General features: G+C 27.6%; 3 protein-coding genes across 11 annotated transcripts; 2 read left to right on the plus strand and 1 right to left on the minus strand.

Moving 5' to 3' along the window:
* The first annotated feature begins 4,031 nt into the window (after positions 1-4,031).
* Positions 4,032-79,812, plus strand: LOC129963162 (ubiquitin carboxyl-terminal hydrolase CYLD-like). Of its 7 annotated transcripts, none has more exons than XM_056077288.1 (17): positions 4,034-4,325; positions 7,092-7,588; positions 21,574-21,748; positions 63,189-63,388; positions 64,087-64,207; positions 65,450-65,569; positions 66,958-67,185; positions 70,121-70,371; positions 71,903-72,047; positions 72,622-72,886; positions 73,292-73,383; positions 74,485-74,551; positions 75,419-75,539; positions 75,817-75,925; positions 76,914-77,029; positions 77,520-77,736; positions 78,348-79,812. In XM_056077288.1, the coding sequence occupies exons 2-17, from the start codon at positions 7,118-7,120 to the stop codon at positions 78,536-78,538; spliced, it is 2,889 nt and encodes a 962-aa protein (XP_055933263.1). In that variant the 5' UTR covers positions 4,034-4,325; positions 7,092-7,117; the 3' UTR covers positions 78,539-79,812. The 7 variants fall into 7 exon arrangements, with proteins under 7 accessions (XP_055933265.1, XP_055933266.1, XP_055933263.1 ...); XM_056077289.1 differs by having other exon boundaries at positions 4,035-4,325; positions 65,480-65,569; XM_056077290.1 differs by lacking the exon at positions 66,958-67,185 and having other exon boundaries at positions 4,032-4,325.
* Positions 79,813-79,892: 80 nt separating this feature from the next.
* LOC129963163 (repressor of RNA polymerase III transcription MAF1 homolog) lies at positions 79,893-92,874 on the minus strand. The gene is made up of 7 exons (XM_056077295.1): positions 92,306-92,874; positions 88,999-89,142; positions 86,203-86,365; positions 85,336-85,460; positions 82,600-82,719; positions 82,202-82,276; positions 79,893-81,363 (listed from the first exon to the last, which is right to left on the minus strand). The coding sequence occupies exons 1-6, from the start codon at positions 92,386-92,388 to the stop codon at positions 82,204-82,206; spliced, it is 708 nt and encodes a 235-aa protein (XP_055933270.1). The 5' UTR covers positions 92,389-92,874; the 3' UTR covers positions 79,893-81,363; positions 82,202-82,203.
* An 84-nt stretch (positions 92,875-92,958) lies between these two features.
* On the plus strand, positions 92,959-113,722 carry LOC129963828 (uncharacterized). 3 transcript variants are annotated; one of them, XM_056078397.1, is made up of 12 exons: positions 92,959-93,158; positions 98,826-99,271; positions 100,007-100,097; positions 101,212-101,305; positions 103,781-105,302; positions 106,952-107,040; positions 108,383-108,552; positions 109,129-109,240; positions 109,428-109,706; positions 110,038-110,181; positions 110,818-110,899; positions 111,694-113,722. In XM_056078397.1, exons 2-11 carry the CDS (start codon positions 98,986-98,988, stop codon positions 110,896-110,898), a joined length of 2,868 nt encoding a protein of 955 aa, XP_055934372.1. In that variant the 5' UTR covers positions 92,959-93,158; positions 98,826-98,985; the 3' UTR covers position 110,899; positions 111,694-113,722. The 3 variants fall into 3 exon arrangements, with proteins under 3 accessions (XP_055934372.1, XP_055934373.1, XP_055934374.1); XM_056078398.1 differs by lacking the exon at positions 92,959-93,158 and adding an exon at positions 93,256-93,343; XM_056078399.1 differs by lacking the exon at positions 92,959-93,158 and adding an exon at positions 93,586-93,630.
* Positions 113,723-144,179: the final 30,457 nt, after the last annotated feature.

The following is a 144,179-nucleotide window of genomic DNA, read 5'->3' on the forward strand; positions in this document are numbered from 1 at the left end:
AATACAAGTGATCAATACTTTTCAAAGAGGGGTGTGATTCAAATCCTTGATACGATCATATTGATGATATTTCGATTACAGGTTTTGGATCACGATAGAAACTAACAATCGATACGATATCACTGAAATTTGAGGGAGCGGTGACTTCACTGGAAAGTAGCAATCGATACGATCTGTCCAATGGAAGCTCTCGAAAGAAATCTGTGATTGGATTGAAAATTGAACGGACCGGTTATTGGAATTATCGTATCGTATCATTGAATTGCATATCACTGAAATTTATCGGAGCGGTGATTCACTGGAAAGTGCGAAGTCACAGCTCCACTTTACGGGAGTGACAGATATTCGTATTTGATGATGCACTATTCCATAAAGATCATTTTTAATTGGTCGTGACATGATTGACTTTGATTACATGTACGCTGTTTACTGCTGGCACCATCTATTGGTAGAATATAGGACTAAAGTAAACATTTTAAAGAAATGACATATATTTTTAACTCATCTTTTCCAGAAAATGGTTCACTCTAATAAATAAATTAAATAAATAGTTTTTAGAAAAAAAAAATTTAGGAAGTAAGCTGAAACAGATAAATTAATTCAATCACGCGTTAATTAAATTAGTAAATTAAGTATTAATCCCAATTAATAAATTTTATATTTAATATTAAGAAATAATTTTTAATTAATAATATGATTGAAATAACAGATATTTGGAACGCATATTTAAAAATAACAATAGCAATATTATTTGTTATTCAAAAAATCGTGGATTATGCATCTCTACGTAGAACTGATGGCGCATTAGTTTTACAGAGGTATTAATTAAACTGAAAGTGGAATTGGATCACGAAATAAGAGAATATTTTAGAATGAAGTTACTATGGGCTAAATTAAGATAAAATCTTGGAAATTAATTAAATTGAAATTAGAATTAAAATATCATTACATATTTTCTCCCACCGCAAGACTGACAGTGCGTCGGCGCCCTAGACACACAGCCATACCTTACAGTGGTGTTCAAGTAAGAAAAACTAAAAGTATATTGCTGAGTAAGTTTCATTTAAAACTATATTGAAAGTGACACCTCAGTTTCCCTTACCTTTACATTTTACAAACATTAATACAGACATCATTTTGAACAAGATTATTTAGAACATAAAAAATATAAAGTGATATCTGTGAAAGTATTAGATAAATTTAAATATTCAACAACACCAAAATAAATATATTAAATGTATAATATAAAAAATGAAATTAAGCATACAAAAATGTAATTTTCAGCACGTGTCTGCATGAAATGAAATAAATATGAAATATGATAATTTCTAAAAAGTAAATGCAAGATCTTTTACAATATCTATATTATTAATTCAATAAATCAGTTTTATTTAAAGTAAACATGGATTAATATATATTCTTTCAATTCAAGGCCCAACGGGTAATTTGTAAACCTTTAACTATAGAAATGCAGTATTAAAATGGTCTAAATGAAATAAATAATTATATTATATGTAACTTGAATCAATAAATGCTCTAATAAATTATGTATGTTTAGCTTTTATCTAGATCCTCTGCTCTGTGAATCATATTTAACAAAATATTCTTAAAATAATAATATTTTAAATAAAAAGAGTTATACTCCATTGAACTTAATCAGTCACTAAAACTGACTAATCTATGAAAATTTGAATATCACTATGCTATAAAAATAGGCGACACTTTCAAAGAAAATATGCCAATCTGCATATAGGCTTTGATAGACCTAAGATTGTGAGAATGTTGATTGTTCTAAACTATTCTGTTCAAAAAATAAATCGACCAGATTTAATAGCAGAAGATAGAAACGTTCATTTATTAATTAAAAATTGGAGTGTCAAGAATATTTCGCAGAATAGGATTCTTCAGGCCGAAAAGATTGTATAAAATTTAGACTTCATCATTTTTTTTAAGTATATTTATAGACAAATATATATATATATATATATATATATATATATATATATATATATATATATATATATATATATATATATATATATATATATATATATATATATATATATATATATATATATATATATATATATATATATATATATATATATATATTGTTATTCATGTTATTTAAATCCTTTTGAAAGTAAAACTAAAAGCTAAATTTTATGATGAATCTGAGAAATTTTTGTTGAATAATTCTTGAGATATTACATAAATTATAAAAAATTTTCGGAAATACATACAAGACTTAAATAGTGAACAACTCTGTTTTCAAGCTCATACTTAAAAAAAAAAAATGCTTGGTTTCAGTAAAAAATGCTTTTTATATTAGTTACAGTTTAATAATTTCCAATTTTATTTAAGTAGAAATTTTATGGTAACTAAGTGAAAAGGAGAGAGATACATATTCATTATTGCTTGAAGCCTTTATAATAGTATGAGTGAATTATATGACTATCAAAATTTGAAGCTTAAAAATATTTTGATGAAGAAACTATTAAAAGACAAAGTTGCATAAAATATTTAATTCAAGATTTTGACAGCATTAACCCTCTCGCTGAGTATCCCACGATTTCCACGGGCACTTCCTAAAAGTAGCAAAATTTGAGCCATCCGTGATTTCCACGGGGATGCATTTTTTTTCTTTTATTTAGCTGTGCAACCCGCTCTTTTCCCGTTCATGGTATCATTTCGGCTCTTCGGGTTTCATTCAGATCTGGGTTAACAGATAACATTAGTTGCCCATGGTTCTGCGAAATATACAAGCATGTTTTGAAGCATTTTACGAGCTCTTATCAAAGCTCAAGGATATCTGTCGGGAAACGTTTCGCAATTTTTGAACCAATTTTGATAAAAGAATTACGAAGCGAGAGGGTTAAGATTGACGAGCCGACTGGTCGCCGAAGACGGCTAGTATGTAATAAACTGAATAAATTTTTCTGAGTAAGTGATGTAAGCAGAGGGTTACTGGATTTCTGGATACGCAAAAACAAAAGTAGAATTTTGATAAATTTAGCCATTTTTTTTTTAACTCTCATAAAAAGAAGGTGTCGTTACTAGGAAATCAGAACTAAAACTTTTCATATAACGTATTATCCTGATAAATCGACAAAACTAGCAATCTTTTTAATTCTTTATCTGCCCAGATCGTACAGACAACGACAGACATTTAACTCATGATTGGATTTAATTCAAAATTCGGTATGTGTCCACAATATAGATGTTAAATCTGTACATCAAATTTTATCCATTTAGCTTTCTTCGTTTTGTAATTATTGTGTAAACTTCTATACTAACAGTCAGATAGGAGACTTCCTCTGAATATTCTTATATTCTCTATTATTCTCTTATATTTTTCAAAACATTTGATAAAAATCTACATTCGGTGTGAAGACTATATACTAAATTTCAGAAATATATTTCAAAGCATTTTTGAGTTATCTTTGAAGTAGACAGGCAGACATTTTTTCAAAAATGTGTTTCTTAAGCTCTGAGAACTCTCGAACTAAAATGTGGAGATTCGTCGAAATATGGAGTTCGAATTTTCGATTTATTCCTGACTTGGGCCCAACTATTTCTTTGAGCATTCTAACTGTCAACTGAAGCTTGAAAATACTGAAAAGGGACATTTTTATACTTTCTCTCTCCATTTCTCGATTTTGAGAAGCATGAAATTCATTTTAACTATTTTTTGACTTAATTTTAAGAGTAATACTGCAATAGCTAGACCAAGAAACTAATCAAGCAAGAAAGATTCCAAAACAGTATGGCAGAAAAAAAGAAATCACGTTTCTCTTTCTTCTTTCAAGTGTCTCATCATTTAAATAATATTTTTAGTATCCTACACTAAGCAGAGAGGTTTTAATATTACTTTGTATTTGTAGTCTCGAATTAAATTATTAAAATCATTTTTGCACTTTTTGTTATTGCCACATAACATTTGATTTCGAGTTCCTTTGCGTCATATCTGCTTTCTTTTTTTGTGTTTCAGAAATTGTTCCCGCACTATCATATGTATTTACAAATTCAGCATCATTTTTTTTGAATGAAATGGGTTGAACAAATAAATTATTTATAATTATTTTAAATATAAGTTTTTATTGCGTCATTTATTGACCTACTTTTAAAAAGAAAAACACAGAAATGCTGACTGAAATATATAAAAATTTGATGATGAGTTCCTTTAGAGAATTTTTAAAAAATTCCACAATAATGATGTAAATTGAAAAAAATAAAATCATTTTTTTTGGTAAATAAATTGGAGGCAGGTGCAAAAAGTATGTAATATTTGAAACAATTGCATATAAACTATAAATCCTTATAAGGTAAAATATTTTTTTTTCTTATAAAATTCTCTTGTACATTATTTTTCATGTTCTTATATATTTAAAGAATTCTTTTATGATTTAATTTTATTGAGTTTATTGTAGTTACATTTTTATAGTTATTAATGCATTTATGTATATTTTCTTTCTCATTTTTTCAAAGTCCAATTTGATTTGACAGAATGTAAAATTATCTTTAAAGTATTTATGTGAATTGAATATTGTCTTTGCTTCTAAAATATTAAATACTATCTGTCCAGTGAAATTTTTATATGTAAATTTTTACAATTATATTTATTTTTAGTTTATTTTTTACTGGCAGTACAAATTTATTAAATTGAAATGCTTAAAATTAATATGCTTTATATTTATATTTTATGTTATTTTTGTGACATAATTCTAAGATATAATCTTTTTTAATGATGCTTAAATAAAATTTTCAGACTGATAAAAATACATGATTATGTCTAAAAGCTATGGAAATTACATGCAGTGTTAGTTGTGGGTGAAAAAAAAAAAAAAAAAAAAAAAAAAAAGATGTGTGAGCATTTTATTGATTTAATTGCTACTTGAATATTTTTTTTTTTCTTTTTCTGTATCAAGAAAAATCAAGTATTATCAAGAAAAGTTAAGTTCAAAAACTTGAATGTGTTAATTCAAATTAAACAAAACTTTTATGTTAACATTTATATTTAATAACACATGCAGTGAATTTTATGTTGGATAAATAATAGTTGGATAGAACTGAAGAACATAGTTTTGGTTAGTACACAATATAGTTATTTTTTTTCTGCTGGTTTTGTAATGATACAAACTATTTAAACTACACACACATGCACACAAAATGAATAGTATAAATGTAATGTCAAAATCTGAAAATTACTGGGTTTATTGAATTTATCAATTTTTTGATTTTAGTGTATATTGATTCTTTTTTGAAATTGCTTAAAATGACATATTAAAATTTTATGGCTGTTTATCATATCCTTTCTATTTCAAAAAATGTTAGTGTTACAAATTTATTATTAAGTTTTTTTTTTATATTTGAATAGAATTAAAAATAAATATGGCAATTTCAATTTATTTGTAGTATAATTCTGATCTTTTAATTTTTATATTATCTAATGTTTCCATCGTGTCATTTTAATATTTTAGATCACTTTTTAAAAATATTTTTTCCCAAATTTCCATCTTTTTTGTTACCGAAGGAAGATGACTCTTGTGTTTTCAGTTGATGAGAATGAGGGGGGTGGTCTGACAAAGTAATAGATCCTGTATTTTCAATATTTTTATTATATATGTTTAAATATTGTAACTCTTAGTTATAAAATCTGAACATTAATTTGTTTGATACATTTTATTTTTAATAGACATTGTATTTATAAATACTGATAATTTTGTTTGTCTAATTTTGTTACTATATAAAGCACCAGAAGCAGTTTAAATTTTTTTTTTTTTTTTTACAAATTTTATTTATCTATCTATAGATTGGATTATTCAAAGATTTAAAGATAGAGAACAAAGAATTTGTATGATAGTTATCATTCTTTCCTGTAAGGATGTTTTAATATTTCTTATTAAATTTAAAAACTGCAAAATAATTACCGTAAGAGGAGGAAGGAAGATACCTACTCTGAAAATAGAACATATTGCTTAAATTTATTGCAAAATTTTTTGTGTTTTTGCTATAAATGTAGTGGATTTTCATTTTCATTATATAAAATGATTTAATTTTATATTATTGTTAGTAAATACTTTCAGTTTAATTATTGTTCATGTTATTAAATAAATTTATAATAAATGTAACTTTATTTTTGGAACCTGATGGGTGATGTGTCATTTTATTTTTAATGAATATCTTGGATCTTGATACTAAATTTCGATCAACTTTTTTAGCTTTCTTCAAATATTCACTTTTATATTATAGAATAGGAATCGAACAAAAGCTACACAAAAAAAGTTGTGTGATATGTGCACTCTGTTTTTTTATTCTTCCCTTCCATACTCTTACAGTATATTTTACTGGATCTATTCCCTTAGACATTTTTCCATATATTTTACTGTATTTAAAATTTGTATTTGAGTTAGCAGCAACCTGACCTTATGAGCAATTTTCTTTATTTATGAAACATAATAGCAAAATTGTTTGTCATGTTCTTACATCTAGAAAGATAATTTGCATTATGTGAATAATTGTGCCTATTTTTTTTTCACTCTCTTATCTGTTTAGCAGAAATGCATATTGACAGTTTAGTAATCAGTACCTATATTTGAATCGAGTTACTGGAAATAAAAATATTGTATGGAATGTTCCAATATTAAAACACAGTTTTTTATCTTATCACTTTATCAGTAGGTATATCATCTTCAGTTTCATGATTAGATTATTTTTGCAGTATGATAAATAACTTTTGATAAATACTTTTATTAGCACTATGTTAAGAATAAGTTTCATTAAATTTGAAAATTAAAAAAGGTGTTTTAGAATTTTAAATAAAATCAATGGTATTAATTTGTTAATTCTTTTACAATAATTGGTATTTTTCCATTACTGGGGCCATCGGCGACTCTTAGCGATAATTTGCCAAATCCTGGTGATAATGCTGGTGAGCAATTCTTAGTGATAAATGGTAACACCAATAGATTTTAGCAGCATTTTCACTTGCTGATGATTGGAGCCTCACTAATGGAAAAGTACCCTGTAATAATTCATTTGAAAATGGCATATTTTTTAAAGCCCTGACTGTATCACTCTTATTTTTTTAGAATTACTGTGAATAGTACCTATCAAAATGTCTTTGGAACGTGGGAAGCGGCGCAAATTTTTATTATTAGAAGAATGCTATGGAAAGAAGATAACAGATGACAATCGACCTACTTCATTATTTAACAAATCAGCCTTAGAGACTGAAGTTCAACTTGTTCCTGGAAGTATATTGCAAGAAGTTAAATCAGAACCAGGATCACCTTCTTTATGCGTACAATCATTAGATCATGATAATGTCTACATGCTATGCAATAACACAGATGTTCATGAACTGTCTCCTTTTGAGGCTGAGGTTTTAGTTCCTGTTTCTCCTGTTAGAGATCGTCTTCGTGTTCTGTCAGATGATGATTGGTTGAAAGAAGCTGAAATGATTGTTGAAGGTAGTAATGTGAATGTAGATTTAGGAGCAGATTTAGATCCAGTTGAAGGAATAGTTCGCTATTGTGGAGTTGTGCCAGAGCTTGGTAAAGGCATTGTTTTTGGAATTGAACTTCTGGTAGGTATAATTTTTTTTGGGGGGAAAAATTTCATGCAAATTCATATGTATAATTACTGAAATAAGTATTTTAGTATTTGTCAATGCTTATGTAACATCACAAAGTAGAAAGTTAGTTTTGAAAGGAAAGCAATTTTTTTGTTCTATAATAATAAAATATATTTAAAATATAAATTAAAATAAAATAGTTTCAACATTGTTTTCCTTGAAAACTATTCCAGATTTTGAGGTAAAAATTGAATTCAACCATTAAATTGAATAACTTATTAATAGCATACAAATAGGTGGTGGTCTAAGTGTTATGTAATTCTGCTCTGCAATGAAATCAATAATAAAAAAACATTAATTTCAATTTGTTTTATTTGGGGAGGGGAGAATAAGAGATAAAGTAAAAATAAATTGATATTGAGTAATAAGGATAAAAAGTTTTTTAGGGATATGTTAGTTGAACCTTAATTATTTTTTAAAATTTTGGATGTGGATTGAAGGGAATTATTTTAAAAAGTATTAATTGACAAAATCAGTTGAATTTCTATTACACTTCTGGATCAAAATAAGAATGTGAGAATAAGTTAGATAATAATAATCATAAAATAATTGTATTTATATTTAATGTCTAAAATAAAGCAATTCATTATTAATTTTGAAATATGCTGAATTTATGACATTTGTGTCAAGAAATATTATGGGCATAATGAAGTTATTTTACAGTTTAAACATCATAATAACTTATGTGAGTATTGGTTAATCCAGCAATGCTTAAATTTAACATTAAAAAAATTCTCATTTAAACAGCTTACATAAAATTATAATTTGATATTTCATAAAACGTTGAACATTTTATCATTGAACATTTTTAAAGCAAAATTATGACTTGTGAGAAAGCATTCAGGAGTGAAGCATAAGTTCACATATTTTTACAAATGACATTTTTTTATTATCATTTTTGAAGATTGATATTTTGATCAGTAAATATTACTGTTGTTCCTTTTTCGCATTTCATTTTAGTATTGAATACCTTTAATAATGACTCTGGATATATCAGCAATATTTAATATTAGACTATCAACCTTTTGTTCATAGTACTATAGTTTTTATCTCATTTCATTTCTAAAGTTGAGAATAAACTGTCATAACAAAAATAATTAATTATTCACTCCACCTGGACTTACTTTTTATTGCCATAAGAATTATAACTTTTACCTTGGCCAAACCTAACCTTTTTCATACTCTATCAGCACTTAAAATTTAGACTAGTTAGTTTCAATTTTATATATTATGATGTTTTATGAGCAACTAGAAATAATCTAAATATATGGAATTCCTAAATAATTTATACATTTTAGAAATCCAAATAACTGAATAGATTTATTTCATATTTTTTATTTGCAAACATCATGGTGCATAAGGAGGTTTTTCATCACAATTAATGAAATAATAATTAAAAATTATTTTTACATGAATAGTCATGGTTATTCTATTTGTAGTATTGTCACTCCTATTAAATGAAAATATTATAGAAATTTTAAATAAATGTTTTATTAAAAACATATATTATTGAAAAATATGTTTTTCTTTTCTGACATTCTAGGGAGTACTAATGTTAAATACATTTTTCCTTATTCATATATTGCTTTTATATCAAGTAACTACTAACAATTTTGAAGTTTGTTTTCAAATTGTGAAGCATTGAGAATGTTTCATGGCAATTTAACAGTTAACTTTTAATTGACAAAAGATGCAATACTATTTTTATTGACCAGATATATAAGATACCAAATATATTTCAAGATGAAATATATAAACCTAATATCTTATTAGTTCAATGAAAATTACAAATTTTTTGTGTTTTTGCTATAGTTCATAATATGATAACTATTATTCTTCTAAATTCTGTTTCTACATTTTTCTTCTTCGCATGGGCTAGATTTGGGGGGGGGGGAAAGGCTTGCTCTTGTTTTATAAAAAATCTGTAATTATCAATGCTAAAATATGTTATATGCTTCAACTTAATCAATGCTAAAATTTCTACTTTCATATTTTATGAAATTATTGACTAGACCTTTTATTAATAATAATAAAAGGTTTGTAAAAATTGTGACTAAAATATTGTAAAGAATAAATTATTAGTAAGCATGAAGATTAATCAATCATCTGATTTCATCATATAAAAAAAATAAAGGAATCCTATTAAAATAACAATCAAAATTTTGTAAATTTTACTTTTGAAAAAAGCAAACGCCCCCTAAAAGTTTATATTAATGTTGAAGATATGCAGATGTAAATTTCTGATGAGAAAAATTTATGTAAAATGCCGTATACTTAACTCTTTGCGTTTTTGAGTTATCATGTCCAGATTTACATAGATGGACTGTTAGACAAATTTTCTGTCGATTATATTCAACCAAAATTCGATACAAACAACCAAATTTTAACAAATAACAAAGCTTCATCCCCCCCCCCCCGAAAAAAAAGGGGCTATAGATATGTAATAATAATAATAATAATGAAATGAAATCAGAAAATAAAAATTCATTAACAACATTTCCAAAAAAAAAAACATGAAAAAATAAGCAGAATCTTCCTTTGTAGTTTGTAACTGAAAAAAAAAAGTATCAAAATATTTATAGAAATAATGAAAACCCTCATTAGTGTGTGTGTGGGGGGGGGAGAGAAATGGTGTTAAAATAATTTTTGTGCAATAATATTTTTTTCGAATTACTGCGGAAGATCGTCAAAATTTCTCTTAAATTGTAATTAAAATTCTAACTAAAATTTCTAAAGGAAGATATATATATGTATCGTGCCGAGGTACAGATTCCTATTCTCCAAAGCATTTTTGCTATTCTAGGTACAAAGTTCAATCTTGTAGAGCACCATCAACACCCATATACACATGTTTTTATTAAAACCCGTATCGTGCCAAAATAGCTTTTTTAAAGAAAAGCAAAAAAAAAAAAAAAAAAAAATATGTATATAGGTACACAACTGATTTAAAATTATGACAGATAAACTACTACTTTTATTTTTGAAGTATAAATAAACGTCTAGAAATGTCACGTGTTTAATAAAACTAAGTTAAAAAATATTTTGTAGTGGTAATATATTTTTATAAAGTTGTATGTATGGTATACTAAACAAAATGAACATAAGGGTTAATAGTAGATGTAAATGCGTGCAATTCGTAAAGGACCTCAATTTTGTTTTTGTATTTAAGCTTAGAAATATGTAAAGTCAATAGCAGTAATGCCTTTTGCCTAGTCACCTCTCTTTTACTGTGGAAATTCGGAAATCGGATATTAGACGTAAACGTTTTTGTTATTTTTAAAAGCAACCGTTGTAAGCATTTGGCAGCAAAACTTTTATTAATATTAAGAATAATTATTTTAAGTATCATTTCCTTCATCAATAGAATTTCAGATTAATTTTAACTACTTATTTTATGTATGGATCAACATAAGTATCAAAATATACACTGTCTAGCAAACTTGTGAAAAATTAAAAGATATTTACGAATGTCATAGTTGCAAGTGAAATAATTTGTTTGATTGCTTCTGTTACTAAATTTGTTACATAAATTGAAATTAATTCTTGGGTATTTTTTTAAAACATGAACTTGATCTAACCGGATTAAACTAAACCAGGTTAATAAACGTCTAGCATGTAAAATAATGGACTTCATTCTTCCTCAGTCACTCTTCTTTAATTGACATTTACAGTTGCTTTATTACTTAATGTAAGCATTATAATGGGTGTCTTTTACCTTGGAAGCTAATTCTTCTGCATGTGAATATGGCCTTCACAGTCGATTCGAGTATAATGGCGTTTTAAGTGCGAGATTTACTTGCATTGTTTTCATTGACTGTCGTTTTATTCCTTGTCTAGAGTTAAAGATCTAATGTCTTTTTAAGGATCATGCTTACACTTGTAACATGCACATATTCAACCTTCCCGCTCTCCCCCTCCTTCCGAAAATGATTTAATCTTTTATTGATTTGTTGAAATTAAGCACTTAGCGAAATGCTTACTCAAAATAGCAAAAATAATTTATTGTTGTGAACGTATTTACAAATTACAATATTTCTTACTTTCAGACATTAAACATTTAATGTCGGAATTTGTTTTCCATTTTCGATAATTGTTACAAAAATTTTGTTTGACTTAATACCTCTTGAAAAGCCCACATAGAGTTAGTTGTCTTTAAAGATATTCATTTGACGAATATAATCCAGTTGCTTGAAGAGTTTGTCCTTGATTTGATAGTTATGGCGGAGGTCAACTTTCAACAGGAAATGCCATCTGATTATTTGGAAATTCATGATGAATCTCAGCCTATGTTTCCATGAGGCGGGTGACGATCATTCTTATCTTACTAATTAAGCCTCGTTTTGCATTTAAGTTTCTGTTTCATGTGACAATAGAGTTTTTCTTCTAAATTAATTTTATACCTAATGGATTTAAACTATTAAAAAATTATAGAGGATAAAATTGGTTGTCACTGTCGGTATCAGATTGTACGAATCCCTATAGTAATAAAGTTTGCCATTTCTTTTTACAATGTTTTTTTGAGTTCAATGTGTTCGATTTTCTTGCAGCAATTCATTTTTTGTAATCTGATGATATTTGATAAAGCCATCATTGACAGTGTTTTAATTTTTCTTTTATCTTAAACCTTTTACAAAAATATGTTTTAACGCAAACAGAAGATACCGTCAGAAATTGGTTTAAAAAAGAGGTTTTTCATGAACTTCGTACATGGTACAGTCCGATAGATACTAAATTCTTTTGACAGATTTGATTCCAAATTTGAAAGGGATCTATATTTTAAATGTACTAAATTTTTATCTACGTAGCGCTTTATATTTTGTATCGGCAACCGGAAATATAATTTCCTTTGAATAGATTTCTTTCAAAATGTGATAGAAAATAAATTTGATGTAAAGACTTATAAACTAAATTTCACCCGTCTATCTCAAAGCATTTTTGAGTTATCTTGACAGAAATACAAACATTCTTCTAAAAATGTATTTTTCGGACTCAGAGAATTGCGAAACGCGGAGATTCGTCAAAATCCCGAGTTCGAATTTTTTGATGACTAAAACACTTTCTCTTTACGCACTCCTTTCATTCATCGCCGTATGTCTTATATTAGTTGGGAAGAAGTGATATTGATAATAGAAGTGATTCTAACAACTAATGGAGGACTGCTTTAAAGTACTGCGATAATACATTCACCTTGTGTGTATTTTTATTTACGCATTGTTACTTTACCAAGAAGAAAAGCTCCATTTTTATTAAACATTGGTGGCCTTCAGCGACCGTCAAACAATCGAATCATGTCAACCAACTTTAATATTGGTGGCTTTTTTAATTTTTGACATGCAGGAAATATTGATTGCTCAATAAATTGGAAAGTGAAATCGAAAATACAGAATAAATAAATAAATCGAAATGTACTGAATATTTTGAAACCACTGAAGTGAATGATTTAGGTTCTTGTATTCATTTTTTAAAAGACATTAAGCCGGAATCTTCTTTAAAAATAAATATTAGATTTAATCAAGGTTATTTTGCACTTACATCGTGCATAATTTAAATTAAAATATTACCCCATCCTTAAACTAATTCTAAAGTTCATATTTACGCTAATTATAGCACATTAACTAAAAGCATGATTATATGGAGTAATGGAAATTAGAACCGATTTGTCCCATCTCCGAGCTATTTTAAATTTATAAAATCCTTAATTTATCTTTATCGACATGACTATGAAAGATCCCGACACCGTCCTGGTTATTTGAAACCGAATTCTAAATTTAAAACCTTTTTCATAAAATCAGCAATAAACTTTGCAAAGTTAATGAGAAACTATAGCGTATAATAGAACCGGTGGCTTGTGACAGCAATGCTTAGAGAAGATTGGAGGTAATTTTGAAATAGTTTTTTAATTGAGAAAAGACATGCAATTCAAAAATAGAATGAGACAATGAAATCGGTTCCATCTTCATGACATTACACAATAATAAAAAGTACTATTACAAAGCATATTTTAAAATTTCCTGAAATTGGGGAAAAATTGTGCGATTACCGAATTTAAAACACTAAAAAGATAATTTTTAAAAAATGTTTAAGTTGATATAGAAATTTAGCTGATGTACGGAAATATGCCAACATTTTATTTAATTTCAAATTTATTAAAATTTTCATTGCAATTTATCCAAATTGCAAATAAACTAATTACAATTACCATCCAAAGTATACATGAGCCGAATTTGATAGCTGTAATGCTCTGACCTATATAGAGCCAACAGGCAAACATACCACACACACGATCGAGGCTTTTATTATTAGTAGAAACTTCTGATATTGTTTAATTGATAAATATTATTTATTTTTCGATTATTTAATATCAGCAATTATCAATAATTTTTTTACAACTAGAACATATGCCTCTCTAAATAAGTTATCCTATAAATAATGAACCAAATTTGATTGTCATAAATTAATTAACGAAATTTGTTGTAGAAAATCTCACACATATTGGCAGAGTGTTTGTGAAATTTAAAAAATTATATTCTATAGCGCACTTTAGATATAAATAACATTAAAAGTAAAAAAAAAATGCATTGGCAAGCTAATACAGAATTAATATATATATATATATATATATATATATTGAAAGAAATTATTAGCTGTAGCTCCAACTCTTCCTCGAGGGGAGAATATAATGAATAAGAAGAAATTAAAAATTGCTGATACACAGTCTGGCTGATTACAGTCTGCATAAAATAATGTGAATAAAATGTGAAATTTACGATCCCATAAGTTTGTTCCCAATCGAATATAAACTGGACTAAATATTTTCCTATTCTGAACTAACGTCTGGATTTCTTAAATGTTTATATATATTAGATTAGTTTGAAATAAGAATACCTTTCACCTTTTCTGGATTTACATAAATTGTGATTACATGCGAGTGAATTGTTTGAATACAAACTTTTCATTACGATTAATGAATAACTCTTCGATAAATTTAACTATTGGAATGCATGAATTACTTTAGCAGAAATATTTGTAATTATCAAATCTAATAATTTAATAGGTTTAACATGTTAGATAATGTGCAAGAAACTCCATCTGCGAACTTTCACAAATTACCATAAAGAAGGAGAATAGTTCGCATTGGGCTTTAATAATTTCAAACTTTTTCCGCGGAAGCTTTGAATATTTTCATCGACACATATTATTACATTAAAAGTCAATGCTTTGATCTTTTTATTCATTGAATAAAAAGATAAATATATTTCCTGTGCTTAATTATAAATTACCACCAAAATCATCAGTTTTTGAATATCCATTGTAAGCTATTTTTGCACGTCTGAATTGAGCTGCTTTCTCTTAATTTCAATGACAACAAAAATATTAATAAGCATTTTGATCACATGTAGTTTTAGAAATAAAATTACTTATCAATTAGATATTATTTCGATATAGTAATGTGCGTTATATTATATCGCTATAAAGAAGGATGACGTAAAATACTGCCATATATCTTTAGATGAGATAAAAGCTAAATATTTCAGTTTTTTTTTTTTTCACTAACCAAAATGGAATTTGTTGCTTTGTCATTTAATTATTCAAATTAATTCATAATTTAATTAGCATAATGAATTTCTTTTTTTCAGTCAGTCTCAATTCCTAGAATATTTAAATATATCATTACTAAGAGAGGGAAGATGACAATTTAAAAAGTTAATCAGCTTTCTGCCTTTAACATCGATTTTTGACATAACTTTTAAAAGTACATTTGTAGCTATCCGGGCTTTGTTTTACTTAATATGCAATGCCGATTGACACAAAAACTACGTAAATCAGATTTTCTATTAATGGATATTTCCTTTAAAATTAAACTAAAAGCTTTTTTGGAATCAAAGTTGAAGCTATGAGACAAGCATTTGCAGAGGAAATTGTTTATATTCTGTTAGATGGTATACAGTATTTCTAAACGTTGTGCAATTTACGTAGGGAATGATAAAATTTCTCTTAATTAAAATGATGGAAATATCTTTTAATATATACTTTATTACATTTTTTATTATTTTGGTGACATCGTGTTTGTTAGTTGTATTGGTTATATTTAATTAAAAAATTTTGTATGCTTGACCTTGATTCCCTCAATTAAAGTATTTTTAAGCATCAGATTGTAGCAGACATTAAAGATATGCTATTATGATAATTTTACATTTGTCCGGTATATTGTGTACACGAGCATTCCTAATGGATTTGGATACCATGACGTCACACACTTATTAAAAACTTAAGTGTCTCTATATAATCTGTTCCAAATTGCGCATTCTATTTTGAGACAATATAATCTCACTTTCTGGTTTTTCTTGTAAATTGCGCAAACAATTTGCAGAATGCTTCAACGCAAATGTTGCGCAAACAATTTTCAGAATAACTTTTAACAATGATAGAAAATTAATCGATTAAATATTTGATGAAATACGGAAAACGACTGGAATTTCATTACAGCAATGAAATGTTTTGTTGAAAATATTGCAGAAATTAATTTCAAATGTGTTAAAAATCAGTGAAAAGTTCCCATAGCAATTAAGTTGGCATCATAAAAAAAAAGAATTTTTAAAATGCTATGAAAATTAATTTTTTACAATAATATTTTTGGAAGTTATCGTGAGAAAGTATCAAAATTGCGCTTAGTGTTTTATAAAAATTCAAATAAAAGAAATTTATGTGAAGTACACATTCTCACTTCCCAAAGTGTATCTGCTCCAATTTTTGAAGCTCTACGTCGAACAGTCTAGCCTGTAGCGCTCCAAAACACATTTTATTATTGGTAGAGATTTTTTTCTTCCTATCGGAAGGAAGTGTTTTAAAGAATTAGACAGAAACATGGGAATGACTTACAAATTTACTGTACTATAAAAGAGTGATTTAAATTTATTGAATTTTTAAAAAGGCTTTTCGGTGCTTCCACTTTTTAAAATATTTTTAGAAGGCGTTCATAAAATTAATGATTTGCATAAAGACAAAATTGAAAAAAATATTGTCTATTAAAAAATACGAAGATAGTTTTGGTTGCAGGATGGAAATAATAATAATAATAATAAAAGAAGCGACTGAAATATGCATGAAATCTATGCAAAAATTATTTGCTGATAAATGTAAGATGTATTTAAATGAAAAGGGAACTTTTGCTGTTGCGCGCTTGTACCTGATTGCTTTAGGTTTGTATGTCGGCCGATAGAACATAGAGCGATGGTATATTAGCTTCCCACATCAAATAAAAGCTCTCTCTCTCTCATTTTTTTTTCAAAGACCAGAAAAGTGATACTGGATTTTTTTTTTAATGAAATGTTTCTAATCATATTGCTGAAACAGGGAGCGACAGTTAATGTTGATTGATATTGTAACTCTTTATTGAGCCCTAAAAACTTTATTGAGTTCTACTGTATGCCGCAATAAGCCTCTCATTTGACCTCAAGAAGACCGACTGATTAAAACCATAACCAAGGTTTTAAACATCAACTCTGATGTCATCTTCCATGTCCTCTATCTCTTAAAAAGTACCTGAAATGTCAGCTGTACTTCCTTACCATAGGTGACAAGGGAGTGTAGAACACCTTAGAATGCAGGATCCATCTGTAACCCAAGAGTTTGTGCAGTTATATCATCTTAAGCGCGGGGAAGTGTTGTCTAGGATTAGTAAGTGCATCTGTGATGATGGCGATTATATGTAGATGTCATGCTACAGATGAAGTGTTCTATAGATATAATAATCGACGTCTTCTTATCATTTGGGTACATTTTATGAATAAACCATTTGATCATCAACAGTAAAAATATTTCCATTTACAACTCTTAAGTGCCATTTCATAAATTACTTCTTGCAGCTAGATTAAATTATTTTTCGGTACCTATTTTTTAAATTTGGAAATGTGTTAAAGACGACATATTTTGTTAATTTATTAGAAACAGGAAATTTTTATTACAAGTGCAGCTATTTCGTTTATATAGGCTATTAATTTTTCGCTAGTTCAATATCTACTACTAATAAAAAAAAAATGTTAGTCTGTTGGCACTCTGCAGGCTAGGTCATTGATTTAAAGCAATCAAAGTAGGTATAAGCATACTTTGAAGAGTAAGAATGGGCAATTTAGAGATTTTTTTTTTGTTTTTGAAATTTTAGTTAATAAAAATTAAGTAACTTTTGCCGTTTTCCTATGCCGGCTTTCAGAAATATAATTGCACGAAAGTAATTTTCAAGTCATTTTAAAACTTAAAAAAAAAATGTTTTTAATCATATAAATTTATTTGCAATGCAATTTTTACTTCCTGAATTTTGACATTTTCTAAAAGTATTTTATGTATAATTTTCAACCTTTTATTTTTATCTTGGGAAAAAACCAAACTTTTTTTATTGTTTCTTCAAATATTTAACTATTCGATTTTCTTTCATTGTTAAAACTGAAGAAAGATTCTCCTTATTATCTATGCAGTTTGATTGCAGCCAGACAGTGAAATGACCGCTAAAGACAAACCGCTGAAGTGCAATTTGAAATAAATTACCCAGACACTTTAATATGTTCAAAACACCATGATGTCATGGGACTTGACTCTTATCAGGAAGGCTTGTATACACAATCGATAGAACAAATCTAAGATTATTAAAATAATAAGGTTTTAATGTCCATAATAATATGATAATGAAAAATACTATAGTCTAGTAACAAACTAAATATTATTATCTATGCAAATGAGTTGCCAAAAGCGGTTACTGATTAATATATGCGAGTGTATTGCGTGTTTTATTGATGATAGATTGGTAAATATGGTTATTGATTTGTCATTATTCCCAATTTGGACTATTCATGTACAGTATTTTTTCTATTAAAGAGCATTTTTTCACTTACCGAAATGAAAAAAAAAATTAATAGAATAACTGTAATTTTTTTTTATTTGATGCCTGCTTACAAAGATAATAAAATTCTACATAATGTGAAACAATATCATTTAACTTTTTCTTTTTTCAAAAATATTTTTTAAAAAAAGTGAAGTTCTTGGAAAGGAGTCAGAATCGCTAACTATAATGTTAGAAAATGTGCAAAGTTAAGGAAATTGGCTACTATCCAGAATGCCATGTACCTATTTGTTTCTTTTTAATCGGATGATTAAATTACTTTCAGATTTTCTATTCTTGGCAAATTTTCATTTTTTCCTGGTATAATCCGCTGTTTAGGCAGTTTTTTCATTCTGAGAACTGTAGTTTTTATCTAAAAATATTTACCTTTAGAGGTCTGTTCGACATTTTGCTTTTATTAAAAGTAGAATGATAATTTTTGGCGTTTTTTCCCTCACATTTTTTATTTGTGCATTAATCATTCAGTATGTAGACGTAAGAGAGTTTGTATTAAAACAATGTATAATTAATTTCCGAATTTTTAACTTTTTTGGGGTGTTACAAATTCATGTATAATTGAAACTTACCAAAACTGTACTTGATTTTTATGCTCTTTGCTTAACTGCGGCATTGATGGATTAAAGGCTTGGTACTCGTCAGTGGCCCCGAGCTGAAAGGTCCTTCCTGTCTTTTCGAAATGATTATCTTTTTTAATGATAGATAAATTATTCTTGAAACTATCCAAATTAATTTTCAACCAACCAGATGTGAAAATTAAGTTAAAATGGAATATTCACCAATCATAGGTGACTTGATATTAGCTTTCCAGAATTTAAAGAGCGAGACACTCTCAAAACAAAGAACAAATAACTTCACAAAATTATCATTTCTTTGATTAAACGATCATCATCTCTACTACTGATGAAAACGAACGTGGTTGGGGCTTTACAAAGTGGGTGGACCGCTGTACATTGAATTACTAAATTTTTTAAAATATGCTTTGAAGGTGGGATTGAGCGATATTATTGAAATTTTAATTGGTGTTTTTATTCATTAAAAATTAAATAAAATTTTGGAATATTTTTTTCGCAGTGACTTTCTAAAACGTTCTTATTTCGATCAAATATTTATCTTTAGCATGAAATATTTTTCTGTAGGAATATTATTAACTTTTGTTATGATTAGTTTAAATATTTAATTTTTAATTACCATTATAATATATAATCATCCTAATTTAGAATCAGGTGTGAGCAAAATAAAAATCTTCAATAAATTCCATATATTTAATGAATTATTTAACGTAATATTTTATTTAATAGATGAATAAAAGATCTGAATCATTTACTTAGATGCAAAAATTCAGTGCATATGTTATGTATTTATGCATCAAAATAATGTTCAATTTTTAGACATTTTTTTGCATATTATTTTCTTATCTTGTTTTATCTGATTCATGTTTTGGTTTATAGTAACAAGCAATGCTTTAAACATACCTAAAATTTTAAAACGTGCTCGTTTTAAATTTGATTGACAAAGCTAAATTACTAATACAGGGTGTCTATAAATGATGGACCCGATTTTAAAAAATCATATTTTCAAAAGTTCTCGACGGAATAAAATAATTAATACTTAAAAATAACGAGAAAAGCACGAAGTTTTTTTTTTGTTACCAACAGATAGTTTTTTTAACCTTATAAATGTTCGGTATGGGACCCTTTTGTCACACGGCATACGTCCAATCGATAATCTAGTTCATTCCACACATTTTGTAACATGTTTCTGGTAATGTTTTGTAATGTTGCAGAAATGCGTTGTTTCAATTCTGGGAGTGTTGGCTGTACGAAAACACGGTCTTAAAAAAAACTCTCCCTCACCTTCTCCACTGCGTCGTTCGTAAGGCTTGGCAGGCCGCTGCTTTTCTTTTTGCACAAGCAACCTGTTTCTTTAAACTGCTTGTATCATCGCAAAATGCTTTTGTTAGTTGGTGATTCTTTACCGTATTGAATTCTAAAAGCAGGTTGAACAGTAGTAGTCGAAAAAACCCTTGCGTACTCCAACACACAAAAACTCTTCTCACTCAATGTCGCCATTTTGGGCTTCTTACTCTCAGCGATCGTAAATGTGCTGTCATCTGTTAGTAACAAAAAAAACTTCGTGCTTTTCTCTTTATTTTTACGCATTAATTATTTTATTCCGTCGAGAACTTTTGAAAATATGATTTTTTAAAATCGGGTCCATCATTTATAGACACCCTGTATATTATTAATATTGTTATGAATCTGTAACATTCCTTCCTTGCATTGGTAATTTTATCGTTGGAAAGAGAGATTCGTAGATGTTCTCAATGGATGCAGAAGAGAGATTCAATAATCCCTTGATCTTGGCGACTTTGGCGATAAAAATGGAAGTTCTGGAAATGAGAGACTTATGGTCCTATCTTAAATAGGATTTGAGATCTGGATATTTTCTTGTAAATTGCCAGTGACTTCACATCTTGTCTGGAGATTGTAAGGATAGGTGGAAAATGTAATTTTAGTATTCAAGGAGCAAATTCGATTTTTACTGTGTTGAAAGCAGAATGAGGAAATAGGAAACGTGCTCATTAGTTTAGTTTTCCGAGAACTTTACTGTATTTTATTTAATAAACCAAATCTAAAGCGAGCATATAGTATTATTATAATAGTACAATATTATAAAAATAACATTTTCTCTTCATTATTTTAAAAGCATTTTTTTGGTGAGTATATGAAACAATAACAAACTGAAATAGCTTCTTATTTCTTCTCTTCATTATATTTCGAATTAGGTTTTTAAAATATATTAATAATAACTGATATTATTAAAAAAAAAATTCAGATTTCGATTTGGAAGCATAATGGTATCTTGTATTGAACAGAAATCATTTATGGTATTATAGAAATTGATGAATCCTTTTTTTTCCCTTATGATGTTTCTGTTTTTGAATATTTAAAGAAGAGCGCTATTTTCAATGCCGTTTTATACCTTTATATTTTATTTATACCTTTTGATGATAATTAATTTTTTTTCTAAACGTTTCTTGCAGGTCCACCCAGAGCATGGCGTTTGTGATGGAAGCATCAAAGGTAAGCGGTATTTCCAGTGCGCCAGCAACAACGCCATATTCGTCGGGATCAACAGATTGAGATTGCATTTGAGGGGTTATAAATATACACAGAGTGGTAACATCGTTGAACACGCTGATCACAGAGAAAGAGATGGTAGGTTGTAGCACTGAAAAACATAACTTTTTTTTTATTGAAAAAAATATTATTTTTAGATTCTCCATTATCATTGATTCAAAAGAACAACAAAAGTAGTTGGCTTAGGTGAAAACAAAACCAGTTACATAAATATATTTATTTACAACCCAATTGAATGATTTCCTGTTTAGTTGGAACAATTATTGTTAAATTAGGAATATTGTTTACGCAAGAAACCTTTCTTTCAAAGTATATTAATGTTTGTTATTAAGGAAAGAAATATTTCATCTGAAATAAATATTTTTTTTAATCTTGTTCTTGCAACCGTGCCGCTAATTGATCTTCAGTGAAAATTTTGATTAAATGTAATTTATTATCATTATTATCAACGCTTTTTAGTGAAGAAATTAAGTTTTCATTCAGGAAATATAGCTATATTATTCTTGTGTAATTACTTAAAATGTGGAGTCAACAGTTAGAAATTGGTCTCCCTATTCCCTCGCATAGCTATGATTCGGATGTACTTCATATACGACAAACTGGTTACTCCGACCCGCCGGAAGGCACTCGAAAAAATCTGAATGACCGGACAGCCGGAACAGCAACATTGGCGGGACTGTGGTTGAGTCCTAAGGGCCATCACCGGCCTCCTCCAATTGGGAAGTATACAATCCTCCAATTGGGAAGTATATTCTGTCATCGATGTGAAGAGCCTGAATCCCACCTTTTTGTGTACCCACAAGGGTGGTGAGAATTAACCACTATGTCGGAAGCTTCCGATCCTCAATTACGAGGAGCCCCCTTCCCGTGGTACGATGTACTCCATATAAGAAGACATAAGCATTCTTTCCTTCTGTATATAGAAATACGGAAGAGAGGCTAAATCCCTGCGTTGCACGTCTTAGCAAATATTGCTGTGCCACACCAATAATATTTTTCTGCTAGTTTCAATATCAAAAATTTATGAACATTCTTGATAATTTTTCTATCAAGTTTTATCTGTAGTGGAGTAATACGTTTAAAAAGTTTGAATCTACTCTATTAGAATTCGTTAGAATTTTCATTTGTATAGCTAATTTGTTTAGTTAATGGCAAAGCATGAAGTCACTTTTTTTAATGAATTTCCCGAAAAGTGAAAAATATTCATAATTAAAATCCTATCGTACTAATTAATTTGAATTGTTGCATTTTTTTTGAAGTTCAGGTATTAAAATTCGTGTTACGAATAATTTTTGCTAATTCAATCTTTTTTTGTGTGTATGTAAGCAACTGGTGGTCTTTAGTTGCAACTTTCATTAACTTTTTTGCCCCTTTGTCAGCCCTTCAAATTTTTTTGACAATTATATTGAGTGAAAGAAATTTTGGATGAAATTGAATGATATTACAAGTCCATTATTGAAGTTCCTTTATTTTGAAGTTTGTTTCTCTAAACATCGATCGGTAGTTTAATACTTGAAGACCATTTGACAGAAGTGCCACCTTTAATCTGATGAATTTTATTGTGATGTTTTACTAACATATTAATTGTCAAATCTTCTGTCTTTATGTTTGTAGGTCAAAAAAATAGGTCCCGGAATTCGTTACTTGATTAAAGATAAAGCGAGAAATATTTTTGGATGAGATAAGTTTTATCTAAGTTACTTATCGCAGAGAAATCGTTGATTTTATTATCTCTCTCGTACTGTGTAACTTCATCAAAATATTTTTCATAGTTACGTATGATAAAATTTTTCATATCTACCGTGCAACGAAAACCATGGAATATTGCATTAGTAGAATAATGTTTGAGTCAGACTTATGACATGATGAAAATGAGTTGGAATTATTTCAGTATCTAAAATTCAATTTGCACCCCAAATGCAAATAGTAATGATAATTCAATCATAGTAATTTAACAGTAAGCATATAGAGAAATTACTGATAAAAAAATATGGTAATTCAAATGGCAATTCAGAAATAAAATTATGGTATATTTGTTATTTAAAGGGAAAATGAAAATTTGCTGCCGAATTTATTTTAACTAAATAAATAAGTTAACCTAATTATAACACACACACACACACACACACACACACACACACACACACACACACACACACACACACACACACACACACACACACACACACAATATAGTATAACATTTTTTAATGGTAAGAATATGGATTAAAAAGGGTAAGTTAACAGAACCGGCATCATTTAAGCTGTAATTTCGATTATTAGAGAAGATTAAGAGGTAATTAAGGAGCGTTAATAGGTAAGGTGGTTTAAATGGCGTGTTTGTGTTATAATGTTTAGATATGTTATTGAGGAGGAAAAAAAAAAAAAAAAAAAAAAAAAAAAATCCTAAAAATTGCGGAATTCCTAAAAATTTAAATTAACTTCTGCCCGAAATAATTTTGAAAAATATTCCGAGACGTATGTCATATAGATATACTTCGAATATATTTTACATTGAATTTTACTCCGGTCTCTTGATTTTTCAATTAATGTTATGTTAAAATATTGATATCTATAATTCTATAATGCACCAGATTTTGGCACCCCAAAGCAAGATTTCGTTCAAAATTTGACGGAAATCGTTAAATTTGCTTTAAAGACCACATATCTCAATTTTTTCAATCCAGCTCAAAGTGTTTTTTTTTTTTTTTTTTTTTTTTTTTTTTTTTTTTTTTAAATTATCGTTTTCACTGACAGACGAGTAGACACAATGCTAAAAATGTATTTTTCGAATTAAGGGAAATCTCAAACGTGGAGTTTTTTCAAAATCTCGAGTTTGATTTATTACAATATTTTCTCTATAATTCGTATATCGTCAAATTTTGAACGAAAAAGTAAAAATAATAATAAAAAATCAAACTACGATGAATAATAAGTCAATTATTTATTATAAGTAGCCTTTAAATGACGTTTTGCACAAAACTATATACATTTTTCAACTTTCATAATAAATCTTTTATATGTATCGCAAAAAAATGACGAAGCCAAAAGAAAAGTGAATTAATTTATTTTTGTATTTTCTCTGTAGTAGGAAAAAATAATACATATCAAAATGTCATAATAATGCAATACATGATTCTCATAAATTGATACGCGCAGTTAAAAGTTTTATTATTTTAAAATAAAAAGAAGATAGTAACTATTTTTTCTTGATAATTAATAACTTAACAATTTTTCTTTTGATTTGATCATTTTTAGTTGTATACTGACAACTAAGTATGTAAAGTAACCAAATTATTAAATCCGTACGATGAAGCGATTTTTTCGAGGTTTTCCAAATCAATGAAATAAGAAATAAAATTTAAATTTCGAAAATTTTGAAAGGAAATCTATTTTTAATTCATTGATCACAGAAGATTTTGTGGCAGCATTATTATTAACTTTTTAAGTTGCTTAAGATACAAACATCGATAAGCATCAGTGTCTATTGGTAGAGTGTTCGAGCGCGAGTTTTGATGTTCTAAATAACTGTTCTCCAAATAGGTATTGGAACACTTGACGATGTAGCAATCCGACTCCCTCTACTTGTTTAAAGAAAAACAAAGGGGGCGGAGATAGGACTTTACATTACAAAATGTGACGAGAAAAATTGCTTTATTATAATTATGATTTTTGAATTCTATATTTATTAATATTTATTCTAAATCGCAAATCTTAACTTCAGTGTTACGAATTTTCAGCTACTAGAAACTCAAATAACAAAAAATAAATCGGTACTCAAAATAAAGTTTCTCAACATTATTTATTTATCCTTTTTTTTTACTTCTTTTATTGATAACATTGGAATTTGTTGTACTGTAGAGATATCTTCAAAAGAGCTATATCTTTACAAAACAAAACATGCACTTGCAAGGTCAGGTTATTGAAGATAATTTCTCTATGAACTCGGCATCTAAATTAATCCTCAGATTTTTTTTCCCTTGCACTTTGGAGAATCCGATAATATTTTGAAATAGTGTTATCTGTCTGTCAAGACATGTAAGTAGCACATGTTATTTTTTTGTACAGATTTTTGTGTCGTTTTAAATAATTCAGTATTGATATACTTAAAAATATTAAATAGTTGTCTTTTAGAAATAAAAGAAAAGAAAGTTCCAGAGAAAAATATTTTATGAGTAAATGTTGATGTCTTTAAAAATAGCTTAAACTCTCGATTATAACTACCTCCTGGCTCCAAGTTTAAAGTACCTCTCAGTGAATAAAGAATCCGTGAAAGAAGGAAAAAAAATGTGTTAATTTTTTATAGGAGATTTTATTTTTGAAAAAATTGAAAAGTTAAAATTCGCAAATAATATTAATGTTTTCTCTTTTCGAACTAATAAATTATTTATCTAATTCAAAATAAAGTTTAATTCAATAAAAAAAATGATACATTCGAATCCATCGATGATAAATACGATTAGAAAATATCAAATAGTTTCAGATATAATTTTTTTGGCTTAAGAGGACTAAACAGGAATCAAAAATAACATATAGTAATTCTCATCAACGAGAGATTTATTGAAATTTTTTTCAATCGATTAAAATATTCAAATTTGTTTAAATTTTTTAGAAATTGATCAATCATAACAAAAAAAGTTGTTAACGTTGAAAGAAACAATAATGAGAAGAATCCCTGAGTCTAGTAATGATCCTGTTAAAATCTATCTAAAAAGACCCTTAAAGTTTCGATTTCTCCCCTCCTCCGAAAAAGAGAGTTTTAAATTTCTTTAATAAAGGCACTGTTTTCTTTTCCTTTTTTTGTTTTCTTATTTGTCGGGGATACGCGCTTTTTGTGTAAAGCTATTGAGGCGTCTGAATTTATATAAATGAAAACGAAAATTCTTAAATAATTTGCATACAATAGAAATTCAAATTGCTCAATAGATTTCTTTCAAATTTTGCTCAGAAATACTATGAAGTATAGGCGAAGTTTCAAGAGAATGATCAAAAAAGTTAATTAAAACCTCCCTGAGTTCGGGAAACACATTTTTAGAAAAAATCCGTCTGTCTGTCTGTGACAATGATAACTCAAAAACGCTTTGATCTAGACGGCTGAAATTTGAGTACGGTCTTTACAACAAATTTGCTGATTTCTATCACATTTGAGTAAAATCTATTAAGAGGAAGCTTATATGTCTGGTTGGATGAATATAATTTAACACAATAACTACAAAATAAAGAGAACTGCATAGATAGAATTCGATACACAGAATTAATATCTATAGTCTAGGCATCTATCAAATTTAGAGAAAAATCCAACAAGGCATTGACCATCTGTTGTCTGTACTTTAGGAAACATGTAAACGCGATAACCCAAAGATGCAATGACTTAAAAATACCATATTTGGCATCCGAATTTGTGACTACAAGTGAAGTTTCAATCAGTTTGAGAAAATGTCTCTAAAACCCGAATTCGGATATTATTAATCCCACATCAGAAATTAATCGCCAAATAACTCGCCAAGAATAACATGATAAATTCAGTAAAAATGCGAAATTACGCAAGAGGTTAGTATTTCGTAACTGTTGTACGCCAAGGCGTTCTCTGGGATAACATCTTTAATAGAGTATATGCTAGAAAGTCCTGGGGACACCATTATCACAATTTATATATATCAGATCTGATTGAAAATCTGAAATGATCGTTTGATAAATGTAATACGATCTAATACTTATAACTGATTAATAAAAACATTAAATACTCGTTTTTGAAACCATTAAAAATGATTTTATGTAAAGGATTTCATAAAGTTTACTTTAGTTATGAATAAAAATTATTTAACGAAAGGTATAGTTGTGGGTTTATATTCTATCACGAGAAAGATTTACAGTAATATTGTTTCATAAAAATTTAAAGGTCCTTTCATTTAGAAGAAGTTAAAAAGGTATTTGTTGTTGCCGTATTACAACATTGTAATTCTTAAACGCTTTTATAGTTTCGAGAGTATTTATAGCTAGTATTAATTTTCTGTAAATATTGGAAGTTTCCTTATACAAAAATAGAGTTATTGCGGTTGAAAACAAATAGATGAAAAGGGAGCGTATTCTTGACATTGAAAATTAAAATATTTCTAAATTAGGCCTTTGAGGTACTTTCGAGCGATTTATATATTTTGTTCCAGATAAAAATGCAATAAAATATAGATAAAATGTACATACCAATTTTAAAGGAATTTTGTGATAGTATTTGTTTTGAAACAGACGATTTTTCTTTTTATAAACTTAGGAGAAAAATCAATGAAGTGTGGAAAAAATACATTTTTATAAGTTTGCCAGTAGAAAATATTTTTTTTAAAACTGTTTAATTATTTTTCCAATCTTTTTTTAATGGCAGGTATAGGTTTAAATATATTATGCATCATTTTTAGTGTAGATAATTCAGTTGCAAATAATTAATATTCTCCTAACATTTATGTAGGCGTTAATTGTGTGTGTGTGTGTGTGTGTGAGCAATGATATTTTAAAATTTAATTTAATCCTAATTAATTTCCAAATTTTTTAGCCTAATTCAACCCATGTCAAAGTCATTCTAAAATATTCCCTTATTTCCTGACCCTGTTCCATTTTTTTCTTTCTAATTAATTCAACTGAAGCTTTGTAAAAATGTTTGCGTCAGCGGTTCCCACGTACCGAGTGAAGGGATCCCTCTGTTTCCCTTGTCAAGGTCGATACGTGTAAGAAATTCCAATCGGAATCGACACGTGTCAGAAATCTCATGTTATATAAGACCAGGTATAAAATGTTCATCAGCCTTCATTTTTCTTCTTTTCGCTCTGTGTTGTGCGTGTGTTCGTCGCTCCTCTTGTACGTAATGTGCGCCTCTCCTGGATAAAATAAAACAACGTCAAAAAATCGAAAGTCTCTCCAATGTCTTCGAAACTGTCTTCTGATTTTAAAAATTATTATGTTTATATTATATATATACATTGGTGTGCAAAGCTTAAGCAACAATGTATATTTTAAGCAGGTAGCCATGAAATTGCAGAAAGGAGGTTATTGCGATCAGTACAATGAACACGCATTTCAGTAGAAAGGGGACGCGTATGCAAATGCCAGGAACAAAACACCATAGGTGACGTGAGTGTACGTAAAACGCGTACAGTCGGCTCAAGTCTACAAGGAAAGCAAGAACGGAAACGCAATTAAAGACATTCGCTGCAAGTGCAAATGAGTTCTGATCGGAAAGCTGGAGGAGGAGTGCAGTTTAACCAATGTAGCTGAAGAGTCCGGAATCAACAAAAGTGTCGTTTCCCGAGCTTGGAAAGCCTTCCAAACCATAGGTATAGTTGTTAAAAAAGTTGGTGGTGGTCGCCCTAAGAAAAATAACTGCAGTGGATGACCGATATATCGTTCTGCAGGCGAAAACAGCACTGCTCAGCAATTGTGTACAGCAACAGGGCAACAAGTGTCGTGGTTTACTGTGGTCAGACGCTTTCACAGGAGTAACTTATCGCTCACCGTCTTGAACGCTGCATATCAGTGAAAGTTGGTCATAGGTGGCACCATTTAGAATGGTGTAAGGAGCGCAAAAACTGGACATCTCATCGATGGAGTCGTGTCCTCCTTATGGATGACAGTCGCTTCAATGCCACAAGTGATTCTCAACGCCAGTTGATTTAGAGAGAGGTCCGGACGCGGTTTCATCCCAGTAACGTCACAGAAAGAGACTGTTACGGTGGTCCTGAAGTTTTCATCGAGGAGGCATTATGCTGAACAGGCAGACTGAGCTCCACATTTTCGACAGAGGTTCTGTAACCGGAGATCGCTATTGTAAGGTGGTGATCCTTCCACATGTGCGTCTGTTTCGAGGTGCTATTAGACCAGACTTCATTTTTATGGATGACAGTGCACGGCCACACCGGACTGCTGATGTTCAGCTGCTACTGGAAATGGATTGGCCAGCATTCCCTCCTGATTTAAATCCGATAGAACATGTGTAGGATGCTTTGGGGAGACGCCTTGCAGTACTATTACATCCTCCGGGAAACACCCAATAATTGAAACATGGTGATTCAGGAATGGTCTCTCTTACCTCAAAAACTGTTGGACAATCTGTTGCTGAGTATGGAGAGACGGTGTGAAACAACCATTGTAGTAAGGGGAGGGCATATCCCATACTAAGGAACATATGCTTGTTGTTCTTCCTCTTGGATAGACAATCATATGTAGCGATACTGAGTTCAATAAAGCTTTTTTGTTTTTTGATTCCATACTATATACATTGTAATCATTTTTGCGCAACTGCGCTTCCGTCATCGTTTAAGTACAAAATGCTTTCTCTCATTTCTGAATTTCATGTCTCTGATGATTTCTCGGATTTATGGCAAAAAAAGCACACCTGTGTGTATATATATATATATATATATAATTTTAAATAATTATAACATTTTTTTTGTGTGTGTGTGCAACTACGAAGTTTTCTTTCTCTAGAAGAAAATATATGTATTTATTGCTTGACGTATTATAATATTAATAAACATTTTAATTAATAGATTAAGAAATGATATACTCTTCTAATTTCACATTTCATTTGTTCGTTCTATTTTTCAATTTGATACCATTATATATTTGGTAACATATATTATTCTTACGTCTAGAGTTGAATCGTTTTAGAGAATGCTGCTAATTTTCTTCATTAACTGTTTTTCTTTCATTTCAGAAATTATAAAATTCACATTTAATTTTTTTCCCGCACGTATGTTACCGATGCGATTCAATTTCTTTCATAAAATCGTTAGATATTTCTGTTTCGACACGATGATGATCTAATAAAGAAATTGTTCATAAAATCGTCATTGTTTTGAACATTCATTTCATTGCAACATTTTCAACAGTTATATTTTATTCGTTGAATAATAATATCCTAATAAGTTCTGTGGTTTGTAAATTACAGTTTGATTGAAATTTTTAAGCTTTAGCTATATTAATCTCAAAGTGAATCATTGCAGATTTGGATCACTGCATCTTTCGCTACATTTGCAGTAAACATTTTTCTGTTTAATTAGAAAAATCACCCAATTTAATGATCTGAATAATTATATATTTTTTTTACCTATTAAAACGTTGTTAAATGCCAAAGTAGCGATTCTTTTAACTAAATTTGAATTCTTTATTCACTGTGACACAACTATTCTATGAAAGAACTGCAATCATCGGTAATGATTAAATATACTCCAGCCTCCTAGATCGTTGTCTTGTCTTTTGAGGATTGACAACACTCTTTTGTATTTGTTGCTTCATAACTTTTGGAAACAATCAGTCTGTCCTTGAAAAAATGCTTGATATAAAAATAGTATTATTACCCACTCGTGATTAGAATCACTCATACGTTACGTCAACTTCGCGTCCAATTGTTCCGCGTATGATGTTTGCGACTAGTTTGTCACCCTCGCTGCTCTGAGCTGCATCATTCCTGGCCGTGTGTTCGGATAAATATTTGAGCTTGTGTTTTATTTCGTTTGAAATGATGGATGCTATGAAAGTTGGTCGTTCTAAACTGGGGGGTCTGAATGGATTTCTGACTTCGTCTCGGAAAGAATTGCATCGGAGAATGAAGATGTCGCGGAATTATACCAAAATTACGAATGGTAAATATTTTTTTTCATTAGTGTTTATTTACTGCACAACATTTTGAGCTTCTGTCAGAGTTGAAGTGTTAATTTTTAATTGCTGTTTTAAATTGCATATTTTATTCCTTTTTTTTTCTATTATAAATTAAAATACTTTATCTTTGATGACCTATAACGGAGTATTGGTAGTAAAAATTTTTTAAGAAGTCATTTACTATAATGTTTTGCCTCCCCTTTTTTGTAATGAAAAATGCTGATTTTTTTAAAAAAAAAAAAGAAATTACTATTCTTATTGACATTAAAAAAAAATTTCTTCTGAGAAACAATATTCTGTGCTTGAATTTTAATAATTCCATCAGTAGCATTTAATGTTGTTTACACTTGAATGTGTTTTATTTAAAGATCTTGAAAAAGGAACCTTTTTAAAAAAAATTTTTTTACGCTGTAAGAATCTTAACATTGCGTTAATTATGTGCAGATGGGACAATATATATTTATACAATATTAAAAGATTTTCGTTCAGCTCTTAGATATGTACACTTCGTTTTTGTTTTATTTAACACTAGCCGCCTTTGGCGACCAGCTGGTTCGCCAATCTTAATGTTCATTTAAATTTTAATAATTAAATATTTTACGCAATTCCTACTTTAATAGATTCTTCATCAAAATATTTTAAAACTTCAAATTTTGATAGTCATATAATTCACTCATAATATTATAAAGGCCTTCAGTCATAACGTAATATGTATCTCTCTAATTTTCTGTTCGCTCCCGTAGAATTTATGCTTTAAATTAAAGTGGAAAGAATTAATCTGCAATTAATACAATAATATTTTTTACTGAAACAAAGCATTTTTTTTAATAATATGATTACTGAAAAGAGAGTCACTGAGCATTTAAACTTTATAGGCACTAAAGAATATCTTTCTTAATTTATGTAATATCTCAAGAATTTGTCAACAAAACTTTCTCAGGTTTATCATGAACAGATCGATTAATTAACAATGTTTAATTTTAAATGCACTAAACACTAAGAAAATAAAATGAATCGTTTAAATCAATCGGTCGAAAACAGGTTTAAAGAACTACTTAAAAAACGATGTACTTAAAACTATAAGCATATACAAAAAATATATAACTAACATAAATACAATTTAACTACAAAAGCATGCAACTAACCTAAAAATAATTTAAATCAAGAATCATCGGTTGATAATATTGTCAACAATCAGAACACAATGCGCATGCGTGAATTTTCAACGCCAGTTACGGCAACGCAAATGCGTGAATTTTTCTACGCCAGTTGGGGTAACGCTATGCAGATTAGACATTTTTAATTTCCTTTATTCTGTTTTATTTTAACTCAAAAGTACTTCAGAATGAATCTGAAAGATCGATTAACAATGTTTAATTTTAAATGCATAAAACATTAAGAAAATAAACAGAATCGTTTGAAATAATCTGCCGAAAAATGTTAACCTTAGCCTCATTACTTTTCGGAGAAAGAAAAAAAAAAAAAAAAAACTGAAGCCTTACTCATTTGGCGAGGGGGGGGGATGGAAGATTTTTTGGCGGTAAAGTTAGTTTTTAATGAATAATTAAAATTCTAATTAAAAATACAAAAAAAGGGACTCCAGGTGCACATTCCCTACCTCTAAGGTATACATGTACCAAATTTGGTAGCTGTAGGTCAAATGGCCTGACCTTTAGAGTGCCAACACACACACATTGAGCTTTATATAAGTATAGATTTTTGGTTTATTAAAAGTGGTCGTGACATAGTAAATGGTTACCAAAACTGATTGCTAAATTTTCAGGGTATCGTATCAGTATTTTTTTTTTTTTTGTTTGTTTGTTTTTAAACTCTAGAACTTCAGTCTTGAAATGTGAATCTATATTTATATAGCAGTTTATACGCATTTATCCCCACGTCTAACTTGAAATCAAGTCCCTTCCCCCAACAGATGGTTATGCCATTTTCCTAAAGCTCCTCGAAGTGCTGTTTCAGATTCAGAATAATTATTATCTAATTTGAGAAGATTCACAATTGTTAGTATGGTGATGAAAAATTGCATACAATGGGAAATTGTATATTTTTAAAATAATGATACCAAGCAGGATTTTAAATTTTATTGAATATAATTTCCAATTAGAAATGTCCTTCGGCTTTAATGTATGCATCAAGAAAGGAAAACTTTGTTAATCGTAACTTTTAACAATTGGAAGAATAAATGTTAAAGTGAAACAATGAAATTAGGTTTAATTTCATTTTAACAATGAATTGTTATAAATAAAATAAAAAAAGATGCATCTAAAAATTTGTTAAAATTACTGTTAAAATTGCACGAGAACTAAATTGTCATCATTAGAAAGATAATGTTTTGGATTGTAAAATGATGTAACTTTTTTGATCTGTGAGATTTTTTTCTTCTGAAGTTATTGCGGTAAATTCCCCCAAACTTTCTTAAGCTATTGCAATCAAAGATTTAAATAAAATTAAAACAATATCTCCCGTATTCCAACACTATAAAGTACATGTTAGATTCGGTAGTTTTATTTTCAACTGTGCTCTATAGAATGCTTTTATTATTAGTAATGTTTCCAGTAACTGCAAGGAGTTACTCCCGCCTGTCTTAATGTCCGAGGTTATCTGAATTATCCTGAAAAACAAAATAGGTACTTTTGTGAACACATTATAACTTTATTGTATGCATCATCCCCTCATCTACCCATCGTCACATAGGGGAAAGATCTGTCATCAACCGTTTACCATTAATATATTCATCAGGGGAGCGAAATCTAACCATTTTACCGAAAGCCTCTCATCCCGAGATCTAAGGTGCCGCTTAGTGGCATTCGAGATATCAGTATTAATTAGTGACTTTTCTTATTAAATTTTTTTTTGTTTCTTCAAATTTAGTATTAATTATTTATAATTCAATTAATTAATTTTTGGAGTGAATGAGTGAGCAGGTATGTGTATAAAATGTCAAAAATGAATTTTAATTGATTTAAAGTGATTAAAAATTCCCATATATGTGTGAATTTCATGCTTTTCTCTAAAAGCGGGGGAAACCTATTACAATATGATTAAATTTGAAAATATTCTTTGACGTTTATATTACAGAGACCCCCAATCTTTGTGTACAGTCCATGCTGGTAAATTGAGTAATTCAGTAATTAAATCAGAAACGGCGGCAGAGATTTGTTGACGGGGGGGGGCAAGAGAAATCCGACAGAGGGGCAAGCACAATATCTCTATTTTGGCTTCAAAATAACTCATTATAATTAGTTTTACATTTAATTACCGGAAATCAAGTATTATTTGGCGTCTTTTTTATTCAGATGCTGATCCTTTCTTTTATTGTTAAAACTTTACAAAGGTATTTGTAAAAAAAAAAATTACCCAGTTTCTTTTACTATCAAAAAATTGTCAATATTTGAGTCTATTTCTTTGTGAGACTCTTGAGATTTAATTTATCTGAGATCTAATTTTAGAAAAAATAGTATGATTATATCCCATACTAGATTGTAGTATATTAGATTGAACACAGATTGTGCCAGAATGGCGTGTCATGCTAAATGAACAAATGCATGCTCTTGCTATTTTATATCAGAAGCTATATAAAATGAATGTTGAAACCAAAAGTTTTATAAAAGAAACTTTTTTTAGAAATTCAGAATAATAAATTAAAAATATTCGATGTTTTCGACAAAAATCGATTTTTCTGCGTAAAATAGTCCTCTGCCTAAAATATTTGATAAGTAAGAATTGCAATGGAATTCAGATGTATTTTGAATCAACAAAAATTTACTATCATTCGGACACGAATATTACAGAATGAGGAAAAGATATAATGATGTTGTTTCTTAAGAAGGCTGGAGAAAATATTTTGTAAATATATGTACAAACTTACTATTTTATGTTAGATATGAAAAATATTCTTATGAAAAATGGACTGCTTAAACGTTAAATCTTCCATATATTTATTTTTCAATATATATTTAGACTTAAAAAGCCAATACATTTTATTAAAAAACAATCAGATCTTGAATATGAATTCCCCTATCTTCATTTTTAGGCGTGCGTCCTTATGGTTAAGTACTTTTTTAATTCGAAATTATTGCAAGCTAATATTTTTCTCAAAAAGTGAGTTTTGGGAGGAATATTAGCTTGGTTTCTGGTTCTCGCCATTACGTACCCCTTCGTATACAATGGCGAGTCTGACTCACGTATAGAATTATTGAATTTTTAATTTTAAATCTGCAATTAAATGAAAGTATTAAGTAATTTAAAATGCGAAAATCACTTGAAAACGCATTATTACCTCAAATGCCCTTATACTATTCTGATTAAAATAATAATAATTGTGTCATAAATAAGATCAGCTATCTAATTAGGAAATTAAGTAAATTCGTATGTCAAGAGATGAATGTGTTATTTATGAATATTGTATGAATAACTATTTAATCATCATTTTATCAAGACATCTTTATTCAAAGTCTATTAAATGTTTTGGAGCGTCTGAAATTATATAGTTTTTGCCGCGAATATATAGTTTTTGAAAGAAAACAAAATAATCATAATATTGAATGTAGAGTCTGAAGAATTTAGGTAGTAATTTATTTAACAAATTTAGTATGTACTTGGATAAACTCTTTTAGTGTATTCAACATTGTCAAATAACAAATCCTTTCATCTTAATCATCAACAATGGAAAAACAGCTGGAATGAAAGCTGAAAATAATCAACTATTATGCATACTCTTTATCCATTAACAGTTATCTTACGTAATGTAAACAGGACAATTGAAAATATAGTACTTTATTACTTTTGATCCTACTTAGGTTCCGAAATTACTTAAAGTAGTTTTATTAGCAAATTTTAAAAAATTATAATTTCAAAATTACTATTCTGCTGTTACTATTTCTTATTGCTATTCTATTTACTTTAAATTAGTTGATTACTCGACGTTGCTTGGATTCCAAATTTTTTCTTGTATCTTTCCTTTCTTTTTCTACTTCTGACCGCGATTTAAAATTACGAGGTCTGTTCTAAAATAATCCTAGTGTTGCTTTAAAACGAAGCGTTGATATAACTCAACTAAAAACTTCTTGCCTCTAAATAGATTTTTCAAATAAAATGGTTCTAGAAGTAAAGGTAATTGTATTTTTCCATTACTATAACACATCTGTAGGTAACTATTTCGCACCGCAAAAGCACAGTATTCATCCATGATCCTATACTCATAATGTTTTTTAGATTCATAAGCACAGTTGGAATTGTTATTCATAAGCATAACTACTAGAATTGATATAATTAAATCACATAATCCATTGCGTAACATTCAAGGCGCAACATTTTCTCTCAACCTGTCTTCTAAATCTAATATTACGATGTTTTAAATCGACATTTTTTCTATATTCTCCTCAGATCTACGTTGTCGCTCTTCTGCAGTTCTTTTCATCTTTTATCTGTATCTTTCATCATCTGTCCGAATCCTTCTATTTTGTTTTCAATTTCCATTGCTTTGATTTGAATTCTTTTTCAACTAAAAATTCAATTAAAAAAACACACATTTCTATAGAGGCATGGTTCAAATGTTTTTTTTTTGATTATATGTAGAATCGCAGGAAAGGCTGGCAAGAAATCACTTGCAAAGTGACAATAGTTTGCTTGATCTGATTAAAATAGCAAACTTAAAAATATACGTTTCCCAAAATATATTTTGCAAAACTCGTTGCAATAAGGCAACAAACTAATTAAAGTAAACCGTAGTAAATTAAACCAATGAAATATAATATATCGCCTCTTTCGCAGTAATCATTATGAATATAAAATTCGTCTCGCTCGATATTATTAAAAATGGAAAATAAAATCTCGCTCTATGTAAATAAAGAACGAAATCTCACAATTATTTATAGACGAGAAATGCATCGTCAAACTTCACGCGATTGCTAAACCAAGAAAAATATTTAGTAACTTTTATAATATTGAAACTTTTTTTTTTTTTTTTTTACATTGAGATGACTAACTTATTTGACGCAGCATAATAAACTTCTAAATTCTCGGGTCTTAAAAACCCAAATCAATTTAAATTACGCTTACTCTTTTGGACTTCAGAATGATCTAAAAGCTTTAACTCTATTGAAAATATAGGCGGCAAATTTGTTCATAAAAACCCAAATCAATTTAAATTACTCTTACTTTTTTGGACTTCAGAATGATCTAAAAACTATAGCTCTCTAATGAGAATATACGCGGAAAATTTGTGAAGATACGCAAAATCAACGGAATTTACGGCTTAAATACATAAAACTGCTCACTAAAATTTTTTGGCATATTCTCTTATAAAGTTATAAAGCTGATGTTAATTGGGGACCTTGGGTAAGTAAGGCAAAGAACTAGAACTCCTTGCATGATATTGGGATATAATAGTTACAGAATATGAACCAAATTACACAAATATGAATTACAGAATATGAAACAAACGTTGCTGGTTCATATTACGAAACAAGTGAAAGTGGTCTTTCTCGTATATTCTCTAATAAAGGTGCTATTCCCTATCCTCGCCTCCCACAAAGAAAACGCCTTGCATGGTATTAACGAACAGTACTTTCGAAATTTTAATGTTTAGACTGAATTTAGCATTTTTATTAAATCTATCGTGTGATCTTTGGCGAATTTTTTTTTGTCGATTAAATGCTGACTTGCGGTTAATTGTATCCAAAAAAATCAATTTGTGTTTTAGGCGCATTTTTTTCCTACAAATTGAAACCAAAATTTGTTACGGAACTACAATTATAATCACAAAATTACATACCAAATTTGTTATATTTGTCATTGCGTTTTTGAGTTATCGCGTTTACGTACTTCAGAAAATACAGAGGGGCCATGATAGCCTGGTTGGTAGGGGGTTGGAATCGCGTCCCTTGAGTTGCGAGTTCCCCACCGGCTGAAGACTCTCCGTGTGTGGGGTGGCTGGTGCACGTATAAATCTGTCGTGGTCACAAAGTCGAAAGTAATAACACTGGGGGTACTGGATCAGGGGTGATCGTTCTCTGATTCAGGCCTAAATTACGACCTGTGGAATCTGAACGATCGGAGAGATCTGAGTGAATGAAATGCATGATTGAAGTCCGCCCCGTATAAAGGGTTGTGACGTGTGTTAGCTAAGTACTCTTGGCCTTAGATGGCGTTGCTGAAAATAAGAGAAGCACCCTTGGCTTAAATCACTGACTTCTAAAGTCAGTGGGCTTGTCTATGCCAGAGTGTCATTAGAAACAATAACAGCAGAAAATACAGACCGACAAGTTGTCAACCCGTGGTTGGATTTGGTTCAACATTTGATAAGTCAATCTGTGTACCTAATTTTATCCATCTAGTTCTCACCGTTTTGTATTTACCGTTTTAATTTGTATTCGAACAGACGGACAGTCAGAATTTGCTCAAAATTTATAGAAATCTACACATTGTATGTAAAGATCATATTTGAATTTCATCTTTCTACTTCAAAGCGTTGTGGAGTTAGTTACCTTTGAAACAGACTTTTTCTAAAATGTGCTTTGCGAACTCAGGAAGGCCTAAAACGCGGAGAGTTGCCGAAATCGTGTTTTCGAATTTTTTGCCGATTATAGTTCTTTCTCTATATTCCGTATACCAGAAAATAAAAATAATTAATTCGAACTTTTAAATAATCTTTACGTTCTTAAATCTTATTTATGCTGATCTATCATTGTACTAAATTTAGGCCCAATGCACCCATCGTTATGAGTGTAATAACATCGTTATAGAACAGTAATAACGGACATACATGCAATCTAACTCTTTCTTATGTATGCCATTGTTAAAGTATGAAATCCATCTTATAGAATGGTGATAAATTATTTCAGGAAATATGAATATGTTATTTTATAAAATAACTATGAATTATGGGAAATAAATGTATTGTACATTTTATCTTTAATTAACATATAAAATGTATGTTTGTTACTAGTTGACAAAATCGTATGAAAGACTTAAAAAAAGTAATTTCAAAAAACTATTAAATTTTCCGAAAAATATTTATCACGTTTTAGATTCGCAGATCTAACGTTTTTTAATGAAGGCGATTGTTCGTGTACTGTATTTTATCATTGCGAAATTCAAATAAAATTGTCTGGATTTTCAAGGTTCTATTTAATTGTGAACATAAACACATCTAAGCGGAGGAAATGTATTGGAAAAATTATCTACTGAAAAATCAAGGCACTTCATTTTCTTTAGAATTTGCGGTTTTTGGATTTTAAATGGCCTGTTTAAAGAGCTTTCCTTTTAAATTGCTTGCGTCTCACTTTTACTCAGTTGATTGTTTTGCTTGAATGAATGTATGTTGTAGATTGTATGTATGTAGATTAAATCTTCACTCTCTATGAAAAAAAAGAAAGAAAAAAAAAAAGATTAGTTGAAATAGAGAGTCGAGGCATCAAACCGGCTTATTTTAAATCCTACATATTTGACAGGATGTTTTTTAGTATATATATTAAATAAATTTTTATGTAATATTATTAAAGTTTCAACATTTTTTTGAGGCTTAAATTGAAATTGGTTAATTATAAACAGAAATTAGTTTTCACATTTCTCGTCCTTAGATTGTAGTTAACTAATATGTTACTTAACATTGAAGGGCTATAGCTATATGATTCATTCTGTCACATTTGTGTTTTTTTTCCTGATACAATTCGTCTTCAAATCGAGACGAATTTTTAATTATGTTTTAAAGTTAATTTTAGATCCGTCTATTAAATCATAATTATTGGTTTTATTTCTTCCTCTATTAGATAATTTTCTTTTTTCTTTCTTAAAAAAAAAAAAAAAAAAAAAATCCGCAAGTATTTCACTAAGTGGCTAAGCCAACTAATTCAGTTGTCTCTTTGCAAGAGCTGCCTAAGATGGTGTTTAGACCTTCGCAGACAAACAGTCTTTCTTCTAATCTATATCTATACTTATAATAAAGCTCAATGTGTGTGTGTGTGTTGGCGCTTTACAGGCCAGACCGTTTGACATACAGCTACCAAATTTGGTACATGTATACCTTGGAGGTTGGGAATGTGCACCTGGGGTTTCTTTTTTCGAATTTTTAATTAGAATTTTAATTATTAATTAAAAACTAACTTTCCCGCCAAAAAAATCTTCCATTATCCCCAGCTCCAAACGAGAAAGGCTTCAGTTTTTTTTTCTCCCAACAGTAATGAGGCTAGGGTTAAAATTTTTCGGCGGATTATTTCAATCAGTTCTGTTTATTTTCTTAATGTTTTATGCATTTAAAATTAAACATTGTTAATTAATCCATGTTTCAGATTCATTCTGAAGTACTTTTGAATTAAAATAAAACAGAATAAAGGAAATTAAAAATGTATAATCTGCATAGCGTTACCCCAACTGCCGTAGAAAAATTCACGCATTTGCGTTACCGTAAAAGGCGAAGAAAATTCACACATGCGCACTGTGTTCTGATTGTTGGCATGGCAACCATTATTAACGGACGATTTAAATTACTTTTAGTTTAGTTGTATGCTTTTGTAAGTAAATTGTATTTATGTTAGTTATATATTTTTTGTATATGCTTATAGTTTTAAGTACATCCTTTTTTAAGTAGTTTTTTTTAACCTGTTTACAATGATTTAAATTATTTTTAGGTTAGTTGCATGCTTTTGTAATTAAATTGTATTTATGTTAGTTATATATATTTTTTATATATGCTTATAGTTTTAAGTACATCGTTTTTTAAGTAGTTTTTTTAGACCTGTTTTCAACCAATTATTTTAAACGATTCATTTTATTTTCTTAGTGTTTGATGCATTTAAAATAAAACATTGTTAATGAATCGATCCATTCATGATGAATCTGAGAAAATTTTGTTGACAAATTCTTGAGATATTACATAAATTAAGAAAGATATTCTTTAGTGCCCATAAAGTTTAAACGCTCAGTGACTCTATTATCAGTAATCATATTATTAAAAAAAATGCTTTGTTTCAGTAAAAAAATATTATTATATTAATTGCAGATTAATCCTTTACACTTTAATTTAAAGCATAAATTCTACGAGGGGTAACAGAAAATTAGAGAGATACATATCACGTTATGACTGAAGGCCTTTATAATATTATTAGTGAATTATATGACTATCAAAATTTGAAGTTTTAAAATATTTTGCTGAAGAATCTATTAAAGTTGGAATTGCATAAAATATTTAATTATTAAAATTTTAACGAACATTAAGATAGGCGAACCGGCTGGTCGCCAAAGGCGGCTAGTATTCTATAAAATAATAATAAAAATATTTATTTTAGTAAAATATTCACAAAATGAAAAAGATAAATATTGCTTGAATGTGAATAAATAATTTTTCAAGCCTAATATATAATTTTAACTTATGATTTTTCTGTTGTTGCAATTTCAGTTTGATTACTTGTGAATTTTGAATAAAAATTCATAATCCTTTTTACTATATTTGAAATCTGTTTTATTATAATTTTGATGTGTTTGAAAGTGAAATAAAATTTGATTCTCAAATTGTTATTGTGACGAAAGTAATTTTCACTATATTTGAAAGCTGTTTTATTATAATTTTGATGTAATTGAAAGTCAAGTAAAATTTGGCGCTCAAATTGTTATTGTTACAAAAGTAATTGTTACTTTCTGATATATATATATATATATATATATATATATATATATATATATATATTATAGAGAAAGTATAGTAATCGTCAAAAAATTCGAACTCGAAATTTTGACGAATCTCCACGTTTTAGATTTACCTGAGTTCGAAAAACACATTTTTAGAAAATGTCTGTCTGTTACAAAGATATCTCAAAAACGTATTGAGGTAGACGTTTATACGGTTTTTATACCAAATTTGGAGATTTATATGAAATTTTGAGTAAAATCTGCTCAGAGGAAGGCCATTTGTCCGCTGTTCGAATATAAGTTAACACAATAATTAGAAATTCCTGAGAGCTACATAGATAAAATTCGGTACAGATTCGGTAAAATACAGATTTAATATTTATAGTGAAGACACTTATTAAATTTAGAACCAAATCTAACAAGGAATTGACCGTCTGTTAGTACTTTTAAAAGCATGTAAACGTGATAATTTAAAATCACAACGAATTAAATTTATTTAATTTTGCACAGGATTTTGTGAGTACAAGTGCAGTTTTGTGTCAAATTTTGGTTTCAATCGGTTGATAAAAACATGTCTAAAACACAGATTCGGTTTTGGGATACTATTAACTGCACGCCAGGAATTAATCGCCAAAAAGCTCACCAATTATGATGCGAAAGATTCAGTAAAAATGCTGAATTCACACCAAAAGTTAATATTTTGTAACTGATCTTCGCCAATGCTTCATGAAGCATTCTCTAGCATGATAAGTTTATTAGTGAGTATGCGATAAAGTTTTTGGGAAACCGCTCCCGCTGATTTATAATAGCAAACTGTAGTCCGTGACTAGAAAAAAAAGATTTATTAATGTCTGAAATTATCTTTACATATTTCTTTATTTTGCTGTTTATACTATCAATAACATTTATCGCGATAATTTCATTAAAATTGTATAACTCAGTAATGCTTGAAATTATTTCAGACTGAAAGATTATCAGATATATTATAGAAAATACTTGAATGTGCAACTAAATCATAATTAAAATAGGTGGTCCTTTGCTGATTTTTCCTGCTCCCATCTAATTTATATAGATCTAAGCTAAGTCAGATGACTAATTCTTCCACTTAGTTGACTCAGAGTATAAGAGTGTGAAGGCGGCAGTCGCTATTTGAAATAGGGATAAATAGTGGGAAGACTTTAACAGTTACATATTAATGTAAGTTAGTATTCCGTCATCGTAAATGGGTGGGAGTTACGCCTTTATAAAAAGGCATCGACTTCCTTCAATTATCTTTTTGGTAATAAAGCAATCTGCGCATGGAATCGGTCGTATATGGTGCGCGGAACTTATTTAGTTTGATTAACGCTTTATAAGGCCGTGGGAAGTATAATTCCCACCAACTTCATTAATTTTTAAATGTCGATGGCAAGCTATTTTTCCACCTATAATATGTGCTGCCATCTGCTGATAACTTCAGTAAATACAAAAAAAAAAAAAAATGCCAATGTAGGGCTTTGCCTACATGAATGTGGGTTACCGTAACGGTTAGCATGGTATCAAGAAGAGAGGTAAACACTGGGAGCTATTTTCTCTTGTGCATATGCGTTCGTTCATTTGATCATTTCTCATCGAGTTTATTTGTAGTTATAAACACATAATTTAAAAATTCGTTTATTTATAAGCACAGAAGTTCAAGTTTATGGCCAATTCTTTACAGTAGGTAAAATTTTGAATTATATTTTTCAAAGTTATTTCTATTTTACCTCCAATGGAAATCTCTAATTTGTTGTAGTAGAATTATTTTTTACACTTGCTATGGAAATGTATAAAAAACACAAGAAATATACAGCAGAGGAAGCTGTTGAATTATTTTTTGCCCTCCCAAGTGACCCTGAAGATTCAGACAAAGATGCAGATGTTGAAACAGATGAAGAATTTTCAATGGAGGAAAATAGAGCTGTTGATTTATCTGATCCACAGCCAAGCACTAGTAGAGATACAAATAAAGCAATCAAACAAGTGGATGTGAACCAAAGAATTGATTCAATGTCCACAATTATAGAGGTTCAAAATGATTCTAGTGATACTGAAGAATATAATGGAGATGATGAAGAAGACGAGGGCTGGTCTATCGATACAAGGTATTTTGATTCACATGTTATTTGTATGGATAGAGAAGGAATTATCAATCCTAGTCTAACACGAACCAGTACAGAAAAGGACTTTTTTTCCCAAATATTCAGTGAGGAAATTCTAAAACATATTGTCAAACAAACAAATTTATATGCGTCCCAAATCCAAACGAAAAGGCGCTCAGGTCACACTGCAAGTGAAACAACAAAAAACTGGGAGGACATACATGCAGAAGAACTACAAGCATGGATTGGAATGAACATTATGATGGGAATCATTGTGTTGCCTAGTCTCAATAACTACTGGAGTTCTGATCCTGCATTAGGGCAACAAATTATTTCACAAGTTATGACGTGCAAGCGCTTCAAAAAAATAACAGAGACAATCCATGTAAACGATAATGAGACCGCTCTTCCAAGAGACAACCCATATAATGACAAACTTCATAAGGTTAGACCTCTTATTGAACACCTCAATAAGAAAATTGCTGAAGCTTTCAAACCATCAAGTGTATTGGCGATTGATGAAAGCATAATATCTTTCAAAGGCCGGTCTACTATAAAAGAGGACATGCCTTTGAAACCCGTGAAGAGGGGATACAAAGTTTGGTGTTTAGCTGATTCAAAAACTGGATACATACAGAAGTTTGACATTTATACTGGTAAAGCTAAAGATCAAATTGCAATGGATACATTGGGAGAACGAGTGGTACTCAACTTAACAGGTTGTTTGAAAGACACAGGAAGTGTCGTAGCATTTGATAATTTTTTTACGACGGTAAAACTAATGAAAATGCTAAATCAACGCAACATTTATGCTCTCGGTACTGTAAGAACAAACCAAAAAGGGCTTCCCGCAATAATGAGAAAAAAGGTAAAGCTGAAGCGAGGGGAGTTTCAATTCAAATGTAAGGAGGACATTGCAGCTATCAAATGGATGGATAATAAACCTGTAACCATTCTTACAACAGTAAATAGCCCAAGTGCAACTACAACAGTCCCAAGGAAGAACAAGGATGGAACTATTACTCAGGTGTCGTGTCCAATTGCTATTGCCACATATAATAAGATTATGGGAGGTGTTGATCACTTTGATCAACTTCGAGAAAGATACGAAATTGGACGTCGTTCCAGAAAATGGTGGCATCGAATCCTATACTTCCTAATTGATCTGGCAATTGTCAATGCCTTCATTCTCTGGAAAGTAAGTAGAAGAGATTTGGGACCGCAAAACCAATTACAATTTCGACTTCGGCTAGCACGACAACTGATTTCTGGATTTTCAAGTCATAAACGCAAAGGACGACCTGTAAGTTTCCTGAGCGGCAAGAAAACTGTCCCAGATGACGTACGATTGACTAAAGTCGGTGACCATATGCCAACTTTACAAAAAGCATATAGACGTTGCCGTTTGTGCTCTACTAAAGCACATGAGAAGAGAACAAGATACATTTGTACAGCTTGCAATGTCCCACTATGTGTAGATCCCTGTTTTCTGAAATTCCATGGAAAGTAATATGTATAAATTCTTAAATTTTTGAATACAAAATATAACTAATTTATAATTCCTTTTGTAGATTTTAGTGTTTGCAAATTATATTTTATAAATATCAAGTAATACGATATAAAAAGAAATGTAAAACATAAAATATCCCACTTTTGAATAGCTCCCAGTGGGCGGTGGGAAACATACTTCCCACCAAAAAAAATTATCTTAAAAATCAAATTAATTTTAGGTAATAAGCTAAATGAATTTCTTTTTATAGATCAATCTCAATCCCAAATACACTTTAACATAACATTACTAGAAAAAAATGGCCCTGTAAAAGGTTAAATTTCCTTGCTAATTTTCTACTTGCCTTGTCAAAGATCTATACGATTTAACGACCTGATAGTGATAATTGAGTTAATGATTTACTTGATTGCTTTTCAACGATAATAAATCTAGTTTGAATGTATCACTAAATATTTTTACTTAATTGCTCCAGAATGATGTGATCTTATTTCACAGTTCTGCCTCACGTTTTGAATATCCACGTGGAACAATTGCGGTATATGGTTGTATTTACTACCATAAAACCATTTGATCAAACATAGGTTGTGGTCTTTTATGCTCTTATTACAGCATTTCTTAATCAGTCTGCTTCTATAAAAAGTATACCTATTCTTCCTCTGTTCGAAAAAAAAAAAAAAAAAAAAAAAAGTAGATAGTGTGATAGGAGAGATTTTTTTTTTTTCTGTGGTTCGATAAACAATCAAGCCATTTATTTACTTTTGTTGTTCTAGAACGGAGTTTATAAATTATTGAGGCGAAAGTTCATTAAGTACTGTTTCTGTGCGAACAAGATAGGAGAAATTGCTCTTGCGTTTTGTTGATATTCTATATTTAGATATCTCATTTTCTTTTTAAAAATCAATGATCAAAATTCTTTATTAACTATGCAATTATCTTTTATATATATATATATATATATATATATATATATAAGTAACCAATCTAAAGTAAGAAAAAGTTTGAAAACGAAACTAAAATGAAAATGAAACAAAACAGTTTCGAAATCGCAACTAAAATTTATTACCTATTTAAACTAAAACCAAAAAGGAACTTCATAGTATTTAGAGAGCGCAATTGCAGCTACTTCTAAAACACAGATGAATTGATACAAAAGTATTAGAATCAAGTTAATAGGAAAAACAAAAATCAAATAAAAATTAAACCAAAAAAATTATTAAAAAATATTAAAAAAGAATCCGGCCTGAAGACTTTTTCAAGGGTCACCCTCAGGCAGGGATTCAAATAAAGGGATTTTTTCTGTGAGGACATACAGACATTAAGTCTAATAATGATTCCTCGTGACCCGAAAATCCCCCGAAATTATGCTCAAGAGATAAACCATTTTAACAGAAACGAAATACAAAATAACAAATTAGAAAAAAACCACAAAGTAAAAATACAATAAAAACAATAACAATAAAAACAAAAACAGCATTAAAATTAAAATTAAAAACGAAAAGGCCAGTACATACCATCCAACAGTGAAGGAAACTTTAAACAATCGATTGTGATTTCCTGTTTTTGAAAGTTAACGGTAAATTATGTAAACAGAGGTAGGCACCCAGCGCCATCTATTGAGTGATCCAATATGCAAGTAAATTTCTATTTTTATTTAAGCCAAAAGATTAATCCCAAACCATACCTTGTTTAATTAAAAAATTGACATTACAGTAATTTCTAGGAAAATCATTTTTAATTAAATTTTTAAGGAGGATATTTGATGCTTCAATATAAGAATTTTTATTATTGCAAACCCTTTTGATCCTGTTAACTTGTGAGAAAATTAGATTTTTGAAAATTTTAGAGTTTAGATTGGAATGGTAGTTACATAGTTTTGTTATTTTAAAGTTGAAATCATCCCTTTTATCGTATATACCAACTATTGTTTTATCATTAGCAATTTCGATTTTTAAATCCAGAAAGGTAGCCTCAAGTTGATTTATATTTGTATCTTTTAGAATTAAATCTTTTGGATAGCAATTAGTAATAATATTAGTATTGTCGAAGTTAATCAAAAGTAGGTCATCAATATATCTCCACCCGTTTATTAAATTATATTTAATTATTTTTTTCTCATAGTAATGCAGGAAAATATTAGCTAAAGCACTTGAGAAAGCTGTCCCCATTGGAATGCCCTTGACTTGTTTATAAAAATTAATACCATTAAACACGTAATTTTCAGTAATATTAAAATTACATAACTCAAGCCAGTTATTTTTAGGAATGATATTTTCATTTAAATATTCGTCATATATAAAAGTGCAGACCTTTATTAATTTTTCATGAGGTAGATTAGTGTATAAATTTTCGAAATCAAAAGTATTAAGTTTATTAATGTTGTTATCTTTAAGAAAATCCAATACTTCTTTGTTACTAGAAATAATAAAGTTGTCTTCATTTTTTATTTTGTCCAGGATAATTTTTAAGTATTTAAAGAAATGTTTACCCGTATAGTAATTATAACTACCAGTGCTACAGGTTACGAATCTGAATTTTAATGGATTTTTATGAAATTTAACTGTTGGGAATAAATAAGGATAGTTAAGAGAGCAAGTCTTAGTTTTGGTTTTTTTTTGCGAAAGCTAGCATTCTTTTATCTAATTCCTTTTTCCCGGTGTTCTTTAACATATAAGTTGCATTAGAGTTATATTCATTAATTAAAAGTTCTTTATAATAATATTTACAAATTAAACAGAAATTATTTGCTGATTTATCTATTACTGTAATAACAAATTTCTCTTTTAAATTTTTTATTTCATTTTTTAATGTTTTACTAAAATAAATCCCACGCTCTTTAGATCTGTCAAAATCTGTATTCAATTTTATTTTAATTTCCTTTAAAATTCTCACTTTCCATTCCCCGAAACCTTCCGCAGGCCAGTGGTATTTTCTAGATAATTTGGCAATAAAAACATCCAAATCATTACCAATAGAAATCAAAATTTTGTTATGGTTTATTTTTTCTCTTAATCTAAATTTTGTTCCTCTTCCCATCAAATCTCTTAAAGAGTTGGATTCAATAATTTTTAAATTACCTGTAATAATATGACCTTTATCAATATCTATAAAATCTTTATATTTTTCCTTGTTACAGTAACAATCTGTTTTATTTATTTTATCTAAATTTTTGCTATAGTAATTATAATTACAAATTTTTTTCTTTAAAGTTGAAGTGTAACTAAACGCTATTGATACATTAGTTTTATCTGCAAGAGGAAAAAATATATTATTATTATGTATAATTTTGGGTAATTTTAGATATTCGAAGTAAATATCCAAGAATTGAATCACACAGTATTCTTTGTAAACATTATTTTTATTATTAAAAAGTAAATCGTTTTTTCCAATGTTAAGTTTACATTTAATAAGATCTAGAATAATACATTTAGTGTACGAATTTTTAAACTCTAATTCCCCGAATTTATTATTTAAAAACCATTTCATTTTATTATTTCTAAGACCAAAAATGTATTTCCTAATTCTGTGAATGTTTTCACTATTGTGTTCCAGATTACAGTAATTTTGAAATTCCTCAAATATAATTTTAAAATTGCCTCCTTTCCCTTTACCTCTTTTAAATCTTTTAGAAAAGTTATCTTTATTTAGAAAATTTTTAAAAATGTTAAATTTGTTATAAATGCAATTATTGTTTAAACTGCACTTTTATATATGACGAATATTTAAATGAAAATATCATTCCTAAAAATAACTGGCTTGAGTTATGTAATTTTAATATTACTAAAAATTACGTGTTTAATGGTATTAATTTTTATAAACAAGTCAAGGGCATTCCAATGGGGACAGCTTTCTCAAGTGCTTTAGCTAATATTTTCCTGCATTACTATGAGAAAAAAAATAATTAAATATAATTTAATAAACGGGTGGAGATATATTGATGACCTACTTTTGATTAACTTCGACAATACTAATATTATTACTAATTGCTATCCAAAAGATTTAATTCTAAAAGATACAAATATAAATCAACTTGAGGCTACCTTTCTGGATTTAAAAATCGAAATTGCTAATGATAAAACAATAGTTGGTATATACGATAAAAGGGATGATTTCAACTTTAAAATAACAAAACTATGTAACTACCATTCCAATCTAAACTCTAAAATTTTCAAAAATCTAATTTTCTCACAAGTTAACAGGATCAAAAGGGTTTGCAATAATAAAAATTCTTATATTGAAGCATCAAATATCCTCCTTAAAAATTTAATTAAAAATGATTTTCCTAGAAATTACTGTAATGTCAATTTTTTAATTAAACAAGGTATGGTTTGGGATTAATCTTTTGGCTTAAATAAAAATAGAAATTTACTTGCATATTGGATCACTCAATAGATGGCGCTGGGTGCCTACCTCTGTTTACATAATTTACCGTTAACTTTCAAAAACAGGAAATCACAATCGATTGTTTAAAGTTTCCTTCACTGTTGGATGGTATGTACTGGCCTTTTCGTTTTTAATTTTAATTTTAATGCTGTTTTTGTTTTTATTGTTATTGTTTTTATTGTATTTTTACTTTGTGGTTTTTTTCTAATTTGTTATTTTGTATTTCGTTTCTGTTAAAATGGTTTATCTCTTGAGCATAATTTCGGGGGATTTTCGGGTCACGAGGAATCATTATTAGACTTAATGTCTGTATGTCCTCACAGAAAAAATCCCTTTATTTGAATCCCTGCCTGAGGGTGACCCTTGAAAAAGTCTTCAGGCCGGATTCTTTTTTAATATTTTTTAATAATTTTTTTGGTTTAATTTTTATTTGATTTTTGTTTTTCCTATTAACTTGATTCTAATACTTTTGTATATATATATATATATATATATATATATATATATATAATATGATTTTGGTTTTACTTCGGTATTTTTGATTAGAAAATACGCTGAGTATAATTTCCTTAAATAAGTGCAATTATTAAAAATAATCCCATATTTAGAATTTATTTTTATATTTCCATCCAATACAATTAGTTTTTATTGGCTGCTGTTTTAAAAGATGTTATTTTTAAAATTCTTCTTTACTGATAAACAACTTTTTATATTCATTTTTCGTTATTCAAATGCTTGCAAAATGTAAAAATAGTGTTTTCGACAAAACATCGTACAAACTTTCAGTAATGATAAAAATAATAAATTTTTTTAAAAAAAAAATCGTATCACTGTGTCAAACAATGTGTTTGACTGTGTTAGGGAATCATTCAGATTCTTGAACCTCAATTAAGTGATAATGATGGCTCACGTAGGTTAAATTGCTCTTCGGCGTTTAGAATTTAAAAAAAAAAAAAAACTTTATACACCGCTATATGGTTTTTTACCTAATCTTTGGTGGATTTTTTTTTAGTGTTGTTAAATTCATTAGACTCTAACAACGGCCATAAAATAAAGTAATTAGCCACTTTTTCATCCACCTTAATATTCTTATTGCATCTTATAACATCAAATGGAAATACTAATTTAAATTATGCAATTAACATATAGCATTCACGTGAGCTATGCAAAATTGGTAAGTAAGTTGGCAAAATCTGTCCAGTTGTTAAAATTGAGGTCTATGTTGAGATTGTATTTTACGATATTTCACGGAAAGGAAGGATAGTTTAAGATAGGGATCCCTATTCATTTAACGTAAAGAATTTTCAAATGAAATAAAAATATACGAAGTCGGTATAGTAGTGGGACTAAGACGTTCTATATGAACAAGAAGAAATTCTTAGAAGACTACAAACTTTTCCCTCATAGAAAATGCATAGTGAAGTAGTGTTTTTGAGATTTTCCTTGGAAATGGGATATAGTGGAAGAGTGATAACTATTAATGACATATCTAAACACCATGAGCTTTTAAATGAAATAAAAATTGACGAAATTGAATCATTGTTTGAGGCTGGGAACTGGTTCTTCAGCTTTATTTGATATCCTTATTTTCTATTTACTTAGAATAAAAGTGGATGCCTTTTGTGCTTTGAGAACTGCCAGGTCATGTCAAAGTTTTTACTAAGTCTACTGAAACATATTTCAAATTTGTACTCTCGAGAAGAAAGCTAGTGTACATATAATATAATTTATACTAAAATTTTTGTCAGTTAAAATTAATAAATATTAAAGTATTTGCATTTCTTTAAAAAACATTTAACATTGATACAGAAAACTTCTGATAATCTTGCATTAGTTCTAGAGAGTTTGAATTTTAATGATCAGGCTTTGCGTTAAAAACATTTAAGCCTCGAATAAATAAATTAGACAGCAGTCCAATTACGAAAAGCAACACATCAGAAGGGGGGGGGAACTATTTATTTTTTGGTAAAACATGAATTTTTTCGTATTCTTTTTAGTAAGCATATTATAATCTTATATTTTTACTATTGTAATTTTTCGATGCGTTTATGTTTTTGTCCTAACAAATAAATTAAACAATTTTCTTAGCGGAAGATTAGAACTCTTTTGGATAAGAATTCTTTCAAGTTCATGTGCAAAAGCAAAATCTAGGGCTTAAGATGTTGCATTTTGAATAGCTCTTATGAAATGCGCTCAAACCAGAAAAATAATGTATATATATTTTTTCAAATTTATTCGTAACCGTAATTTTCAATGAAATTCAATCGATCGATATTTTTTTATAGATATTAAATTTAGAAATTTCGGTAAATGCGGCACTCAAGGCTTAGTTTAAAACAAAACTTACTTAGAATAAGACCTGTTTTTGGGTGCACACAATTATTACTAAATTTGTCATACTAATTAAAGGCGAAAATTGAGACATAATGCTTTCTTTGAACATTTCAGAGGATTTTTTTTTAAAAGAGCTGAATTGGATTTGGTTGATGAATAAATTAACTTACCATTTTGAAATTACCCACGAATTACCGGAGGAATTGGTAGGACTTCTTTATTTTGAGTAGGAATCCCATTTTCCAAGTTTCCATGTTACAGCAGATGAGATTAACTCATTGTAGGATTAACGTGCACTGTCATACAATATTTCTACTCTTTGGAATCAAGTTTTTAACAAACGTTCTTTCGATTTTGCAATCGAGGCTTTGTTACCACACTTTAAAACATGCAAAAAAAGTCCGAATGCATGCATAAACGTAGATGTGCTTCTATTCTAGTAGTCACAGACATGAAGCGGGGCAGGGGGTAATTGAAGGTCACAAACAACTGTAATTTAAACCATGAATTTAAATATTAATCAAGATCTAATTCTAGGAATCAATTTTGAAACTATCGAATAGAGTAAAAATTTGGAATTGTGATCCAAGTGGATGGCATTAGAAAGCATATTTTTATTACGCAATTCAATGATTCGTCATAAAAACAAAATATTTCTCAATCTGAGCATAATCATAGATATTGCTTCAGTTGTGACGTATATTTTCATGTAGTTGCAGTTTCTGAGAAAAGAATTATTGGATACTTCATTTTTATTCTGGATTTTAAAACTCTGGTAGGAATATTTATTTACTTATCTGGTAAATGTGATCATGGTTGTGCAATGGGGAAAAAAAAACAAGAAAAAAAACACTATTCTAGAATTCTAATTAAAATTATCTTCATATATAGTCATTTTCGTAGACCAATATAAGAAAAAAAAGAAGAAAAAGAATTAGATTGGAACCTTTAGTACAAAACATTGTTTGATAGTTCTAATACTTGGTCGGCAGAACATTTTGGATTACCGGGAGATGCAAGTTATTCGAAAAACTGCTAGTTAAGGTAGAATAACTAATAAAATAATGAAATATGGATAAATTGTAAGTTTTGAGCATCATATCAAGAAATTATATACTTCGAAGTATGTGCCTTAACATTATGCTTCAATCAATTAACGATCAGCTGAACAACCATATTGACTTTTTGATAGCCAAAATAAATTCCGCATTGACGATAAATTTTATTTTCTCATATTGTGGAATTTTATTTTCTTGCAGAATAGAATTATATTTATTCCAGCGACATAGGCACTGTAAAATTAAATTCCCGATTTATATATTTAGAATATTAATTCTTATATATCAATTTGTAATATTAACTTTATTTAATATTGCCTAATTATAATAATTACTGTGGCAACTAGCTTGGTGTTATGGGAATATTAGTTGCGCTTAATTTTAAATAAGTTCTCTTACGCATAATTTGATTTTCTTGATTCTGTTGTAAAAAAAAAAAAAAAGAGAGGGGGGACAAAGAGTTAATCTAATGGAGTCATATTTCATTTCACAATTTGCAATTCAATCTAAATGTGTGGATTATCTATTTTAAATTGCACGTTTGTATTTGAGGTTGTGTGATTTCATTTTCTTATTTCTTGTGTAAACTGCATATATCAATTGCAGAATCTTTTTTTCCTTAATCTTCAACAAAGTAAGAAAATTGTGCAATTAAATATTTAATGAAACAATGAAAACGGTTTTAATTTTATTGCTACGATAAAATAAATAAATAAATCTTTAATAAATAAAATAAATAATAAATAAATAAATCTTTTAATAAACTTTATGCAAAAAAAGTTTTTAAAATTTTTTCAAATTATAAGAAAAACTGCGCGACAATTAAACTGGAATCATTAGAAAGTCTTAATTTTTCTTTTACTTGATATAAAAATGAATTTTGTGTCGGGGTTATCGCAGAAATTTTCGGGGTAATTTTCATTAATTAAAAAAAAAAGCTAAAGAAAATCTCTGGAGGTGTACGTTCCAATCCCCGTCCTTCCTCGAAAGTTTATCTCAAATTTGGATCTTTAGGTCAAACAATACATCCTGTACACCATTAATATGTACATGCACGAGCGCACAAACTTTTTTTTTATTAGTAAAGAGTATTGATAAATGTAGGGTGAGTAAGTCAATAAATATCTGCATAGAATTTTTACATTACAATGATAATACAAAATTTACCATGATATCCTTTATTCACATACATACACATTCTGCTTTATTATTAGTAAAGATTGAAATCAATTCTAATAAAATAAAGAAAAGCTGAAAATAACGGTTTAAAAACAAGGAGATACTCTATAGAAATGTGCCAAAATAACACGAGCATGTCATAAAAAGTGAATAATTATTATTCAAAGGAAAGATTCCAGGGAAAAAAAAATGTTTGTCTGAGTTAGCGTCGGATTGTTAGATCTACGAGCTAAAAAAAATCCGGTAGAAGGTTAAATGAATGATAGAGTATTACAACAACCACCCAGTAAGTGACAAACTGAAAGAAAATCATTGCACAATTTTGGCGGTCGTGACATGCTTTATAGCCAGCGAACACATTCAACCAAACCCTACTGCAGTAGACTCTGATGATTCCGTAATAATAATAATAATAATAATAATGGGGAAAAAAAGTGGCTATAAACAAACACAATGAGGGACCTTGAAAGGCGGTAATGTATTGGATAATGCTGATTTCGAAAGACAGATACTGCTTCCCTCTTAGAATTAATTGCGTTTACTTTTAAATAGCATTCTGTCAACAGAACATGCGAATACAGTTATTTGCTGTTACTCATGTCTTTACATGCATCGCCGCTCATTGGCCTGTTTAAGACTCGGGACAAAAATTGTGAAATAAGGTCCTCAGTAAACAGAAATATGTTTTTTGTAATTTTAATGTATAAAATGAATATATGCAAAATTAATTAGCAATAATTTACGATAGATTATTTGTTTGTTTTTTCATTGCTTATAAAATAATTACTTGAAACCACTTATTCCCCTAGTCCGGAAAAATTATTCTTTTTGATCAATCGCAGGGGTGTTACAAATAATATAAAAACCCTTCTCATTTAATTGATCCTGAAATTTAAAAAAAAGTTTTGTTTATTGCTAAATATAACGGTGGTTGCCACCATTCGTTTTTCGTATATAAAATCCCCTTTTGCAGAGAGATTATTCGTGTTTCTTAATGATTTCTCATAAAAGCAGGATGAAACGAAATTTTACTTCTGAAGTAACCTTTCTAACACGCTGTAATTCATCACAGCAGTCTTTTACCTTTGACATTTTGATAACTGGATCCTTGTATTTACATTCCAAAATCATCGGTATCATATACGGAAGCACATTATTCTGATATTGTTATAATGAATTTCGAAAAATAGAAATTATTGAGAGACTGCAGACAAATGAAGAGAAGTAGAGACTTGAAGTCCAATTAATAACTATCAAGAACATTTTTTTTTTTTAAATCGGAATTTCTAGAACTTGCCTTTACAGTTTTAATATTAAGTCACCTGATAGGCGTTTAAAGTGCTATGAATAAAAAGCAGCGAAATGGAACTACCTATATATTGTCATTGGGATTCATCTGTGAATTGAAATAAGTTGCAATCTTTTTTTTTTTATGTAGAATTTCTTCCTATCGTTTTTCTCTTTTCTTTTTTTTTCAAAGCTGGGATAAGTAGATTTCTTTAGAAAACTATGCTAGTCTTTTTTTTTTTTCTTTTGAAAAATTAAAATTGTTTGATATAGATTAAATGAAATGGAATGACAATACGAAATTTAATTTTGTCTGCATCAGTTTGATAACTTTTGGTCATTTAATTTAAATTAAAATTTTTCTGTTTGATTCTCATTAGTGTATTTTTTTTTTCAATCTAATAATAATTCTTTGTTTAGTTTTCACGCAAACGTTTATCGAAACATTTTTGAATGCGCCACAAAACTTCTGCAAAATGACTTGGTGGGGTCGCCTATCGCTCTCTTCACCTGCTTTTTAGTTCTTTTTATCTGTGCGCCCCCGTTTTGAACCTGCGTTGCACAAGAAAATAGTGACGGAGCAGTAGTTATAACTCAGCCTAGGCGTGTGCTACGCGTCTGGCCTTTTACGTCACTTTTTCCTTTTTCTTTTTTCCCTTGTTCTTACGCTACAACACTACGAACAACTTCTACCGCCAACCATCCCTGGAGTTAATCAATACAGCGTCGCTGAAGCGCTGCGTGGTAGAGACGCTCTCCTACTCCATGCACGCACTCTCATTTTGGTTGCCCTGAGAGCGGTGTGGTCGAATTCGGGGTGTTCTTCTCCGTCCGGTATCAGTATGGAATTAATTTACGTCCTGACCCTCCTCCTCCCGTAAAGTTGATTTTGTGTCCAGTATCTGAATCTTCATTTATGTGCCGAAGATTTCCCCCTTTTGCAGTGATGTGGTTAAAAGGTCAAACCTTGCACCAACCCTCTGTCCAGGGAAGAGCGGGTGACAGTTTAAGAAACACGAGGATATTTTAAGGTTTCGAATTGACCTCCCTCTTATTCGACCACCCCCCGTCCTTACATATTCTCTTCATAATTCTTTGACTCATCTGTTATTAATTTGCTGCACTTAATTGATTTGTTTGGTTTTTGATCTTTTTAATTTTGGTTCGATTATTTGCTCCCAAAAAAGTTTTTTGATTCATTTCCGAGATGAGATCTCGGTCTTGCGAAATCCTTAGTTTCTGTCAGAGTGCTTACTGTGGGATAGCTGCACGATGAAGTTTTGGTGTCATCAGTGTAAGTACTGATTTTAATTTATGAATGTTTGAATATTGAAATGTTAATGGATTGATTTTTTTGAAATGCACAGATTATTAATAAAAGAAAGGGAGAATAGTTTTGAGAAACATATTGTAAATGTTAATCAGTTACATTTAATTTATACATTAGTGAATGTTATTGGCAGTTGGATATTTTATGGGTCTTAATTCATTACTACTTTTATATATTATGGAAGGTTTTGGATATTGTTATGCACTGCGTAAACTGACGATTCTTTTAAGTATATTGTGTAACACGTGTTTTCGCTTTTTTTCTACTCTAAACTTGTAGTTTTATTACGTCACAATTTCTCCGATTCCTCCCCCCCCCCTAATAAGTTTCTTGTTAACTGTTGACATACATTTTAAACTTCGGAAAAAATAATGTTTCTTTTCTTTTTTCTTTTTTTTTAATATCAAACTGACGTGTAGGCTTTTATTGGTTGTTCTTAAAATAAAACTTTTATCAGCATGAGAGAGTGTAGTGTTACATACTAAAACTATTTCACCCCGAGGTATCGATCGCTTTTCTTTTTCTCTCTGCTATCGAGATCTTCTAAATCCGATTTACAACATGACTCGTGGCCAGTGCAGTAGTAGATGTTTTTTTTTTCTTTCTTGTTTAAAATGAGTGTCTGCCAAATCTTCGATGTATTAGTACTACTATGAGGATAATTATTTTATGGGATCTGCAAATAAAATTTTAATTATTTATACACATGTCTATTATATACAATTTCATATTAGTGTGACCTGCAGCGGTCGTATTGTTTCGAAATAATTCTTTATTAGCGTATTTTTGGATGACATTCTTCCCACCACCACCATGCATCCTTTTTTTACTGCCTTCTTTCTTCCGAAACAATTCTATTTTATTTTTTGACAGGCTTTGTAAAACTTATCTCCTACACAAGACCACTCTTCGTATAATTTGCTCATCCTTTTATCCTTTATAATTTACTTGTCTCAAAACATTGTATAATAGAACTTAAAAAATTTATAATAGTAATATAAATTTGTTTATCCTTCTGGATGAATGAATTGCAAAATGTAGCTTATAAATCTTTTTTGTACAAAATTTGCCATCCTTCTATTTATCAGTTTTCTCAGGGCCATCTATATCTTTGAATTGGAAAAAGAACAAAACACCCACGTTATTATTATTATTTTACTTTCATTCTCAAATAGCATGCAAGTGAGCTCAACAAACCGTATATCCTTTCGTGAGAATTTACATTTTAGTATGCCCTATGAAGCTATTATATCCTTGCATGTTTTAATTTTATTTTTTAAACTGTTTGTAGTTTGTGTCCATGGAAATTCATCAGATTGTTCATTATTTTAATGGTCTTTCATCAATAATGCTTATCATTGTTTTTATTATAATTATAAGTGATTAATTTCCACCTTGTTGCTTCTTATCAAATTTTCCTTCGCAAGAATTTTAAAAATTTAAATTTAGTCTTAAAATAAGGTTATGATTGTTTTAATGCCCCGATAAGTACGTCTTAAAGAATAAGATAGATGCACAATTCTTTTTGTCGCAAAAAGAATTGTATTTAAATTCATTTAACGTTAAAAACTTCATCGCTGGTGAGTTTTAATATAAATAAAAAATAATTATTGTTATGAATGTCGCGCGTCTCTTCCGAAACAACTGGGCCGAATTCAACCAACTTTTCTCGCATAATTTTTAAGCTAAAAGGAAAATATTTTCTATTTTCCAATCTGCTGAAATTAAATATTCAATAAATTAAAAATGAATCGCCATTTTGTAATTTTTCTGCAGTATCTTCGGAACGAATTACCTAAAAAAAGTGTTTTTTGTGTTATATTCAAATATTTCCGTGTAATTTTCCTTCAATTTTGATTAATTTTTCAAAATTTAATAAATGATTAGTTGCAGACGATTTTAAAATAAGGGAATTTATAAATACTTCGTTGCTTCGTTGCCTTATTTTTATTTTTTGATATTTCTGTTTTTTTAGCAGTCCCATTTATCAGTTTTAAAAGATTTAAAGAACTGATGAAATCATACATTAGTAGAATTCTGGAAAATCACTAAAAGAATGTTTAAAAGCAGACGATTAAGATTTCTAATGAAAGCAATTATTGACTTATTTGTTTTCATCTTTTGTTACTAATGAAAAATTTATTATTTAATTGTATCAAAACGTTTATTTAACTTGAAATCTCAGTATTGATGAACTAAATTTGAATACTTATGTAACAAATATTAATCATTTATCAAGAAATCAACTATATGTGGATTTTAAGACTCATTTGGTTTAATAGATATTCTAATTTTAATTAAAAAACATTTCAGATTGTTAAAGGTTTTTGTATATTATAACATTTAATGCAAAAGTAATTTTTACATTTACTGTGTTAGACATGAAATTATTTTAACCCCAATAATCGCCTAATATATCAGCCAGTATTTCAAAATACATCTAATAATCAAGAAAGGGGAAGAAAAAAGAAAAAAAAAAGTCCGAAAATTCTGCTTTTCCTAGTCGGTGAAATGATAGTATCTGTTCTGTCTCTTTTCTATGACTAATTCAGTTTAAATTATGATACTATTTTTAAACATAAGATAATGTCCCTTAAATTTTAAGCTATTGAGGAAACATCATTCAATCGGAAGAATTGATGCGTACGATTGAGTGTTGAAGTGCTCTTCTCTTCCTTGTAATCCGTTCGGCCTAATTTCGATCCTCTCTGTGTTAGACCAATTGCCGCGGGATGTTTGAATTGACGTTCTTTGTGTACGTGCTCTGATTCCGAGTTTGACTAATGAAATTCCGTCACAGTTCTGATCCCGTTTGTTGACACCTGCGCGGATGATTGCCTAACTCTTTTTAATTGCCGTTTTGTGCTCGGTGAAGGTAGACAACACTGTTACTTGATCTGAATATCTTACTGTTTTGGAATCATTGACTTTGTCTATAATCTTCATTATACGGTGATTTTTTTTATTGAGATAAATGTATAGAATATCGATTTGTGTGCATACGTTTGGAGGTCAACACCACTGACCAAAAATTGGAAGGAAATTATAATTTATCAAAAACTCATGAGGTCAAAAGAGCGCCTTGACCAGACTGAGCGAGGTATATTTTCTTATTTTTATTCTTGCTTTTAAATAGCTGTTATTGCTTATGAGAAAAATGGAAAAGAGTCATAATATTTAAAATATGACTATATTTTATTTTATTAATATTTTAAAAAAATAATTAAATCTACTTATATTTATTTAAAAACTAATTTTTTTGTGAATTAATTGTGGAATATGATTAAAATAGGATTAGGTATCGAAATATTGTTGAATAAAAAAAAATCAAGCAGCATTTATACAATTATTTTACATACAATTATTTTACTAGAAAATGAAACTAGCTGATTAATATTGATGCTTTCTGGCAATAACTTTGAAAAAAAAATACTTTGCACCATCTTATATTTAAAGAAACTATTTTGTTGATGGCTTCTATCGCATTGCCGCAGGTCCCTTTTTTTTTTTTTTTTCCCATTTTTAAACATTTGGTGTATTTTAGCTAAAGTAATTTGGCTATAAGTGTATATATTTAATATTTTTAATGAATTGCTAACATGTAATATTTAATGTACAAATTATTCTGTTCTAAAGCGAAGGATAATAAATTTCTATTAAGCTTTATTTTTAATTTTAACATGGATATTATGAAGCAAATTTTAAACTTTGTTAAATTGTATATAGTTGAAATGAAATAAAATAGCTGAAATTTTATTATTCAATAAGAAATACTTTAACTTTCCTGCTATACAAAGACTTTGATTTTAAATTATGTATCATATTTTACTATACAAAATCAATTTTTCTACTAAAAAATATTTATCGAAATGGACAATCTTTCTACTAACCGTGATATTCCAGGGTTATTTAAAATTCTGCATGTATATTTAGTATTATTATTGTCAATATCCAATATGGTATTATATTATTGGAATCTATACATTTTATGGAAATTAATGTTCTAAACTACTGAAACTTTCCACTGTGAAATAGCAATTACCCAAGGGATAAGATGGAATAGCTTTAATAGAGATTGCTTTAGAGAAATAAAGATTATTTGAAAATCTAAACTCTCTTCTTCAATTGTATATGCATCTCTATTCGATTCATGTTTCTTTCTTTCCATGCGTATATAGATATTTGTATTAGAGAGTGACAAAAAATGGGTCTTTTCGAATACTGTTGTTTGCATAAAAAGTATAGCTACTCTGTTGATCGAAAATACTTCCGTATGCGTTCGTTCTGCTGCAATATCCGATCACGGAATAGGAAATGCATTCCGAGTTTCCGTTGTAAGCTAATCCTGAATAAAGAAGCCGTAGACCATTTCGAACAGTAGGAGAATCAGATAATTTAAACTGTACGCGAATGAAAGCGCTTTAGTTCCCACCAACGCATTCTGTGACAATGGAAGAAGGATTATTCGTGTGAGGGATATGCTTGAAAATGTTTTATTTTACGACCGACAGAAAGCGTTCCTATCCGGAATCAACTGATCATAATAGCCTTGCTGTGCACTTTCGAGTATGAAACGAACTGTATGGTTAAAGGGGGGGGAGACATTGTTTGCTTCTCTTTGAAATTTTGTGGAATCTTTCTATTATTATTTGACAGAGGAGGGGAAAAAACGAATGGATCGATCCTTTTACAGAAATAAGTAAATGAAGTAAATGTTGAATAATAATAATTTTTAGAAATATTTTTTTTCTCAAGTGTATCGAAAAGTAATGTCTCTAATACAAAAGTTCAGTTTTTTTCATTTTAACTGATTTCTATTTTTTAGTTTAGTTTAGTTATATTAATGTATCGGGCTATTAACTAGGGCTGCTATTTTGGGACGAACCTCGTAATTTTAAACCGTGGTTTGATGACGAGAACGGCACCTGAGTTCTCTCTCCCCCCCCCCCCCCCAAACTTAAACATCACACCAGCCGGAGGACGTATAGCCCCAACGGATTTAACGTGCACCAGAGCCGTTCTTCGGTGGAATCCGGTTTCAGACCCGAGTTCCGAAGCCGAGAACCATCAGACCACCGCGGCTCTTCTATTTTTCAGACTTTATCTTATTAAAATGACATGATAGTAAATACGAAGGAATTATGAAATCATTTTTTCATAAATACAAACCAGGTATCGCTATGCGTATATAATCCAAAATTTAAATAAATTAATCTATTAAATGATGATTAAATTCTATCAATATTAAAATAGTATAATGTCCTCGAAAATACTCAAAAGCACACAATGAAATTAGGTGTGATTCTTACATCAAGTTTGTAGATTTATATCAAATTTTGAGCGACAGACTATATATCCATGTAAACATAATAACTCAAAAGCTCAAAGATTAATTATATGGATGAAAATGGGTGTGCAGATTTATCAATAAAATTTTAGAAATGTTTCCGATTTTGGACCCATATTGTCAGTGGATTGACCATTTATAGATCTCTACATCCATATGCATATAAACGTGGTAACTCAAAAACTCAATGATTTAGATAAATGATACTTGGTACGTGATAGTATTTGTAAAATTTTAGTTCTATCGCAGACTTTGATTTTAATCGATCGGAAATTAAAAATCCAACATGCGTTTCTGGTTTTCTTCACTATAATACGAAGCACAAAATGCGTCATGTTGTGATGTATACGGGAAAGTGGAGAGGGAAGACTCCTCTTGATTTACTGTATTTGTTATCACTAGGGCCTTAAGGAAAATAATCAAGAATTTTGAAATTTTCTTTAAAAGTTGGCACACGAAGTTTTAAGAATTTTTTTTATTCATTTAAGAGGTACATATTTAATTTCTAGAACCCATTTATTTTAATGCCATATTCTTCCTCTTTGTGTACATATTTTTTTGTTTGCAGATGTGTAATTAAAAGGAAAAACATTTTCGATAGTATATGTGTATCACTTATTGAAATTGCTTTTATTTTTGTGTATTTTTTTAAAGTTTGCTTATTTTTATTAATTATTTCTTTTAAAGGTACTGGAGGTGCATTGCCATCTAGCAAACCCCACCCTCTTTCTCTGGAAGCCGCCTGTGCTGATGGTACGCCACCACCACCTTTACAGCTTGGGGACCGAGTTGTCTGGATTAGTGACTCTGGTCCTGAATACGGTGAGGTGAAGTGGCTTGGCAAGCTTTTAGATGTTGGTACAGACTGGATGGTAGGGGTAGAATTTGTAAGTACATATATGTCACACAATATACAAATTAATTTAATAATGCCATTTTTTTAAAAAGTACATATATAAGCATATTAAAAATTATATATTATTTTATTTTAATTATTTCCTACTTTTTTAGTCTTTCATTTATGATTCATTTTTATGAATATCATGTAAATGTTGGAGTCATTTTTTTTCTCAAATTCACTGTCACCCTAAAATTTAATTTAATTAATTAATTAATTTATAATTAAATTAAAAAAATATTTAAATAGTATATTATAATAGATCACATAAATTTCAAATTTCCAGCATATTTCAAGAATTGAAAGAAAAAATAGATTATAAAATTTAATTTTTATAAATATGAAACAAGTCAAATTAAAATCACAGCAGTTAGATAGCTCATTATTTTAAAGGATTCAAATAAACATGAATTAATTAGCTTTTATAGTTAACTGCTGTTCTTAAAAACAATAATTGTTATCGAACAAACTTTTATTTTTATAGCATCAATTGTTATTCTAAACTTACAGATTTTGCAATGCAAACTATCTTTACATTAAAAATGCTCAATAATTGAATTTATATTTAAAGATTTGTATTGTTAGCAATGACTTGTATTTCTTGAACTACATCTTTATATTGGTACTAGAAATGTATGCACGCTATTAGTTTTTTCAACTTAAATATAATGTATTATTATTTTAAAGGATAACCCAGTTGGTACAGGAACAGGAAAATATAATGATCATCAACTATTTGAAGCCAAATTAAACCATGCTTCCCTAGTACCAATTATTGGTTTGATGAAAGCTGATGACTTTCTTGGTGGTAAGTTTTTTTAATATTTTTAATGAAATTTGCTTGAGTTTAATAGAATATTTCGAAATTCATTATTAATTTTTGTCTGATTATTTTCCCTATCTTTTATGCTTTAACACTAATATTTGAATATTGAATGTAAAAAAAAAAAAAAAAAAAAAAAAAACATTACTTATTAATATGTCTATGTGTCCATGTTAATAGATATAATAGATGGTATTAAAATGTGTGGAAGTAAAAATAAAGGTATTCATATTTTGCTAAATAGAAATATGAGTGATTTATTTATTTCTTAAAGTATTCAGTATCTTTAATTATTAATCTTTTAAACAACATATTTTAATGCAGTGCTGTGCACTTTTTAACTATTCACTTTTAAAATATTAAATAAATCAATTTAATAATGAAGCACATGGAAACTCGTTGAATTAATGAATAAATTTTAATTTTCAAGAAAATTTAGTTATTAGAGGATAATAATATTGAATTATGATTATTTTTAAACTGGGAATGTGTATAAATATTTCATATTGTTTTTTGAAATTTTAAGAAAAACTAAATAACATTTTACAAATATGGTGTATGCATGCTAATGGAACTTCTATAAATAGAGTATACAGCATTATAGTTTAGTTTTGAAAATAAACAAAATTATATTCCGGTCCTTTAAATTACTAGAAGTTTTTTTAAACCATTTTTCTGTTGGAATGAGTACAGAATAAATTTATTTAAATGTAGATTGAATTTGGAATATGTTTAGTTAAATAAACATTTAAAATAAGGTGAGAAGCAAAATTTTTTGGCTTCTTACCTCATTTCATGCAATTAGAAAAGAAACTTTGTGAATCAATTTAATTTATATAATTAATAAATTTCAAAAATATAATAATGCATTAATTAATATCCGGAAGATAATTTTATTGCTTTTTTGTAAATTTGCATTAAATATTAAATGTATCTATTTTTGACAAGTAAGCAGAAATTCCCAAGTTTTGATTTAAATTTGTTAAGAGAAAAATATTGAAGGATATATACATATTAATATAGACATCTAAATATAACATGCTGAATGAATTTGATAAGTTAGTAGATATACATCATGAATCTTACCATGGGAGATTTTTTCTTATTCTAGTTCTTACAAAGGTCATTTGTTTTTCATTAATTTATACATCTTTTCATGTCCCATTCATTAACCTGCATAACTTATGCTTTCTGTATACATCTGTTAGTTCAAGTTTTTACCTCTAGGAGAGAAACTAAGGATGTCTCTTTTGGCAGGATCTTCTTTTGGAACTCTGCCTAAATCATGTAGGAGAAAAAAGAGTGGAGAGTCATCTGGATCAGTGTTCGTGGAAAGAGTAGCTTTAGGTAAGCAACCATTCTATTCTATTTATAAAATGGTTTTGCATTGCATTTCTTTTATTCTAATTTAAATATAATGTTTGAATTATTGATATTATTTTCTGTTTTAAATGATAAAAAATTTGGCAATCATGCTTAAAGTAAGTTACTTTCCTGAAAAATTCTAATGGGAATCCAGAAAATATATGATTATTATATTTAAAAACCAAAAATTACCGTTGTATTTTTATTAAATCATTTTCATGTTAATTCTTTTATACTATAATTGAGAAGCAATGCTAACCTGGAAAAAGATCTTTTATTGAAAATTTTATATTAATTTTCCGTTATATACGAAACATTTTTTTTGTCATATTTTATATGAATTAAAAGAAAATATTCTTTAACTACAGAGGATATTTTTGTATTAATACAGTTTTTTTTATGGAAACATTTATTATTGCTCATTTATTTTGTTAGGAATTACTATATATTAATAGTAATTTTTTTTAAAACCCCGAATGAATTATCAATGTCATATTTTATTTTATTTTTAATGAAATTTTTTCTCTGATTTTTAGTTTTTTTATTAAATAATCCATGCATTTTAGAAATTTGTATTTTGCTAAAAGTTAAGATTTTTAACATTTTTTAGTAAGAATCAGATATATCAAAATATATTTTAGGAATCAAAAACTGAAATATGATTTATTTTTGAAATGTTCATTATATTTACTTTTCTATTGTATAAACAATACATTTTGTAAATTTGTCTAAATAAGAGTGAGGAAACAGATATTCAGTTTAATACAAAATTGGCTATTATTGCTTTTTGTATGTATGTATGCCACCTCAATTTTCTGCAATTGACCTCAATTCTTTACCTTAATTTTCCTATATTTCTGTTCTTTCCTTTCTGAAATTTCTTGTTCATTTTATGAACAACAGATGCATTTCATATGTACTACTAAAGAAGATTTAATTTCATTTGAAGTGTGTCTTAAGTTTTTTTTCTTTAATGAATTGTATTTGAAAAATATAAAAACGCTCTTAATGATCAAAAATTATTATTCACGGATTTTTTTTTTTTAATAATAAGGAAGTAATTTGTATTTTTAAAAATGGGTTTTGGTTTTACAAAAAAAAAAAAAAAAAAAAAAAAAATTAATTTTTTAATGGAAAACTGATCAAATTATTACAAAATAATCAAAATCCTTGAAATTTCCATATGGAATTTCCAATTGTATTTTGTAAAAAAAGCTACGAATATGCTTAATATAATTTTTTCATTCAATCTGTAAATACAATATGAATTTTCTTTTAATTTATAATATTTTTAGTATATATATTTATATTTTTAAATTGAAATCAATATCAATACATCGTAATTAGAGTTTCTATTTCCGTTTTTGCAGCTGATGAGACTGCTCTAAGTTCTGGTACTAGAAGCAACTTAACTAATAGCCCTGGAAGCAAACGAAAATTAGCATCCATATCAAATAGTGTATCTTCTGAATCAAAATCAAATTCTTTATCCTGTCGTAGTCCTGATCTCCTTAATTCACATTTATCATTAGAAAATGACGAAAATTGCTCAAGTGGTTCCTCAGTTAATCCTTTATATGAAATGGTAACTGAAAAAGGTAAATATAGGGAATTTAAACATTTTTAAAAAGTTCTTTGAAGTAGTTTACTATCTACTATCTGTCTAACTATAAAATCTTTCATTTTATATAATAAAAAAGTTTTGTACTTTCAATTTGCCACATAATTCTATATACTTTTTTTTTTATTTTTCAATTATATAAAAAACTTTAGCTCTTACTCTGATAATAGCAAATGTTTTGTTACAGATATAGTAATTGAAAAACAAATACATACTTTTATCCATGTTCTAGATACTAGCAGCGTTTGCTGATCATCTGTTCACCACCATGTTAATAGCATTAATTTAATAATGAAAACTACCCTTCATGAAATACATCCTATCTTATCAAATGACAATATTTAAATATTTATGCATAATGTATATAGAATATTCTGATTAGTTAGTTATTCTTGCAAAATGCCAAAATTAATTGATGAAATTGGTTTAGTTATTTAAGTTGGAGGCTCTATCAGTATTTTATTTGTCAAGATCTCTTCAAAATGGATGGCGATGTGGCTGGGTGGTAATTAGTAATATAGATTCATAAATTTTGACATTAAATAAAAAAATTGGCGAAATCAGTACAATTGATCTGGTGAATTCTTCTGACATTTCTCCTCCCCCCCCCCCATAGATCATAGAATATATCATGAAATAATGCTCTTTTAACTTTTCTTGAAATTTGAGAGTGGTGGAGGGTAGATGACCATTAATGATGTATTTATAATTCATGAGTTTTCATATAACCGTAAAAGCTAACCCCCTTTACCCTGCTGTAGCATCCTGGGTTATTGAATGACAATCATTATGACAACATTGAGGTGGAAACTATGATTAAACAATAATGACCATCTTGGTCCTTTTACGACGCCTCTTATAGGAGGCACATCCCTTCATCTTAATAAAGGTGTTTGAACTCCATGCCTTAACTTATCCCTCAGAGAGGCGAGAGCCAATCATACCAGAAGCTTCTCATTCCTATATTTGAGATATCTCCAATGGGGAAGTTGTCATATAAATAAAAATTGTTCAAATTGGGCCATGGTTAAAGCTTGATCTGTGGCTTTGCTATTTATTTTAAATATATAGATGCTTCTTTTCAACGTTTCTGGAATTATTTTTTTTTGGGTGTGTTTGTGTTAAAATGTTTTTGACCAAAAATTAAAAAAAAAAAAAAAAAAAAAAAAAAAAAAGAACTGATGTATAATTTTTTATGCGTATTAGTAATCTTATATATATATTATTGTAGCAATGCATTTCTATACAAGATGTCCACTAAAGCTCTTTTTTCCCTTCTGAATACTGAACAACAATTGAGTTATAAAAGTGGTATTAAGATTTTCTAAAATAATTATATGCTATTGGATGAGTGCTTACAGTGCCATCTGATTGCATATTGAGATTTGCTGATTGTGTGATATCATCTCTTGAGATGCATAAACAATACAACTGACATTTGTTATATGAATTATTTGATGTTTGGGAATCGGATAAATATATATGAATATCATACTTTCTCATTTGTAATTACTGAAAAAGAGACAGGCCCTTGGGGTTTTACATTGAAACACGGAGTCACGGACTGGTTTTTCAAAAATGTTTTTTTTTGCAAAATGGTTCTATTTTATGGTGAATATGACCTTAAGATAAAAGAGACAGTGGCAATGCTTCCCTTAAATCCAGTATTCTTCAAGACAGACCGTTCTAAATGTTGCAATATGTTTAAGAAGACAATTTATATGCCTAGTCGATTTCCATCCAGCAGGCCTATTCATGTAAGGTAGGCACATATAACCTAAAGATGTTTAATCATACATTCTCATTCATCCCAAGCACAGCCCAAGAGAGATTAGTTAAATCTGTGATCCCTGAAACAACTGCATTTGCAAAGTCCTAAATGAATTAAAATCTCATTTGTACTGATCAGTAAATCTGCAAGCATTATTAATTAGCAGATATTGTATCAGTGTTGATAGTGTTGTAACTTTATTATGAAAATTTAAAGCCAGCATTCCTGATAACCACATCATGGATGGATAAAATAGTTTTTCATAGGATGAATTGTACAAAAGACAAAACGCACATCATTAGGCAATAGAAATTCTTATATGTTATAGACGCATTTTGGTTAATGATTTACTAATAATTATTGTCTGTTCAGTCTTGTATATTACTAGTAAACATTAACGGAATACAATATTTTTGAGCTTTTGCAGAAACTTCAACTGCAGGATGTATTGTCCCAATATGATAAAGTTCTATTTTTTTCGATATCAAATATAAATTGGTGGTTGGCTTTTACCTATATCGGAGAGTTTGTGGGATGGAGATGCTCCGTTTGCTTTAGATGGCATTACGAGCAATCCTTAATGCATAGTGCATAGTCACTTTACTATACCTGAATATTATTTTAATGATTATACTTGAAAAAGCTAAAGAAAGTGTTAAGGACTTTAGTGTGTACAATCTATATACAGAAGTCATATTATATTCTCCTTTATTAGTTCTTTTTTAATTATATGGAGTGAAAAATATATGGGAAACTACATTTTAATAATTTCAGAGTGCTAGAAATGAGCCTTTAATGGAATTTTTAACATTCTTTTTTCTTATAGTTGTGGAACATATTAAATTTTTTAAAAAAATCCAACTTTTCTGTAGATTAGTAATTATGTAACATTTAATGAATTTTTAAGTATTGGTACATTAGATTTTTCTGCATATTTTTACAATGTCACAATTTATGTAGCTATTTTGAGTTTGATAAATAAGCTCCAGCTTTTAATTTGAGAAATGTTTGTGTAATAAACATTTAATAAAGGAAAATACCTTGTTTGCGATTTAAAATGAATTTATACACACATTTTCTGAGCCTAATTATGTCCGTATATTATTTTTCCAATTTAATGATTCCATTTCTTTTTCATCAGGTGTCTCTACAAATCAAAAATTGGGTATTACAAGGTTAGACGACTCAACTTCCAGCATGGCAAGTGCATCAACTGTTAGTCGTAAAAGTAGTGCCAATTATGTTGCTCGCCATTCCAGTCAAGATGGAGCTGATTTGGAAGTCGGCTCTGTGGTAGAAGTTTTAATCAACAACAGTCCGTGTTATGGTGTGATCCGATGGATTGGAGAAATCCCTGAGGCGAGAGGAAAATTAGTAGCTGGTATTGAAATGGTAATTTACTGTTTTAAAACTTATTACTTTTTTTTTTTTTATAAATATTCAAAATGAATCTTGGCTTTAACATTTTTTTGTATATATATTTTAATTAGAAGGTTAGATTTCTTCAAGCTCAGGTAAAATTCTGGGTTTTTAAATATGTAATATACCTTGCATATTGTTTCAAAACAAGCCGGGTACTTAAATTACAACATATGTTTTAATTTAAGCATCTATTTCAAATATAAAGTGTTCATCTTGATAGCAGAATAAAACATTACTTTTACATTTTTTCATATTTTAGAACTGATAAGCATTGTGATACAAAAATGTGTATTAATTCTTTAATGACAAATTCAGAGAGCAATAAAATAAATTAAAAGAATTTAATGGAAGAAGTTTAATGGAAGCCTTTAATGGAAGAGGTAGAAGTTGTGCTTGTTCATTATGTTACAAGTATATATATGTGTGTGTGTGCATGCATATTTTTAATACTATTTAAAATTTAGAATAAAAATGAATTTATTGCATACTTAAAATAATTCATATATATATATATAAAAGTTAAATTAAATGAATATATTAAATAGATTTAACTAAAACATTTTGAAAATGAACATTAAATAATTTTGACTCTAAAAAGTAAAAAGCTTTTTAAAAATCTGATTTTCTCTGAGTATAAATTATCAGTTAAATTATTTAAAATTATAATTGTAATTTAGTTCAATGATATCAATTATTATAAATTGTTCAAAAGTTGCTTTAGCTCTGATCAATTTCTTAAAAACTGCAGTAATATATATTTAAAGTCTTTATTAAAGTTCATTAGTTCATGAAGATGATTTGACTTGTACTTAAATATATTATTTTTGCAAAAAATTCTTTGTAACTCTTATACTTTCAGATAAGGCTTTTGTAAATTTCTCTTAATTTTTTTTCTTTTACAAATGGATTATTTATTTGCTTTTTTAAAATCACAGAATATAGATTAGAACCTGATAAATTCAAAAACTAAATTGCTTCTAATTCTGTCTTTTATCTCTAATTTGTAAGTTTTAAGTAAAAATGCTATATAATTTAGTTTAAATGTTATTTTTATGCATTTCGAGTGAAACAATTTGAAGGTTTCTTTAGTTTGTATTGCAATTTTTATCAAATACTTTTGTTGCATCTTAATTACTATCCAGAATTTTAAAATGCATATTATTTTAATTTTTAAGACCTATATATTTGTACACATCTGTAATTTTTTTTTTTCCCATATAAATATCATTACCATGAAACTGAACATTACTCCTATACTATGTATAATAATATTTTTATTAATATGGCCGATATTTTAACTGTATGTATTTCTATTTTAGTTATCATTTTCTTTTATTTATTTTGTGATTCTAAATCTGTTATTTTATTTCGTTTTAATTTTTTTATAAAAGGAAAGAAAACCTATAATATAAATATTAGTAGAGGGTTGTATGCAGACTAATTTTAATGTGTAATTTTCCTGGATAACTAATTTCTAATAAATTATATTCTCTTATTTCAGGAAGAGGAAAGTTCCAGTTGTACTGATGGTACATTTAATGGGAAAAGATATTTTACCTGTTCTCCTAGGAAAGCCTTTTTTGTTCGCCTTAGTCACTGTCGAAAAGATAGCCGTTTTCTTGAATCTGAAAAGCGGAAGAGTGCAGGTAAATTGATTCAACATTCATAATGTTGTGTATAGTAATTTAACAAAAGCATTTGCATGACAATGTAATAATTAAATAACTTATTACATGTGCTACAAAAATAATGCTGCTGCAAATACATTTCATCCTTTTCTTTTCAATGTGAATTTTACTTCAAAACCTTATTATACTGACAGTTATAAAAAAAAAAAAATGTTTCAAAAATTTCATCTGCACTATACTAAAATGTTAAAATATATTAGTCATAAAGGTATTTTATTATTAATTTAAAAATTTGTAAAAAACTTAAATCAATTTACGTTATATTTTTTAGAATTTTTATTTAAGTAATATTGAATTCTAAAAAAGTTCATCCAGCCTCTTTCAATTTAAATTTTATTTCATAATTTCGTTTTACTGCTAGATATTTATAGAAACTGTAATTATTAGAAAAATATGTAAATAAAATATGAACAAAAATAAATGAAAAGAAATTTTGAAAGTTTCATAAATTTTAATTGATGTTTCATTAAAAATAAACTGTAGGGCAAAAAAACACACACTTTATGACTCCTTTAAAAACTTTCTTTTGCAGTGTTTGGAAGTATTGATTGTCCATCCATTACTGGTGATGTTCCACCTCTGTCCAGTCCTGAAGACATGAAATTACTTTATGGGAAAAATAAAGGCATCCAAGGACACCATAATTCCTGCTATTTAGATGCTACTCTTTTTGCTATGTTTTCATGTACTGGAGTTTTTGATTCTATTCTGCATAGACCAAAAAACAGTGATGATATTGCTGAATATGATGAGGTCCAAAGAGTTTTAAAAGAAGAAATAGTGAATCCTTTGAGAGCGTAAGTTTTCATGTAACTTTTTATTAAAAAATCTCATGTGTATTAATCATCCTTATTAACTATATATTTCTTCTTTTTCAGCAAATTTACATTTTGAACACATTGTTGCCTATACATATATACAGAGCTTTGCTTATTATAATATATACTTTACTATTATTGCAAAATGTTGCAATTAATTTTTTAAAATGAATTGTTTCACACTCTGCATTTTGGGGTTTTACTTTTATTGGTCATTGATTTTGTACTAATTTTTATTCTTTCACAGTTTTTATGATCTATTATTCACATTTATTATACTAGAGCTTATTTTAAATTAATATTAATCTGTAATTGAGTTAATATAAAATATTTAATGATTAATTATAAACTATATTATAAGTATTGTTATATTTACTTCAATAGCAACTTTTATGTTCGAGCTGATCGCGTTATGGAGCTTAGAAAAAGACTTGAAAGGCTCAGTTCTGTTAGAGGCTTAACTTCTGAAGAAAAAGGTGAATATTCTTTCTTCCTCTTTCATTATAAAATATAAAGTTTTCTTATTGATTTATATTGAATAATGTGTGCATTTATATTTTAATTGAATTATTAATTAAATATTTTATGAACTTCTTACTAATGACCTTTTTTTACATGGATTTCACTTTACAATTTTATTGTATGTTTTAAATCTCAGTTTGAATTCAAATCTATCTCAAGATTGCTGAGTTATTATTTAGAAAGGAAGCTATGAAATTTATTTATAAGCAAGAGCATCTTTAGTATATGGATACACTGTAACACATTGTAAAAAAAAATTGTTTTATATTGGGATTATTAAAAATTTATTTTGCATTAGTTATATTTTCAGGAAATACAGTGCTCTGATTCTCAGATGCCCGCTACATCAATGTATTGAAAGTTTTTAAAGTTATAATATTTATAGGCTTGCTGTTATCTGTAAATTACAAATCACAAAAAAATAAGCATGCAAATTAGTAATAATTTGATGCAAGATTAGTTCAAAACACTGTATAATCTATTAGACCTAGAGTGCCCAATTTTTATATGTTATTTTTTTAATACTAGGTGCTAAATAGGAAAGATTTTTCAGTTTTATTTAAATTAATTAAAAATTAATCAAAATGTTTCCCTTAAAAATGTATAGCAACTTATGCAAATCTTGTTACATTAACTAATTGATTGATATCCTTGAAAAAAATATTATTAAAAAGAATGCATTTTTAATGATATTTATGTTATTCCATGTTGTTTTATTTTCTTTAATACATTTTTGAAAATAGTTTTAACACAATTTTAAACAATGTTTCTTTTTTATAGATTAATAATTTAATAACTTTCATGTGATTGAGCAAAATAATAATTTTTTTTCAGTTTTAAACTAATGCTTTAAAAATTTTAAAACATTACATGTTTTTCAATTGTGATATTTTTTTAGACTTGCATTCTTTGTATAAAATGTGTGACACAAACATCATTTTTCATAGAATATAGCAACTGATGCATTCTAGTCAGATGAATCATGACAAAAACTGTATAACATTATGTAATTTTGGACTAAAATTTTTGAACCTCTTTATTTTTTTATCTTTTAGATCCAGAAGAATTCCTTAACTCTTTGCTAAATCAAATATTACGAGCTGAACCTTTCTTAAAATTAAGGTGAGTACTTCAAAAGAGTGAAAGAGTTCATGTTTTTAAATTAATATGTCAGAATTTTTGTGAGTTTACAGATTAATCTGAGGATTTTCTATTTAAATATGTGTGTAAATATAATTCATTTATATATGTTTTTGTGAAAAAATACTAATGAAATTCCTCATGTTTCAAAAGTTTTCGATGATAATGTTTAAAAAATGTATAATTTTTAAAAATGTATAATATAGAAAACTATTCACACACTTGATAGTAAATGCAACTCTTTTATGCAAAATAAGTTTGAAGATAGTAATAATATTTCTCATACTTCATTTACAATTTTTTTTTGTTTGCATTAATGATAACAAAATATAATTTTTATAAAGCAATATGATAATTATATATAATTTTATAACATTGGATTTGAAATTTATTTTATTCCTGCTATAATCTTTGTTTATTTCATTCATTTAATTCCTGTATCTTTCAATGATTTATTCAAATTTAAAAATCAAAAGTAGATGGAATTTTTCTTCTATATGCTTAATAATTTTTGGGAATACTATATTTTTCTTGTTCTTCTGTATTGAAAATGAAATTGATAGATACACTATATTTATATTAATATGTGAATCAATCATTGCGATCATGATCTCCTCTAAATATTTTTAATGGAATGGTACAAAATAAAGTGATGCATCTTTTCAATTTAATGTAGTAAACAATTTAAAAAATGTATTATTTATGCAATTAAATTTACATATAAATACAGCTTAAAAAAATTGTAACTTTTGAAATAAGATAAATAATGCTGGAAACCTCACAACCTTATTTGTTCATAAAATGTTCTAAAAAGTTTTTATAAATTCTTTTCTCTCACATCTTCAACAGTTCTGGTCAAGAATCGTATTTTTATCAATTATTTGTTGAAAAGGACGAAAAGCTAGTTTTACCCACTGTACAACAATTGTTTGATCAATCGTTTTTAGCGTCAGATATCAAACTTACTGAGGTAAGCATTAGTAATTTATGTTTAAACGTATTGTCTTTTTTCTTTGTCTATATTTCTAAATATGTAATAAGATATTGTCAAATGGGGGGGGGGGAATGGTAGCTTATATATATGAAAATTTATATGTATTAATTTATTAAATGGTTTGTTATTCTTTATTTATAATATGGATATAAAATATCTCCAGGAATCAAAAGTAGTATTCTTCTGCAATTATTAAATATGTAATTCATTTATTTAAAAATAAAATGATTTTTTTTCTCTCTCTGTATTATAGGTCCCACCGTGCTTATTAATCCAAATGCCTAGGTTTGGTAAACAATTTAAAATGTATCCTAGAATAATACCCAGCCAGTATCTTGACATCACAGATGTGCTAGAAGATTGTACGTATTGCAGTATTTTTTTTTACTATTATTTCATTGTTCATTGATAATTCTATAAATTAATCATCAAGTTTAAATAGTTTGCATCAAATTTCTGCCTGTGATGCAATTTTTTTTTCTTTCTTTAAAGATCTAGAAGAATTCCTCTTCAAATAAATTATATTTTCTATTAAAAACTGATATTAAGAACATAAAAATAATCATATTATTTTCTATGATAATAAAAACCATGGAAATCAGAAGGGAAAAAAATATGAATACAATAAAAAGAAATTTTAAACAATATAATTGGTAATATTAGAGATTTTTCATGTTTTTTTTTTTTTATTTAGAAAATTATCTTAAAATACTTATTACTAATAATTCTTATGGGTTTATTAATTTTGAAATCTCTTCTAGTTTATCTTATCAAATGAGTAAATGTGGCCTTTATATATATATATATATATATATATATATATATATATATATCAAATCATGCTAATACTGTATAATTAAAAAAAAATCTTTACCACTATAGATAATAAAAATACAATACAATAATTGCTAAGTGTTGAGATTGACATAAGATTACAAATATCACTCAAAGTAAAATAGTATCACTTAATATTTTGCATTTAGAAATACAGGACATTTGCTGGTGCAGTTCCTTCGCTTGATCCTATTCATTATAATGTAATTGCATACTGTTCGATCTGAATAGATTTCTTTCCCTAGAAATAATAATAAATAATTTTCTCTAAATATTGCTAAGGTATAAAGCATCATTTTAAACTTCGTAAGCTTACCAAACCAATAACTACTTTCAGTATCGCAGAGGAAATATAAAGCATTAGTCAGCAATATATCTGAGAACTTACAGAAAAATACAAGTTGCAGCCATTTAAATCTAAATTAATATTTTACTGTAAATAAAAAGATCTATAATTTATAACTAAAACATATGAAGATTAATTCAATTCAAATCAAGCTTGTGTATATCTTTCAGCCCCTCGACAATGCAGCATATGTGGACAAGTTGCAGAATATGAATGTAAAGAATGTTATGGTCAATTTGGAGAAGGATTAGACAGTATTGCTTTCTGCCAAAAATGTATGGATAAAGTAAGTAATTTTTTTATTTTTTATTAAGTGAAACTTTTATTAACTTTATCAGATTTCAACTTATTTTTAAGTCATCAGATTTCTTTTCATTCACTTTTCTTAGCTCAAATCTCCTATTAAATTTTTTAATGAACTTGTCAAAATTCGTTTTAAGAAATTTCCTTTTTTTAAAAAATAATTTGTGTAATACTTTTTGTTTTGTTTCTGGTTTATTAATATGTTGCATTGATATATTACATAACTAATCCATTTTACAATTCAGTTTTACCATTTATTTCCTTATCAAATATAAAGAATTTACAAGTTTTAAAATATTTACTTGACTGACTACTTGTGATTGATTCTGCTATGGTTTTCCTCATTAGATTTTAAACTGTACAAATTAAATTGTTTTATATAATTTATTATTTATAATGCCCCAATATTTCCAGTATTCGTTTCTTGTTTATAAATTAATTTTTTATTTGTTTGTGCATTGTCATCTTTTCAGAGCCATAGCCATAAGAAACGAACTCGCCATCACAGTGTGAAGTTAAGCGTACCTCCAGAATTTCGCATGCTTAAAGACCATACTCCTGTTCCAAGAATATATATGGAACTATTTGCAGTTGTATGTATAGAAACCAGCCATTATGTTTGCTTTGTTAAGTGTGGAAGTGGACCTGATGCTCCCTGGTGTTTCTTTGATAGTATGGCTGACAGAAAAGGTATATAAATTGTTATTTAATATGTTTTACCTGTAAACCTGAATTGTACTCTAGATAGTCTTCAGATTACTGTATTGCAAATCCAGTAATAACTGAATGAATACCCGAGTATAGAATGGCTCCTTTCTTATAAAGGGTGTGATGCTTTTGGATGTTTTAATTCCTGTCTAGATGAGATTTTTAAATTTATAATAATATTCTGTTATTGGCTCATATGCAGTATCAAATATAGTATTTAATATTATTTACAATTAATATTAAATTTCGGAAAAGATAAGAGTACAGTACTTAATGAAATTGCTGTGGCTAATTGTTGAATCAGTTTTCATTTTCATATATAACATTTAAATATTTTGATCTTTAATGATGAGATGTAATTTTATTAGAAAACAGGTTCTAAGTATAGTGCAGGTTTTTTATCTATCAATATTCCTGTAACTCCAAAATATACTAAGACTATTGAAAACAATCTTTCACTATAAATGAATGTTTTGGACTAAAGAATTCAAAATAAAATGCATTTATTTTATATTTTTCTTTTTAAAATCAATTTAAAAAGTAACTTCTTAAATTGTGTGTTTTTTAATGAATTTGTCTTAACTTTTTTGCAGGTGAACAGAATGGTTATAATATACCAGAAGTAGTGCCTTTTGCAGATTTAAGATGGTGGTTGTCAGAAGAAGGCATGAATTTCTTATTATCAGCTAAAGATGACAAAGTCTTGCCAGAAATTACACGGAGACTTCTCTGTGATGCTTATATGTGCATGTATCAAAGCCCTGATGTAATGATGTATCGTTGATTATTACAGTTTTCTTTTTTTTCATGATCTAGTAAACTATTATAGGGCTGGACCCTGATTTTATGATCCTGTTCTCTATTTTTGGAGAGATTTGGGAACAGAAAAATGTATTTTGCATTTAGGAGTAATTACATTTTTTCGAATAAAGCTAAGAACAAAACATGTTAGAAATTAGAGCCGTCCTTGCGAGGAAAGATCTGAAGCGCTGATGAATGTAAATAACTGTTATTTTGTTAATAATAATTTACAGTACACACAAGTGAAATTTTTTGGGAAATTAAGATAATTTATCATAATGTATCTTACAAAGGAGTTTCATTTCAATATATATTCATTGTTACTAAGACTTCATACATAGTGAAAAATTAAAGTATTTTTCAACATAGTATGGGAAAAAAATTTAATTGTTAAGTATTCATAGAGGTAATAATATTTAAATAAAACATATTTGGGTATTTAAATTTTTGCTGTAGTTAAATTCACAGAATTCTTGCAATAAGTTCCTGATGTCAGTAGTTTAGAGAGATTAACTAGGATATCAGAAATTTTAATCTGTGATGAGACCCTCCGAAAAATTTTATGTATAGCTAGCTTGTATTACTGAGAAATAAAAATTATATGTTGAAAAATAATGATAGTTTATTGCAGATAATAGATAGGTTTAAAATAAATATAATGAAGTTAATAATTGCTACTTTTATTTCATTGTAAAATCTTATGTATTGTTATGGACAACATACTTTTAGACTCAAATTCTGTGATGGTACTATTTCTTTAATGACATATTTAGAAAATTTATGTATAGTAAGTACAGAGTACTTAAAACATTTTGTAAATGATAAAGTTTAATTTAATTTGAAAAGTTAACTGTATATGCTATTTTGTTGCTAAGGTTATACAATGTTATTAAATGTACCTGCAAAAACGAATGCTCTGGAATGGTGCACAGTTGCTCAGTAAAATATGTTGAAATTTAAATGCTTTATGAATGTTTTAATGCTGATTTAAAGTGACCTATATTAATCTATTAGCTAACAATATTAGTTTCTTAATTGCATTGCTTTTTAAGACAGCTTTAATATTTTGGATGAATAGAAGCTTAAATATTTTTGGCTTTTTTATTTACTGAAGCTGATACTTGTTTAAAGTATGCAAAAAAATTATTTAAAAATGTACAAATTTTTTAGAATATGTTAGTTATGGCATTATAAAAGAATGTGACATTATGTACAGTTTTTTTCCATTAATGTTGAAATAAAATTTATTAGACTTTTTATACATATAATGATTTTAAATACTCTTACATATGTCTTGTGAGTTAATGAGATTTGCTACACATAATAATCTACATATACACCGATATTAACTACTTAAATTACAACATTTCTATTAGTATTACAAAGAATATCAGATCTAAAAAATCTGATAAGAATAAGTAAACACTCCAGTAACAAATAAAATACAAGAATAAGAAATGAAAAAGCTAACAAACACAATGAATAAGTTCAAAACACATAAAACCAGTAATTTTAGAAGTGAAAACCATGGGTGGTGGAAAGCATAATTAACTCTTTAGATGATCCAGAAATAAATGATGCAGATTGTGCGTGTTTCAATGATGCTAATGAATACTTTTGGTTTCAGCGGAGTTCCGAACATAAATGCAGTTTTTCAATTAAGTAGCCTCAGAAAATTAAATTACTCATAGTAATGCAAGGAAAATGGGACAGGACGGAATAATGAGATGACACAAAAGATTTTTTCTCCCAGGGGAAGGGCATTCTGGTATCGTATGATGATGCATCAGCTTTTCCAATGTATTGAATCAAAATGTATTTCTTTCATAAGATTATTTTACATCTGACATACAGAAATGTACAATTTTTCTTAAACTCAGGTGTTGATAGTACCCATGGTGTTAGAATTCTCATTGTGATGAATATTACAGAATATTATAAAAAAAAGTCAATTTCTAAATTCAGTACTAAACACATATACAAACAAAAAAATTGCTTTGCTAAACCAACATAATTACTTTTTTTGCTACTAAGGTTCATACAAAATGACATTTGAGGATTTAATTCCTGCAAAATGAATATAAATGCACCGATTTAATTATCGATACTCTTACTTATCATTAGTCAAATAGCAAACTAAATAATTATCTATAAAAAAATAAAAAAAAAAAGACATCTCCAAAACATGCTTTTTAGGCTTAAGTGCATGAAAAAAGAAAAATTCACATACAACATTTAATACATTTAAAAGTGAAGTCATATGATTTAGTGAGGAGTTGTTTATATACAAATCTTGAATGCATTTTATGCTACTATTTTTTTTTAATACACATGCTCTTTTGCAAAGAACGGGAAAAATAATTATTATAATCAATCAATCTATCTACAAATGTTCAGTAATATATATATATTTTTACTTCATTGTGAAGTTTCAAACTAATGACATATCAAATTACACTTTAGCAGAATTGCTATATAAAGATGTGAAATAAAAGCATAGAATAACTAAATTTTTTTGAACAATATTTAAAGCTTCAAGAATAAGAATTACTGTAAAAACAAATTCTATAATAAGCAACATATATAGATAATATGTATACATAAAACAATACTCTTAATAAAATTATATACATTTAAAAATAATAAAGAAATATCTGTATGTATATATATATATATAGATAGATAATTATCTGACATAATAGAGCAGCATTTGTTCAACTCTACCCAATGAACACTTGAATTCCATGATTATTACACTGCAATTCAAAACCTAAAACTTGCTATTAAATATTCCATTAATCTTCTATTCTATAAAAAATATAAAACAAACAAAAAAAGTTAAAATATGATTTTCAAAATAATGAATAATCAATGAAAAATAAATTGTATTTAAATTGTTTTAACAATTTGGTATATATGGCAAACAAATCTAAGTTAGTTAAGTTGTTAGTTAAGTAGTAAAAAAATTTAGTGAAAATAACAGTAGAAGCAATTCATATTTTCATAAAATAATTTTGTTTTTTCAAGTGGAATATTAGGTAAAAACAGTTTATTTTATAGGAACAAATTAGAAACTATTTGCAACTGGTTAAATGGCATCTTTTTAGAAAAGGAAAGGTCAAAATAAAATAAAGATTGAATAAAATAAGGTCAAAATGCTATGTTTAATATTATGGTAAAACTATAATCATATCAACTTACAAATGGCAACTCATATTGATTGTGATTTATATTTCAAATTAATGAAAAATTCGAGTTTCCATTACCCTTATAATCTTAAAATAGTACTGAAAGCAAAATGATAATAATAATATTTATAACAGTGCCCTAAAATGTACAGCATTAAAGTCCAACATAGCATGAAAACTGCATGATGTAATACTAAAATAACTTATCCAAGTTAAAAATTTACTTTTAAAACAATATCTTTCTTCTTTACTTTAATTTATAAGCATTTAACAAACATTTCCTTATTTATGTGTAGAACAGGTTCACAAAATTTCTGTTGGATAATTATCTTACAAATTTCACTGCTTTATTAATAGTTTCAATTTAATCATTGATTAAGTTATTTTCAAATAAACATACAATAACATTAATTTTTAAATGTACACACAAAATACTCATTAGAATAAAAATAAATTACCTCTACTCAAAAGAATCATCCATTTCCATGATCAAATCATCATCAAACTCTGTTTTTTCTGTGCAATATGGAGTTCTATACATAAAAAAAATATCCAATTATAAAAAATAATTCCTTCTTCAGGTATATTGTCATTCAAATTATTATATGAAATGAAAGAATGGGGATGTTTCAGAAAAGGGGCTATATTTAATTTAACTTAGAATATGCTATTATTAATAATAATAAATAGCCAAAGAATTGCATAGTGTTAGGACTAAGATTTGACAAAACAAATTGTAAGTAAAAAAATTTGGAAAAATAGAATACAGTCATACATTTAGATAAAAATTTAGCATAATATATTGCAAAATAATCAATATATTATAGGTTATGATTATTAATATAGGCTACAATACCCAATAGCATAGCAAGTGAAGAAGACGATTCTTTTCAGTCGCTTATTGAAGAAGAAGTAATTGAAAGACCACAAGCAACCATCTTCTCCATAAGGATCACTATCCAAATCAGGATTGTAACTAAAATAGATAAAAATGAAATACTCAATACTAAAAAACCGCACTGAATCTCCTATAATTACAACTAGCGAATAAAAAGAATTAGAAATATCCATATCATACAGATGTTTGGTTTTTAGTGAAGACAAGCTATAATTTTGCAGAACACCTTTCATTTCAGGCTAATAAATTTTGACTTAAAAATGTTTTTAGGAAAATTTTATTAATTAAGCCAGATTTTAGAAAACAATAGTTCCAAGATCCATTTTCTTATGCATTCTCAAATAATTTTTTACAAGCAAATCTTCATATGCAACTTTTTACAACAAATCTTTATATGCAACTTTTTACAACAAAATATTACTAAGTATTATAATAATTTTTCAACATTATAGCTCAGTAGCATTTACATGGAAATTGCTGGAAACAAATGCATAAAATAGATACATAACAAAAGGGAACATCTTTGGAGTCTAAAGTAACATTTGTACATATATATATATATATGTTATTGTATCAAATCTATTTCCAAAAGATTAATAATGTATTTTGAAGACATACCAAGATTTTATTCCAGTCACAAGACTATATTTATTAAAAGTAAAAACTTCAATTTTATTATATTAGTTTTTAGGAAGTTTAAACCTGAAGTTATGCAATTACATTGAAAGCAGGGATTGCTTCAGGCATTATCCAAAATATTAAAAAAAAAAAAAAAAATGTTTAATCTATAGGGAAGAATACTTAACAAAAATATTTCTATGGTACTTAAATTACAAAGTTAAAATTTTTATACTATTTTCAAAAATATGGAAAAAAAATGACACAGACATATGTTATTTATGTACTTATTGTATAACATTTTATTTAAATTTATATTTTTAGATATTCAAAAGCGAATGAAAAATATACTTGTGTACAACTAGTTTCCTTGGTTGATTCAACTTTGGTATATTTAATATCTCCCTGATCAATGTGAAATAGTTAGCTTTATGTGGACAGATAAAGTTTTTTTTTTTTCTTCTTATAAATAAAAATATTTTAAAGCTCTCTTTTAGTTAAATATTAATCTGGTAAAAAAATTATTCAGCATATTAAACAAGATCTAAAAATTTTATCATCTAGTCGTTTTTCAAATTTTATCACATTTTTTAAAGGGTAATTATAGGAAATTTTCATTGTCTGTGTGCATCATTCCACTAATACTTTTCCTATCTTTCATACTCATCTGCACAATCTGCAACATATGCTCTTTAACAGAGATTCCTTTGCAATGCTTAAATTTTTTACATGGCATCTTTTGCAAAAGAAAAGAAAAATGACAGTATGATAAATTATGCTAAACAGCCCTTAAAAACACTATAAACACAATTTAATGTCTGCAAGAATTACAGAATTTGCCAATGTGCAGGAAAGTTTATATAATATTTGCACTCAAATATTAATTATATAACTTCTGATTTGGGGAAAAGTGGCTTTGCAATACAACTACAAAGCCAACTGGTGAGAAATTAAAACAAAAAAAAAAAAAAAAAAAAAAAGGGAGGGGGATAATTGTTAAATTATGGAAGGTATTAAAAGAAGTTGTTATTGGGCTAGAAACAGATCAGGAATCTTGGTTTTTGGAAATTTTTAGGAAGTCTTGGATCGATTAACAAGATTAAATTCAGAATTTCTCAATTAGAGTTCTATTTTACTGTTTTGCAAACCAATGATATTTCAGGGACTAAAGTAACTGATACATATAGTATAATATTGCTCTTAATATTAAATATTAACATGTTAAAAATTATAAATGTGTAAGGAAAAGAACTAGTTGCCTTATTCTTAATTTATGATGTAAAGAAATTAGGGAAAAAAAATCAATATTGTTTATTAATCAGTTCACAATTCCAAAAAAGTCTTAAGAAATAAAATATTGGCAAATTTGCACATTCAGAAAAATTATTTGGTTGAAAAATGTCCCAACCCTTCTCTGAATTATTATTTCTTCTCCCTCCCTTTATGCTACATTTCGATAAAATAGCTGATTAATAAGGACATGGTGTTTTTAAGCTTAATTTAACTGCTAATTCATAAAAGTTATATTATTGGGTCTATATATCATTAAAGACAATTAAATAAGGTTGAAAATCACATTTAGGTTATAAGCAGTTGTTTACTCCTGGTGTATTAAAATGGCATCATTGTCACATAATATAATAGAAACTAATAACTAAAATTATTCATAACAATAAGTATGATTTTACATCTAATACAAGCGATGTATGAATCAGCAATTAAAAACAATGTTTCCTTTAAAGATAATAGTAGGTGTCCTATTCTTCTCTATTCTGTCTTAGCTATTAAAAAAAAGCCTCCAAAACTTAACAGTTGCATACATGCAAAGAGCAACTTCATTGATTAGTTCATAAGAAAAATATTACTTTATATATTTGTTGAACTATATATATTTAAATAAAGTAAAACAAATAGTATCATAAAAATAATAGAAAAATCAATCTTATTAGATTTGCACTCAGTTAAAAATTATAGATGCAGGCAGGCATTCGGAAATGCGCAAAGAGATATTAACAAAAAGTTCTATGTTTTAAATATATATATGTATATTTGAATGATACAAAAAGCATATGTTACCTGTAAATGTCGCATTCATTCAAACTGATTTCATGGTCCAATGCAGACCACAGTTGGGCTTTTAAAGCCTCATAATCATTATTTGCATTTGCACTTAGTTTGCTGTCAACAGCATTCATAACCCACTAGAAAACAAAAATACATAATTTTTCTATGTTTAATTTTTTAAAAATGCAAGTAGGACAAATTTGTAAGCAGATAAGGGTTTAATGAAATAAAAAATATGAAAACATTGACAAAGAAAGGGGGTATTTAAATTCTTTTTTTTAAGATGCCAAGATGATTTTTGATTTTAAATTTTACAAGACAATTTTAATTAGCCTTAGAGTTTCCTTAATGGATATTACAAAAGTTATAAAATATTACAAAATATGATTATATGATCAATTATTTTTCTAACAGTATTTAACAAAGAAAATCTAATCTTTGATTATTACAGGCTTATTACAGCACAAATCAATGGTATTATTTATTTTTATTAATCATTTTGGATGAATATTAACAAAGTATAAATATCATTTAAAGCATTTTTCATAATTTTTTTTTTTTAAAAAAAAGAGTAAAGTTTATTGTATCAAGAGAGATAAAAACTACAAAATTAAAATTAAATAAATATAAAAGATATTATATTACTATTAAAAAATATATTTTACAAGGGAGAATGTGGCCTAAAATAAACTTCGCACAAAATGTGGAAACAATTTGTGCAGTGATATAATATTTTGTAATGCAGAAAAATAAAAGGTTAAATTTATTTTTTAATAAGTTAAATTTGAAATAATTCTTTGCAATAAAAAAAAGCATAAAATTCATTAACAAATTATATATGCAGACATAAATTGGGAGATATGCACAAGATTCACTTACTCTTACACTATGTTCTCGGCTAAACTCTTCACTTTTAGCATGGCTAAAATCATAATCTGGATGAAAAGATGCATTCAAAGTGGCTATTAAATAGCTCAATGTTTTGCGATTGATGGTGTCACATAAAGGTCCTTGTCCTTCTCCATCATCACTCTGACTGCGACTGAAACAGTTGCAATAAAAAGCAGCTTTAAAGATTAAGAAAATTTTGGAACATTTTCTGCAAATCATTTTTGTTGATTTCACATTCATCTGCTGTATTTTCCAACATTAAAAATTTCTAACTTTTAAAAATAAAATATATTGTATAAGTCAAATGATATGCCAGCACATGCATTGAAAGAGAGTCAACTTTAACCTAAATAAACTAATTTCAACATTTCTAAAAAAAAAAAGCAATTTGTATACATATCTTGCATAGCACAGAAATTTGTAATTGGCAATTCAGTATGTCAAAATATTTAAATTTTCACAAAAATTATATATAAATCCAATTAATAAACTTTCAGAAGTAGCTAGACATTATATCGTAACAATAATACATTTTCCTAGTTCTAATTCTTTTAATAATAAGAAAATAAGAAATATCTTTATAGCATTGTAAGTATTCAATAATGCATTGCCTTCACAGAGCTTTCAATGCCTTAACCCTTATTTTTCAAGTTTAAATAAAAATAGCAATTTTTCTTTTCGGTATTTTAATGAGATGCCACAAAGACTTGTGATATTCAAGGACAAGCTATAATTTTAATCATTATATAATATGCGACATTATATAATATGTGAATTTAATTGGATTTCAATTGAGCATTTTACTGAGAATGATGATGAAATTAAATCACTTTATTATACTTACTAAATGATTAAAAAACATTCAGATATTGAAGAATTCCTTTGTATGGTGTCATAACAACAAAGGCAAATTTTTAAAAAAATACATTTCAATCAAAAACTTAATGAGAATTAAAAAAAAAAAAGAAGGATCAAAACAAATGTAATTGTTTTTTAAACTAAATTAAAATTTTCTCACCAAACTTTCTGAAAAAGTAAGAAAAATCATATTGCAATAAAGTATGTAAGTGAAAGGAATAATGTAATTGATTATTTAAAATAATATAGTATTAAAATATATAGTATATTCAATATATTTTATTATTATATATATTGTGATTAAAGTTTAAGAAAAAAGATATAAATATGGCAATGAAGGAGGTTCAATTCTAAAGGTAATAATGTTATTGTGCCAATCAATTTCATTATCCTCTAAACAAGTAATGCTTTCCTTCATTTTCTATACCAATATATCTATACCAATTTCTATGCCAATATTTCTATACCAATTTTCTATACCTATATTTAAAATAAAAAATTACAATTTGCTAAATGTCAAAAAAATTTAAGAAAATTTCATATAATTACTACTAATTAATATACCTGGTGATGACTCTATTAATAGTAAAATTCTGAATTTAGAATAATGATTATAGATTTCATTTTCTGGTAAATGACAACAAAAGTACAATTGCAAATGATATAAACGTGCAATAGGTATTAACTAGGATAGTAGGAACAAATGCTGAATGCTACAAAAATCTTTTGTTTTTCTAGCATATGCAACGATTTCAGGTACCGCAAGTTGTTCATTTTTCTTTCAAGCAAGTTAAGAAAATTTGGTGAGAAAAAGACAAGCAAGCCTTTTACTTTAAATTTTGCTGAGGGCCACCCTACGGCATAAACATTTGCAAAGCAAATGAAACAGACCTGAATTAAGGGTTAATGGAATAAAAATGTTGCACTCTAATTTAAAAACTGGAGTTTTAATATTTTAAATTGTTTAAAAAAATTAATAGTAACAATATAAAAAGTACAGCAAAATACTAAACCGATTTTAAGATCTTACTAAAAAATTCTGTATCATTTTGTGTGATTAATTAGTTGTTTATAGTATTCTGAATGAAGATTCAATGATAAAATTATTTAATATACTGTTTTGATCTGGACCTTGAATAAAGCATTACACATGCTTTACTGTACCATTTACATTCAATTTATTAAACTTAAAATGTTTAGCTAACCTTGAAAAAAAAATTCTTAATAAAGCTTAATCTCACTTAATTTTTGCACCATCTTAACTTCAAAAACAGCTTTCATTCATAAAAATTAATGATTTTAAGATACTTTACATGCATTTCAGTTGTTTAACTTATCTATAAGAAAATGTTTTGAAGCAATATTAGAATTTATGAGGGTTTTTATAATTTTATACCAAAATCAATAACATAAATAATTCAAGTTCCTATCTTGAATACTGCATTGATAAGAGGGCATACTTTGGATCGACAAATTTAATATACCAATTTAATAAACAGTGAATTTATGATAAAAAAAATTAGTTAGAAACTGTCTACTCATGAAATTTGTTACTGAACTCCTGAGCAAAAACATAGGTATTAAACAAGAAGCATATTCAATATGGTTGTGATTGCATACATTAAAATGCATTTTTAAAAAATAATAGTTTGCTTTTGCACATACATTTTTTTGTTAAAAATGTCTTTCACACTTTGAAATTAAATGTCTTTGACCTTAAAAATACTTTTTAAAATTAGGTATTTTTAGTGTCAAAGACATTTAATCAATTTTAAAAATAAAAATGATATTTTTCTTTTTTGTGGCTTTTATTTGGGCATAAAGCAATTGTTGTTTTTAAAAATAATTTAAAAAGTTGTTAGTAATGCTAAAAAGGTTTTAACAACATTAAAAATAAAAACAAGAGAAAGGCTCTTTTTTTTTCACCTGTAGTTTTTATTTGGACTTGTAGCAGTAAGCATGCTTTGTGGAGGTGAGAGAGCCTGAAGGTCATTTGGGCCAGCCTCAGCATTCATCATTTTAAACAACTTCTTGTGGTCGCCTGCCATTTTGCAAGAATAGCTTTCAATTCTGTCAGAGAAAAGGGGGAAGGATTGATTTAGACAGGTAATTAGCATTTTTACTATTAAGTATTTAAAATATAAGACTTTTAAAAAGTGTACAAATAAAAATAAATAATTATTATTTAGCAAAATATGCACTGCTCACCTATATTATCAAGTTAAAACATTTCTTTGGTAAAAAAACAACTTAGCTTAATATTCTTACCAAAGAATATTTATAAAAATTATTTCATCAGATAGAATACTTATAATAATAAAAGTGAGAAATGGAATACATCTTATGTACAGATTATACATCTTCAGATGTACATCACTTAACTAAAGTCATTGATAAAGAAAACAGAGAGGAAAAGTTCTCAAAAAATTAAATAGCATGATTATAAATAAATGTTATAAAAAAAATAGGGTATTTTTCGCTAGCCAGGCACAAATATCGCCAATTGTGAACCAAACAAGCATTTGGTGGAATTCTACATTATTTGGCGATTTTTCGCTCACGCCCGGCTAACGGAAAAGCACCAAATAGTATAAATTGTAACAAAACTTTGTTAAAAAAAAAAATGTAAGATTTTTTTTCCTGTTAGTCACAGCATTTCAACGTATGAAAAAATGTCATAAAAGATAGTACAATTAAAAATATATTTTGGTAATGATATGGTATTTATTAAACAATAATAATTAATTGCTAAAAAGAAAAAGGAGAGACAAATATCACATTTTAATAGGCTCTTTTGTAACTAATGTCTGCCAATGACATGTAGTTAATACTAAAGTTCACTGATTGCATATGGTTAATAAACATACACCAGTAAAATATATTACAAAATTGTGTATTGTTATTAAATAATCCTGTATTCTATAAATGAGTATTTCAGAATAATTATTGAAGTATGTCAGAATTAGTTAGAATAGAACTTTTCAAAAAAGAAAATGGATTCATTCCTATCTCGTTTTATACACATGGTACTTGCTCAGATAAAGAAAGATAATTTTGAAACTTCATTATAACATTTTTTGCCAATTTAAAATTTAAAAAAAAAAAAAAACATGCAAAGAAATTAAGCATTAACTAAAAATTATTAAAAGGAAAAAAAAAAAAAAAAAAAAAAGCAACATAGCTATTCAATAAAATTTTATGAAATGACTGAAATCAATTTGATTTCATAAATTACATCTGTCCACACATTTAAATATCTGAAAGAATAATAATAAAAAATAATGTTTACAATCAATTTGCAACTGATCTATATTATGAAAAATAGATTCCAGCAACAATACTTCAAGTGCTTATTGATACATAAACTATATTTAGGAAATAAAAATGATGTATTTAAAAATTAGCAAATGCTTTTTAACCTACTGACCCATGTCTAACCAACACCTAAAACAATAACACTTGAATGCAGAAAGAACGACGTTCCACATTCCAACCATTAATGGTGAAGTTTATTGGAATAATGTTCTATGTTTCAGGCAGTTGAAGGTTTAGTATAAATAACATTCTTCATTCAACTATAAATTTTAAAGTACAAAAATTCTTACAGCAAATTTTAAAAATAAAGACTGATTCTTGTGTACAATTTGGTTTTAACAGGAACTAAATAACGGCAAGAAAAAATTCCACCAAATTATAAAAATTCACTCAAGTGCATTATTATTTATTATGAAAAATTTTGAATATGTGAAGCACATGCTAAACAGTTTAAGGATTGAAATTGCCCAATTGTCAAAATTTTTTCTAGGTGCTTTTTGACTGCCATTACAACCGACAAGTACAGATTCTTGTAATGAAAATATAAACAATGAATTAAAAAATAATATGGACTTGATTTTTTTATTACAATATTTTAATTAGGTTATTTTAGTTCTATTTTCACTATGTTTATGTCACTGCAATGTCTGTATTATTACAATATTCTATTAATTGAATTTTTAAAAAATGGGAAAAATGATATCGCACAATAATTTTATGATTATGATAAAGAATTCTCTAAGTAATTAATGCTTATTTCATATACATTTCCCCCTAAACAAGCAAAGAAATTAATAACAGCATTAAAAAACAATCATAATGCACTTCACAACTTAAAAAAATTGAATCCATTTAATTTTTCAATACATTTATAATTCTGAAAAAATTAGTGTTATGATTTTTATATACTACAATTTTGTCTCTTATTTTCAAAAATAAAATATTTCGCTTTATTTTTCACCAATATTAAATGATTTCATAAAAAAAATATATGCTGTATATATACAGTATCATTATAATCATAACTAAATTTCCGAACTGTTAGCCATATACCTCTATCAGAAAAATGTTCTAAATGATAGAGATTATATTTAAAAGTATATGAGGCAATAAATGTGTAAGTGGAAAAATAACCAAGTCTAAATATTTATTGTCATTCAGCTCTATAATATTATTTACTCAAAAAAATCTTGACACATTAATATTTAAATTAAAAATTTTACTGCTAATTAAAAAAATAGAATAATTGAGTTATAAAGCACTGTATTTAAGGAGATCAATGGCTCCTTGAAGAAAAATAGTATTTTGATTACTAGATCTCTATTTAGGCAGCCATTTAATTAGCCTAAAATATTCTAAAACAGTGATATTTAAAATTTCATAAATTTCTGCAATCAAAACAAATAAGGTTTTTTGGGGGGCAGGAGGCTAAAAAAAATGCTTAGAATTTTAAAATATTTTACAAAATATGATTAATAAGATTGGGAAAGTGAACAGAAATTAGATTTTGTAATTTTTGCAGCATTACATGCACAGAACAGCATAAAAAAATTATTTATTTCATTTGGAACATTTCTATAACTTATATTCTATTCCTATTTCTATACTGCTGTTTGCAACGTAGCAATTGTATAACAATTAGAGCAGAAATCTTCTATATTCAAAACAAAATGTTTTGAAACCGAAATATTCTTACACATTCAATCAAAATAAATGAAAATTGCTAAATAATACAAAACCAAAATAGTGCAGTTTTATTTAAGATTTTCAAAAGGCTGCAAAATGCTGAATTTTTTGGCAATAAAAAAAACTATCAACAATAACATTTACTCAAATTCTATCATGAAGATGCCTAAATACATTTTAGTATACTAAAATATGCTGAAAAGATTATATTTCAATAAAAAAAAATAATTACCTTCCACGAATCAAACAGTCGCCAGTTTGAAAACGAAGTGCTGAATTAATAGCTTCAAATATACTGCTCTCTAAAAACTTCATGATCTTCTTGGTAAAAAATCTTTAAAATTTGTACTGAATGAACACAAAATGGATATGCAGAGGTATATTTATGACTTTCTCAGTAAAATACAGTTTAGAAAGAGTAACTACTAAAGTTCTTCAAGATACTTCTCGGATGTGTTCTTATGAATCTGTTTCGTCTGAGATTTCTTAAAGAATGGCAGATATTTATGATTCTTGAAGACAAAGCATCTTTATAAAGTTTAAATTTTTGGTTTTCGTTGAGCATTGGGCAGCAGAAAGAATCTACAGAAGTGAAGACCTCGCTCTAATAGTGAGCGAATTTCAGTTCTAGCAATCAGAAAACCTTATAATCTTCTTACCGTTTTTTATGTTATAATAGTTATCCAAATTCAAACTTTGAAGGAGGGAAAAAAACAAATGTTCAACCCTCAAACCCTGCTAAAACTTGTTTGTTTGAGAAGTCACCTTCTTCACAAAAATATTTACATCTAATTTGACAGTAGGAAGTTGCTATTGCCAGATTCTATTTAAAGGATAGGAGCCATTTTGTTTTGCTTTTTTGTTATCACAATATTGAAACGATTCATCGTATTTTTTAAATATTTTTCATTTTTTGTCCTCATATGATGAATTTCACCGAGTGTTCAAACAATTTAAACTTACAAAAATTTCATTAAAAAATTCTATTAATATGCCAGATCTATGAACGGAAGAGAACTACTTAAACTTTTAGTTTTGTTTTCCGTTTGTGGCTTTGGGATCTGTGGAAAAAGAAACCAAATTTGGTAATTTTCTAAAGGTTTTTTTTAAATTATTTTTTATTGCAGTTATAAATTTTAATTAATTCCTAAATTTCAATCATGTGGAAATATCAGGCATTAATATGATGTTTATAATAAATAATTAGTAGGTTTGAAAAACACTTAAAATTTACACTGAAATATAATTAACTAACTAATAATTTTAAAAAGTATGTCATCTCAACGGAAATAGTTATTATTTGTATTTGTAATATATTTTGCAAGATGTAGTAGCTAGTATATATATTTTTTCTCTTTCATGCTGTATTTTTAAATTTAAAAAACAAATGTTCATGTTAGGAAATTTGTAACATGCAAATATGCAATAATATTTTATATGGAAATATTTTTATATTGTTAATATTTACTTGATTCCTATTTAAAGTAATGGTCACTTCTAAAGAAAATGGTCTACAATAGATTACAGCTCCATGGACAAATATTTGGAGATTTGCAAGTAACATTAAACTTTGTAAAGCTTTTATTTGTATCGTGACTTAGCTACTGATAGGGAAGCAATGATAGGATGAATAAACATGCATGATATTTATACTGAAATATAATTCATTAATAACTGTAACAAGTATATCAAAGTCAATAGAAACAATTATTATTAATATTTGATTATTGATTTTTATAAAAAAATTTGTTTCTGTCTATTCTTGTGAACTTATTTCTAAATAATATAATATTTACTGTAAATTTGTTATTTGAAAAATCATATTAGTTCAGAACTTTTTATTTATAAACAACACTAATTTTTGTTACAGACTTGTGAATATTTGTAATGCTGACATAAATAGTATATTTTATTGCATTTTACATTTTGCATTTCTTTTTGTTTTGTTATGCAACTTGTAAAATAAATTGATTGACAAAAAGTATCCCAATACTAAACATAGATGATTATCAAATTAGAATTTTTGGTACTTTGGGATTATTCCGTTGACCATTTTCGTACTTTGGGGTTATCCCGTCGTCCATTTTCGCCAAACCTGATATTATCCCCAAAAGGTACCATTATGATGGCACCAATCACTTGATGCATTTTGCGAGGCTTGGTACATTTTTGCAAATGTAAATGGAATAATCCCAAAGTACCAAATCTCTTTTAATACTTTAAATTTTATTTTAAGTTTTATTCTCTTTTAATATTTTTTTAAAAACTAAGCACTGACCTGTGTCCCATCTTAACAAGTTCTATATAAGATATAATAATAATAAACTATTTACTTTCTCTATTTTAATTAGTTACAGAATATCAATATAGGTATTAAGAAAATAATGCTAAAATTCACACCTTATCAACTAACTGTAGAAAATAATTGATCAAATGATTTTTCCCCTGCAAAATCCTTTCCATTGTATTATTTTTTCAGTGTTCCTATTCGTTCATTTTGTTTTGGTCATTCTTCATGAAACAAATTTCTATATTGTGCCAGTTATGGGTTTTGAAATATCATATGTATGACGATTTCTATAAAAATGTGTTGTAAATAATATTGTATTCAGCAAGGTATTTTATTTGATACAAACTAACTTGCAAAATCATTTTCTTGGTATATGATGAAAAACTTTATTTTCTTGTAGTATTTATGAAGTGGTATAATGTAAACAGTTGATTAAATTTATGCTTGTTTCTTCTATGGAGGAAAAAAAAGCTGATTAATAAAATCCAGTTTAAACCAAAATATAATTTGTGCTTGCATGATGACATGAATTTAGTTGGATTTCTTAATCGGAGAAATCTGGAACAGCAGCATTTATTATTGTTGCAGTTAAATAAAATTATTTATTAATTTAATTTCTTAAAATAAGGCCTGAAGAAGCTGCTATTTCAAATAACACATGTTAAAATGAATTATATTGTTAATTCACTGTAATAAACTACAGTACACTCCCGAGTATCTGGTTCGCGACAATTCGTCTACCGTACTATCTGGCTTAGTTTTCTTTTATCATAATTAACTCAGAAAGGCAAAGATTTGCATTATCAGCATTGCCAAGGCATTGGAAGTGAACTAAAAAGTAATCCTCTATTATGGATTTTTTTAAAAACTAAAAGCTGTAAATTTTTGTTCATATCTTAGGGTTACTTTTTAATATCTGTGTAATCATTTATCAGTGGAAAATAAGATCAGTTGGAGTCAATTTTCTTTAGACCTACAATTTATGTTACTGTTATGTTTATGTTTCCTGCATTTAAGTGAGGTGTTAAGAATTAATGTTAAAATATGAATAGCTTATATCTTTTAAATTACTTTTTCTCTAATAAATTCTTGAAATATGCAATGCAGTATATAAAAATACTTGAACTACTAGTACAAAGCCTTCTATTTTAATTCAACACGCTACTGGCAGCTGCTTCTACTATTCACCGGACAGCATAAATGTTCATATTCTATGTGACTTGAGATAAATAGAGGGCTTATTATTCAATAGAAAGAGAAAAAATACATATTATAAAACAGCGAGTTTTGGTATAAAGAAACTTTGTCTTCTGGTGTTGGTGGGCAAAGAAATGAGTTCATAGAACTCCAGCCTATCTGGCTTTTTTGTTATCCGGACTGCCCATCCGCCATTAGGCAGAATACTCGGGAGTGTATCGCATACTGCTAATTTACTATATTATTAAAATTCATTCTAACTTGTTATAGGATTAATATAAAGTAGGATTACAATATTCATGCATTATTATTTTGTTTTTATTTGAATCGGTTCAACTAACTGATATTGTAGTTTGTGAAAAAAAATCTGTGATAATTTTTAAAGAAAACTGAAATGTAGTTTTATCAAGGAAACATGAAAATGTGGTTTATTTTAGCATTTCTCTTTGTAAATGTGCCTAAAAGAATATAGTCATAATTTATTCATTAAAAATATAATTTCTTGATTCTAGATTAAGAGAATTGCTTAATATTGATTATCCTTCTCTGTTAGGGATTATTAGGTTATTGATTTCCATTGATTGTGTTGCATATACATTGATTTTGATTCCCAGAAATTTTACTTCATTAATTAGTAGTTATTTCTTGTGATATAAAACATTGTTAAAATTTATTTTCTTATAATGCCTTTTTAAAATTTAGATTCTGGTAAATTAACTGGAAAATGCTTTTCCTCATCAAATTATTAGCAGATGAGATTTGTGGTTAATGTTTTACTACTTTTAGAGCTTTCTGTTCTTAACTTTCTTAAATATAGCCATCATTCAAGGGAAGACACAAAATGTCAAAAGAATAAATTTATCTGTAAGTTGAGTAAAGGATAGACAATCTAATTTTATTGGGGAAAGTAAAGTTGATTCAGCATCTATACTGGGCTGACATATAAAGGGAAAAGTTAATTGGTTCTAATTTCAAATACAGTTGCTAATGATCTTGCAGGTATGATAGTATCCCTTGTAGGGTTTATACAAAAACCGGTTTTCGAATTCGATATTTCCAAAAAAACCGGTTTTAGAATTTTTGTCAAAAAAAAAAAAAAAAAAAAATGAATAGGGAAAAATATTTTATTTTTCCCTATTCTATTTTTTTATTTTATCTTAATTTATATAAAATAGCAAAAAACAAAATCAATATCAAAGTCAAAATATAAAAACAAAATTAAAGATTACATATACATATTACTTACACAAAATAACGAAAACTCAAACAAAAATTTCAAATAATATTTATATTATTTTCACTAATTTTAATTTCTCCTAAGAAAATAGGATTTTAAAAAACATAAAATATCCACTGAACGGTGGCTAAAAACCGTTCTTATTTTGGGACATTATATTGCCTGAAATTGAAATACTCGCTCACTAGTTACTGAGTTTGGCATCAAATTACAAATCTAAGTTTTTTGTTCTTTTATTCGTTTGTTCAAATAATGAAAATTCAGCTTTCAGTCGTTCTTTGGGTTTGTAAGTTTTTCTTCAGTGTCTTCAAGAAACTAAACAATTATATTATTTCCGACCATTATTTTATGAACTGCTTTCAGATGATTATGTAGATTGCTCGTAGATGATCCTTTGCAGCTCAACATTTTATTGCAATGATTTCAGATTGCCTTGTCTATCCCGAACTTTTTGAAACTATCCCAAACTTCCGACTTACTCATTTTTATCTAAAAATGAAATTAAAGTTATTAAATAAATATTTTTGACGTTTTTATTTTACAATTTTATTATTTTAACTATTAATATTAATGCAATTTAAAATAATCTAATCTACACATTTTCTAGGAATTTTGAAAAAACAAACACTTCTTAATCTAATTTCTATGCTTGTTAAAGACATAATTTATGTTAAAATGTTGCGAAAGTAAATATGGAATATTTAACACCCTGTGTTTTACTTAAAATTCCACTAAACAGAAGCCAGAACTTCGTATTTTACACTAATTTTTGATAGAAGAAATTTATATAATAAAATTTAAATTTTAAAATGTAAAATAGAAAATATAAACATAAAAATTAAACGTACTTAATTCTTACGTTATTTTTACCAAATATAACAACTTAATATTTTTTTTACAGTTTTCACCTTCATAATATTAAGCAAACGGGTCGTGACTCGAGACGGGTTGGATTCTGAGACCACATTTCGACAATTCTATTTCATTAAGGGGTGAGACGTGGAACAATGAGCTCATTTAACCTTGGATTTCTAGCATTAGATACTTTTTTAGTTCTATTTTTTTCACGTGTATGTGAGTGTTATGTCATTTCTGACATCATTTTATTTTAACTAAATATTTCATATTGATATGGCTAGTTCAAGTGGTGTAAAAAAGCTTTCAGGAGTGGTATGAAGAAAATTTTTATGACATCATTAAATACTGTGCTCAAGAAACAGAAAACAGGGAATTATTTATTCCTTTCGCACGTTCTTCGAAACGAGCCAGTCAAATTGCTCACGTTTCTATTAGCACCGACTTCATACCGATAGACAAAACATCCGACGAGAAGCACGAGATGAACTTTATCAAGCATTTGTTTCACCTAGAAAAAAAAGTGAAAAGGGATGTTCATGAAAAACATAAATTGACGAATACGAGGCGCAATTGAGCACTGACCAACGCAACTTGTAACGTTAAAAAAATGTGTTTGCTAGCCGTTGCATAGAATGAATAGCAAATCAAATAAATTCAAAATTTTTACATATTAATATGAATTCTTAAAACCGGTTTTCTTAATTTAAAAACCGGTTTTCGAATGTGACAAATTTACTTTAAAAAACCGGTTTTTTAAAACCTGGTTTGAAAACCGTCAAACCCTAATCCCTTGCTGATGTGCAAGATGATTGTCAATGTTATCCTACTTAATTTTTATTGTCCATTCATTCCTACTACTCATGGCGGCGGAGCTGTATTAAAGATAGAATTAAATCAGCACTTTTACTAGCACATCTACACCAATAATCAGAAAAATGATAAAGAAATGAATTAAATTGTGTGTACTTTGAAGTGATTAAATTACAATTTTTGTATTTGTATTTTTGCATTTTACTTTTAATATTTTATGATGATTAACCATATGATTGTTAAATCAGGTTGATAGCATCAATAGACTTCTGAATATATATATTATTTTCTTATGAATATAAATATTACCTAACTGCTTTAAAATAATATAAGTAACATCATTTTGTTTGCTCTTTCCAGGTTTGAAGTAATGAACAAGTTACTTATTTGAAATCCTAGATAGCAGCTGAAAAGTGTAGCTATTCAAGAATATTTTTTTGAATTTTTTTATATGCTAAATTCAGTTCAAGTTAGAGAAGTGATATTTTTTTCTTTCTAAGTTAAATAAATTCTGTTGACAATGGAAAGAGAAGCACATGGTTCAAAAAATTTGTTCAATCTTGAGGATGAAATTCCCTGGGTGACTTCTGGACTTTATTATCCTAAAGAAGAAGAATGTCAAGCTAAAAAGAGTAATCATTCTTATATGCCTGAGGGAATGAAAAAGCATCAGTGTCGTCGACAAAGTGAACCAGTTGTTTCAAAAATTTTAGAAGCTTGTAGCCCCAGATTGATGCATCAGAATAAATTTGCTTTATACTCTGGAACAAATGATGAATTTGAAAGCATTTCATATTTGCCTAAAGGTATAAAGATTTGATATTCAATATTATTATTGCTCTAATACTTTTAACTTGTCTACTGTTACCCTACTACTACTGTTCTACTTTCTACTGTTTACTGCCCTCAATTATTAAGTTATTCACATTTAATTTTTGTTTAATAGAAAATACTATTTTCAAAGATAAAATATATTCTTTCAAAGACAAAATATATTCAAAATATATATTTCAAATAGAAAATATATTCTTAATATTTTTATTTTCATCATTATTTTTAAGAAAAAAACGGAGGCAATTTATTAAAACATAATTAAATTAATTTTGTATATTATGTTAAATTTATTTATCTGTTTAGTATTAGAAAAATTTTAATTATAAATATTTGTTGTTTTCTGAAATAAAATGAGTTTATTTTAGTTTTAATTGATTTTTTTCCTTCTGTGCAGTGGGAATTTTCAGTTTTTCTCAATCCTTTTCTGTAGTTTTATTAATTTTTAATATATTATGATTCATTTTTTTATAAAATGCTTTATCAATTATTTTACTTTTAAAGAGAAAATTGATAAAATCAAATGAACTTATAATAGATTTTGCATCCCTGAGATATAATGTACTCATTTAAGCATAATATAATTGCAACTAATGGAAAATTTATATATTCTATAAAAAATCCTTTTAGTAAAATTTTTTTTAAATTTAATTCTGTATATTTTTATTCTGTTTGTGTTTTAATATTTTTTTTTTGTTATAAAATTTTAGGGACTATGAAACAAACTTTCATGCATACACAATCTGCAGAAAATTCACCACAAATAAGAAGGCGTTACAAAAGTTCTGAGAAATGCTTTATGTAAGTATACAATTTCTCTTATTCTTTATTTGTTCAATGATGTTCTTTCTGATATTCCTTTATTTTTCCCATAATTTTTCGGTTTATAGTTTAAAAATATTTTGTTGATAAAAAAAGATATTCTGTCAGTTTCAAGATTATTTGTATGTTTTAAAATAATTTTGAATTATTAACATAAATATTAAAGTTTTAAAGTTATTAAACTTTTAAAACATTATAGAAATCAGGATTTTGGAAATAATTTAAAGCAGCTCCTACCCCCCCCCCAAATTCAAGGTAAATAAAATTTATTAACCTTATGTTTGAATGCCAAAATTTCCAACTCTTTGATTCAAGCACTTGTTTTATTTATAAGAAAAAGGATTTTACCTATCTTAATGCCAAAACTATTTTTATTGCTTATCTATTATGCTTAATTTCATTAATACTGCTTGGGAATAGATACATATTTTTTTCTGATTTGTATTAAAACTTTATTATTTATTCATATATGTTCTTCTTCCCCTTTTTTGGAGAGATTTTAAAGAAATAATTAATGTTTTTAAATTACATGAGATATAATAACTGCCTATTATTTTGAATGGATGATATTGTTGTTAATAATAGGTTTTTACAAAGAAAATGTTTGAAAAAGATATGTTTTTTGGTACAAAGTTTTGATACTTTTTTTCTTTGATCTGCAATTTTAATTTTAATAAAAATTGTAGCAATAGCTGATATAGGAGAATGAATTATCTACCTCATTATGGATCATCATCGGTATTGAGCTAAAATCAGTGACACAAATTTTTAATAACATAATGCATCACTTGTAAATAAGGATGGAAATTTTTATAGAAATGAAGTAGTGGAATTTTATGAGGAAATAAAATATGATATGGATGCTTCAAATAAAATTGTATTAAACAGTTGAGATCTATTGTATTGAACAGTTTGATCTGTATTATTTTTTTAAGCAAGTAATTGTTTATTGAATTTTTATATAAATGTTAAATTGATTCTTACATAGCTTTTGTCATATTTTTACTGGTATACCTGTTACAAAAAATAAGTTGAATTAAAACATGTATATTTCTTGAATTTTATTTTAAAGCTTTTTTTTTTCTTCCCGCAGAGTAAATTTATATATAGAAGCAAAAGCTTTCCATCTTGGACCATTTGCATTTGAAATTTATCCTAAAATGAATGTAGGACTTCTAAAATTAAAGGTATATATTAGTAACTATTTTGAAATTATTATATTATTAATTTAAATGTTTATTTTAAATTAATTTTTATATAATTTATTTAAAATAATATAAATAAGTTCACCCTGCTAGTTTGTTTGGCAATAATTCTTTTCTAAAATTTGCACCTTTTTTTTAATTTATATAATGAATTAATTAAAGTAGGTGCTGATAGCTTTTAATTGCAGTACAATGAAGATACATTGCACAAGTTTATATTTATTCACCAAACTTGTACACCAGTTTATGAAAAATGGTATAAATATGTCATCATCTCTTTTATATTAGTAGTTGCATATTGATTTTCTTTTATTGAATCAGGATTTTAGGAAGAATTTTGCTCTTTGTTTTGCCATTTAGCATCTTTTATTTAAAAAAAAGGTCTATGCTAAAATTTAAGTTGCATCCAATATTTCCTAACTTGTCAAAAAAAAGTAATTGGAATACAGTTTTTTCCCAATAAATTCATGGTATCTAAAATGCATAGTGGCTTCATCCATTTTACAGAAACATTTTTTTAAACTATAAGATACAGTTAAAAAATTAGTGATTGTAAATTATTTTTGAAAACAAAGAAAATCTCAGAATTTTCTTTTACTATTTAGGTGCATAAATATTACATTGGTTTATAAGCTTTTGGAAATTGTTATAGTTTAAATGTTCGAATGATTTTGAAACAGTTTTTAATTTTGATATTATGTTATGAAGGTTGGTTGCTTAAATTTGTGTAATAATAGATTTTTACAAAGAAAATGTTTGAAAAAGATATGTTTTTTTTTTCCTGTTTGATTGCAATAATTTAAACTATTGAAGAAAAGTTTTAAAATATGTGTTTGGTTTTTCTCAGTAAATATATTATATTTACAATGTGTGTATCTAGTACCTATTTTACAGAAAGTATATCTTAAGGAAAAGGCTTATACAGAACTGTAACATGAATCAAACTATTTTAATCCTGCACCTCTCAAAGGAGAAAAGAATAAAATAAAACATTTTTGGAGATTACTTTATACCTTTCAAAGCCATGAGAGTTAGGATAAAATTATTCTACCATTATTTTGTGATTTAAAAATACTGAAATTGGATAATTTGCTCAATATATTTATTTTTGGTTTTTACCATTCTCATTTTCTAGGTAGTTATGATGTAGGATGATAAACATTATTATTATGAAACGAAGGATAGAAATTATGAGTTTCCATTGCAATATCCCATAAATATGATTCTTGTTTGATAGTTTTGTGCTTATTATTAGTTGTCTTTTGTCTGTTGCTCTAAATTTTGGTTCATTAAAAGTATATTTTTATCAAATTCATTGATTTAATTGATAAGAATGATATTTGAGACTTGGAATTTTTCTCTGAAACTTACTTGTAGCTACTATATTTGATAGAATTTTGCTTTGTTTTTCATCAGATGTTTCATGTATCAATTAATTTTTTTGTTATATATGCACTTAAGTGATGGAGAAATGCTGTCCTTTATACTGTTAGTTGAATTTGTGTGTGTGTGTGTGTGTATATATGTATATCAACACATTAATCATTCATCAGAAAATGTAATTAATAATGACCATAAAAAAGAATTATTGCATTTTCTGCAATAGGCTTTTGAAAATATTAGATGTTTTCAACATTTTTAAATCTTTTTTCCTCCCTTTTCCAATGTTATTGTCACTCATATGTTATAGGCATTTTTCTTCTTTTCGCCCATTCACTTTCAGCTTTCACTTTTAATTTTTTTTTTTATTTTTAATTTGTTTATATATTACTTTGTGCACACACACACATATACTTAAATCATAGAAATTTTCTTTGTACGTAAATATGGGTACATTTTTTTTTGATTTGAAAAGAAATATTAGTGAAATGCTTTTAGTAGCCTTGTTATCAAATGTCTTTTATAAGTAGCATTTCCTATTTAACATATTTATTATAAATAGTACAGTGAATATACCATTTATTACTTTCCATGTAGTATCCTTAAGCCATCTCATTTCTATAGATTTTGTGCTAAGAACAAATCAGTCCAAATGAAAATTAATTGAAAAAATAAACCTGCTATTGGAAAGTTTAACAATATAGCCTCTGTAGCAAATATATGAATTAAATTATAACTGATGATTTTAAATGTATTCTTTAAAAGTTTTAATAGCATAAATATCATATCAGCTGTCTAATTAATTAATTAGAAGGTTGTTTAGGTATGCATTTTATTCTCAAAAAGCTTTAAAAATAAATAAATTTGATTTCAGTTTTTTTTTTTTTTTTTTTTTTTTTTAATATTTTTTCTCTACTTATGAGTTGTATTCTGTAAGCTTTAACTTTTAAATAAAAGCTAATATTTTATTTTAAGAATTATTAAATTCATAATAAAATTTTTGAAATATACCCTGAAAAATTATTTATGTTACATTTGATTGACCGTGGATGTTTTTTAATCTTATTAATGAAATAGGTCGAAAAAGAACTGGAGATACCAACTTCATTTCAAAAATGGATATTGAACAAATCATTGGCAATTGATAATGACTTATTACTTATGGATTATGATGTTGTTCCTGGTTCTCCAATATTTTTATATGTAGATTCAAACTTTGAAAAAAGTATTGACCTAGATAGATTATATTCCCTTGTTAAAGTTTCTGCAAATAAAAGTACTCACAGAAATGTTGATGTTTGCCATAATACTTTCAAGCAGTATCCTGTTAAAACTAGCACCCCTGAAAACAGTGAGAGAGTGGCTTCTGGAAAGAAACCAGATCCACATATTATGATTAAAAATCTACCAAAGAAAAAGTGTGAAAAATTAGATTTTGAAGAACGTGAAAGAAGAAAAAAGAAATTACCTGAGCATGTATTTGAAAATTGTTCGCAAAAGTCAAACTCTGCAGAGATGGATTCTGAGAATATCTTTCCAACACAAGATGTGACTGTATCATATCAGAAAAATTCTGCTAGCACTAACAAGAGACCATTTAAACCAGTATTTTCAAAAGTAAAAGAAAGCCATACCTTATTAAATAATGTAATTTCAGGCAATGCCTGCTGTTCTACTAAAACTGATGATACAGGCATTTCAAAAATTAGCACAGAAAATACTTCCAACAAATACCATTCAGACTGTTCTGTTGCCAAAGATGTATTTAAATCACAAATACAAATAGAAGGAGAAAAAATGAATTTTTGTTCAAATGTGGAAAACAGCAATCGATCTATGAAGGATTTAACTGTTATATTAGACAGAAAAAATTTTGAATCTAAAAAACATGTTGTATGTGATTTAGAGGAATCTGTTCCTTCATCTAGCCTAAATTATAAAATCCCATCATCAAAATTTGGACAAAATTCGATTTTGGAAAAAGTGCGTATGAAGCAAAAAATTAAATTAAAAAAAGAAAATGAAAATTTGTGTATTGTAGAAAATATTCAAAATATTGTATCAGAAGTTAAGGCCATTGAAAATTCTATGCAACCAATGGTTGATGTAAATGCATCTCAAAGTGACAAAAATGAAAATGGAAATTTGTGTATTGTAGAAAATATTCAAAATATTGTATCAGGAGATACGGCCATTGAAAATTGTATACAACCAAAGGTTGATGTAAATGCATCTCAAAATGACATTTTGCCTCAAAGCAATCTTCAATCTGAGTGTGGTAATAGTTCTCATGATTTTTTTGGGAAAATTCCTTCTGAAATAGGGAATATTGAAAATAATCAAGAAAGGAGTACAATTTTACCAGGTCTTAATGAGGAAGAAAGACCAGATTGTGCAGAAATTCCTATGAAGGATTCTGAAACAGAAGATATAATAAATGAAGAAAAACACGAACTTACAGAAATTTCTACAAAAGATTTGAAAGCAGAAAATTTAACTGATTCTGCAAAGGCACAAAATATCGAAAGTATTGATAAAGATGCTTTTAGAGAATCAGAGATAACTGAAATATGCATTGTAAATAATACTGATAAATCTTGTAAGTTATAAAATTTATCTTCCATTTTGCAGCATGTATTTTATTTCAAATATTCTAATAAATAATAGCATGAATTGTTTAGAGAATATTAGGCTTTACTAATGAGTGGTATGCGAGTGTATTGCTTAAAGGAATTTATCTTTTTAATGTTTTTTTTTATAGTTTTTATTATTGAGAAATGAAGAATAACTGATATCTGGTAATCATTATAAAAATTAATATTGTGTCAGATTAGTATGTGATGGTGCTTGGTTTTTAAAAATAAATTTATGATTTTTAAATACATTTGTTTCAATTAAATCTGAATCCAAAGTAAAAGCTGAAAAATATAAAAAATAAATTCCTTTTCTATACATTGATTATAGATAAGAATCTATTACACATTTGTTGTCATCAAGTTTTATTAAATCACTAGAAATCACTTTTAAATTTTAGGAATCTTATATCATTATGAACTAGAGCAGTATTGGCTCTTAGTTACTAACATTTATCATGTTATTGAAAGCTGCCAAGAATTAATCTTGGCATTTTAAAGTTTTTATTAAAATTGTAATACAATTTATGCAAATATTATAATTCTTTATTTACTTTATAATGTATCTTTTAATATTATGAGTAATAGCACAGCTGGTGATTACTGAATAAATATATTAGTAGTCTGCACCTTAATATATTGTTGTCATGGTCAAGTGAGTAATATTTCCCAAATGTCCACAACATGTATTTTTGTAAGTTACATTCATTTGACATCAGATAATTTGGGTGAAGTATGATTTGGTTAAATTAACTATATTTTTTTTCAGTTTTTAGCTTATTTTGCAGTCCTTTGCATACAAGCAATGTGGTTCTGATATATTTTATCATTTTACATCTGTGGAAACCATGCTTAAAAAATATTTCTCTACAGGTTATGATATCAGACACTCATATAAAATAAATTGCAGAATGATTCAATACAATACAACTTGGTTATGAAGATTAAAATGTCCATTTCGCATGTGCAATGCAGCCCTTTGGAAAATGTTTTTGTCATGTGCCCATGCATGATATGGCATGCAGTATATTAATTGATCATGATCCATATAACTGAATATTTTATATAAAATTTGCACTTATTCCTAATATAACAGGAACATATAAGAGTTTACTTTTAATATTATAAATATTTCTTAGACACATATAGTGAATAAGAAAATAGTGTAGAAGGAATGGATTAAAAGATCTGAAAATTGCTTGAAATCAAGGATTTTGAATATACAATCTTGTAAAATTCATCTCTATAAGGAATTTGTTTACTTTCAATTCTTGAAATATAAAAAACTCATTTTTTGTTTATTAATATTCAGCCCCTATGTATTGTTAATATCTAGTTTTTAAAAGATTGTTTAAAAATTACTAATGTGGCTCCATGGGGATGCATGATTGATTATGTTTATCGTTCATTAATGCATGGATCTGATAAATTCAATGTATAGATTGTGTATTAGTTTGTTATGAATACTTAATGTGTTATTGAACCATTGCAATATTTTAAAGCTTCTATAATACTAACAAATATAGGATATTAATATTAGTTTGTGGATAATAATTATTTATATATATATAAAAGAAAATTTATATTCCTTTGTTAATTTTTATCACTTTTTCAGCTTCTGAAATTCATGGTGAATACTCTAATTCAACTAAGAATATTACTGACTCATCAAGTTCAAGCAACAATAGACAGGAAGTGCAAGAAGTATGAAAAATTCTTTTCTTATTTAGTAATTCTATAAATTTATTGTTATAAAATCATTTTATCAAATAAAGTATCAAATAATCATATTATCTTCTAGATATTTTAATGAAGTTTTAAAAGGAATAAATGAATTCTATGATATATTCTAGTCTTAAATTAAAGAGAATGATTTATTTTTTTAAAAAAATATTCTTGATAGGTATTCAGTAAAATATTTTAATACAATATTTAGCAAGTTAACATATGCTGTAAAATAACAATATATTGTGATTGAAAGGATTTTATTTTCTGAATTCTCAAATTCATATATATATAAAATATTTTTAAAATTGAATTTCATTATAATACAGACTAAAATAATTTTGAAATGCAGATTGTTCAACTTATAATTGTAAAAAAAAAAAAAATAATAATAATAATAATCGGCGATTGATATTTTTTTCTTTTTTTTTTAAATATGTTATATTTTAGAAAAATTGAATTTTTAGCTAATGACTTATAATTGTTTCTGAGAATTTTTTTTTAAAGTAGGGGCTGAGTTAATTTAATGTGTAGTTAGGAATCTAATGTGTGATCTTTTGGCAATTAATGACTAGCATGAGGTTAATATACAAGTACTAGAAAAACAAATATGTATTTTAATGATTTGTTTTTTTCTTCAATTGATTGAAATCATATTTTGACATACAACTAACTGTAATTGAAAGATTAAATATTCAATATCATTAATTTAAATAATTGCATTTTTGAATTATTGCATTTACATGCACGTGAAAGCAGATAGTTAACCCTTTGAGAGATTTAGTTGAAACTTTATTAAAATCTACACTTTGGATATTAAAACTGCAAACCAAATTTCATTGTTGCATTTTTAAATTTTGGCATTTACGGGTACACAAAACTACAGACCAACAAATCGTCAGCAGTTGTTGTTTTGGTTCAAAATATGATATGGAACTACATTTTAGAAACTTAACTGCATATCAAATTTTATTTATCTAGCTCTTTACATTTTGACATTATCATGTTCATTTGCATTCAGGCAGCAATCAGGCTTACTCAGAATATATTTCAATCAAAATTTGACAGAAATCTACAAATTTGGAGAATTTAATACCAAATTTCATCTATTTATTTCTATGCATTTTTGAGTTATCATGTTTATGATCAGACCGACTGACATAATGCCAAAAATGTGCTTTTCGAACTCGATGAGTCTACATGTTTCAGATCACCCCAAAATTTGGAGTTCAGTTTTTTTATGCTTACAATGTTTTCTTTTTGTATATTTTGTATACTAGAAAATAAGAATAATTGAAAATTTCTCTCTTTTCATTTCCAGAAAGAAAATGAAGTAACCAAAAAGTGTGCTGAAGATTATGAACATATGTTGAAAATGGAAAATTTAAATCTTGTAAGAAATGTTGTAAATTTCACATGCCCAGTCTGTTTTGGAGATTTTGAAAGTGATCAGGGTGTTGTGTTACATGAATGCCTGCATACATTCTGCATGTAAGTAATATTATTATTAATTGGAAAAAAATAATTAAAATAAAATTATATAGAAAATTTTTGACAAATTCATGTATATCCACCATTTTAATTAAATTTTGTATTTTTCAAAAAAAAAAAAGTGATTACTGATTACTTTGAATTATTGGCTTTCCATCATTCATCAATACCTTTATTTTATTTTATATTTGGGAAGACTAAATATTTAATCTCTTATTCTGCAATTGTTTATCTATTAACTCTCCTCAAGCAAACAATTTAATTTACTTAGTATTAAGATGAGGTACTGATATATATTTTTTTATAAAAAAATCTGCTTTTATAAATAAAACTTTTTATTAAAAACATTAACTCTTAATAATTTCTGGCAACTCATGCTGAACATCATTTTGCACAAGAAAGTTCATGATGAGTTGGACTCATCATTTCAGTTTAAATGGTTAATGAAATGTTTGAATAAACAATTTCTTAGAGTATCCATGTTGATATTTAAGTAAATTAAAAAGTATGGTATTATATTGTGTGCATAAAACATAAAATTCATGTATTTATAAATTGTGCTAATTTATTTTTTAGTGACTGTTTAGCAAGAACTATAGACTATGCAGAAGAAGTATTAGTTAAATGCCCATATAGGGATGATGAATATTCTTGTCAAAGTTTCTTGCAACAGCGTGAAATAAAGGCAGTAAGTTCAAGTAAACATTCTATCTGAAAATTCAGTAAACAGTTTTACTGCTTATATCACAAATATACTTTGAGATCTATAATTATTTTATTTGTATGTTAGTTAGAAAATGTTGTTTTTAATTACTGATATTTTCTCATGAACTAAGGGATTCATTTATATAACAGAAACTTTTTTTTTTAATTAGCTGGTCTCCCCTGAGATTTATGAAAGATATCTTCAACGAAGTATAATAACTGCTGAAAGTCTTGCTGAGAAAAGCTTTCACTGCAAAACTCCAGATTGTCCTGGCTGGTGTATGTTTGATGACAACATTAATGTCTTTCTTTGTCCTGTTTGTTTCCATTACAACTGTTTAAATTGCAGAACAATACACGAAGGATTGAATTGCAGACAATATCAAGACAAGTTACAATCTCAGAAGAAATTAGATCCTGATTCTGAAAAGACTCTTGAATTTCTCAATGTAAGTTATATTGAATTGTTATTTCATTTTCATATTTGTATATTTTTTTTGTTTACTTTTTATTCATTAATTGAAAATAGTTTACACATACAGTTTTTAAACAGAAAATTTTAAATTTCACTTGGATTCAAATATAATTATGAGGCAAAATTGGCAAATATTTAAAATTACTGAAATTTTAAGAAAAAATTATTTATATCAAAATGAAATTTTTTCCTTGTAATCCTTCAATCATTAGTTTTTTTTTTTTTTTTCGCAGTCATTATTCTGAAAACAATAGTAACTTATATTCAAGAAGATAAGTAATTTGTATAATTTCTTTTTCTGCTAGAAAATGATTGAAGCTGGAAAAGCATTGAAATGTCCAAAGTGTGATCTTATATTAATGAAAAAATGGGGATGTGATTGGCTCAAATGTGCAGTTTGTCTTACAGAAATATGTTGGATTACAAAAGGCCCAAGATGGGGTCCTGGTGTAAGCTATTTAATTTCATTTTAATTGCTTTATTTTACTGATTAGGATTATATATAGTGCAATAATTTATGCTTATTCAAAGTCATTAGAGTTAAACGCAATTTTTTTCTAAAATGTCATTTATCAAAAAAGTTCAATATTATTCTTTCATCCCTCAAGAAATATTATCAATGAATCATATTCCATCTTTAATCTATATAATAAGAAAATATTACGAAGGTAGTTTATCGTTTTTGTTACAAATCTTGTTAATATAGGCTCACTTTATTAAATGTTTATCTGAATGTTCAAAAAAATCTTTTTATCTTAAGTCACGCAGTGTTTTGCAAAATTCTATTCCTTCTCTATATATATGTATGTGTACATGCTTGTATAAAATGATTAATTACCAATCTTAATTTAGGATAGATTTAAAATAAGAGCCCATAATTTAAAACTTATTTATACATTTAGCTTTTTAGACATGCTTTGATAGATGTCTTCTTTAACATTATTCGTTATTTTTACTTGTTAAATTATTTGTGTAATGCTAAATTAACATAACCCTGAAAAGCATACTGTAAAATATTTTTGATGTTTATATGCTTTGTTATAGAAATATACCTTTTTATCTATACACATTTCTTTTAAATTTAGGGACAAGGTGATACTAGTGGAGGCTGTAGATGTGGTGTTAATGGTATTAAATGTCATCCATCATGTACTTATTGTCACTGAGGTAAATAAAAATGCTTGTTGCATAGAGAAATTTATTTATTAAATGCAAGTTTCAAGAAAAAAATTATACTTGTTTTAAAACCTATGCAATTAGATTAAATAAAATTTACTATCTTGAATTTAAGCCCACAATCTTATTATTAACTTTCAGTTCTGGATAATAACTGCTTATAAAATTATTTGAAAAGTCTTTTTCAGTGTTTTAAATTTCATCGATGATAAAATTTAAGGAATGAAAATTTTAGCTAACAATCAATTGAAATCCTAGATTAAAATACAACTTTCTGAAAAACTATTTTATGACATTTAAACACTATCTAGAATGTTAAAATGATGCAGTGTTAAAAATATTGATTCATATTAAGGCAGAGTTATGAAGAGTTAAAAACTCATATAATTACTAGTTATTATATTTTACATCTTGTGAATACTTTTAATTCTTTCTGTTAAATTGCTTTTTATCCTTCTAACTATTTTAAGATCATAAATAATTATAATTTATAGGATCTGGAAAATAATTTTGTTCATGGAAGTTTGATAAATTATATATATCTTGAAACTTTTTATATCAGGAGTTTTTATGATTGAGAAATAATTTGATGTCTTAGAAATCTGTCCAAAGTATCTGAATTCTAGATTTGTGTCATAATTACTTGTGATTGCTCATTAAGTCTCAATGATTTCAAAAAATTTGTCTGTTTATTATCCAGAAAACTTTAATTTCATATTGTTATTATTATTTATTATGGTTTATGTTTGATTTCTAAGATATGCCTTTTTTTTTTCCTCTTTCAGAGTTACACTTTTTCAAGTTACTACAGAGAAGATATTATTTTTAAATATAAAATAAGACAAAAAATTTTGGAGAACAAATATGATTAATCATCAATTTTTTACATTTTCTGGAACAGCTTTCATTTGGCATCCCTGTTAGCTCAAAATGCGCAACATTGTTTGACATTCAGATTATTAAGCAACATGGGGGATTTACCTTACCATATCTTTTGTTACAGGATGAGAATAATTCTAAGTTATAAAAAAAGTAGTTGTTGCTTTTTGCTGTTGATTAATTGAGTGCATTTATATTATTTAGCATTATAAAAATATATCTATCAGTATAAAATATGTATCAACAAAAATGAAAATAGTATTATCTTTCTTCTATTTTGATGTTGCTCAACGTGCTTTATTAAGTAAATAATTTTAAAAGAGAGAAAAATAGTAAAAACCATGAAATATTGTATTTTTAAAAAAATGTTAATTATGATATTGCATTTAAATTACTTTCTATATTAAAGAATAGTCCATTTGTATAAAAAATGCACTAAATGCACGATCTGTGATTATATTATCATTTGCTGTTTTTAATCAGTTATTAGCATTTTAATTTAATATCCATGGAGCTTCTATATAAATTATTAAATTTTTCTTTATTTATACATTAAAGAATAATGCTTTTATGCATAATACATTGTTCAATGGAATTTACTGTCTCCAAAATCTGTAACCTTATTTGAAATGAGCCAAGATCTTTTGACAAGGCTGCGATTTTTATTGATTTTTCAGAGGAATCTGGCTTAAAAGATTGACTTCCATAACAGCGATTTATATAAGCAATTCTGTAAACTCATCATATTTGTTAGGTATATTTGCTATGTTCATCAGTATTTACAATTTTTGTTACATGAGTGATTTGATCAGCTTTTGTCATTGTTCGTTTCTAGATCATTTTTTTCGAAAAGAATAGTTGAATTCTATTTTTATTATTTGTTTTTAATTCTGTTAATTTCTAAAATGTGAAATATTTGAAGTGGGTGGACAAATTCAGCTATTATTATTTCAGCTTAATTCAGAAATTACAGTACATTTATATGTTTCAATGTAATAATTTTTCTCCAGTTTATTAGTTAAAGCAAGTTCAGAGAAACCTTGCCAAATGTGGGCCTTACATTGTTAATAGATTGCACATGCTATGTTCTACAAATAAAACTTTCTGTTGGAAAAAATTCAGATTATAAAAGCAAACAAGTCTGAATGTTTTAATTAAAAAGGAAAGATGTAGGGATTAAAAAAAAATTCTGCTTAATAGTAGTTTTGTTATGTAAATTAATTTCTAAAATTGGCAATTTTTGCCTAAGACATTGATTGAAGACAATTTTGCATTATTCTATTTCTTATAAAATATTCTCTTTTTTCTTCACTTGGGCCAATATTCATTTTTTACAAGTACGTTTTTATATCTTTTTTAAAGATTTGAATAACTTCTTTTAAGTTAAAGGTGCTTTATCTTCTTTATTATCCCTACTTTTACAGTTAGTTCCAGTTAAGAGATCATTCCTTCGTTGATTTATTCTTCTATAAATGAAAATTTGCCATCAGTAATTGTTTTTGCAATTTTTTTTTGTCTTCATTTTTAGTAGTGTATGTGATCTGTGGTTTGTAGTGCACTATGTAAGAATGAATGAAAGTTTAGCAATAGATAGTTGAAATAGAAACAATTACGATAGTACGTAAGTGCAAAATTTCCCTTTGCAAATCTGCGTTGTGCAAGGATTCATTCTATTACTGTTTATATAATACTTGAATTTTATTATATACAAATTGAGATTTGGTTTACTTATTTTTTGAAAAAAATGGATTTATTTGGTAATATTATTCATTTTTTAAAATATGATGCATGTATCTTTTTGATTGTTGTGCATTTTTATGCTCTTTTATTGATAAAAAAATTAGTTTGATATAAGTATTGATATCAAATCTTTTGATAATAGTTTTTAGGTATGATGATAGTATTAGATATTTTATGCTGTGAAATGTTTTTTGGTTCTTTATCGAATTTGCATTTATATTGATATGAATAAAAATGTATTCTAGCTTTGGAATTCTCTGATCTCATATATGATTCTGTATACTTTTTTTTTTTTCTAAATTTGTGCAATTTCTGCCTTGAAATTATTTCTACCAATTAAAAAAGAATTTCAAAATTTTGCTACTGCATATTTGTATCATTTTATATAAATGTTTTGTTTAAATATTGTTCTGTATTCCTGCTATTTTGAGGATTGTTTTGCAATTATTGGCAATAAATTGTTTTAAATTTATTTTTTTGTTTTAATTCATACAGAACATTTTTGTGGAAAGTTAAATGATTAGAAGCTTTTAGAAAAGAAGAAATTATAATCTTTTTTTAAATTTGCCCATTTTTAATAGAACTATATTTATATATTTTATATATTTTGTTCCTAAGTGTAAAAAGAAATTAGAAAAAAGTGTATTATGTGCAGCAAGTATATTAAAGGGCAAAGAAACACAATGGAACTTGAATGAACAATTTTTTTTTCTTTCAATTATTATACATATGTATGTATAATATTTTTATAATTTGTAGATTATCATTTCCAAAAATGTTAGCTTTGATTTATAAAATTTATTTTTCTGGTGGCCCTTTATTTATCTTTATTTTACTTCATTTTGTTTTAAAATATTTATTCTAAAAAAATAATTACAAAAAAACTTTTTGTTTTAAAGAGTTCTTTATTTTATTATATATTTTTTACATCTTGAATTTGTTATTCAAAATTATAAATATTTTAGAAGAGTAATTTAATTTTCCCAAATTTCCCTACCAGATGAAATTAATTGATTAACTGATAGTTAAATGCTAGAAGTAGTAAAACGATATTGTTATGGAGAACATACAGTTGTAAAAATTTTCAAAATTAGTGCATTAGGACATGAGTGAAAAGCAAGTACAAATTTATATTTTTATAAAGAAAAGTACTTAAAGCTTTCTGTTTCATTTGGAACTTGTTAAAAAATTGTTTATAATAAATTAAAGATCTAACAACTAATATTACCAAAAAAAAAACAAAAAAAAAAAAAAAAACATGGTGCATCTATTTGTTTTTAGATATATTTAAACAACTTTTCTTCTCAATTTTAGTTCTCAAAGGCTTGTGGATTATTTGTTTTTGGGTATACATTTTAATTCCGTCATAATATATTATCAACCATTAGAAATGTTTGGAAGTTCACTATATATATAAATTTGCCAAAACACATATATGTTAGTAATTTTTTATGCTATGTTTTTAATCATTTGGAAAAATTATATTAATATAAATAAATTTGAATATTAAGATTATGAACATGAAATATCCAGTTTTGGGACTTTTTAAAATTTTTTATACAATATGCACTAAATTGTGAATTAAAATATTTGTTTAAAACCAAACTGTGAGGGGAGACTGCTGTACTTGTTGATATCATACTCAGAATCACTAACTCGTGCTTTGGGCAGCTGTCTTATAGCAAACAATTAAATTATTTCGGAGAATACTTACTTTTTATCTATATCTGTTGTTTACCATTCGGATCTTGTTTAGGAGTGCAGCTATGGAATTATTTGTTCTGTGTAAAAAATAAAATGCTTGAAATATTGTATTTTTTTTATTTTCTATAAGAATTGTTACAAAAAATTCTATTATATACCAATTTATGAAGTATAATTTAGTAAGTAAATTTACATGTTGCTTATAAATTTATTACTAAGCATTAAGCTGTCATCTCTTGTACCTTGAATCACATACACATTCATTTTTATGGATCACTGACTTGAGATATATGTTATTAATTTGTGCTTTTTATATTATCCCTCGGAACAAGGTGAGATAAGGTTGAAAATATCGATCCCGAAATTATAAAAACAGAATAATTGAAGCTGTTTATGCTAAAAGAAAATGTCTATGAGATAGTTGTGCTAAAATTTTAAACGTTAAATTTATAACTTTTAAGAAATCTAGGAAAGAGAAATTCAAATATGATTTTCGATATGACATTAGACAGGTATTTTCTGGAAAAGAAGAGTTAGGATTAGCAAAAATATAAATAAATAAAGATAAATTATGAATTGATTAGAAAAGGGGGGGGGAGGATAGGAGTTCGGATTTTGGGTTATAGATTAGCTCTGACCAATAATGAAAATGGACTCGTCAAGTGAAACAAAGAATGATAATTTAAAGGAGAATACCTGGAAACTATTTAAGACAAAACACACTTCAAAATTATCTAAGAGAAAACGGTAAATGACAACTTTCAAATATATCATTTTTGAAACTTTTTTTAAAACTTCGCGCTTTTCTTCGTTACTGCATTGGAAATAAGAACGAAACAGTACACACAACTGCGTGATTCAAGCTTTCTTAGATAATCTTGTATCATCAATTATTTTACATGCAATTATATATATATATAATCAATCATCTTGTCTTATTCTTCATAGATATTGGGAAGTTAAGTTGATATTACATGAAATAGGGTACCTATAATTAAAATAAAAATGCAGATTGTTAGATTTTAGTCGTCTAACAAAAAAAAAATGAACCAAGTTATAACAGTCCCCCTAAAAGATTAAATTATCATAAGAGGTTGAAGAATATCCACTTCATTTGTAGTTCTAATTGAACTGATCAATATTTCAATGCAGCCCTCTTCATAAAAAGTATGATTAAAGAAAAATAACATAATTCATCTAGAAAGAATAATCCCAATAGTACGTAAAAAATAAATCCAGGTCTTTCTTAAACGGACCTCTTAATTTTGAACTATGGTCGGTTGACAATAGAACCAATATCCCGTTCTCTATATTTCAGTACCACACTAGAAAAAGAACGTTTGTCTCCCCAGGTTATAATTTTTTGTTGAATCCATTAATAAGAATGAAATCCCCCTTTCATTTCCACCGTAACCCTTGACTTGAAAAAAAAATCTCGGTAATCAAAGAACCAGAGCCCATTCTCAAATATTGTATCGGCTGAAAATTCCTTTAATTTTATATGACAGTTCACGACATATAAGTACACCGTCAATGATCGTCTTCCCTTAAGCGTCCTCCATTTTTGACAGGAACTCAAAAACACTTCTTAACTCTACATTCTCTATTGGGTAAAAATAGATGGATTTCCCTAGTCCAAACTTGAGTTGTGGTCGGCTGTTACCGTTCAATAAACACATGTTTCGACATATATCGTAAAACAAAATTTTGTCAGAGTTCCCAACCTTAAAAAGTGCAATGATTTCGCCAATTTCCAGACATTGTTAACCAATCAGAATACTCTTTTACTATCAAGTTAGGTTTAAAATAGTACTTTTGTTGTGATAAGATGTATTTCATCAAAAGGGGTTAATATTACGAATTATATTATTGTGGTGGGCGAATGGCTGATATCCGAAAGTGGCTAGTAAAATAATAGAAAAAAAATGCCTACAAATAAATAATGAATTTCATACTGTGTAAAACACAAGTAGAAACACGTATATTCTTGAGATATATTGAATTTTACAATGAAGTAGAAATGTTTCAAGTCTTTGTTTGAGAATGAATTTATCTTATTACATTAAATTCAATAAAGTTTTCGAAATTTAACGAAATTTCGTTAATTTAATTTAATTTAATTTAACGAAATTTCGTAAATTTCGTTAATTTAAAATTAAAGATGAAATTTGTTGTACGATAATTCAAGTTAAATTATTACAGAAATTGTAAAATTTTATTTTCCTACCTATTCTTGAGTATATATATATATATATATATAGTTTTATTATACAAATTTTACAAATATAAAACAGGGGTTTGCAACATTCCGATTTCCGAGCAAGATTATCTGGTTATCACTTAATATTGTGAGCGTATAGTTCAACTAATCGTTGAAATGTTCGAGTTAATTCGTGACATAATTGAGGGGAAGAAGGCAGGGCAAACCTTGAGCTTATTAATGAGAAGTTCAAAACGGAAATTTCTTTTAGTTTTATTTTACAAAATTGATATCTACGTCGACATTTATCATAAATGTTTTTAAGTAATTACGTAGATAAAATATTTTATTAATGGAGAAATAACATTTCCATTTGGAAAGATAAAATTGTGTTTTAAGGAATATTTTAAGCTTTAGTAGCACTTTTTTTTAAAAAAGAATTGTTTTATTTATTATATTATGCAAAAAATCATGAAATATAAACACATCTATTTTTGAAGCTGAATTTTTAATTTTTTACTTTCTCGAATGCAAAATATAATAAACATAAAAAAAAAAAAAAAGAAAAAAAAAAGAGCTCGAGATTTTGATGAATTTCCAGTTGTCAGACCCACTTGAATCCGAAAATCGCGTTTTAGGAACCCTGTTTGTCTGTGAACACGACAGCTAAAAATGCTTTTATATATATGATATGATGAAATTTGGTATGAGGTCTTTACAGCAAATTTGTAGATTTCTGCCAAATTTTAAAACAAATCCGTTATGGGCTGGTCGGATCTTTCTATTTTGCATGGATGTAAATGAAGTAATTCAAAAATGCGACGATTTTGATAAATGAAATTTGACACACAGTTTTAGCATCCAAAGTGTAGATCTTTATCGAATTTTCATGCAAATCTATCAAAGGATTTAACTGGTTATTGGACTGCATTTTTGCATGCTTGTAAAAACAAAAACTCAAAAATGTAACGAAAATAAATGAAATTTGGTATATGACATTATTACGAAAATTAAAGTTCTATGCCTTTTTGGCTTTAATCGGTCGAACAAACAAAGGTTCCAAAATGTATATTTGATTTTCTTTACTAAGAAGCATGAAACTCTCATGGGCAAGACTTCGAAACCAAAAGTCAGAGCATTCGTGACATTCATGATCTTGCCCAAGATCAACGATTTTCGAGAGAGTTGAGAGGAGAACAATCCCTTAATATATCCTTGTTAATAATATATCTATATTTATTAATATATCTATATCAGTCGTCATTAGTGACCTGGCTTGTACACCCGGAATACCGGCTTTCCTGGTTTTTAAACTATTAATATGGAGTGCATTTATTTAAAATTTCAACTTACTTGATTATACTGAAAAATATGAATATAAAGCAATTAATCTGCTAGAAATTACTGCACGTATAAATTAAAAGTGCGTATATTGTGAAATAAAAATGGGTGTAAAAATCTTTCTTCTAAGTTCATTTCCAAAGACCACTTTTATCTTAATTCTATCATTGAATTTTTGCAAAAATTCAATGCAAATCTCGAGCTCTTTTTTTTTTTTTTTTTTTTTTTTTTTTTTAATGTTTATTATATTTTGCATACGAGAAAGTAAAAAATTAAAAATTAAAAATTCCATCATTGACAAAGTGGTCAATGATGGAACATTGAAATTAGTTTGAATTTTATCATAAAATTAAGAGTATCAAATTAAAATTAAAAAAAACATTAAAATCAATGGGAGTCATCTCCTGAAACTTTATCGCATATTTTTCTTTAATAAAGGCATCATTGCAAGCCTCTGCATGAAATTGTGGATCTTGGGCAAGGTCGTGACTGCTACGAATGCATAACTTTTTATTTTTAGAGCACATGAGAGTTTTGTGCTTCATAATATAATATAGAAAACCATATTTTTTTGTTTTTTTTCCGACTGATTGAAATCAAAATTTTATACCGAGTGTCCAATTTCAATGCAAAATTTTAGTATTAAGATAACATATTAAATTTCATTTATATAAAACATTTTTTTTCAATTATCACTTTTGCATGCTTATTCATATTTTTGAATAAACGCCTTTGCATGTTATCTTATATTTTTGAATTATCGCGTTTATATTCTTATATTTTTGAGATATCGCGTTTTACGGACTGACAGACGATCAACCCTTTTACATAATCGGTTCAAAATTTGATACATCCCTTCATTTTAGATGGTTTTTATCTAGCTCCCTACGTTTTGTAGTTAATGCTTTCCCTTGTACTCAAACAACTAGATAGACGTCGCCCTGAAATTAATTAAAAATTTAACTGAAATCCATAAATTTAGCGTAAAGATCACATCAAATTTCATCCGTAAAAATCAAAATATCAATAACAAATAGTCTGACATAATTCCAAAATTGTGTTCTCGAACTCGAAGAAGTCTGAAATGAAAGTCTGATTCATCAAAATTGATTGTTCGAATTTTTTAGCAATTGTAATATTTTCTCTTTGTACATTTCGTATACGAGAGATTTATTAAAGAGTTTAGCGGATTGGGATGCGCGAGGATAGAACCTGGGACCTTGTGGTCCGCAGTCCAGTAACATAACCAATATGCAAAAGCAATTGCTCGTGCAGCGTAGTTGTTAACTGGCTTATATGCTATTCACCACAGACTCTCCCTCCAGTGAGTCGGAGGTGAGACGAACGATATGGCTGTTGAGTGGTGATGCATTTTAACTGTTGTCTAATGGGCCTGTACCCAGTTGAGTAGCGCCAAGCGTTTTGGCGAGCGTGTGTGAGTGAGTGAGTGGTTGCTGATGCTTTTGCGCCAAGTGAGTCTGGCGACTTTGGTTGCGGATAGATGGCGCCACAACAGCTGTACGAAGGTTGAAGGTTCATCGTCCGAGATCACCATTTTAGCGGATTGGGAAGCGCGAGGATAGAACCTGGGACCTTGTGGTTCGCAGTCCAGTAACATAACTATTATGCAAAAGCAATTGCTCGTGCAGCGTAGTTGTTAACTGGCTTATATGCTATTCACCAGACTCTCCCTCCAGTGAGTCGTAGGTGAGACGAACGATATGGTTGTTGTGACGTATTTTAGCTGTTGTCTAATGGGCCTACACCCAGTTGAGTAGCGTCAAGCGTTATGGCGAGCGTGTGTGAGTGAGTGGTTGCTGATGCTGTTGCGCCAAGTGAATCTGGCGACTTTGGTTGCTGCGTCAAGTGAGTCTGACGACTTTGGCGTCACAACAGCTGTACGAAGATTGAAGGTTCATCGTCCGAGGTCACCAATGTAGTGGATTGGGATGCGCGAGGATAGAACCTGGGACCTTGTGGTTCGCAGTCCAGTAACTAAACCATTATGCAAAAGTAATTACTCGTACAGCGTAGTTGTTAACTGGTTTATATGCTATTCACCACAAGAGAAGTGTTTGAAAATGAAATTGACACGATAACTTAACACGGTATGAATGTGAACACGATAACTTAAAAATGCTTTGAGCTAGACAACTGAAATTTGATATATAAAATTACATCAAAATTTATAGATTTCTATCAAATTTCGAACAAAATTTATTCATAGGAAATATGGCTTTTCGAGTACAAGTGAATTCGATAATTTTATAAACCTGACAGAGAGTTTGACTTGTAAAATTTGGTACACAGGTTTAAAATCTAAAATATAAATATATATCAAATGTTGAGCCAACTCCGTTAAACGGCTGACCATCTTTTGGTCTGCATTTTCGTATGCATGTAAACACAATGACTCAAATCAATGAAATTCGATTTATTATCTTGTGATTACATCTATAGTTTTGTGTGAAATATTGGCGTCCATTTGCCGCCAAAAAGATGAACAAAATACATATTCCTGCGATAGAATCAGTAAAAATGCTAGATGCTTCTTCTTACGCGTTTACTGCTTATTCCGTAACTATCTTTCACCAATACCATGAAGGTATTCGCTACTTTAACCAAAATCCACATTTTCAATGCGAAACAAAGGGGATAAAACCTTTATTGGATAATATACAAGAAAGTTTCAGGGAGACCACTTCCCCTAGTAATAGTTGTTTTCGATACCTAATGGATCTAGGTTGTAGAATCATTTTATTTTCATATTTGGCGAAAGAGAATTAGAGAATGAAATACACCTGATGCCTATATTAAAGTGTTTCTTTCTTTAAGAAACACTTTATTATGATGAATAGAATAAAAATAAAAAATAGAATAAAGAAAATATTTGCTTAATAATAAACTGGCCATTGATTGATATAAAGACAAGAAAACAATTTATTCACATTTTCTTTTATTATCATTAATTCAATTAGTTTCATCTAATAATTTTTATTTTTTAAAATTATAAATATAAGTTGAATGGTTCAAGAACAAGATTTGCCAAAGATAAACACCAATTATGTTTCACGTTTCTGTGTATAAAGTGTCTTCTATTTTTGAAAAACATAAAAAAAATGCCGCAATAACAGATATTATTTTTCTACTTTTAGATTTTAGAAATTAGTCACTTTCTTTTAACTTTTAACTAACCGTTAACCATTTGTAAATAATATCGTTTGATGAATATCCAAAAGTCAAAGGTTACATCAATGAGATAGCTTGTTGAGATCTTCAACTAGGTCAAGTTAATGAGTGATGTTGAAAGCGATCTAAAAATTTTAAAAATTAAATTAAAAACGGTGGCTCTTTTTGTACTCTGTCATCGCTTGCATACTTTCACACTAAACCGTTGAAGACTGCGTCACCGATGAATGTCAAATGGTTTGATTTCAATCATGCAAAATAACTTCTTATGAACAAGGATGTCTTCGAAGGTCACCTTTTGAATTTCGGTGAAGCAGTTTCAAGTGCGTGTTAGTTTTGAGAATTAAGTTTCATAATATTTATAGGATATTTTTTTGCGTCTGATGAGTTTTTAGTCTTGAATCCAAGAAATTTCCTTAAAAAATTCTTAAACTATTATAAAATGAAAAGAAATGTCACAATGGACTAATACACATCTCTAGACTAATGTGTAGAAGTTCGTAAACTAGCTATAATTCAAATGTTTTATACTTTCATTTTTAGAAAGGTTGGTTTTATTTTTTGACACATTTATCCAAAATGTAGAACATTAGACCATTATGATATGAAATAAAATTTCGTAAGATGGCGAGTTCATAACGCTAAAAATATTTCATTTCAAAAAAGCTAAATTAATTAATTATTTTTATTTCGTTCGTTCATATTTTTATCTCTTTTTATAAAAAAGCTGATTAATTAAAATATCCCAACAGCATTATAACGATACCTTCATAATATTGGCTGGGATATCTTGTGTTCAAAGGGATATGATAGGCATTCAATTATATGGGATAGAAAAGAACGAAGTAAATTGTTGTTTTTTTTTAAACTTATGGAAAGTATATTAAAGATTTCGGAGGGGAGGGGAGGGGGTGGAAAGAAAAATGCAGTGAGAAGCCACAAAACTTTTGGATTTTAGTAAAAGCTGCAGACTAATATACAAAAATTTATTTAAATTAAATTGCCTTTCAAATAAAGTCGAAGCATAGTCATGTATTACTGATAATGCATTATTATTTCTTTCATTAATTATGCATAGTAAAAAGTACTCCAAACATTTCAATTACTCCTTTCTTTTTCAAATACGTTTGGTGTGAAAATATTTCTTCGGGAAGTAGATGATAGATTGATATGGTATAAATGTCTGTATGATTGTCTAAATGTCTATAATTTGGTCTATATGTATTCACAATAACCAGTTAATACTAATTGAACTTTAAAATCAGTTAATGTTAACAATTACCAAGGTTTATATTAAAAATAGCCGATTAATCACATTAACCATAAGATAAATATTGTAAATTATTATTTTTTTCTTCTTATAATTGCAGGTGTAATTATATTCCACTAAAAATTCTGTAAGTGAATGAAAGTTCAACTTAATTTGAAATAATTTCATTATATTTATATATTTATTATATACATAAAATCATCCAGAAAATGTTTATTTGTGAATCCATATGTAAATTTTTAAATATTTTAAAAATATTTAGTATATTATATTATATATATAACGAGAATTTTGCATTCGCGTTGTATATATATAACGAGAATTTTGCAGATGCGTAACAGAAAAGAAAGAAAAAAAAAAAACTTTTAAAATTTTAACTTCGATATATTTTATTATGGGAGTCATAATTTATACAAGAGAGAAGCGAAGATAAAATGAAGTCTCTTTACATCTCGATACAATAGCAAAGTGTCTGAAAATTTTCCTTTCAGTGATTTTATTATGAGATTCTGATAGGGATTTCTTTGACACGTGTAGTCTTAGGAAAGGGAATCCTAGGTATCTTTTTAAAAAATGTGCCCTTGTTAAGGATTTTTATCCTTTCCGTCCTGGCTTGGTAACAAAGGAATCAGCAATTTTTCAGCGTGTGTTAGAAATTATTAAACAAAAAAGTGAGAATTCAATCAAGAAATAAGAGAGCATCATTTTAGAATTTTCCTTTCAGTGATTTTATTATGAGATTCTGATAGGGATTTCTTTGACACGTGTAGTCTTAGGAAAGGGAATCCTAGGTATCTTTTTAAAAAATGTGCCCTTGTTAAGGATTTTTATCCTTTCCGTCCTGGCTTGGTAACAAAGGAATCAGCAATTTTTCAGCGTGTGTTAGAAATTATTAAACAAAAAAGTGAGAATTCAATCAAGAAATAAGAGAGCATCATTTTAGAATAAAGTTAACATGGGTTGAGATAAAAACTAGGAAATTAATTAGGACTTAAATTGAGAGATGTCATATTATATATATATACACACACAATTAAATTGTTTTCAGGGGACGAGTAGACAAAAGGGGTTAAGTTTTGGAAATCGCTACTTTATATTTTTAGTTGCTAAGGAATGAAAGTTCAATATGAAGAGCAAGATATTTAGTTGTAGATTATGGCCACTTAACCCTTCAAGTGTTAGATAGTAATCAGGAACATGTGTATGAAATGGTTCGAGGTGACGAACAGTTAGCTAGAATAAGATGGTTCACAGTATTAAAAAGATCTGATAATAAATAATTTTTAAAATTTTAAGTAAGAGGAAAATTTATAGGAGGAGATTTTTCCTCTCAAACAAGTTCTTATTATGAAAATTTCATGCAGGCAAAAAAACTTTCATGTACATTATCATTAAATATTTTAGAACAAATTTAAAAACTCTTCAGTTCACGAGTTCGGAAATTCCATGTTTGAAGAATTAAAAATCCAGAATTTTGGATATAATAAAGTCACAATCAAACCGGAAAATATTTTATTTCAAATAAAACTTAGTAGTTATTAATTGATCTTATGTCAGTAAACGTTTTCTTCATTCAATGTTTTAAATGCTTCATCGTTCGATGAAACCCCGGATTGATTGCAAACAAGCATTCAACTTCAATTATGAATTTCGAAATAATAATGGCAATCAATCGATTGTCTGTTGAACAATTTAATACAGTAAGAAAAAAGAAATTGTGTACAGCTTATTAAGTGAATGCATGATGGCGTTTCCATTATCCTGCTTGTAATACCACAACTTCCATATAGATGGATAATCATTTTTTTATAAAAAATATTACGAAATAATTACTGAAAAAAATTAGACAGCAGAACCTAAAAGCGAGCTAATACACCCCGTCGATTGAAACGGGCGGTCTGCGCCGTTCCACGGCAGCGGGCGAAATTCACTTACGGCGGGAGCTTTTGCCAGAGCTCCGATGAGCAGGCTACCGTAAAAGGTGCCCATAGGCCTCCGCGAATTCAACCGACCGGAGAGCCAACGAACCTTGAAGGGGTGGCCCCCTGCTCACCACCGATTGCACCATCTGCCTCACAACCCCCGCACTCTAAGGACGCAAATGGGCCAAGTCACAACAAGATCTGCTCCGAAAAGAGAAAGACGAGCTCTTCAGCGACAGCGAAAATGAATCACTTCTTAATGAATCAGATATTAACAGATTAATGGATTGTTACCGCCTAATTCACATCGTATCAATTTTAATATTTTTTCGTATTTAAATTTTGGCATTTAAATGTAAATTTTTTAGTACATTGTACGAACTATATATATATATATATATATATATATATAAGCATTATTTTATGTGAAGCAGAATGCAGGTGTGACAAGCAGTGACGAGAAGACTTTACATTTTTTAATTCATCCCGGGAAGGCATAATATATATACAAGAAGGCGCGGACAAAACACGTCCGCTCTCTGTGCGGCACAAAAGCATAAGTCGGGGAGAGCCAGAAATAAATTATCCCTCGTCTTATATAACATGAGATATTGATAGGAAAAATATATTTTTTTTTACAGTGCTAATATATTATTAAGATTCTGATAGAGATTTCTGACGCATGTCAATCACAAGTAAGGGAAACACAGGGATCTTTTCAAAAGAATGTGCTTACAGCACATTTTTCTAGCCGTCACACGAAGTGTGTGAAAGTGCAAATGTAAACATTTTTACAAAGCCTCTCTTGAATTAATTAAGTAGGGAAAGTGGAATTGGATCATTAAGTAAAAGAATGAAATTACTATGAGCTATATTAAGATAAAGCTTTGGAAATTAATTTGGATTAAATTAAGAGTTTAAAGTATTATTACACACACACACATATAAAATAAAAAATATTTGCCAGTTATAGAAATTCTGCTTTTTTTTTCACTTGACTTTTGTTATGTTTGAAAATTATTTGTTAATCTGAAAATTAAATTTTTGTTAATTTTAAGTTGGATACTTATTTTTATCATACTTCTTAAGAAAAAAGAAAAAGAAAAAAAAAAGGAGGAGAAAAGAAAACTAACCCATATCACATAAGAATTAATATTGAAGCATATTTAGTGGTAACCCGCCCCCTCAAAAACAGCAACATAAGGTATTTATTGTTAAATATGCAAAAATCGAAGATTTTTTGCATACTTAATAAATATCTTATGCCTATCTCCTCGTATAAAATTGTGGGTCTTGGGTAAGACCGCGAATGTCTTGCCTGCCATTGGCGAACAATAGTCAAGAAATATAGATCTTTGGCGTGAATCTAGCCTTTTTACGGAATCTATCACGCTAATATGAATTTTGGATGGCTTTTTTTCCAATTGACTGAAGACAAAATTTGACTTATAACTATAATTGTAGTCACAAAATCACAAATCGAATTTCTTTGATTTAAATTGTGTTCACATGCATGCAAAAATACAGTTCGACAGACGTTCAATCCTTTGACAGACTTAGTCCGAAGTTTAATTAGAATCAACACTTTAAATGTTAAACCTGCGTACCAAATTTTATCTTTTTAATTCTTTATGTTTTGTAGCTATCGAATTCATTTATGTGCGAAGAGTCAGACAGAGACACTTTCCTCTAAATGGATTTTATTCAAAAATTATTAAAAATCTACAAATTTGTCCTTAAGTCCGTTTTCAAATTTCCGTCCGTCTATTTCAAGGCGTTTTTGAGTTATCGGTTTCACATACAGACAGACATAATTTAAAAAATATGTTTTTCAAGCTCAGAGAAGTCTATAACGTGAAATTTTTTTGACTATAACAATACTTTCTTTAAATTTCACAAATGGAAAATTAATAATTATAAAATTAACTACATTTAGAATTTTATTCAAACAAGAAAAATGTTAAATATTTTGAGTGAATAATTTAATTGCTCTGGTGTCAAGAAAAAAATTACAAAAATTCAGATTTATCGTTTGTTTCTTTAAAATAAGAAGAAGAAGAAGGAAAAAAAAAAAAAAAAAAAGGATCTGAATTCAGCTTTTTTTATAAACACTTTTACTAAGGATAAATTTTTTTCAAAGGTCAAATTAGAATTAAATATGTATTTGATAAATCATCTGTAATTTCTTTAAAATAATTTAGTAATGGAAATAACAGATGACATTTGTGTTTTGAATTTCTTAATTTCTATAAGGTTTTAACTTTCTGTTCTTTAATTTTCTGTTAAGGTTTTAAATTTCATAAAATGCAGATAAAATTTTAAATGAAATTTAGAACATTGTTTAAAATGTCAAGAAACTGCAAGTGTTTATTGATTTAATAAAATTTCATTTTTAAACACCTCATGTTTTGAAACTACACCATTTTTCACTTTTGAAAATATTCATAAATAATTCAGAGTGAATCCAAGGGAAACTATGATAATTTGAAATTCAATAAGGTAATATGTAATTACCGAAGAACTCAACTCAAATAGACCTATAAAAAATGAAAATTTATTTCATTCCTTACCTAGTTAAGCTGCAGATTATTTTAATAACCAGCACAGAGCAACTAGGTCCTCTTTAAAATGAAAATAAGATATTTGCTTGAACAAAACCAACGTATTTGTATCCTTAAATTAATATTTAGACAAATAATGCAATAATAATTTCGTACTGCTACTAATTCACCAGCAGGTTACACATTTATCTACGAAGCTACAAATAATTTCATATAATAATCGTCAGATTATAGATAAAATATTTTACCAGCTATTGTTGAAACATAATACTAATTATTTGCCGATTAATTTAGTGTAATTTAAAAGACTGCAAATAAAAAATACTGGAAACTGTTGAAACATTATCTCATTCATTCTTTGATTCATTTTTCGGTATCTTAAGACTTATCTTATCTCTTCATAGAATAAATTATAGAAATTAATAATAAAATGATTAACCAAAAGCATGGTGAAATGATACTTACTTGTAATTGCAATCTAAAGATTAACGACGCTTTAAATTACATAGTAATCGGTTTTTGAGACAAGCTCATCCTCTTCAAAAAACGGAGTAGAAATGAAAAGAAATAGGATAAAAAATTTTTACATTTTAATGACTCGGAATATGTTTAATTGTACATTACCTAAATAAAGTATGATTTTTTTTAGATGAATCTGCACTTACTTGATCAAATCAGTTATTCTGCATATGATAGATTTTCGAATTTAACGCCAAGATAATTTGCTTTCCAAACTAAATAAACTAAAATGTTTTCGAAAATAGAAGGATAGCAACGAGAAAGACCACTGACCTCATGGCTCAGATGGGAAAACCTGGCAAGACCCATTAGGTTTGTAACAGGTTGTAGTGCTAGAGAAAAAGAAGAATACATTTAATATTTATAACTTTAATAGTGATATAGCATTAAGTTTTCAAAATATTACACAATCTTGATAGTAAAAGGCAATACCAGATCATCACGTTATATCTTTCACTCTCATTTTCAATATGAAAGCATAGCACGAGAGAAAATGTCATTTATAAGCATGGTAACGTTACGGGTCGTATAATAATATGGCAGGTAACGAAGTTTTGTGTGACAGTACGAAGTTCTTTTAATCATTCCGTATTAAGATTTAATGAAGTTTGGTAACATATATCCATAAAGATATATATTAAGCATGTGGAATACGAAAAATAAATTTATATCATACTATTCCATTTAAAGTTTCTTAATTCTCATTAGAGATCTAGATTTTTCTGACGCTTAACTTTTTTTCTAGCGAATTATTTCTGCATCTATCTATTATTATCTGCAACTGTAAGATTTTCTAATAGCAGTCAACTTAACATGCGATATATACCAGGTAATTTACAAAGAAAATAGCACCCAATGAAAAAATTTTTTTTGAAGGCCAGGGTATAATTTTCTACAATCTCTTTCAGCAGAATTTGCCTTATTTGAACATAATTGGATATTTCTTTTCAGTTTTTTTATATTTAACATATTGACTATGCCGGTAGTATCTATCGTTCACACACACACACACACACACACACACACACACACACACACACACACACACACACACACACACACACACACACACACACACACACACACACACACACACACACACACGTGTGTGTGTGTGTGTGTGTAGCAATAAGAGCTAAAAGTAAATTATCTAACCTTTTTTCAAATAATACTGAAGCAAACTAATTTATTATTTAATATTTTATATTAAGGTATCCGACTAGGTTGAAAACATGAATTCGGATAAAAATACGTATGTTTATTTAATTTATTTATTAATTTTTCGCAGTTTTAAAAAACAGGCACGTTTCTGTTTCCAATAATATCTTTATTTTGTCTCTATGTCAATTAGAAGGCAAATTATAGCAAACTATTGACATGTAAGTGAGGCTTATTTATAAGCATTTAAAAACTTTAAATGCATTTTCTAAAGAACGAGTTTTTTTTTCATAATTCTGCTGTGCTAATATCGTCGTATCTCAAAAAATAAGCAAGATATCTTAAAGATATTTATAATTAGTGCTCGTAATCTTACGCAAAATGTAATGAACTATGGTTTTGATCTTGAATGCTCTAGAAAGGGATTTATGATTGTTTAATGAGAATATTGTTGAAAAAAATTCCAAAATTTCATAGATAAATTTATATGTTACATACAAAAATTTTGTTTCTGAATATAATTTTTAGATAGTAGTTAATTATACTCTAAGATATGTTACACATATAATGTTAGGAAGAAAAATGAAAAAGTGTGATACTTTTGTCTCTGGAACAATCCTAGTTTTTGCAAATAAATTCTAAAATTTACATCAAATAGGCTTTTTCTTTTCAAAAGCTATATTATATATATATATATTTAAATAATTTTTTATTCCTTATTTTATACTTATATTTATAAAAAAACATCATATAAACATTAAATTATGTTTTTTTTAAAAAACTCCCCTTAGAACTTAGTCGGTTACCTTAATCTAAATAATTCTCATAATAAAAGACCAATAAAATAAACCGATATTAACTTATTTGAAAGCTTTTCAGTCGAATGGATATCAAAATGAAATGTTAAATAAAAACAAAACGATGAAATATAATTAAATTAAAGTGATGAAGACAGCGTGGAAATGCGCAAATCTACAATTTTTGTCAGGTATCATTTGTATTTGTATCAGATGTTGTATTTGTGTTTGTATTGCTGAACAGTAGAACTGAAGAAAGCGCCTTTTTTGTTTTTACTGGACACTAAATGAATTTTTCACAAAATTTTGAGCAGAAAATTTTAGAGTTCTTAATATTTACCAATAATACTGATGTTGCGCGTACCATCCGGTTCATCACAATGGCTTCCAAAAGCAAGTATATTTATCTACGCTCCTGCTCGCAGTTTATCTTTCGGTTTATTGCAGTTTTGTTTTGTGCCTTATCTATGAAGTTTCAACTTATAAATATTTTTTATTGACTTGTTAATCAATAAAATCTTGTTAATTATGCTAGTTTGATTCTTTTAAGGTAATGTTATGCTATCTTTGTAATGTTTTGTGATTCTTGACTTAGTTTTCAACATGTTTGGTGCTTAAATTAATTCGATAAAGTTTTTCCATTACTACTCCATAGAAAAGAAGAAAGTGATTCTTATTCAAGAATATTTATTTTAGAAGTTCAGAAACACAAAAGGATGAAAATTACATAAGTATTAGAAAAAATGTCACGTTACTTGCTAATTCAAATGATATATGTATTTGCTTTTGTAATAGCTTATTTGTTATAGATTATGTACTGAAAGGTTGAGTTTAAATGTGGAGAAAACTTCGTTTGATACCAACTTAAAAAATAATAAGTACGTATTCTTCTTGAAAAAAATCTTCATTTTCGATTTCTAAAGGCAAATAGATTATTTCTCACCAAAAGATTATATAATCTCATTTAAGAGATGAAAATCAATGCTCTTTTACGATTTGGTAAAAAATGTTTTTTTACTGCAAAAATCAAAATAACAAGTGCCTTAGATTTAAAAAAAAAAAAACTTATAATGAAAAAATCCCGATACTATAGAAGAGCTAGGACACATGAAAGATATTTATATGCGCCACATGAGTGCAAAAAGTTTTATGAAGAAGCGTTGATGAGACAACAATTGCAACCACAGAATATGCTTCTTCTATGATCAAAAGTTTTCAGTTCACATTTTGTATATAATGGTTTCTAAAGATGCGGGCAGTATGAAAATATACTGCTTACTTTGTATCAGAAATATTTTTCAAAAATAAGAACATACCCGATTCTTGATTTTTGAATCAGTTTAAAAAGAAAACAAATCCATGATTTTTAGAATAATTTTATTTTTTTAAGTATTATTCTACCCAATGTATCCAATTAATCTAAAGGATCTCACATTAAATGTTCAAGAAAAAACAACAACAAAAAAGTCATAATTTTCTTATATTTTAATAAAACGAGGTTTTTTTGGATTCGTTAACTTCTTCAAACTGCTGCTTTAAATATCATTCTTAAAATTGTTATTGATAATTTTACTTTTCTTTTTTTTAAAGAAAATTCTTTAAAACTTTCTAGGCAATCAATTTCTTCCACATTTTACTCAAAAATGGACTTACCAAATCTATATTTTATTATGCAGCATAGACTACTGAATAAAGCGAAATTACACATTTTAAAAAAATTACGCTTAATTAAATGTGGCGAACTTTTTAAAAAAATAAACAATATTCAAGGTATCTAATTTCTATAATTTTGATAAATGTTTTGTATCAAATAAGACAAAAAAGTAGACAGAAAATAAGACAGAAAAGTAGTTTATAAAAACTGGCGTGTCATTCATTTTTAATAAAAGATAAGCAGTTTTGTCTCATGTAGACTACTCTTTTACTGAAAACTGTTATGTCATACCTGTAAACTGCTAATGCTTATTGAAGTTGCATTAATTCTAATTAATGTATTCCATTTCAATTTCGTGTTTAATAAGATAAAATTCAAGCAAGCAAAAGATAGCAATTCGTTTTAAAGGTAAATTTGATTTAAGTACAAAATTTGCTAAAATTTATATTTTAAAATTTTTTTTAATTAATAAAATGCGGAAGTTTCTTTCAATTTTGCCGAGGAAATAATTAAGAATTTTTGATGGAGGTAAAAATAGTGCCCATGTTAAATCTTTTTGTATATCTACAATTAATAATGGTCAATTTGATTTCCAGGGGAAAGCTGCTAGAAGAAACATTAGTAAACAATTATATAATATGTATTTTTACAAACTTTAAGGTTACAGAAAATGCTCATGAAATCAAATTCTATTTTAAGCAAAAGTTTTATTATAGAATTTTAATCATTAATATTCAAAAATTTAACTACGTTCAGACTAGTCAATACAACAGGATGATATTCAGGACTATTTAAATGTTCATGATGATATGCTTTTTAGCTTTTCTCGTACTGCTGTTAATTTGACCATTCTTCGGCAGCTTCATTTAAATGAAAATTCGAGTTATTTCTCTATTTTCTACTACCACAATAAGCTGAAGCATTTCAATACGCGATACTAATAAATTACTTATTCAATAAATATTTTTTTGTAAGACTTGCATGCATTGTTAAAATGCTTGATAACCAATATAATAGTAAAATGAACCTTTATCACCAGCTAGGAATTAATTTCTACGTGAAGTTCTAACAAATCTCCGTACTTATTGCACAAATTTTAAGATTCATGAAGATATCATACTATTAAATGATATCTTCATAAATCTTAAAATTTGTGCTTTTTTTGCTTTTTTTTAACTTCATGTTATTTGAAGTTAAAAAAAATGAACTTTAAATAACACTTACAGAAATACGAAAAATAAGAACGAGAGTTCAAAATACATGCTTTGAAATGTTCAAAATCAGTTTGAAATTGTTTTTTATAATACAAAGATTTTAACAAAACTGAAAAATGCCCATGTAATAAAAAGATTTTAGTCTAAAAGTAATAGCCAAAGATGTTTTTAATATTTTTTTTATAAATTAATCGATGTGAAAATCAAATTAAATGCCTTCAGAAGAGCTACTCGAAAAGCCGATTTTCATTTTGAAAAATTCTAAATAAAGAAACTCAAATTATTTAAATCCGAGTTTTGTCATCTGTTTTAGAGAAGATATTCAGACGTACAAACATCAAAAAGTGTTTATTTTTATAAAAACATTTTTTATATAATATTAAATGTACTTGCATTCATTTATACCACAGAAATATGTACAATTTTTTTGTAAAACGCTGGATAGTTTGTGAAGTATCACAACATTTTAAGTATTTATTTTACTATGTAGATTTATTTGTGAATTAATGGAATTTGATACCGGCAATGCCTCATCTCTCTTTTTATTAACGTTTTTAAGACATTTAAATAATAAGAATACGTTACATCGTTTTGGGCCCATTGCATTTCTATTATATAATATGATAAATAAATATTCATTCCAAATAATTTAAGGTAAAATATTACATTATTTCAAAGTAGTTTGCATCAGTTTTAGAAATAGTTTAAAGCATATGGATATTTTTACGGCGATTATTTTCACATTGGTAAATAATTATTTACAATGTTTATATAAAATATGCCATTAGTTTTCCTAAAATGAATTAAATGTATTTACATTCATGCTATTAAATAATTAATATTCCAAAGAATGATTATTTAGAAAGTTGAGAAAAAATAGAGATGTGAAGAGATTTGAAATAAATTTTTCTGAAAAATCAAACACAGAGAAACATTATAAAAACTGTCCAATACAGGATTATTATAATATCAATTATTTCTTTGCTTTAGTTCATCAAGTATTATTTATCTATAATTTAAATTTCCCATGTTTTAATTTTCTTTCAAGGAAAAAAAAATGAAAAAGAAATTGAAGAAAAGAATTCTTTGAAAGAAATTATGAATTATCTTTCAAAAGTTATTTCTTATAAACAATATAATTATTTGAATTCGTTCTTTACTTGATTTCATGTACAGGACAAATACTGGTTCAAATATGTTCAGCCGGAAACATTATTTTAATATATACATAAATGCACATAATTCTTTCGTTATACTTGTTGCACTGATTTTTACTTGACAGAAAATTTAACACGGTGTTTAAAAATAAGAAATACTACCTCACATATAATTTTATTATTTTTATATTGTAATACGACATTTATTAGTAATTCTGTTAATTATGCTTCAATTTTTCTAATAGTATACACATTATAATTTAATTTTTTATTGAAATATAATATTTTGTATTTATGCTAGCACTTGTACCTTAATTCTTTTGAGGTTATACAATTTAATTGCATTTTTACATTAAATTAACCAGCCATCTGATTTACCTTTGTGTCGCGAAATGAGGATGAGATGCTTCCGGCATGGTGGTTGGATCTCGCCACCCTGGAGGGTACACTAATAGGTGGGGGATCTGGCTCCTCCCATCGATGACGGGACGTACTTCCTTCGGGGAGGGTTGTACCGTGGCCGGGGACGGCCCTTAGGACTCAACCACAGTTCCCGCCAATGTTGCTGTTGCGGCGGTCCGGTCATTCAGTTTCTATGGTTTACATCCGTGTGCCTTCGGGCGGGTCGGAGAGTTAGATGGTTGACTTACCTTTGTGTCGAACAAGCATCTAATTATTGCATTTTTTAATCTGCACGCTAAACCAAGTTATTGTAAGTGTTATATTTTTACAAAAATTAAAATTCATAAACATGCTATGCGTATTATATGTTATTAAATTAAAGAGATAGCATATTCTCCAAAAGAAAATATTTGTAACTGCAACAAATAATTGGTTAAGATGCAATTTCAAATATTTTCTGAAAAAATTTGTAATTAACACTAGTAGATAAATGTACTGAAATTTTTATTTCAATATAAATTATAAAATTTCTGTCCCTTTGATAAAGTATCAAAGGGACAGAAATAGTTCAGCAATATTCTATACAGCAGATAGATCATGAAATATATCAGCAATAATAGATGAAATAGATCAGCAATACTTTTTATAGAATCAGCCAAAAGTGCTATAAAAAGAAGTGGGAAACTGTTCGTAAAATATACTTTCAATATCATGGTATAAGCGAACAATATAGTGTAAAATTATGCATATAATTTTTAGAGGACTCCATAATTTGGATGTAAGTTCTGGTTGTTTAGCAGATCCATATTATTTATTTATTATTTTAATCCATATTATTTTTATTATTTATTACAAAACGAAAATTTTAAAAGAATGAAAATACGTTTAATACGCAGAATATTTGAACAAAACTTCGCAAGAAAGAACAAAGTAACATTATCATTATTTAATGCAACAAATATATATGTGTTAAACTAAAAAATTAGCAATGTGATTTAAAATGCCTTTTAATTCGTTACTGCATACATAGAAGAAATATGAAGAGATGATTCTTTTTCATTTTTTCAAATACAGTAATATTTTCTAATTTAAAATCTAAGAAAGCATGCATTCGCCAAAATAACCAATAATACAAACAAACAGGTCAATACATTAATCTACCCAATTTCTTAGAGAACTTAATTAAATACCCAAAACGAAAACCTAAAAACTTCTATTTTTTATGCACAGTTTGTCTAAACTATTACATCATCTATTTTAATTCATCAAACAGAACATTAATCGTCCAATTACTTCACTTGCAAGTTCGTCATTCGTAAGAATTCATAGACCAGCCATCAGCTCATAAAATGACTAGAAATTAAGAAAACGGTGACTTGAACCGTTCTCCATCGCAGGAGAACGAATTCCACGAACGGTTCTTCGTTTCTGGAGGACGTAATTGTGTTACTAAAAGCCTGATTGTCCCTTGTTCATAATTGATTGAATTCTTCACGCAAAATTTATGCTCGGCTTTTGGCAACGGACGGTATTTCAGAGATCATTCGATGATTCTGATTGGAGGCAATTTATCGACGGTTAGACTCAACCGAGGGTTACAATTTAGTTTTCTCTCAACCGGCTTCGTTACGGGGAACTCAATAAAAAAAAGGCACTGGGTACAGACAAAACGGACAGAGAAATATGAAAGAGTCGGATCCGAGGGTTTCAACCATTCGCGGAAGCAAAGGGTAAAAACTTGGAAAGCAGTAATATCGGCTCCTGCGTTTCGAAATTGAATATTCATTCCTTTTTGAAGTAAAGGAATTGAATATGAATATTTCCTGCGATGCACCTACTAGTTTTAGATCAGTCTCCTACTTTGAATATTTTATGAATATCCAGATAATTTTTTTTCATTTATATTTATTCGAGAAACGTTAAATGGGAAGAAATAATATGAAATATGTAAAATAATAGTTATAATAGACAATTCCTAATTTTTATGGATACTTGCATTTATTCATATGGAATATTCATTACATAATATGAAAGCAATTTTATGAAGAGTTGTAGCTACAAAATGTAATACTAGCGTATTTACAATAGTAGCGAATGTTAAGATAAGCTATTGTTAGGAAAACAAAAGAACAAAAACAACTGTTAAAGCATTTCATATAACAAAAACAACCATAAAAGCATTTCATATCATTAAAATTACAAAACAGGATAAAAAAATTTTGCTTAGCTAGATTAATTAAATCGCCTCATTTGTTAACTTTACTTTTGCTTTTATATTATAATTATGGATTTATGTATGTAGTTGTTATGTAGTTTTTTAGGAATTATTTTTTGGGGGAGCGTTATATGGAAAGTTAAAAGAGGGCGAGAAAAGAGGAAAAATTTAACCGAACTACGTTCTTATTTTTGATTTAGCAATGCTCTGAGGTCTTAATAAATCATTAATCATTTATTTTGTGCCAGTGATATACATTTAACTTGCATGTCTTACTAAACCATTACTCATTTATTTTGTGCCAATGCTATAAATTTAACTTGCGTGTCTTAATAAATCATTAATCATTTATTTTATTTTGTGCCAATGATATACATTTAACTTGCGTGTCTTAGTAAACCATTAATCATTTATTTTGTGCTAATGATATACATTTAACTTGCATGTCTTAATAAATTATTAATCATTTATTTTATTTTGTACCAAGGATATACATTTAACCTGCGTATTGCTTGTTTACATATAAATTCATCATAACTCAGTTACAATCACAGTTTGTCGTATTTTAAAAAAAAAAAACATATCATTACTGACATTACCATTATGTGAATATATTAACTTCATTGAACTCTAGATAATCTTTATTAAAAATGAGATGAAAATATTTAGTTTTGTTCAATTTGAAAACTGAGATTAATATTCAAATTTACATAAGAAAATTTTTTAAAATACACACAATATTAACCCCTTTTGCTGTCCTCTCTTGTCCACGAAAATTTTTGTTTTTCCTCTGTTTTCGCCGCATTAGAACAAGCAAAAATAAAAACTGAAGCAAGTAAACATTTACAAATCGTTTTAAAGTTTAAAAGTTTCAAAATGTAGAAGAACGTTTGAAGCGCGTTACGGCCGCCTTGCAGAAGTTTCACTTGAACGCGCTTGACGCGTTACGGACGACGAAGAGGTTAAAGAGTATTCTTTATATACAAATTCATATTTATATTGTCAAAAATACTTTTCAGTCCATAATGAAAATGGAACATTTACTGACTTAATTAGGCAGTAGAACAATTTAATAACAACCATAACTTTATAAAGAATGTTTTCATGAAAAAAAAAAAACTTTTGAAAAGCCCTTAACAAATGTTACTCAATTTGTTATTTTAAAAGAAGGATATTTTTACACAGAAATATTTAGACTTTCTTCCCTGATTAGACATCAAATTCTTATTTAAATAAAGTATAAACTCTTCTATCTGCTGTAAACACTCTATATTGTAATAAGCCATAAAAATCGAAAACTGCAATAACTTTGTTGGAGTTAGATCACTACTGTCCGATGATTCACTCCTAATTGCCCAAACAAAGAAAAGGTTTTCAAGTAGTTTCTCATGGTTTTACTGCGTGTTGAGAGTGCTGTTTCACCCTTTTCATCAAGAGTATCAATTTCGGTGGATAATAGTTACCATGCATGTCACCAGACAAGATAACACACAAGCTTTTTGTTGTTTCTAAACCTTGATCATTGCTAATCAAAATGAAAACTATTACAAAACTTTGAGATTACATAATCTGTTAGAATGGTCTAGTTTAGTTTGAGGAAAGTTATTTGTTTTTAAAATAGCTGGTTAGAGAAAGGTCGCTTTGTGGAAACTATTTTAACTGATTGGTTTTGCAGATAAATATCTAAATAGGACAACATACTTCTGCAAAGGACGTAGATTACTAATTTTACACTTTGTATGTATGTTTACAGTTTTTACAGAATAAAAATATATGCCTCAAGAAAATACTTTTGCGAGATGTAGCAATAAGTTATAACAGATAGAAATGCATTTTTAAACATTTATATTAACTAATATTTTTATAAAATAATTTAATATTGCTAGCTTTATTCTTCATTCTTATAGATAAAAATTATCTTACCCTATTGTTTATAGAGCCTTTTTAAGTGCAACGAAGTCTCTTGAAAAGTTTCTGCAGGTACTAAGGTATATAAGGTAAAAGACTGTAAAAGTTTCTTCAGTAAGAAATTCTGAAATGGTAATTGAATAGAGTAATGAAACAGGTAGATAATTTTTCTTTTATGGATTTTATAGTACATTATTGTAAACCACATCTAATGGTATGCAGTTTTCCATATAAAATAAATTAAATTTATTCAGTTTTGTTTTAATATAGACGACATAGAATTCAAAAATTAATTTGAGAAAAATGTCGAATTAGAATATTTTTTCTGTAGTGTTTTACTTAATGACATGTGTAATATTTGAGTTGATTCCTTATGGTATAACTCTTAATATTAAAAGTGATTATTCTAAACCTGATTTTTATTACGGGTGACGTGGACAAATAAAGTTTTTCGCCAAAATTAGACTTTTTAGATTGTTAAGCAATTGATATGGAATGCTTTAATTTTTATTTTTTTTAAATTTTGCCTTGCTATTTCATACGCCCAAAAAAACATGAATTTAATTGCATCAATCTACTAAAAATGACTGTGGGTGCAAATTAATGAGTGCATACACATCGGAATAAAAGCGGAGTTAAAAGTCCCATTTTGATGTTAATGTCCTCAGAAATGAAATGTTTTGCTGGATGAGTTTGAATTTATCCCTAATTCAAAAAATATTGTTAGAGATTATTCATTAAATTATTAAAAATAAAGAAAAAAACTAGACAAATGAAATCGGTATAATTCAATACGTATTTCTTTAATTTTAAGATATTGCAAAAATCCATTTTATATGATAATAGTTTTGAAAGATATAGTTACAAATTTTCCTAGTTAAATCATATTGCCTAACCAACTGGTGACGGTTAAACCTATTTTAGCGCTGGATTAAAATTTCTGTTTTGATGTCTATATATTTCTTTTACATCTTGTTTCTTTTGTTTGAATGATGTTTTTGGAGACACGGCGAGTCCTCGCCAGGGCAGTTTTAATAATATTTTTGTACATCCATTAGTGAGCAAAAAATTGAATTAAATGCATCTGTAAAAACGTTCAATGAAATATTCTGAAACGTTTGCATAGCGATTTATTTATATTTTACTGCTGATTTTTGGCAGTAAGTAATAAGAGCAAAATATATATATGTGCGTTTGTCCCCCCCCAAGCCGATTTTTGAACTTACTTTAAAAGGATTTTCCGAAATATCCAAGGCAGTTTGAAACTTCTGGCTCTATTATTCTTCCTTTAGGCATTTCTTCACATCTAAGAACAAGAAAATAAATAATTTCAATAACATAAAATCAAAAGTGAGTTTACAAATTTGAAGTTATATACCGAATATTTCAAAACTTGAATACTTATATTTCTCTGCCAAAAAGAAAGTGAACACTAATTCAAAATATGTATACTTTGGTCCCCCCCCCCTTCAACTGTAAGCACTCGAATTTCTTTCTCAGTATAGCTAGTTAAAATGAGTAAATAAGAGGTTAGTTTCAAAAGTTTCAAAAATTTCACAAAATATTCGTTTACAACAGCTTTATATCTTCTTAAAGTACCACGTGCTCAGAAATTAGAGACAGCAAGGTAGAAAATGCATCAGTATTGGTTAATATGTAGTGGAACAGTTCAGCGTTTTGTAAGTAGAAGCATCCTTTATTGCCATTTGGTGAATTTCTTCTGTAATTTCCTAATTTCTTCTATATTAGGTCCTAATTTCCTCTGTATAGGTTGATACTTACAGATAAACAAAATGTGAATGTGAGAAATAGCGAGTAACTGTTGTAAACTTACTTTGTCGTAAAATAAATCTGAATGGTGAAATTTATGTTTGATAAGTAGACGCATCCTTTATTGCCATTTGGTGAAGACAGTCCTAATTTCTTCTGTATAGGCTGATACTTACAGATAAACAAAACGAGAATGTGAGAGACAGCGAGTAAATGCTGTAAATTTACTTTGTCGTAAAATAAATCTGAATGGGGAAATTTATGCAATTTTCTCTCCCCCCCCGGAAGCTTTTTTTTTTCTGTCTCTTTCTTTACTTAACAACGTCGCAGTTCACCCTCTTGTAAGTTAAAACATCGTATATACGCTTACAGCACTGCTATAAAATACAATTTATTTACTTATTCTTATTAATAAAGTTATCTTATTTGTTTATATATCAGTAGTTGGATCATTTACTTATTTTTATTAAACAAATAAGTGTAGTTTTAAAAGTTTTTGTGTAGTTTCTCTCCCAAACTTGTGTTTTCTGCTTATTTCTGTATTTACCGCGAAGTTCATTCCGTTTTAAGTTAAAACACAGTCAGAGTGCCTGCATCATTATTATAATATATGATTTTTTTACTTATTTTTATTAAATACATATATCTTATTTGTTTACATATCAGTTGCTGAAATGTTAATGCTTTTTCTTTAACAAACTTCCATTCATTTAGTTTTCATCTTTTAGAAATTTCTTCAATTTTTATAAAGTATACAACCAGAAATTATAGATATGTAAGGGCAATTTGAAACTATTGACAGCTTTATCAAGCTAACGGTACGAAAAATAATGACTTAAAATGCTCTTCCAGAAGTCTATAGAGGTAAAATAGGCAAAATCTGTCCATTTTTATTTACCAAAATGTATATATTTCATTTTTTATAGTTTTCTTTGCTGCTATAAATATTCATTTAGTCCATTACTGAGTGGAGATATTTTTATATTATTTTTCAAAATTTAACTAAATTGCAGAGCAAATTATAGTCGTTTTAAGATTAATAGCACGTAACAGCAATCGTTTCAGAACTAAGTATCTTTAAATCCGTAGTTCTAATTATGAAGGTCAATGGAAATTCATTTCTTTAATTCTCAAAAACTTATGGACACATTTAGAGAATGTTTTCTTACTGAAATTTTTTACGAGAAAACCGTTTGCTAAAAACATTCAAAGAATGATGGAATAAGTGTAATAAGAATGAAACAAAAGACTATAACAACAACAACAAAAAGGTTTAATCAGTTTGTGACCCTTCTACTTTACTCTTAAATATATCCTAAATTTAGATGATATCCATCATATTTAGTTTCTTCGATCTGATTGGAGATGACACGAGAGATCACCAATGAGTTATTTTATCATTTCAAGTTGAAGTGGTTTTATTTTCGTACTTGAAAGCTTCAAATTTAAAATGATTTTTTTTTACTCAGATTCTTGAATAGAATTAAATTATTTTATAATGAAAACTTACATTCGCATAATTAGATTTTTTTTAATGGAAGGAGTGCGAAGAATATACAATCAATAACTTTTTTTTAAAAAAAGAATCAACTGATTTCAATATAAAATTATTTTTATTTTAGATTTTTTTTTAAATGGAAGGAGTGAAAAATATTCAATCAATAACTTTTTTTAAAAAATCAACTGATTTCAATGTAACATTATTTTTTAGATTTTTTTTAACCGGAGGTGTGCAAAAAAATTCAATCAAAAATTTTATTTTTCAAGAAAATCAACTGATTTCTTATAAAATTATTTTTATTTTACATATTTTTAATAGGAGGAATGAAAAGAATATTCAATCAATAGCTTTTTTTAAAAATAATTTCAGTATAAAATTATCCAGATTAACATTTTTATTGATTTTTAATGATTTTTTTTTTGTAAATTAATAATCAAAACATAATGCTTTATTACATGAGATCTGGACTTAGTCCTGTATTTTATATGTTATTTCTTTAAATTCGTTCAAATTAATTAAACTGAGAAATATAATTATTATTTATATATACATTGTATACGAAAGTATACAATTTTTAAACAAGCGTTTTTCTTCCAAAATTTTTTAAGCTTTGACTTTGAAATTATCACTAAATCAAATATAATTTAATGAACACTTTAAATCAAGTAGTAAATAAATGGCTTAAGAATTAGTTTCTTTCAGCTGGAGAAAGAATTTCTTTTTCTGATAGACAAAGGTCTCCTTACTATGATGCTGATGATAAAACCGGCCTTATTCCAAAACAATTGACACTTACTTTCTATACGCATTATTCTAGTCATTAACAATTCAGAATTCAAATTATAAAATCAGTCAACACAAGTATGTATTTTCTATTGATAAAATAAATTTGAATTTCCATTCAGATATGTTTGAATGGAAGCACCATTTCTTTAACATCCGGTTGACAGAACAATTTCAACAGTTACGAGCAATGTTCTTTCTTAAGGAAGTGTAAATTTCCACATTCGCGGATACAACATTTCAACCACCAAACATCAAAAACAGTCGTAACGCCTTATTCTTCAATCGTTTTAAAACATTAGATATTATGCATTCGAAAGACATAAACATCGAGTAGGGGGAGGCAGGGGGGAGGAGTTGAAGAAAGGCAGCAAAACAAATTCGGGCGTATTTAACCTTGCAAGCCTTTCATCAAGATGTTTGGTCTCAGAAGTCGAATCTGACACTTCACCGCTTAAAACAGATGACAAGTACTACGGTTGCTTAAAGCTGAAATGTTCTTATTTTTTAACTCCTGCCGCAAAACACACGTTCGTCCGCCCCTCAAACTTTTTTTCCTTCACAGAAGAAAAACCGTTTATAGTCTGAGGTCGGCTCTCTTTGACGCTAGCAGAAGATACGAGTCCCAAAATTATGGGACAGGAACTGGTGCAGATGAAAGATGCACGACGCGTCACAAGCGACGCACCTCCTCCACCCCCTCGCACTTGTTTTTTTAATGTAATTCTCAACCCTCTTGATACTGGGCCCGAAGAAGTTATTTTCAACCACGTTGTTTCCATCAGGAGGAGAGTTTGCTTTTCGGGTGTTTTGTAGAATCTCTGTTTTTCTTTCATTCGTTAGGCTGTCAGTGTGTGCAAAGGGCCTCGTATTTTCACGAGGTGACATTTCTCTTGGAGACGCCGCAGCCGAAATCTGCACCAAGAAAGGTGATCGAATATCAACATCATTGATGTAACTCGACAGCATGAGCCTTTCTCGACAAATAATTCTAGGGCCATTGGAAGTTTAAACTCATCACTAACACTAATAATAAAATAATCATTGCTTTAGATGTTTAGACACTCTTTACAATAATTTTAATTTACCCTTCTTTGTATGATTTTTTCTTTTTTGTGAAATAAATCAGGTTGATATAATTCATGTTCCAGATAAGAAAACAAAATGTTTAAAAAAATCCTAGTATAAATATATAATATAAAATAATTTAAAAAAACATTAAAATCCTCAACATGCAAGTTTACATGTTAAAATCAGTACAAAATAAAGAAAAAAATAAAATATCTTTGTATCATTTTTATTCCTGATTCTAATTAAAAAAGAATTATTATTGTCATTATTGGAATTATTATTGAACATTAGACACAAATTAATCCCACATTTACTA

This window comes from Argiope bruennichi, chromosome 3 (assembly GCF_947563725.1).
Source record: "Argiope bruennichi chromosome 3, qqArgBrue1.1, whole genome shotgun sequence".
Classification (NCBI taxonomy): Eukaryota; Metazoa; Arthropoda; class Arachnida; order Araneae; family Araneidae; genus Argiope; species Argiope bruennichi.

Bases quoted from the DNA above. Each gene is read 5' to 3' on its own strand.
- LOC129963162 (XM_056077288.1), top strand. From the start codon at position 7,118: ATGTCTTTGGAACGTGGGAAGCGGCGCAAATTTTTATTATTAGAAGAA. The intron at 21,749-63,188 runs GTAGGTTGTAGC...TTTCTTTTAAAG, and splicing joins TGATCACAGAGAAAGAGATG to GTACTGGAGGTGCATTGCCA. The intron at 72,048-72,621 runs GTAAATTGATTC...TTTCTTTTGCAG, and splicing joins TGAAAAGCGGAAGAGTGCAG to TGTTTGGAAGTATTGATTGT.
- LOC129963163 (XM_056077295.1), bottom strand. From the start codon at position 92,388: ATGAAGTTTTTAGAGAGCAGTATATTTGAAGCTATTAATTCAGCACTT. The intron at 85,461-86,202 runs GTAAGTGAATCT...TTTGTTTTCTAG, and splicing joins GCCGAGAACATAGTGTAAGA to TGGGTTATGAATGCTGTTGA. The intron at 82,720-85,335 runs GTAACATATGCT...TATCTATTTTAG, and splicing joins AATGAATGCGACATTTACAG to TTACAATCCTGATTTGGATA.
- LOC129963828 (XM_056078397.1), top strand. From the start codon at position 98,986: ATGGAAAGAGAAGCACATGGTTCAAAAAATTTGTTCAATCTTGAGGAT. The intron at 109,241-109,427 runs GTAAGTTCAAGT...TTTTTTAATTAG, and splicing joins AACAGCGTGAAATAAAGGCA to CTGGTCTCCCCTGAGATTTA. The intron at 110,182-110,817 runs GTAAGCTATTTA...TTTTAAATTTAG, and splicing joins GCCCAAGATGGGGTCCTGGT to GGACAAGGTGATACTAGTGG.